Here is a 112,574-nt window from a genome sequence, read left to right on the forward strand (position 1 = left end):
CTGGCTCAGTCTTCAAAGCTCTCTAACAGATTTTTTTAAGGCAGGGAAAATACAAATTAATTCTGACTTCCAGTTATTTTTCCATATTTAACTAATTAACCACATTAAATTGATTATTATGTGCCCCAGAGTTGATTTAAAGTGTAAACTGAGCACATATGCTACTCAGCCACAGATGTCCTGCTTCAGTTTTTGGAAAAAGAAAAAAAAGGGGGGGATATTGATTCAGTTTAGAAGATCTGGATCTGACAATATCTCTTAACTGACAGTATCCCATTCATTCTTCCCATTACATCAGTTTAAGTGCTGTCAATCAATGTAACACCAGTAGATAATCTGGGCTAAAAGAGCTCATAAAAGGCAACAAACTGCCTGATCGATGACCACACTTTGAGTGAAAGGCCTATAATCGTTTTCACAGTAGGATTGATCATATTTCCTCTTAAGTACAGCATGAAAATTGGAGATGATGTGCAGGTTTGTGGCATGATATTGCTCTCAATAACAGGCTACTGCAGGCACGTGGCCTCAGACGGGTGACCTTTAGATGTAGTCGATGCAGAAGTAAAAAGACTCTCCTGGTAAAATGTACCTCACCTTTTTCATTTGTTATACTACCAGTCACACACACACACACACACACACACACACACACTTCTTGCTTTTTAAATCAGTCTGATAACAGATCTGAAACATTTTATTAAACCATAGCAGTATTTACAGTGTACAATCACTGAATTAATTCATGTAAAGACACATTTAAAAGTGCTTTTTAAAAGTAAAGATTTGCTTAGAATAAATTAGTTTCCATTTTCTGACAACAAACAACAGTAAAGCTGCAACTGTGCTCATCACCAACACAAAATCAAAACAATGCTGAGGTTTTACTGTAGTACTGCTATAGGACACTCCTCTTTTCTGCTTCTCGAAAGCTCATGTTGCAGCAATTGAAATGTCTTCTGTGACAAGAAAATCAAAAAAGGCAAAACTCCTGACCTGCTTGCAATGCCTTGTGTCCTTTAAGAAAAGAAACACAAAAGAGTTCTTCTTCTCTGGAAAAAAAAGGAACAAGGAAAATTTAAAGTAAAGTCCCACATTAGCTTGAAGTCATCACCACAGCTCAGCTTATTGATAGATAACAGAGGTCCTGTTGTCACTTGAGGAGTGGACTCCCACACAGAGCAGGATGCTATAACAGGATGTCCCAAAAGATCTTTTTATCCCCTGTTTTCACCATCTTATTAGAGAAGTGGTAACGAAGAAGCAGAAGCAGCAGGTCAGCGGCTGATGGGAAGCTGTGGTAAGGAGATGGACGGGTGGGTCAGGTGGCCCGGAGCAGCAAGGACGGAGAAGGGATGAGCTGCAGATCCAAGAGAAACAACAAAAAGACATGTTACATGTCACTGTAACTCAGATGAAAACAAGGCAGAAGCAGAGACTAACATATCCTTGACCTAAAGCTATTGATCTGATACCAGATGTCCCATGGGCAGGACTTGACAAATTAATATGTATTTTAGTCAGTTTACCTTTCAATACCTACACATGTTATGCACCATTGGGAAGCTAAGATTCCTGAAATTTGAATGATGTATACCAATCAAGGCTACAATCATAAATGTAGTCAGTAAACACTCTGACAAGTTGCTAATACAATTTATCGTTGAAGTCATACTGTACTCCAGATGATACTGCAATACAAACAGTCTTGTTACATCAGCAAGGGTCCAGTAAAAAAGTTGGTCCACAGTAAGTCTTTTATCCATAAAGACCAGTTTTATGCAAAAATTTTAGGATTTTAAGGGGTTAATCAAACATTTATTTCAGTCTGCTTAAGATGCATTCTTAGGTCCTTATTTCTAATTTCAAAATACCTCTTTATAACAAAGCTTGTGGATTATTTTATTGTCTGAATCAGATAACAAAACTTTTATAGACATCTACTGATGTTTTAATGTAAGTCTGGTGGAAGAAAAGAAGAAGCTTCTCTTTTAAAAGGAATAACAGTTCAGACAAACTGATTTTTTTAAGGAAAGTCCTGCAGAGTCGACACACACGGAAAAAACAAAAAAACAAAAAAAAACAAAAAAAAAAACACGTTACAGTATATTGATGTGTCAGTCAAATAAAATGAAGTGATAGTGTGAAGTGGGCTGGTGTTTTCCCCCCAAACTGAATTTTTTCATATGCACAGTTTTGACAGATATGCTCCTATTAATTATACCTGTTTAACCCACCCTCCCCTAAATTAAAATGTTCACATTCATCTTTCTACAGAGATATTAAAAACAGCAAAATGACAATGAAACAAACATCTGCTTTAAATGTAGTAAATGCTAGTTTTTGGTGATAAAAATGTTCCCCCCTTGTTTGTGAGTTCCTTTGCTGTGTTCTAAGTATTATTTGACTGTGTGTATTTTCAGATAGTTTGTGTTCATGTGATGCTTGGAACTGCTTCTTGGACGTAACCCTGCGACAGCTGTGAACCATTTTAACCATTTCTGGGTGGGATTAGGGTTTGTATTAAAGCTCTTAAAGTCACTTGCTTACTAATATGTCTTTAGATAGCTATTTGTGACTTAAATGTTGACCTTTGGAAATTAAAAAAAGTGTAAATATAAGGATATATGATACTATTTCTTCCAACAGGACAGTTTCTTGGGGAGATTTGATTCACTTCACTTTGAAGTGTAAAAGTAATTAGTTTATATTGTTATCTGTGCATCTTTAAAACATACATATCAAGAGCTTATTATAGTGGTTTTAATGTAAAGTTAGAACATTTTGATCTAATAATTGAAATTAAAAACACGTTATTGATATTTTCTTTTTTTTTTGTAGTAAAATAAAAAAAAAGCAGATGTATTATATTATTTGTTTTCAGTTTCTAACATAAAATGAACAGACAGTTAAACTGAAAAACACACAACACATTGTGTTTTTAAAAATACTAAATACTGTATTCTCTTCACAATCTCATATATCATACTTAAAAATAAGCAGAATTTTCTCCAATACGATTAAAATAACTCACTGGTGAGCTGAGAGACAGTTTTTATAGGTTGAAAGTTATGGGCACTAATCATTTAATTTAGGTGAACTCTCAGTTTCATGTCAGTGCACCAAACTAAAAGAAAAAGTTGGATTTTATCTTTTAGGAAGACTTTAAAAAAGACTAAATTTAGAGCATACCAGGTGATAAATGGTTAAAAAGTTAATGATTCATAGGAAAAAAAACTACTTTTAAAAAACTGAATAACTGCGATGAAGAGAAACCCTGACAGAAAAGGGATCAATCAACTGTGTGCCACGTCATACATTTTGGTGGTACAAGAAATGAAATGGTGGTACAAACAAACTACTACTATAAGCAATACAATACAATTATACAAAAAAAAAATAATAATAATTATTAGAGGAAAAACCGTACAACATGTAAGAGCATCAGAACATATAATTATTAAATGACAATATTATACATATGCAAAATAAAAGAAGCACTGAAGAAAAGGTCCTTATAAAGGATAACAGTGATGTATTGTGTTCTTTCAAACACGATAACTTAATTGTTATTGTTTAAGTAGTATTTTAATCCTGTTTCACATTGGAATATGCAATAAGTAAATAAATAAAATCACTAAACTTTCTGACCTAAATCAACACATCTACATTAAAACTGTGAAATGCCTTCCTTTATGTGGAACTGTCACATCTGATCCTAAATTGTAAAGTTACTGTATTACATTTTCAAAGCTCAAGAAAATGACATGCCAACATTTTCCTTTGCACATTTTTACAGGACTGTTTAGATGACATGATACTGTCACAACTTTAGTATGTTGAAAACATATAAATTAGTAAGAGGGGGAAGGACAGCGTCACAATAACTGACTTTTATGTAAGAGGAGCAAGTCTTGAGTTCAGTCTTGGTTGGTTAGGGTTAGACATATATGTCAGACTAATAATTGATATTTGCATGGTTAAAGGTTCATGTCATGTTGCCTGAACGCTGCCTTTACAGCATGTTAGTACGTAAGAAAATAAACCTCCACAATTTTTCCTCCATTCATCTGACGCTATATTTTCTTGTGAAACTGTGATAAAAATTTCAGTCTTACATTTTTCCATAAGGATTTTGGGGTTTGTCCCACGGCAGTATGTCAACAAGGCTCACGTGTTTGTTATGTGAATTCTTAACTGACCTAACCTTTTAAAACCGGAGGTTCCATAACTGGGAGAACAGATGGTGCCAAACTGTGTCAAAATGGCCATTTTGGAGACCTGGCCTGAACTGCACTAAAACCTCTCTCATTTTCTTCTGCTTCACCTTATCAGAATTGGTCTTTGCAGAAATCATGTTCAGAAATTACAAACAATGACTTCGTCAAAGTTTGTAAGTGACAGCAGTTTTCTGTCATGCAGCTCAAACGGAGTACTTTCTATCAGGTATTTTAATAACCACACAGTAAAGATCTAGCACTCACTGTCCAGGTATCCATGCAGGGCCAGGAGATGTGGTCGGTCCGGGCTGCTGAATGAAGAATAGTGGATATCTTCTGGCAGCGATGGTGGCATCCTCGACAGCGGAGCACTCTGAGCAAAGCTGCTCTGAGGCGGCTGCTTTTTGTGTCGGGCTCGGCAATTCTGAAACCAAACCTGGGGAAAGTTACAGAGACTGTGAACAAAGCAGAGCCGGTTTATTTGGCTTTGTTTCAACACTGTGCAGTTCAGGGTCCAGGTTTGTTAGTTCCCAATATCTAAATGGTTTGCATAGTGTTTGAAAAGTGATCTGCACAACTTAATGCTTTTATAAGTGTAAGACAACATTCAAAACATTCTTTATCAAGCAGTTTCAAACTTTGTTACATAACATTTTTTTGGGATGGAGCCTGTCATGGACTATTTCTTTCAAATGAAAGGCACCATCATCCTGTAGAACAACTTCCTCTTCACCAAACCTACCAAGTGTAAGAAATAAGAGATGTGTCTTAAATTTTCACATCTGCATTTAGTGCAGAGTTAAAACCTAGTATTTCCTGTGGTTTTTTATCTGAGACGTCAAACCTGAATGATCAATGATTGTGGAGATTTGCTTCTTTTCTTTCAGGCAGTCATCCATGTTTATTAGTTATGGACAAAATCTCTTTTCTCAGGGCAGATTTGTGACTCATCACTAAATCTCACATTAAACCAATTAGTCCAGACTTCTATGTTTTAGCCTGCTGTAACCTTGTTTTCTTATGTGGTTTAATTTAGGCTTTTCTGTATGTAATTCTCCTTAAATCAATTTCTTACATTTCAGTCAAAAACAAATCTTGTTTCCATTCGCCGTTTTCAAGGCTATTAAAGCCTTCCCATTTTTTTTGGATTACTTTGCTTCAGTTAGCTGAGATCCACCACCTTTTGCCACACTCCGAGCTGGATAACCTTTTTCCTGGAGTTTAATAATTGCTTTCTGTTGTTTATACAGATGACTTTTGTGTTGGGGACATGATTCCTGTCAATCAGTCAAGTGCAACGGCTCATTAAAGCCTTTCAACTGCAGTCGTTTTTATTATTTAGAATTTTGTAGGTATGTTTTAGAAATGCAAATTGGCATTTCCTTCCTCTAATTTTGAATGAAAATAGTTACGGAGTAATGATTCCATATTTTTTCCAGTTTGTTGTCATACACATTTTGTTCTAAATTGCCACAACATTTTAAAGTCAGCCCAAAAAGAATATGATCAGAGCTTGAATTCAAAAAAGAATATGATATTATATAAATAAATAAAACAATTATGTGGCTCCAGTTGGCTTATGGTCCATTAAAACAAAGCAAAGTCAAATTTTTATCAGATGTCTCATGTGTTTACAAGCTGATCCATTTCTGGAATCTGAGAAGGAAAAACTAATAAAGAAAAATACTTTTTTTTTTTACATTATAGATAAAACCTTGAAAATGTATTTATTAGGTTATTCTTTTCTATCATTTGAATTACCTCCCAACCTCCTTTGTTTATACCATATCACAAAGAGTGTACCATAATGTAAATACAGGAGTTGCCATGCCAACCTGTATAACTCGTCTGCTCAGTCCAGTCATTTCTGCCAGTTTCTGCAGCGTCTGAGCATCAGGGTTGTTGTCCTGAGCAAACTGAGTCTGCATCACCTACAAGGACAAGAAGCCCTACATGTATGAAAACATTGCACATTGCAATATATATGAATATATATATATACATATATATATATATATATATATATATATATATATATATATATATATATATATATATATATATATATATATACATATATATATGCTATAGGTCAGCACTTATACCTGCAGCTGCTCAGCGGTAAATGACGTACGTGCCCTCTTGGCTGGTTTTGGTTGGCAGTCCTGATCAGAGGGCAGCGCTCCTTCCAGAGTCAGTCCTGTGCCTGAAGATAGATACAGCAGTAATCCACAAATTAAAATTCAGTCATCACATTGGAAAGTTATACATAACAACGGAAATGTAAAAGTAAATATGGAGCTCCACAAAGTCTGTGAAAGTCTGTCATGAAACTGAAGACTTGTCCAAACAGAAAAGCAACTTACTCAAGATGTTTTCTTGCCAACAACCGCACTCAGAGTATTTAGACAAATATGGAAATATTTTTGTTTTTCCATAAAAGTACAGCAGTGAGAGATAAATGCAAGAAAACAAGATTATGGGTGAAATATTCATGTATGAATTTAATTTTTACAGCTGTATGGGAAGCTTCTTTTTTAAATGTGACTTTTTCTTTTAGTGCTTCTTTATAACCTCCCTCTTTTTAACCTTCATGTAATCTCATGGTGGTGCAGTGGTCCAGTTATCTTTGTTAAAGAAGTTACAAATATCACATATGAATGATGATGCATCCATATTGCCAGAAACAAATTCCTTGACATGAAATATTTGAGTCAATAAGAGCATCATGGCACTGCAGCACAGAATAAATCAGTAGTTGGAGATGACTAAACAAGAGCTTTAATAACTGCACTGGCTCCATTTCTTTACTCAAGGGATATACCAAGTAGGCAAACAATCATTTTCAAAATGCAACAAACAGTCACCCTTCACTCCAAACCACTGAAGCATCTCAATCATTGTTGCTTTGGAAATGTAGACCAGTGAATCAGAAGATACAAGCTCCTCCACAGAGTTTATAATGATCTCTTGTGTTTCAAACTGAATACATTTCCTGCTAATTAACACATTTAAAACTCATGGTTTTATTTTTCCATTCCTATTACTCCATTTAGTGTTTGTAAAGCAGACACATGCTTTCTTTAAGATTTAGTTAATTGTTTATTCTGTAAAATAATGTCTTGTTTTGTTATACCAAAAACTATGACATGAATAACCATTTTAGAGCTGCAAAAGCTAGTAAAATCTCTTATTGCTTCATTCTCTTGTGTGGCTGAAATGTGCATATCCACGTAGACAATAACAAGCATTTACTCGCAGAGGGTAAGAGCTGGTAATCCAAACTTTGTTGGTGTTACCGTTCTCTGCAGCTCTGCGAAGGTTGTCCAGCATGATGTCATAGTGGCTGCGGCAGAGCACCCTGCCCTCCACCAGGCCAAACTCCTCCCCGGTCGACAGCTGCCTCTTGCAGGAGAAGCAGGCGAAACAGGCCAGGTGGTAGACACTTCCTCGAGCCCGCCGCACCCAGTCACTGGCGTACACCTGCCGGCCACACTGAGCACACTTAGTGCCAAACCTACTGTGTAGAAGGACACAAAAAGGTGAGGCTTACAGTGTCAAACTCCTGTAGCCCTACACTAAGAATTAAATATATCATTTAGTCCCTAACACCCTATGAGTTAAACATTTTCTGTTCATCTCCAGAATGCATCGAACTGAATTAAAACATGACGCCTTGCATTTTATTTGTTTGATTATTTTATCAGTTGTATTTTGTCTAAATAGCGCTTCGACCTGTAAATCAATAATGTCATGAACCAAGAGGCTTGCAGCTTGTAAGATAAAGTGCAGGGCATACAAAAACCTTGTGCAATGTTTCATTTTCGCTTTTTCATCTGTGCAGATTTGAGCCTGCAAAATAAAGAAGTGAGGGGGAAAATTCTTCTCATCTGCCAGTAGAAACGAAATATGCTGCCAGTGCAGATAGTTTGTAAATACTGCCTTTCATTATGTTTGAATTTAAACAAATAAAAATATTAATTTCAGAAGCATACCAGCTATGATTTAGTTTTTATCGGAAGTAAAGATCAGTTGGATTTAAAAACAGTCAGATAAAATTCACATAATTTTTTACCTTTCTATTGAAGCTCTTGAGACAAATTGCAAGATAAAATCCAAAAGTAAAAACACCCTTCCTCTTTTAATTTATGGTAATGTGATTTTTAAATGTAAATATGATGAACATAAAACAATTCGCATGGTGTAATTTTGGATAATTATTCATGAGCGGTCGTTTAACATGAAAACAAATTGTCATATAAACGTTTTGTCTTTTTTCTTTGTCTTTTTTAATGCATTCAAACAAGCGTTTTACAGTCTAAATAAAATTGTGTCAGAAATACAAAAGTAAATTATCTTTACTGACGATCATTTTCGTTTTCCTCAAAAAAGAAAAAGAAAATATTAGAAAAATGAACACTTCACCTGAATGAATGTTACTCATAATAAATCATTTAATGTCAAATTAAAATACCTTAACTGGTATTTATTGGTAATTATTCAAGTATTTAAATATGAATTTTAGATAATGTGACGTTATAACTGAAGAATTATATTTAGCTAAATAACCGGATTTATAAACAAAAAAAACATCAAGTCAAGTCATATTTGGGGGCAGGAATAGTGGCGGTGCAGAACAGCACTTCTCTTACCTGAAATAATCCAGCTTGCAGTAGATTTCTTTATTTTTAACGTAGCAGCTGCTGTGTTGGCGCAGAGACGCTCTGCAGACCGAACACTCCAAACAGCCTAAATGCCAGTTCAGGTTGTTCACCTGCGAGATTAAAAACAACAAAAAAACAAACAAACAAACAAAAAAAAAAAAAAAAAAAAAAAAAAAAAATAAACAACAACTTTGTCACATTGATGCACCCAGAACCTGTCTGGTTAAAATACTTCAAGAGAAATTCAAAAGTCCCCAAATTTAAATTAAACTTATGCAGCTGTTATTCAGTAATATTTTCTCCCAAAACATAAAGAAAAATATAGAGAAGGCTCAAGAATTTTATGAAATCAGGAATTCTGTCATCGCTTTCTCAAGATGAGGATGTAAAAAGAAAATGTTACACTTTATTTGGGGTTTCAGGAGGAAAATATCTCACTTTCAGCAGGTATCGGTCGTGGATCTCCATCCCGCAGCTGGCGCACTGGTTCTTGGCAGCGGGAGGAGAGCAGAGGCAGGCGGCATCTGACGGACTGGACTCACCGGACTCCTTCTTTACTTCTGACTTCGACTGCACCAATATAATGATAAATAAATAAATAAAAAACAACATTGTTTAGCTCATTTAAATTAAGTCAATGACAGTTGGTACTCATTCCATTTTAATCAGTTTCGTTTTTATGAGTATAAGAAATAGTCCGCGGCGGTAAGTGGGGAAAAAAAGAAAGAAAAACACATCTCACCCAAAACAATGTGATTTACAGACGACTTTAATGCATTTCCTGCAACTAAACTGTACAAATGTCCACGCATATGCCATGATAAAAAAAGATGAAACAAAAAATTTAATGTTAGTACGTAGATAGGCCTACTGACCTCAACTTTTAACTCATGCAAACGAAAAGTCGAAGTTTGTATGTCTTTGATGCATGAACGCTTCCATCTTATTGGTGCAGCAAACTTGCTTCGGTTAAATCATATAATCACGTCATGCTTTAAGTTTCAGAAAAAAGCTAAAAGAAACCAAATAAATAAGAAACTTCCAAACCAAACCCGTCCAGGTTTTTGTGACTCACCATTTTCAGGTCTTGAGCGCTGCCTATTTGGAGAGGAGACGGAGCCTGCTCTGCGCATTACGCATCTCTACCCCAACCCACACTATATCCGGTCCAAAACAACGAATTACAGTTTCTCCTGCATTTAAACCCTGGCAACAAAAGAAATTTTTATGCAATTAGAGGAGAAAAAACTATATATGATCGATCATTCCTCTTGTGCGCAGTGGGAGGCTGTATTGCAATCAAACGCAGTGAAAAGAAAGGATGGCACTAAATCTGCAATTAGCGATGGAATGAAATGCTTCGCTTGATAAGAGGCAACCCGAGTGTCAATTGCATCTGTCACTCAAGGGGAAAAAAAAGGCCAACAAACCACCAAGCTAAGGGAGAAAGAGGCGACGCATCCTAATTTCAATAGCTGTAACGAAAATCGAAAAATCTCCAAAGTGAAGAGGCTCAATTGGAGATCGTTCTATTCATAACAGACAATGTGCAGAAACTGCAACTGATCTTGAGACATAAAGGAGCTTGATTGTCTCTTTTTCGTGATGGACCCATTTAAGTACTTGAGGCTCCCCACGGTGATTACAGCTGTATTCATGAACTGCCAAAAAATCTGCGTTTGGGGGGCAATCCGGAGTCCGTGTTGTCCTTCAATTCTCGAAATTAACAGGAATGCAAGATTATGTTAATTACAATCTTCAGTATAAATATTGGAGGCAATGAAATAAGACGAAATGGCCCATAGGGATATAAAAACATATACTTCATACACAGAAAACCTCCCAAAAGCAGCAAAAACATCGTCCAGTAAAAGTTTATCCGGAAATTTAAGTGAAAAATGTCCAGATAATTCCTAAAATGGGTCGTTACACGCTTTGCCCCCTTTATTTTTGTTCATAAGAAACAATAATCCAAATCCAACTTTGTGGCGCTGGTCAAACTGGTGGCTCCAGCGTCCTTCTTACTCCCTGTGCTGCTTTTTGCTCTTCTGGTCACGGAGTTTACACCCAGTTCAGTCAGACAGGATGTGATGCTGCACGCTGGACCAGCAGACATGGCTTCTCCCTCCTTTCTAATAGGAAAAAAAGGCATGGATTCAAAAAGATAAACTGATTAAAATAACTGATTAAACTCTGAATGTTTTCTTTTACCTGGAGAGGATGAATGCAGATCTGAGGACATTTGATTGAACCCATCACCTCTGTATCAATGCTGATTGTGATACTAAATAATCAGTATCAGATACAAATACATTTATTTTCTTATTTGTCTATCATCTTTATACTTCCTGCCTTTCCTTCTTTCCATCTAATTTAAACAGACTGTGCTGCAACACCAGTTAGTGTGGTGAATAAATGAGTAAATCCTCTCAGAGATTTTGAACTTCCTCCATTTGCAAAGTTCCTCTGGTTTGTGAGAGTCCCAAAAAAATTTCAATGTGGCAGATTTGATTAAAACACCAACTAACCAACAGGTTAACTGTTATCATCCTGCAACACTGTGCTCTGACTCAAGCCTGGCAGCATTGTATCATGTTTTTTTCTTCTTCTTCTTTTTTTTTTTTTTAAATTTCTCCAATGCCTTCAACACCATCAAGCTGGTGCTCCTGAAAGCCAAACTGGAGAGGGCTGGGATGGATCTTCATCTGGCAGAGTGGATTCTGCAATATCTCACAAACTGCCCCTAGTTTGTGAGAACCCAGGACTGTGTGTCTGACCTGCTGACCTGCAGCGTAGGTGTCCCCAGGGGACAGCCTTGACCCTGTTTCTCTTCACCCTCTACACTGCAGACTTCAGACACAACACAGGCAGCTGCATTCTGCAGAATTTCTTAAATAACTCTGCAATTGTCAGATTAATCACTGAGAACAATGACGTGGAGTACAGAGGACTGTCGCAGAACTTCGTGGACTGGTGTCAGCAAAACAAAGAGCCGGCCTGCGTCCCGTCACCAGTGAACATCCAAGGAACGGACATTGAGAGATTGGACTCTTTATAAGTACCTGGGGGTTCAATAAACTGTCCAGTTAAACAATAAACTGGACTGGACTCACAACACGGACACACTGTACCGGAAGGGTCAGAGCAGGCTCTATTTTCTGAGGAGACTACGGTCTTTTGGAGTGTAGGGGGCACTCATGAGGAACTTCTGTGGCGGCATCAGCCATCCTGTATGGTGTGGTCTGCTGGAGAAGCAGCATCACAAAGAGAGAGAAGCTGGACAAAGTCATCAGGAAATCCAGCTTTGTCCTGGGCCGTTCTCTGAACTCTGTGCAGGAGCTACGTGACAAAAGGTCCTGGCAAAACTGACATCTATGCTGGACCATGAGTCCCACCCCTGCAGGACACCCTGTCTGCTCTGGAGAGCAGCTTCAGTGACAGACCGATCCATTCAGCTGTCAGACTTTACAAAGACCTTTACAATAGTATATAAAACAAAACAAAAAACAACTGAAACTCTACATTACTTGGAATTAAGGAATTGTGTCATTCAAATTCCAAATTTTTTCTTTGGATTTCGTTTCAAGCATTAAAATTAGAAACCAAAGATGCAACTTTGCAGATGGAGCATGTTTCGAAAGAATGGAGTGCTGCTTCTCCTCAGTCAGTGTGCAGTTGTCCAACCCAGATTCCTCAGCACCATGTTTCATTGTGGGGTTGATACAAACCATCTTTTGGCAGGACTCTCACTGATTGATTGCTGTCTTGACTTTGCAAGTTCTGCTGCAATAAAGTTTCCATGTCCATGGTACAAAACCTTGATGTACTGATCTTCTGATGGTGTATTCACATGTGGCCCACATCACACATGTGATGCGTATCCACATTGTTTTAAAAAGATTTTCTTGGCATGCTCTGCTCAAGAAAACCTCCAGTCTCTGCATGATTTGATGCTGATAATCTTTTCTTTTGGATGTGCAATCTGACTTTTAACACTTGTTCAGTGTTTTTAGACAACTTGAGGCTCGGTCATATTAAAAACATTTAAACAATGACTGCAAAGTGATTGACCTCATTAACAAACCCTTTCTAATTACATTAAATACACCATATGTATCTATGCAAACCTATTTAAAGTGTTGAGCTAGAAATATGTGAACAATGGATTGCTCAATTTAAACAATAAATTACTGATAGTTTATTTTCCCCCTCAGGTTTTAGTGTGAGTTTTATCAGAAAAATGTGTCCGTTGACTCTGGGCTAAATGCTTGTATAAAACATAAAACGATATGATATACAGCAGAATAAACTCTAAATGTAGATATAATTTTTTTTGCAAACATCTTCAGAGAGAAAGAAAATGACTTAAAGTAAAGGTTTCCATAAAATCAATGAAACTTGTGCTGTTATTGATTATCTAAAAGCACCTGTAGCTTCACAGTTAAATTGTCTCTTGTATCCTCAGTGTAATCCACTTCAACAGCTCTGAGCATTAACTGCAATTACCAGGAGTGGGAAGTGGACAAGTCATGAGACGAGAGGACCTACGGAAAAGAACATGACTATTTCACTTCCATCGTAACTGCTCTTTAGCGATGGTGTGCATGGACCAGTTTAGGCCTCGTTTGATCAGTTTCTGACAGGTGCAGAGGAGGATTACCTTCACAGGGCCATTTACAGACAATGATGTTTCAGGGACCATTTTTAAGCTCAAAATGACAAGCAGCAAATTTATTTTTTAGCATATAAGTGGACTTGAAGTGGATCATATTTTGTTAGCTGATGTTCAGACCTGATAGGTAACCCATTCATAAAGGGTTATCTGCAAAAGTGTACAATATGCCAGAAGTGTGGGAACATCTGCCTCATTGTTTGTCCTTTGCACCACCCTTACATAATTTCCTTCTTGAACAAGAAATGCACAGCAGCTATCTCAACAATGGTAATATCTGCAACTGGGTCACCTGTTGCACCCTATGCAGCTCTGTGGATGTCATGTTGCTGCTCCCATGTAAACAATAAGCAACCAGCACACTGCCACAATAAAAACAAAACGTAGCATATGCTAAAGCTATCAGAAATTATCATCCAATGGGCCCCAGTGGACAGTTTGATGGCTGGTATGTTAACAATGTAGGACATGGAGGTGCAAGTTCACAGGAAGGCAATTTCTTATTCACAGCCCAGAACATTGGGAAGCACCCGGCACTGAGGTGGGGTCTCTTTTTCATAACTAAATAACAATGTTTGTGTAACCACATTGGCCTTAAGTCACCAGGGATATGAGTTAAAGTCTGAAAACTGAAAATTGCTCAAAATTTTGCAAGAAAATGACATAAAGATTATTCTGGATTGCTACTGCAGGCATCCTGTCCTGCTTTCAGTGGAGTATGATTTATTTTTATAGCATTTTCTAGTCTTTTAGTTATAATTAGTCCCTCAGAATGAGACTGTTTCATCTACTTCAGTTTTTCTCATTTTTGCAAAGTATTATTGAATAGAGTATAAAATTCTAATTAAATATTTAAAAATATTAACCCCTTAATGTCTGAATTCACATTGATAATTATCTATCCATCCATCCATCCTTGCTGCTTCATCCAATGCAGGATTGGGTGGTGGGAATCTGGAGCCTACCCCGGCTGGTTGAGAGTTATTAATATCTTTAATAATTTCACCAAAATAAAATGGTTTTGCCTGTTTATTGTTTTTAGGCATTTTAAGCCCAATTATAAACATGCCACATTGTGCACCATCAGAACTTTGCAGCACTTTAATCAAGAAATAATGATGAGGAGCAATTTATTTAGCCTTGAAATCTTGATGAACTTAAAACAATACCAGACTTGTATATGTCAAAAATATATATCAAAAGTGATAGTTTGATATATTCCCACCCCCACAGGTGTAGCAACACTTTTTATATACTTTTTAAAAATAGGGTAATTTCTATTGTTTGAAACAAAGTTTTTAGGATGATGTCTAACCATGATTCTGAATATTCTTTTTTAAATACTTTGTATGGACTTAATACGAAATCTTTTCACACTGCTAGTTTAGATGGATCCCATTAAATCAAAATGGAACCAGGGAAAAGTCACAAAAGCACACTATCTTGTTAATGTAAAACTTCAGGAAAACACTTTGTGGTCTCATAAAGATCAGTTGTTGTCTAAAGAAATCACAGATGACAATGAATCAAAAAATGGTGGTGTGAAGTGATGGGATGGTGTGAGCCCTTTCTTTGTATGACATACCTGATTACATAGTTTCTTACATCACTAAATCTCTATTAGAAAAACAAAGGGAACACTCATAAAATTTAATCTGTTTTGTTGTTTCCATCTGAAATTTGTTTTTTTCATTTGTTAATTTTGTTTTTTAAGCCTTAAAGACTAAACTGATCCACTCACGAGCTTCATTTATCACATTTTACATTGTTTTTGGTTTAATATAGCTTTTCTTACTGAATGAACCAGTTTAAACATTTCTGATAATGTATTTACACAACAAAGCATGAACAACGTCTTTCTTCTATAGAAATTGTTGCATGTTTTTTGACCAACTCTTGGCGTTTTTGTAATTCTTCTGGGTGAGGTGCAGTCAGAAAGCAAAGAGTATGATTCATGGCCCCTTTTTTCAGTCACTACGTGTTAGTCAGCACAAGGCTATAGAACAGGGATGAATGATAGTCTGCTTGGCATGCTGGCTTGTTTGGAGAAGGGTGGAGTGAGGCCTAAACGCTACACTAAGGCCTTATCTTGTTTCTGTAGAACTTCTGCCACAGCAGTCTGTGTGAATACTGTTAGATGTTTGAGATAAAGACCTGGATGGGATTTGCTTTACAACTGATTTCCAACAAGGTGCACTTAAAATTTAAGAGGCTGTGAAGTAATGTAAGAAATCAATTAAATGACACAAACCTGCTGGTTTGATCAGGTTTTATAATTAATAGCTAATCTGATTAATAATCCAGTGTGATGGATCCTATCCAGCAGATGTTTGTTTTCTCTGGAATGTCTGCAAGACCAATTTTCAGGAGCAATTCTGAGGATATGAGGAAACATGAATAACACAAAGGGAACTAAGACTGTGCTTCAGCCAATAAATGTCTGGCTATGGGATCTTGTTGGAGATCAGCTTCATGTCCAAAGACTCAACATCGAGCAGCGTCCAACATTCAACAGGCTGCATCAACTGAGATCAAACCTATCTAGATTACAGTCCTGCAGCCAAGCTTTCAACAAACAAAGGAAATGGCACATTACACCATCCCTCTCTGACAAGTTGCACTGGAAAAGAAAAAAAAAGAACACTCTTGAGTTATTTAACAAATACAAGTTTATTTGAAGTACAGACAAGGAAAAATGAAGGGCTTTTTTTCAAGGCTGGCTCTCCATATGACAGCAATTTGGGAACATTGTGTATTTTGGCCCAAGCGAGTGGTCTATGATAGATGACAGGAGAGAAAATCACAAGCCGCTGGCTTGAGCACAGACATGCAAATTGCTTTCAGCTGATTGCCATATTCTGCTTGATATTTATCAAGTGCATTACAGTATACCTCTTTATTTACAGACAGGAAGCAGCTGATCAATTCCTCCACAGGGGGGAAAACTGGGGAGCCTAGTTTTTCTGCTATCAGGTGAAAGCATAAACCCCTTCAGAGGCCAGGGGGCATTTTAAATGTATTGGTTTCTTAAATGGATTTTAGGAGACATAAACTAGAGTTACAATGTCTAAAGATTATCCAGAACCAGTACTGAAATGACAAGTACTACACCACTGGTCATGGGTTTTGGGAAACTATTTGGGGTTTAATGGGAAAGCGTTCCCAAATTTATGACCTGTAGTGTACATCTTTTAGATTAACCCTGCAATGATTTTTTTGGCCAGTTAGAGAAAGCTGCCAGTAGAACGCTGGCATATCATCAAAATTGATTCTGATTAATGCTGAACATATGGCATGAGTAGAGCAATGTAATTATTTAGTCCTGGTGACTGTAGCTTTACTGTCCAGTCTCTTTGAGTTCTTCTTTTTCTCTTAAGCAGCTACAGGGAATATAAGCTTCTTCTGTGGATAAATACCAGAGTGGCTTATTATGGTCAGGACTGACTACAATAAATTTTAAAAAATGAAATAAAATAAACATGATTGTAAATATTAGATTTCAACATTGGTTGAGACCTTGAAAGATTGTAGTTTACCCACAAAGAGTCAAAAGCCACATTACTGTTGTCCGACTAATTTCTTTTTAGGAGTGGAGCTAGAGGAGTGGCCAGACTGACACTGGCAACCCCTAAAATCTGATTGGACAAGACAGGTACTTAAGCCGGACAGAACACTCTTCCCAGACATGGATCTCCAGTGTCACAATGCTAGTTTAATGTAAATATTAACACAGTTTCCTAATTAATGATCCTTTAATTTAATTAATTAATTAATTAAAATTTTGTTGCATATTTTTAGAAGAGATTTTGTTCCTGTGCAAGTATGACTTACACAAATAAGACTTGCACAGGGACAAAATGTTAGCATGAAGCTAAGTAGCAGAGCTAATCTAGTTTGATGGTAGCTATAGACTGGTTTTAAGATAATGTGGGGAAACCATGTCATATTTAGATTTCAGTGAGTTTATTAAGGGACTACACATCAAATCAGTCAATCAAGATTAACATATTAGAGCTGAAATAAACTATAAAGATGCTCAAAGAGTCTCTCAGTATCCGGTTATTTAGCACTAACTAAGCTAGAGCCACATGATCCGTTTAATTTAAACAGGAGGCTAGCAAGGCTAGGGGTTGATTTTAGACCACAGTTATCACTGATGTATGTGAGTGTGTGTGTGTGTGTGTGTTAAAGAAAAGAACATAACCATTTCCTGTCTTACTGTACAGCTCATCTGAAAAAGTCTTGCCCACCCTTTGGCCACAATATGTATAGAAATCTAGCTCCACCATTGTTTCTTAGGCCCTGTTTACATGACATTTCCATGCAAAATAAAAAACTTTTTCATTTGCATATTTGAAAAAAAAAATATGCATTTACACAACAGTGGTATGAAATCTATCTCCATGCAGAGAAAATGCAAATAGGACCAGAAACAATGTAGTGTGCAGGCCAGGCCTCTAGTGGGCACTGAAACTGTGGAGCGACACACCCAAGTGTGCACCACATCCTCATAAGACCAGAAACCCAACACAACAACAGAAGCGTTGTGTGCCAACCGTCTTTGCTGACGTCATAAATGTTAGACCAGAATCAGGTTGTGTTTCAACAGACGGAATAAATAAAAAGATGCAGCAGCACAAACATGACATGGAGGTCCGCCATTTTTGTGCTTTTCATGCATTAAGCAGTGCCTAACTAAAAATTTAAATATATAAATGACAATAGACATTGTTGACTTTCACAAACACACTTGTAAAAGGGTAAGAAGGGCTTGAATGGCATTAATCTGTGGACTTTCTTTAGAGTAGTTCCTAGTTTCACTGCTTTTTTGTATTTTTTCCAAGTCCTTTCTCTTTTCCACTTCCCTTCATATTTGCATATATATTTCTTTTCTACATCAGGAAATGTTTAGGGTTAGGAGTTAACAAAACATTGTACAAAGAGTACATTTTTACTAGGAGTTTTCTTTAAAAACACCTATAATGTTATGCAGAAGATACAATTAGAGGACATACATATATACAGTACTTTGGATGTGGTTTGGGGGTCAACAGTGGCTATTAAAATGAAACAGTTGCTAATTAGAATATCATATACATGCCGTACAAATGCTTTTACTGTGTCATTTCTTACATGCCCTTTCTATTTATCTATATATATATTTTTCATGAACATCACCAACTCACTAAGTAGGGGGCAGGCAAGAGATATATTCATGTAACATAGGAAGCTGCAAACTTAAGGTGGCCATAAGTTTACCTTTTTTTTTTATAATCAAGTATCTGAGATTATTATTTTGGTGTGTGTGTGTGTTTTCACTCCAATATAAGTGAATATAAGTGGATAGTTCACAGAAGAATAAAATGGTTAGGAACCACTGAGCAGACTGTGTGGGATGCAGATGATTAACCCCTTGATGTCTATTGTCACACATATGCAACAAACCATTTCTGGTATCTTTTAAAATGTAATTTTATTTGATTGATTTATTTTGTTTATTTAATTTTATATATGATTTTTCATTCTTATTTTTGTTTTAATTTTTGTTTTTATTTTTGTAATAAATTATTATCATTATTATTATTATTATTATTATTATTATTATTATTATTATTATTTAATTGTACTTTATTTTAATAATCTTTTTATAGTTATTTTCCCCTATTTTATTGTATTTATTTATTTTTTATATTATTGTTTTTAAATACTTATAACTCTAAAGACATTCAGGTTAACTGATCACTATAAATTCTTCTGAGGAGCGAGTGTGAGTATAAATAATGGGTGGTTGTTTGTCTCTCTGTGTTAGCCCTGTGATAGACTGGTACCTGTCCAGGGTGTACACTGCCTTTTGTCTAGTAACTAATGTTATCAGCTCCAGCTCCCCTGTGACCCTGAATTGGAACAAGCAATAAAGAAATGGATGGATGGATGGATGGATGGATGAACTAAATACTTACATAACTTTTAAAAGAAGCACTATGATTAATGAGTACACAGTATCTATACGTCGAAGCTTTCAGTGCACACCTAATCATGAATGGGTCACAGTTCCCATTACATGTTGTTAACGCTGCCTTTACAAAACAGCCTGGAAGATGTTCAAGTGGTTTTATATGATCTGTTATAATGGAGATTTTACTTACATCAGTGGCCATCAGTGACCAAAAATGAGAAACAAAACTAAACAAACAAACAACAACAACAACAGAAAACATTTAGTAGGAATCCTTAAAGATATTTTAAAATGCTCAGCATTATGGAAAGGGAGTTTAAAATGTAGACGGCTCCCTCTGAAATAAGAGAATCTTAAACTAGTTTGACCACATTCTCTACCAAAAGCATGCACCTTTGAGCAACTTGTTTTTTTGGTCTTCTCTGATAGAAAAGATTAATATCTGTCCATAAACTGTATATAGTACATAGATACAGGAGGAGGAGAATCTTTAGCTTACTGGTAAGATTCACGACACAATATGAGCCTTTAAGACCAGAGAGAAAAGAGAAAAGGTAAAATGAAGTTCAGTCAAGTTCATGTAGGCGCCAACGTTTTTCAGCTATTAGTGTAAAAATATAACAATTATGGTTTGAAGGTTCAGTTTCATCAACAGAAATCATTTAATTTACACATGAACCTGCCCCTGATCAAGATCGAACTCTGTTCTTCATTTCCAGATCTGTTCGAGGACTCAGGTCAGAGTCAGAGATCAGCTACTTACCCAATCAGGTAACCAGTTCCAGAAGGAAAATTACTTCCTTCCGACCACTTGCAATAACCTGCAGTGACCTGAAGCAATTAGAGATGAAGGAGGTTCCTAATCATGCAAAACCCTCAGGGTCAGCACGCGCGCACTCCACCATGGCCCACCCAGCCTCATCCAACACCACCACCCCTGACAGGCCAGCTTCAAGTGCAAGTGTTTAAACTGTCACATCAAATACCCTCAGCGTGGAGATTACTTGTGCAGGACGCATCGTGTGTTTAGTTTGATGCCGGCAGCAATATCCTGCAGCCCTGTTGATCCTCACAGCTCTGGGTGTTGGACAACCGTGAGTTGTGTCAAGTAAAGGTGACTGGTGCCGGCACGCTTGCACTCTGATCAACCAGGGGAAGTGTAGAAGGACAGGAAACAGAAGGGAGTTTTAGGTAAGAGCCATGGAAAGAATCTATAACCTTAGTGCTTGTTTTGACAAGAGTGCACACTCACTATGTTGAGTAAGAGTGTGTAGTAAAAGCAGAATGCAGAGTGAGATGCTTCAAATAATAGATTGGCAAGTGGCCCTTTCACACAGATGGAGTTTCTTGACCTGTACATGCTCAAATATATGAACATTTAAGACTTAGTTTGTGTACAGCTACACTACAATGAAAGGGTTCTGTTTTTCCATAGTGAGCTAAGCCAATTCTTTGACAACTGAATAATTCCAAATCTCCCTCCAACAGATATCAAATTATTTGCAGCAAGTTGTGTAAAATTCTGAGCAGCATGACTAAATAAACCCTGAACATTGGAAGCAATTTTACAACAAAGCTGTATTTATCTTACATCTACTGCTGCAGCACAACAAGCAAAAAACACAACATGCATACCAATGTTTTATTTGAACTGTTACAGAAAACCCTTACAAGCAGTAGTGATGTTGTTCAGTTGGCAAAAAGTCAGATATTCACTTTCTGCTCTTTATCTGGTGCACTATATATGTTTGTCCACAGTGTAAATTGTAGCAGTGTCTAAAGCAGGAATCATTAACTCTGGACCTCTTGTGCCAGTGTCCTGTAGTTTTAGATGTTTCCCTGCTGCAACACACCTGATTCAAATAAAATGATTTTCCAACAGCTAGTAGCCAAGTTCTGCACAAGCCTCTTAATGACCCATTAATTTGAGCCAGGTGTGTTGCAGCAGGGAAACATCTAAAAACTGAAAGATGCTGTCCAAAGAGGTCTGGAGTTGGCGATCCCAGGCCTAAAAGCTCACAATTTTGAGATGGCAATGTTTATACTAGTGTCTCTTTCAATTCCAATCCTCAAATACCACTGCCAAACATATTTTAGATTAGAGATCCTCCAGCCTGATCCTCAGGAACCTGTGTCCTGCAGGTTTTAGACGTTTCCCTGCTGGAACACACCAGATTCAAATTAGCAGACTTGCACAGAGCTTGATATCAACATACCTGCATCAGGTGCGTTGCTGCAGGAAAACCTCTAAAACCTGTAAGATCCCAGCCCTCGAGAAGCTGAATTGAGGGTCCCTCTTTTAGATGTTGTCCTACTACAACAGACCTTATTAAGATAAACTGACCTCCTCCTTAAGTTCTTTGCAAGCCTCATAATGAGCCATTAATTTCAGCCAGGTTTATTAAAGTGCAGAAAAATCTAAAACATCCAGGACGGTGGTACGTTTGGAGTAGAATTGAGAAAAACTGTTTTTTACTGTTGTGGTTGACCAGGCTGGACCGTCAAACAGAAGATGACAGAATGAGTTTAAATTAGAGTGGTAGAGTAAGTCTCTTCCAGGGAGATGGTGAGGCTTGAAATTTGTCTAGTTCCTTAATGAAAAGACTAAATCAGAATTATTTGGAAGCAGGCAAAACCATTCAGGAGGTTTCCAAATGAAAAATCATGACAGATAACATTGAAAAGCAGGGACTAAAATTCTGGAGACATAAAGGAAATAAAGAACAGCAAATAAAACTAAAGCAGAAGACAAAAATTGTGACAAACTGGATGGTTTGCAGACAAACTGGCAGTAAGAAGAGAGCAGGACAGGACTTACGAGAATGGGGTAGATGAACCACAGGTGGAAAACATCTGTAATCAGGCCACTGCCAGCTGCCAGGCTCACTGGAAAAGAAGACAGACAAAAACAAAGGGGAAAACAGAAGAAGGCACAAGAGAAAGGGGAGAAAACTACAAACCCCAAACACATGTTGCTGTTAGCTTTGTATGGAGCAACATTCACATTATGTTTTGGCAAACCCCCATCCCTTAAAAGTATATGTGCACTGCCCAGGAACACTTTAATAAACCATTGTCTGTGAACGCAGCACATGCGGTCATTCACAAATGCAGGCTGAAGTTCTATCAGGTGAAGGAGATGCTATATGTAAACATGGTCCAGAAATGCTGGCATGTTCTCTGGGTCAAGTCTTGTTAAGAACTGGGAAATAAAGGAAATTAAAAAATGATTTCTTTAATTAGAACTGAATTAATTTCATTTGTCAATCTCATTTACACTTTATGTCACATTGTTTCTTTATATATATATATATAAATATATATATGTGTGTGTATATACCCAGTACAATACTGGGGTAGCAAAGATCTCACAAGCCATTTAAGCAGTTTTATTTGGATTTTATGCCAAAACATGTAGAGGTTACAATTGCATGCAGAATACTGATTGAAAGTGCAGATTTACAGCTTTAATTGGCAGGTATTCAAATCTAAACTGCAGGAAGTGTTTAGGAATATTATTTTGCATGGGCTGAGATGTAATTGGACTCATATACATGACATAGGCTGTTCCTTTGTTATTTGTTGTTTTAGTTAAGAAGGTAAAATGTCTGGAATTGATTGTAAGCATGATATTTGCATTTGGAAGCTGTAATTGTGTCCCATAGTATGCATCAAATCAGCTTTTGGTCAAGTTGAAACAGACTATCCTTCGTCTGCAGGAAGCAATGTTATATCTCAACAGTCTGTCTAGTGAGTGTCCAATGTCTGTAGCAGGGGCTGGTGCTGAGACTGTAGTGGTTCTTCTCTCAACTACAGTAGTTCAACTGTCAAAGGAGCAGTTGAGTTCCTCAGCCAGTGTTGTGCTGTTGAGGGTAGAGAGATTATAATTGCTATTTGTGATGTGTTGCATCCCTTGCTCAGCACAACGTGGGTCCAAGTTCCTGAAATGGCCCACAGTCCTTCTCTTGTAGGTCATCTTGGTGTTTCTGATACCCCTGCTAAGTTCAGACCTGACCACACTGTTTTGTTGTACATCACCAGACCTGAAAGGTGTATTTCAGGTTTTGAGCAGGATTCAAACTTCTTTGGTCAGCCATGGCTTATTATTAAGGAAAATAAGAGATTTGCTTTGCGGTAGTGACAGTGTCCTTACAGCTTTTTATATAAAACAGCACAATGGATTTGTAGATGTTAATATTGTCATCTTTGAATATGGACAAGTCAGTCTGACTGAAACAGTCCTGAAGCTATGCAGATGGCCACACCTTTGTCTTTCTAGTGGTTGGTTTCACTGAAATGAGCGGTCTGTATGTTGGATATGGAAACAGAGAAGTGATCCGAAGCTCCTAAATGGGGTAAACATGCTTGATGTTACTGAAAACCTGATTAAGTAAAATATTGTGGGGCAATTAACAAAACTGTTAAAACTTCGGAAGCACAATCTCTAACTCTTGTTTGGTTTAAATGACCGGCTATCACAAACACCCCATTTGGATGAACAGTCTGTTTGCAGTTAGCAAACAATTCAGTGGTATAGCAGCGTTAGCTTGGGGTGGTATAAAGGCTGTGGTGATCATTGCAATTGTATGTTTCCCTGAACAGATGGAACAGGCAATGCTTAACAGTAAGATACTCCAAGCCTGGTGAGCAGTAAGTATCAATGATCTTAATGTCTTTGCATTAGTTATTTGTGTAAACACACAGTCCTCCTCCTCTGCTCTTGCTGGAGTCACTCGCCCTGTCAGCCAGGTGAGTTACATGTTCATATACCCTAACGACAACACAGAACAGACTAAATTTACCACCTGAAGATCATACCTTTCAGAGTTGGAACAACCTTTACTCTAAGCTTCAGTATCTTCAGTGTATTTTTCAGCAGCCACATTTAAACATTTAGGACGTCTGCAGAGAGAGAAAAAAAATCAGTTCCTGCAGGTTTGTCACAATGGGACATACATTTCTCACTGCTGATAGTAATTTAATTCCACTGTTTACAGAAAAACATCACTCATGCAGCTTTGAGTAAAGTTACACTACTTTGGTAAGACCTCTGTGTGCATATAGACCACCAGCTGAATCCAAAGGAGTTTTGTCTTCCTTCTCAATCACCTGCTGCTTCTAACTGGTTTAACAAATTATGCTTTAACGACGCACCACTGTGTGGCTCTGTCAGAAACCCCATCTGAGATAACGCATGATGTATTTGTCTGTGCGCCTATCGCTGCTCTGTCAGAAGGATTGGCTAGCTCTACAACTGAACAGGAAGTCTACTAATCTGTAACCTGAACCAAGGGAAGGAAGAAGTCAGGAACCAGCCTTCAGTGCTTTCACCAATCGTATTCATCACCAGAGCTGGACCGAGGCTCATTTAGAGTGGGAGCATGGCTTAACTAAACATCTTCTCCATAAAATAAATGCTTCCAGGTTACTCCCAGTCCAGGTTCCACTCAGAGAAGCATCTGATCTCAATTACCAGGAATGCTATAGGAACCAACGTGTCTCAGTTTGCAGCCTGCGCCAACAACACCATGGCAACAAGAGTACAAATGCTGCTCCAGTAGGAGTGGTGTATGCACTCGTAAGGCGGGAAATGATGATTTGATAATTAGTTCCTGATGTGTTTCATTCTTTTTTATATCAATCATGCCAAGGAAACAGAATGTAACTCAAATGTAGTTTGTTGTTTGAAGCCACAGATGCTGGTTGGCTGATATACTAAATGCTCAATGAAGAATCATGTATGGATGCTGTTTTCACTTACGAAACCTCAAGAGGTAAAACCACAACTCTGAGAAATATTTGTGTTAAACTTTATAAATTTGCTTCTACATTCTGAAGTCCTAAAGTCCAGGAGAGTTTCAGTGTAAAAGACTAGCTTCTCTTTGCATTTGAGATATGTTTAGAGTTTAAAAAAAAGACAGTGAATGAGCTGAGATATGGCTTAAATTTTATGTGTTGCATTAAAATGCCTTTTTATTTATTTCCTAATAATGTAACACACAACCCGATATATATATATATATATATATATATATATATATATATATATATATATATATATATATATATATATATATATATATACACATTTTTTATTTTGTTTATTTTTTTTTTAGCAAGAAACAAACTTTTCTTTTTCTGGACTTCTAAAATGTGTGATCTATTTTATTTTGGTGGGATGAGCATTAAATTCTCCTTACAATTATAAATCAGAAAATGATGTAAATCCGTGAAACATTTTAGGGTCATAACAAGGGTACAACTTGGTGATGGCAGGCAGACACACAAACATGTTTGCCTGGTTTGTACAAATTGTTTTATCACAATGTTATATTGGTTGACCCACACTACTGCCGATCAAGACAGATAGGGTGACTGCCAATGAGCTGCAGCTGCGTCTGTGTCTATCTCCACACAATATAGCACAACATTCACCCACCAGGATTATTTGTTGGTCTCAAAACTTCAGGGCTTTAAAACATGCAATGTTAACATATCAATACTTCAATAATGGTATAAATGGAATTTTATGACCCTGAGCCACTTTGGTGGCATCAGTCTATTCAGTCACCATCAAGTTCTGAGTTAGAAACTGAGAAGTATTGCAAAAGTATGCAGGAAATCTTGCAGGAGAGCCTCATCAGAGATATATCTCTCACAAGTTTGGCTTTAATGGGAGGGAATAAAAATCAGACACTGGCAACATTTTTAGCAACAAGGATGCACAGTTTTAATTTCATTATTTCCCATATTTATCAAATGATGCAAAGCAGCTTTATTACAAGGTCATACTTTAGATTTTTTTTTATTATGTTCTGTTTTTATTTTCAGTCCTTAGCCTCCAAAACAAAGTTAAAAAAACTACTTCCTGGAATTACTTTATTTGTATGAATGTATTCTATGAATCATAGACATGTTACATAATGGATAACTTACTAGATTTTAATAATAAAAAGCAACAGATTCACCAAAAAACACAGAACTATCCATAAAAAAAGGCTTGTTTAGAAGCAAATCCTCAACTTTTTAGTAGTTATAATTCTATTAAAGCACAGTTTCTAAATTTATACACCTAAAATAATTAAATGAATAATCAAGTTATCTTGATTTGATTCACTTTTGATCAATATCCTCATAGATTCAGTTATAAATACCCACATTTTCAGTCAGAAAATTCCATTTAAATCAGCAATTTAATATGATTATATGTGAATAAAGTCACAGTAAATTTGTTCGAAGATTTGTTCAAAGAAATTTTGGCAATTTCTCCAAGCACTTACATTTAATTTCAAAAACTTATGAGAGTTGACATATGAATTTACCAACAGGTGGCGATAAAGCACTTTGATTTTTCCCTTCAGCTACAAGCTGCTGTTATTTTCCTTGACTGTATGGTTTTAATAAACAACAAGACCCTGTCCTTTAAAGGCAGATTATTCCTTCTAAATTTGACTAAAACTCCTACCAAACAGCCTCATTGCAAACATTAACTTGGGAATAATTTGCTCAACATTTCCAGTTAAATATTAAGTTTAAAGATTACCAAGCCTGTAGCAATGTACTGTGGGTAAACTACTAAATAAAGGAAGTGGAGGAAGCTGTGTTACCACCCAAAGCTGATAACAGATCTTATAAAGCCACTTCGACCCTAACAGACGTATGAAAAGAGCGTTTTTTTAGATGCAGAGTAACACTGTTAAACAACAAGTAAAGCATGAAAGGTGAGTTTTAAAATCATACAGTTAAAGATCTGTTCATCTGAATATAATTATCAATAGTCAAGGTAATAATTAATTTTTATTTACTTTATTTTCTACAGAGTGTAGCATCTTCTTCATCTGGGTGCTTGTGTTGCTGCTGCAGAGCTCATCATGTTCTGGTGACGCTAATGTTGGTAAGAATATTTTATATCTAAATCGCAAAATGTATGTATTACCTCTTATACTGTTAATGTGGATATTTTATTTGAGGATGTAGGGATCATATATGTTATTTATAATCGTTATAAACTGGACCATGCATGGTAAAATGATTGTTCAAAGGCATAGTGTCATCTCACCCATCCATCCTCAACCCTGTTACCCTGCATTGGAATAAGAAAAGATAAAAAATGGATGAAATACAAACTTCCCAACTAAAGAATTAGTCGAGAAAATTAATAAGGCAACCAGTTGATTTCTTTTTTAGTAAACTCAATAAAAAGACTTGTGTTTTGTCAACCTACATCAAGTGGGTAAATCAAACATATTTTTACAGATATTTTTAACTTAACAACATGAGTTGTTTCAGTTCAAAGACACTGCATGTAGCCCTGAATAGCTACCCTACCTTTTAAAAACTTTAATTTATCTTTTCAACCTAGTTGATTTGCTCAAAAAAGCTTTGCACTTGTTTGCCTTTCTCATGGTCACAAAAATTTTAGGGTGTATGCAGCTACTAAAGGAGAACATTATGCAGTGTCAAATTATCTTGTTAAACGTCTGCAAGTCTGAAGAACCAGGAAGCCATAACAAGTCAAGTGTTAAAAATATGTAGAGGAAGCTGTGCTGTTTGGCACAGGCATTAACAGGCTTGTGGCATTAACAGGCTAAGAGGCAAAATAAAGTAAGAAAAAGCACATTTCTGCAAAGAGACTGTATGACCAGTGCACTATCAGCTATTAGTTCATGCTTTTTAACCTTATTTAGTCTGGGGTGGTTCACTGAATTCACTGAGAAAGCAAGAGTTTACCTCATAAACACATGAGTGGTGGAAATGTGACAATGCTTTTTAATCAGAGATATTCCATGGGAAAATCAGTATTATTATGTCACGTTATCTTTGTTGTTATTGTTAGCAGCAATCTTGTCTATCTAGTTGTATCATGTTTCCTTGCTGTAGTTTTTCATCTCATTATAGTTTTTTGTGTCTCTTTAAGTGTTTTGCATCTCTTTGTACTCCAATTTTAGCATCTTTCATAGTCAATTATTTGTCTCTAGAAATGTTGTTTTTTAAAGTCTTTCAAACATCTTTGAGGTGGTTTTGCACCTTTGTGCCCTTGCTTTTTTTGTTCAGGAAATGTGCTATGCAAAAAAACTCCCCTTTTAGAAATGTTTTAGTCTTTGTAGAAGTTTGGACACCTTTTGGTCTCATTGATATTGTAGGTCTTTTTGTATTTGTTTTGCTTCTCTGCTGGGCATAGCTAGCACATTAATATAAATTATGCTAATCTCTTTTCTGATTTGCAGTAAATCCCTGTTGCTTCTACCCATGTCAGAACTCAGGAGTGTGTGTGCGATATGACACACACAGCTATAAATGTGACTGCACTCGGACAGGTTTCTATGGAGTCAACTGCACCATTCGTAAGTACATAAACTCTAATAACCATGTGCATGCTAATAGCCCTTCCAACACATATACACATATGTGTCTCTGTTTATGACAGGGATCCCAAACCTCATCCTTGAGGGCCAATGTTTAGATGTTTCCTTGCTTTAACACACCTGACTCAAATCAACGGGTCATTGTGCAGAACAAAACAACAAGCTGTTGGATGCATTTTATGTTAATCAAGAGTGTCGGAGCGGGGAAGCATCTAAAACATGCAGAAATTGGTCCTCAAGGATTGGAGTTTGAGATCACTTGTAAGAAGCTGTACAAAAGCTTCATAGCATAAGCAATTTTAATAATCTGTAAAGCACCTTGAATAAGCTGTAAGCAGGAAGCATGCTTTAATAATAAAGTACATGCATTGCCTTAATCTTTCTGTGTAGCGGAGTTCTGGACCAGAATTTATCTCATGCTGAAGCCCAGTCCGTCTGTGGTTCACTACATCCTGACTCATTTCCAGTGGCTGTGGGACTTGGTCAACAACACTTTCTTACGAAACACCCTCATGAGATTAGTGCTGACAGGTTTGTGAAGCCATTAAAAGCGTGAAACTGGAGTAGACACTGCAGATCTTTTCTAAGATTTACTTTATTCATCCGTTGTTTTTCTTGAATCCTGAAACACTGATTAGTATGTTTTGGATTTTTTTTTTAATTAAAAGTTTTCAAAATGGATTGTTTACATGCCTACAGATGCAAAAATGAAATTTGAGCTGTTATTGAATCAGGTTTTAGAGTAAGTCTAATATCTTAAGAGTTAATGGAACTTGTTTTTTTTTTTTTTTAGTATTATTATTATTATTTTGGCTTTGTGTTTTTTTAACAGATTTTTTCTCACTAAGAGAGGAACTGAGCCACTAAGATAAACATCAAGATTTCCTTTGTTGAATAAATTAAAAGTTTTATGCTTTCAGTTTAGCCAGTAGTATTGCTGTCTCACAGGAAAACTCATATTGACAACAAAGTTAAAGGTGAAAGCTGCAGTTCTAATCTGTTTTTAATGTAAATCCAAAGAACTGAAACAAAACTAGCCATTATTTCACACACCATGGTAAACAGGACAGTTGTTTGACAATTTTTAAGTTGCGGATTAATTTACAGTTTTAATGGTGGATTTAGGGAATCATGAATAAATGTAAATTTTAAAAAAGTAAACATTCTTCGACTAGAGCAGCATATTAGTGAATATAGCGTGGCTAGTTACCAGTATTCTTGTGCTAGTATCACCTAAAAAGCAGCTCGCATCTAGTAACTACTAGTATTTCTAGGCATGACTAACTGGGATGCCCAGGCTAGGAGCCCAAGATCCAGCATTCCTGTGGCCTTGCAAATATTTTAAACCTATTAAAAAAATCCCAAGAAGCAACCATAGGAGCTGGTCAAATTATGTAAATGGTAAGGAAAGAAGCAGTTTATGTAGAAGTTGTTTATTTATTTAATTTAAAATGGGATAAACTGGGGAATTCTATATGAAAGAATCTGAAATGTCATCTGTTTCCACTACCAGTTTACCAGTTGTTTAATTTATTACTGGTTTCAGCATGTTTAAGTAGAATGAGATCCTCTGCATTTCTATCGGTATTTACAACCTTCGTATAACTTTGTATAATCTTGTCAAGTTTTCTACATGACTTATAAACTCCCAAGCTTAATTTTAAGCAATGATATTCTTAGGCCAAGTATTTGCCAAATCAGTCCCTGAAACAACCAAAGAAAAGATCTGAACATGCAGCAATAGAAACACATGTGCATTAAACTTCTTATGGCCCCTTTTGTCACAGGTAGAAGCGATCTTATCCCAAGCCCCCCGACCTATAATACCAAATATGGATACCTCAGCTGGGAGTCCTACTACAACCTCTCCTACTACACACGGCTCCTCCCTCCTGTCCCGAAGGACTGCCCTTTGCCAATGGGAACTACAGGTGAGACCTACAAAAATGAAAACAGACCAATATGTTCCAGGAAAAAGCTTTAATATTTTGTCCTCTACAGGTAAACCTGTTCTTCCTGATGTCAAAGAGCTGACTGAGAGATTTTTTAAGAGACAGAAATTTAGGCCAGATCCTCAAGGAATCAATTTGATGTTTGCCTTCATGGCCCAACACTTCACGCACCAGTTCTTCAAAACAAATCACAAAGTTCAAGGAGGCTTCACCCATGGTTTAGGGCATGGGGTAAGATACACTAACAACAATACTTTGATCTATTGCTTAATAAACAATGAAGACTATTTAAACACAAATTATTTGCTTTGGTGTTACTCTCCCAGGTAGATGCAAGTAACATCTATGGAGAAGACCTTGTAAGGCAGCATCAACTTAGACTTCATAAAGATGGAAAACTAAAATATCAGGTAATAAAGAAATACACAGACATATTAGTAAAAAATAACGCTATTTATCCAGCACTGAGAAAAAAAACTAAACTTTCTCATCATGTCTTTTTCTTAAAAAAAAAAAAAAGACAAATAGGTATGCCAATTTATTAAAAAGATATACAGCACAGATAAAAAAAAACATGATTAATTTCTCAGGTCTTTGATTTTATAATGTTTCTTGAAAGGATCAATCTGTCATAATTGTGATTATGTTCATTTGCTGTTCCTTCTTCTTTTGTCCTCCACTTGTCCTGTTTCCTCAGTTTTTTCCAGGAAAACACTGCATATAAAGTGATATGCCAGTTTTTTTTTTTTTTTTTATTTGGGAATTACCTTGTTGGTTCAGAAATACTATTTTATAACATTTAAACTGTGTTACCTTTAACATTTTTATAGATGCAACAAAATACATAAAAATAACTGGTGTGTTTAAAAAATATTTTCATTATAATATTTTAATCAATTCCTTAGGCTACTCCCTCTGTCATTCAATGCAAGTTACAATACAAGTTCAATTTGCCACTCACGGACGTCACTGAATATCTAAAAATTGAAATTAATATTAAACCCTTTTCTTATTATTTGCTGCTCCATATTTAAAACCACAGCCAGAATTACAATGGTATTATTTAAGCCAACTGCAAATTAATGTGTGCGTTACATTTATAATGTGTGAAATTATCAAACACTAATAATAATTGGAGGGGGGTTATTAAGTCACTACCCTATGGCCATGTGTGTTTGATTTTGCCTCTTATATCACATAACACAAGAGCTTCGCAACACTTCCTGTAGCCTGAGAATGATGCGATACATCCTGAAGATTATAGTGATGGTGGTTAAAGTGATAAAATCAGTCAGCTCTTTCGTGTATAAAATAAAAACTAAAAATTCTTTATCTTACTTTGTCATATCCTCATGATATGGTTTGTCTTTTAAGAAGTACTTTTTTTTTATCAAGGAACTACTTGCATGAGAAAGATTTTCTCTTTTGCTCAAACACGATCTGTGGTTGTTCATCTTTCACAAGAAAGGGCCTTGTACAAATCTAAAAATATGGAAATAGTTTGAAATGACTAACATTAAGATACATGATTCATCCTTCACAGTTGAAAAATGGTGAGATGTACCCTCCTACAGTATCTGATGTCCCTGTAGACATGGTATACCCTGAAGGTTTCCCTGCTGAGCAGCGTCTGGCCATTGGTCAAAAGGTGTTTGGCATCCTACCGGGCCTCACCATGTATGCCACTATCTGGCTGAGGGAGCATAACAGAGTCTGTGACATCCTGAAGGCAGAACATCCAACCTGGGATGATGAACAGCTTTTCCAAACCACCAGACTTATCATTATTGGTGAGTAAAAGTCAGTATTAAATGGGCACATTTCATAACACTGCTCATGAATGACCAGCGTACTCATAAAAACAAAGAAAAAACAACTATAGGTGCATGTTCTTTATCTTTATAAATATTTTCATGAAACAGCATGGATTACTTTGCTGCAAACAAAAACTTCCTTTTATACAACTCTGAGTCAGATAGTGATTTATGGTTGCTCAAAAGTGGAAAATGTGATGACTCAGTTGTGTGGTAAGCTCTGTGCGAGAGTATTTCAATGTAAATTAACCCCATTAGTACTGAACAAGAGCCCTATGACAGCTGCATCCACACCTGCAGGTAAGAAAGAATTCTAAATCAGTTTCTAATCCAAAGGTTGCATTAAAATTAAATAAAAAAAAATCATGAATAAATTAGACTTCCAACATCATTATTCTACTATTAGTGTTTGCTTTCACTTCAGCAAAGGAGTTGCTGAACCACAGTTATCTATGCTGGCACAGAAAGTATCATTAAATCATCTTTACACAGCCTGAAACTTAAGTTTAAAAAGAAAAAAAAGCTGCATGAGAAATGGATCTTGACTTAATAAACTTTCACCATTTGTTGCAGGGCCTGAAGGTAGATTATTTGCTGCTCATATCACGTATCTGCAGGCTGCATCCAGGATTATGGAAGTTGGTTGAATGCTCAGTTCCAGCCACCAAGATTTAATTGATTTAAACACAGGAAAATAAGGACCATCCAGTGTTGTATCAGTCAAACGTTTGGACAACAGTATACCACCTCGTCAAAACCCCACTAGAAATGGTTATTTTCATAAACAATTTACAATGATTAATTCAGTTAAAAGCTTTTGAAGCATTGAGAAAACATGAATACTGTGGTGTTTGTACTTACTAACAATTTCCATCAGTGCACATGTAGAAAAGATCTGTGAGTATATTTAAAAGCGAACTGATTATCCCTGGACATTATGCACTTTTAATTATGACTCAAGTACTTCTGTTGAAGAGAACTTATATGTTTTTTACTAGTGTCTGTGGAAATACAAACTAAGACTGTTGTGGGTTTAGCTTTAGGACCAGAGCCTATGACACATTGTAAAAACATAGCCACAAATTATTTGATAGGTACATGAATCAGAACAACAATCTGTGTCATGTGTAGTACACAAAAGGTTTAATGCACTGCACCTCACTTGTTGATTAAAAAAGTCTGAGACATTTGGTTTTTATTAAAGCTTATTAAAGTTTATTAAAGCTTAAGCGGGTGCTGAGAACAGCAAAGGCAGGCTCTGACATCTGGATTGCTCTGGCTCTTCTGTGGAAATGAATACAGGGGAGTTTCTTTTGATTGTTAGCAGCTGGAGATAAATTCAGAGTAGTAAAGTACCAGTGGTTTAGTTGAGATCCTTCTGGAGAAAGATTCAGGAGAACCAACAGAGCAAAGGGTGAATGCTTGAAGACAAGCCGGAGTCTGTGAGAACGTAATCCTTTTAATCAGACAAGTTAACTCTAGGCCCAATGTTCTATTCCATCCATGAACAAAAATCCACCCAAAAGAAGAAAATCATTGTCCAGAATTCTAGATCCAATCTATATCTCACTAATTATTACATTTTCTTTCTTCCATTCAGGTGAAATCATCAAAATTATAATAGAAGAGTACGTGCAACAACTGAGTGGCTACCTGCTGAAGCTGAAATTCGATCCTTCTCTGCTCTTTGATGTGCGTTTCCAGTACAGTAACCGTATCGCCTTGGAGTTCTGCCAGCTCTACCACTGGCACCCACTGATGCCAGACAGCTTTCTCATTGATGGTGATGAAATCCCGTTCTCCCAGTTTTTGTACAACACTTCCATCCTCATGCATTACGGCGTGGAGAAGCTGGTGGATGCTTTCTCTCGTCAGCCTGCAGGACAGGTAGTAGAAATCCAGTCTGAAGCTCATAAATGCAGCTGCAGAAGTTTTCCCATGACAAATGTGCTCAATGAAAATAATGACTGTAATGGCGATATATTGTAGAAGAAAAAGGATACATAAGATGGAAAACTGACAATGTCAAAGATGTATGAAAGACATGGTGGAAAGCAAGTATCTATGTGTTGCAGTCAGTAGTGTTTCAGTCTGGTTTGATCATTTTACCTCCTGCAACCTTTTTGAGGATGCACAAGTTGTTTGCTCCACATATCTCACATACATCTGCTGTGTTGCATTTTGCTTTTATCAATTAACCACCAAAACCAAGCCAAATCTCTTTGGTGTTTTAGATTTTTCACTGAGGTTGTTCAAGTTCAAATTCACATTGCACAAAAAAGGAGTTGAATAGAAATGTACCTGCAAAAAATATGGTAACTGTTTTATGTTGGCTGTTGTGTTCAAAGGGCAGAATTCATGCAATGTGATGCAAAACTGTGACCACATTCACATTGCAAATATGAAGAAAAGAAAATGAGAAGTTGCTGTACAATATTGGGTCAGATGGAGATCTAAGTTGGATCTCTGGTGTGGCAGTCAGGGAGGTAATTCCTTCAGCAACCCTCTCCTAGCTCCCTTTAAGTGTTACTTAGCATATTATTGTTAGCCAGTATAACTTTTGGCCAGTATCACAAAAGAAACAAAACAACAACAACAACAAAAAAATCATTGCCATTTACAACTTTATCATAAAACTGTGAACCAGTGTAACTTTTACACTTTGTGGTGTCATGCTGACTGTTTAGAAACATTTCTTGCTGTCTGCTACCACCTGCCACAACTGCTGGTTTCTTCCCTAATCATGAGTCATTACAACATACTGCATGATCATGGTTTGTGACTTAATTACTTTTCAAGTGCATTCTGACATTTTTTTAATAATCAGATGTTGTTTCAAGTAATTTAAGGTGTATAATTTGTATCCCTCTTATGACCACCAAGCAGTAAAGTGTCTAACTCACTGGAATTTGTTTTTAAACAGATAAATAGATATATTACAGGAAATATGAGGAAGTTGCCTTTGCTGTAATCATCTGTGGCACACTCTTCTCTGTATTACATTACTAACTACATTAACACTCACAAAGTATTTTAGCAGCCACATACATGATTAAGTATCAGAGAAACTAAACTTCTTCTAAAAGTAATTAACAGCTTAATGTAATAAGGAAAGGCAAGGCAAGCTTATTTGTATGGCACATTTCATATACAAGACAATTCAAATTTAGTAATCTGACTTTACCATATTGTGTGCAGCCCACCGTGAAGGTGCAATATGACACAGCACATTTGAAGAGCTACTGAACTGCCATACTTAAAGTCCACTTCCTGTCTCAATAAATCCTGCTTGAAGTGGTCTTTCTCTGTTATCAGAGAATCCAGACAATTACTCGATGTTGTCACCCATCAGACAACAAAGGAAGATTGTCTTGTTGTCACTTTTCATTGAAGAAACATTGTATTAACATATTTTCTGTCCTTTAGATCGGTGGGGGGCGCAATTCTCATGAAATGGTGCTTAAAGTGGCAGAATTGGTCATCAGAGAGTCCAGAGCTGTACGTGTGCAGCCTTTCAATGAATACAGGAAAAGGTTTAACCTTAAGCCATACACGTCTTTTCACGATTTCACTGGTAAGATAATAGTTATAATCTTTTTTCTTGAGCTTGCGTATAGGGCTACAGAATATTTGGGTGTATATTTTCTCTTCTAATTTTGCAGCATCCGTAATCTTTTCTTTGAGTATATGGTTCCATGGCAGCCTCTTAATGCCATTTATGTTTGAGTGTAATGCAAGTATAAATGAATTTGAAAAACTTTTAGACAAATAAAACCAAACATGCTGTAACATTTTCTGTGATATAAACTATGAAGTGGGTCAAACAACAAGAAGGGGTGGTGATATTTTTTGAGCCTGCTCACATGCTCCATCAGTCAGATTTAGAAGCTAAACTGAGAGTGATAATATAGTTTCATAAAAAAATAACAGTTAAACTTCTAAAACCCTCTAAATTACTTATGTTTATCTTTTCCTAATAGATGACAAAGAAATGGCTCGAGGTTTAGAGGAACTCTATGGACACATAGATGCTCTGGAGTTTTATCCCGGTGTCCTGCTGGAGAAAACCCGTGCTGGTGGCACATTTGGAGAGAGCATGGTAGAGATGGGAGCTCCGTTTTCCCTGAAAGGCCTGCTGGGAAACCCCATCTGCTCCCCTGTCTACTGGAAGCCCAGCACTTTCGGAGGGGAGACGGGTTTCAATATTGTCAAAACAGCTACTTTGAAGAAACTGGTGTGTCTCAATACCAAATGGTGTCCATACGTGGCTTTCCACATCCCACGAAATGAGGAAGAGGCAAAACCGAGGAAACCATCTACTGAACTTTGATCAATACTTACTTGATCTTTATTAGTAACAGATGATGTTCTGTCCAAGGGGAGAAAAAGTGATTTCAGTACTGCATTTGTTAATTCAGTTGGTGTAATCCTGTCTGAAGTCAGTGACATACTAAACATTTAAGCCAGTCTACCTCCAGAAAAACAGAGCTGAAAAATAATTCATCCCAATGTTGATTGATGTTCATCAAGAATGTTCCTCCAAATCACAAAACTTATTCTTTTCATAGTCGTCCCCCCCCCCCCCCCCCCCGCCCCTTTTTTTTCTGTTTTGCTGTCTATTTTTTAAGCTTTATGCAACTCTCTGTATGATTTTTGTTTTAATATTTGGTATTATAAAAGAAGAAATCAATCAGAATTTTCTTGGACAAAAAGTTGTTTTGAGTGTTAAATTACTCATTGAAAGATGAAAAATGTATTACAAGTTTTGTAATTTGTTTAAAAAAATCCTTACTGTATCCATTAAACATTTTTTTTTTTTTTTTCAAATTTAGCTGTTAAAATGTGTTACTTTATAGTAAAAAAACAAAATTTAAAAGATAATTTTCAGGTTTTCAGGTTAGGTTTATATAACACTTTTCAAGGCACTTTCAAGACTCTCCATGGAGCAGGCAGAAATGTGGCAGCTAATCCACACCAACAGCTGCTCTGACCACCACCGGACATTCATACACCAGTGAAGCCAACACTGGGGGCAATGTGGGTGAAGTGTCTTGTTAAACAATAATAAGACTATGCTGGAGCGGGATAGGAATAACCTATTCTACCACCTGAGCCAATGCTGCCCTTTTCACCGTAGATAAACTAGAGGAAGTGATTGTTTTTGTTATTGCATGTGCAGATTGTAGTTCAGATGCCTTCCTTATAGACATCCCTGTGATAATGACAATATGCCAGTTAGAATTGATAGTGCATCACCCAGTATCAGCTGCAGGTGTGAAATCTATTATACTGAGTCCTTGCTTCATTCAGCCCAATGGTGGAGCTCCACATCTGAGTGATACAAAGGGCTCCTGATAACCACAATACATCTCCTCAGCATGTAAATGGAAAGGCTACAACCCTAGTATGAATATTCATTACAAAGAAAATAGCCCTCCTGTATGAAAAAATTATTTTCTTCCCAGCTTTCCCAACTCTCTTGGTAAACCTTTTAACATGATAGGAGATCCCTCACTCTGAGGGCAGCTAATGCCATCATACATTTATCACCTGCCCATTGCTACTTTGGATTCAGTTCTCATAAAAGAAACAGCCTCTAACTGTATTTTGCACATTACTTTCTGTAGTAAGCAGGTTTTTGTTCTCTTCCAGCTACTCACAGACTAAACCCGTCTCACATAGTTAACATATTCAGTATTTTATCAGAATTTTCTAAGTTTAGCAAAATATTTAACATAATTCTTTCAATCCAGTTTTGGATATGCTTATTGTAGCTCATAGCACTTCAGATTACAACTGCACTGACCCAAGAACACATAATTTATGATCGCGGTTGCTTATTAAAAGGGGTTAATTAAATCTGTAAAATGATAATTACATCATGAGGTTTTCTTGAAATCAATAAATTCGTCTATACATCAGTCAGGGGCCCTTTGGGAACTATTTACTGTGGTAATGTTATAACTGCAGCAAACAGCTGCACTTTTCACGCTGAAGTTTTTAAAATATTCTTTGTTGGCTTTAAAAGATTTGTTCACCACCTGTAAATCAATCATCAGAAGGAAGAGTGTTCAAAAATCCACATTTTTAAAAGAAGGCAAAAACACCAGAGTTTGAGTAGAATTGACAATTCTTTGTTAAGCCAGTAATAAGAAAACAATACATATCTTCTCGAGAAGGAGGCCTGTTAGCTTAGCTTCTGATCACTAATACACAAAGTGTTGGGACCCTTCGGTTCAGCCAAAAGACCTGCCTACCTAAATTATCCTCCTCATTTATACTGATACAATGCATTGTGGCTATGTGCGTGCATGTAGTGCGCATTCATGTGAATGTGTATTTTGCAAGGTGGTCCTTCCTTCTTCCGGGAATTTGATTCCTCCAGGTCCTCCTTTTGGGGTACGTCAGAGCTGAAAGGAAAGAGATACTATGCTCTGCCCTGTTATCTGTCTGCCTCTCTGTGCTGACCTCCTTCTACCTGTTCCCACCGTTTTACACAAAAGGCTGTACTTTTAATGATTTCTGAGTTACTGGGAAATTCCGTTCTGCTAGGAGTGAATAGATAAGCAAAGAGATGCAACAATATTTACGATTTACTCCCTACTGGCCATCCAGAACATTGTCAAGGCCGCTAGTTCTCAGCTCTTTTCTCAGTATTGAACTCAGTAACCTTATATGAGTTTATGTGAATGCACTATCTGTAACCTGCAAAGCAGTGATAACAATTAAGCTGTAGTTCTATTAAAAGCAGAGCCTAATGCATGTTACTAAAATCTAAGGATAAAATGTAAATGAATAAATGAATAAGAATGCTTAAATGAGTAAATGAATAATAAATGAGTAAATGAATCAAAATGCTTAAAAAATATTTGCAACAACGCCTACTAACAGAAAAGAGAGGGTGGTGTGTCTTCCTGTGAGAAAATGTTTGTCACTCTGCTGTGGTTTTGTGCGCTGATGTTAAAATGTTCTGTGAGTAAAGTTTGTGGTTATGGTTTGGGATTAATCAGCATGTTTACTGAGAACCAAATTGCTGTGTCATGGAGGGGCATTAATTCTGAATAGATCTCAGTAGTACATTCTTTACTTCTCAAAGTGCCACACAATAAAAAAAAGCATGAATTTAAAGGGTTTTTAAAAGATTGATTTACTCTATATGCTATCTTTACATTGCATATATTATTTATATTAATATGCTTTATGTGATAATATCAGTAGATCTGAAACCTAGATGATGAGCAAATTTTTAGATAATCATTTATCATGCATTAATGTTAAATACAGCATAATTATAAAGATATTCAAAATATGATACTTAAAGGTTTAAAAGTCACAAGAGGAAAATTATCCTGTATTAGTACCATATACTTATTTGTAGGTATATGGTACTAATACAGGAGCGTAACCAGTACACTACAAAACAACTTTCATACTGAGCATTTATTCTTTATAATCTGAGTGTTTAACCTCTTATACTGTGTTGCATATTTTCAAATGCAATACGCTGCAGTTGTTCCCTCAGCAGCCATGCAGATATTTGTCACTGTGAATAAGTAAACATTTTTGCAGCTAGATCACAACAAAAATTTATATATATATATTTTTTTGGCTTATTTAGGTCTTCCAGTGTAATATTCTCAAATGCAGACTGTCGTTTTTGCTGAATCATGGAATGGAAAGCAAGAAACCTGTCGTGGTTTCAGCCAAATTTATTTATTTATTTTTTTTTTTTTTTTGCTGTCAGTTTCTCCACTGACCACACCAGCCTCACACATCCCATCAAACCCTCAATATACCCCATCTTTTACCTTTGTCTTCTCATGGAGACATCAACCTTTACCCAGCTTGTTTCTGGTTCAGCCTGATTTCCATTGCTTCATTTAGGGCATGTTTCATTGCTTGTTGTCTCACCTTTATGCCTGCTACCTCTCAAAACTTTAAGAAGTAAATAAAGGATGACTTTTGGTGCTCTCAATTAGTTTTTCTCAATTCCAGTCCTCAATATCACTTTCCTGCATGCTTTAGATTTTTTTTTCCTACTCCAACACAGATTGATAGACCTCCTCCACTTTTCAGCTAGGTCTGTTAAAGTGTGGAAACATCTAAAGCCTGAAGAGCAGTGGTACTTGAAGACCAGGATTGAGGAACACTGCTTTAAATGATAAGAATTCAATTTTAATCCTTTAATTTGCCAGCATCAAAAGCACTACAATTAAAGGGATGCACTCTGCCTGCCTCATGGGGAGGACATCAACAGTATGACGGACAGCATCACAGAATACATCAAATTCTGTGAGGACACTGTCATGTCCTCCAGGACTGTTAGATGCTTCACCAACAACAAGCCGTGGATCACTAGCGACCTGAAGACCCTACTCAACATGAAGAAGAGAGCCTTCAGGTCTGGAGACAGGGAGGAGCTGAGGAGGGTGCAGCACCAACTGAGGGACAAGTTGAGGGAGTGTAGGGACTCTTACAAGAGGAAGCTGGAGGCCAAACTCCAGAAGAACAACATGAGGGAGGTGTGGTCTGGAATGAAGGAGATCACAGGATGCGGGGGAAGAGGCAGACTGGCTGATGGTAATAGGGAGAGAGCTAACGAGCTTAACACCTTTTTCAACAGGTTTAGCTCTCAGACTGCCCCTGTCTCCTCTGCCCCTACCCCAGCCATCCCACACCTCCCCCCTCCTCTTCCAACTGCTCCACTGCAGTGGAGGCATTGTGAGAGTCACATTCTTTGATTTCTCCAGTGCCTTCAACACCATCCAGCCTTCTTTACTGAGTGGGAAGCTGCGGCTGATGGGTGTCGGCGGGTCCTCTGTCTCCTGGATCGCTGATTACCTGGCAGACAGGCCGCAGTTTGTCCGGCTGGGTGGTGTCCTGTCTGATGTGGTGATGAGTGATGTAGGAGCCCCGCAGGGCACTGTGCTCTCTCCATTCCTATTCACCTTATACACCACAGACTTTCAGTACAACTCAGAGTCGTGTCACCTTCAGAAATTTTCTGACGACTCTGCAGTTGTTGGGTGTATAAGTGGTGGACGGGAGGAGGAGTACAGGGGGCTGGTGGACGGATTTGTGGAGTGGGCTTGTAAGAATCACCTGCTGCTTAATGTGGACAAGACCAAAGAGATGGTGCTAGACTTCAGGAAGAAGGGATAAGCTCCACAACCCCTCTGCATCCTGGGTAGTGATGTGGACATGGTTGAGGAATATAAATACCTGGGAGTGACTATTGATAACAGACTGAGTTGGAAGACCAACAGCACAGCTGTGTACAAGAAGGCCTGCAGCAGACTCTACTTCCTGAGGAAGCTGCGGTCGTTCAACGTGTGCAGCAAGATGCTGGAAATCTTTTACCAGTCTGTTGTGGCCGGTGCCCTGTTTTCATCTGTGGTTTGCTGGGGGGGCAGCATTGCAGCCAGTGACACCAACAGACTGAACAAACTGATCAGGAAGGCTGGCTCTGTCATTGGCTGCAGACAGGACACTTTAGAAGCAGTGGTGGAGAGGAGGACACTGAACAAACTGTTATCTATCTTGGATAACCCTGACCACCCTCTCCACCCTGTGCTGGACAGACAGCGGAGCTCCTTTTCCAAAAGGCTCAGACAGCTTTGCTGTCTCAAGGACCGCTTCGGGAAATCTTTCCTGCCACATGCAATAAGACTGTTTAACTCATCATCATTGTGTCAGAGATAACAATATGAGTGACTGTTGTAACTGGTGCATTTTTGCACTGACTGGATCAACCTTGCACAGTAAACTCCTCATCTTGTGTCACTGTAAACAGCTGTCACTACTAATCATTGCACTATATTATTTGCTGGCTATTCTCACTTCTTACTGTGTATAGCTAAATACCTCCTTGTATAAGTCTGTAGATATTGAAATTTTTATACTGTTTTTTACTTTGCTACCTTTAGAAGCACAACTGCAAAATGACTGTACCGCTGCAACACCTAAATTTCCAAACTTGGGATGAATAAAGTACTTCTATCTATCTATCTATCTATCTATCTATCTATCTATCTATCTATCTATCTATCTATCTATCTATCTATCTATCTATCTATCTATCTATCTATCTATCTATCTATCTATCTATCTATCTATCTATCTATCTATCTATCTATCTATCTATCTATCTAAACATTGACAGATTTCACACTGTGGCACCCCCTAACAATGATTAATTCAGCATTTGTCTTTGTCAGTCTTTTTAAAGTTCTCTCCAGCCAGTTAAAGCCTGTTAATTGTCTGATGTTGAATCTTGTCTTACTTATTGCTCTGGCCTTCCTCTTTTTTCTTCATTTCCTCAAATGATATCCTCTTGAGTCTCTTTAATGAATCAGCCATAGTGTGTGCTCAAAATGACATATGAGTTGATACCCTGTTTGTGTGTGACTTAGTGCCATAAAGCAAAATGCTGCTGATGCTCCAAGATGGAAAAAAAAAACTTTACAAATGTAAGTGTGCCATCAAAACAAGTCAGAAAAGTTTTAAATGATAAGTTATATAGTGTCACTTCAAACATAACCTCCTACACTTTTTCTCAGGCTGTAGAGTCAGAGCTAAGTTTACAGGAACACCATTTTGAAGTTGCCCACAGAGGCCCATATGTGGGTGCAACCCACATATTCAGCTCTGTACAGTTGTGTCCCGATATTCAATTGAAAGAACTGTTGTAATCTTCTAGAGAAATGTCATATTGTAGTTAACTATAAGTCCCGCAGAGCTGGTCCTGTGTGGTCCTGGTCACACAAAGTCTAGTGGCAGAGCTTAATTAATAAATTACAGCAAACAACATTTTAAGAGAAAGAATAACTTAAGTCAAGGACTTTGGGTGAATTGTCTTAATGTTTATTGATATACTAATTACCTTTCTTTGGTTTTATGAAAAAAAGGAACAGGTTTAACAGTCAAGTACCTTGATATAGAAAACTAACTGAAGCAGTTGTGTACCATTAAGGAATAAAATATAAAATAATGAATCCTTGGCAGTTTACTAAAGTCTTTGTTTTTGCTTGAAATAACCAACAAAGCTTTGTAATAAAAGTCAACATGAAGCCTATAGTGTCTAGATTAATTCTACAAAAGAAATGTTCTTTTCTATGTTTCAGTAATTAATTGAAAACATAATAACTGAACATGCCTACTTATGATTAAACTGCAGTTAACAATTAAAGAGAAAACTTTACAACCATTAGCAACAATGTGAAGTACAGAAAGTGCTTTACAGTCAGCCATACAGTGGTAAAAACATGCAGATACACTGTGTTAGACTCACCAGCGACCTTTTACCAAGAAATACTAAAGAAATATTAGTATAAGTCATGTGAATCAGGCTTCGGCTAAGAGGAGTTAGCTTAGTTTAGCTTAGCTTATCTTGGCTTATCTTAGCTTAGCGAAGCTTGGCTTGTCTTAGCTTGAGGACTGAAAGCATTAGAAAAAGGCTCACCTGGTCTTTGCTGTTTAAAATTCAAATTGTAAATTTGTTGTTAAAAATATACATAAACATATTTTAAAGGAGAGTAAAGACACAGGATGTTTCACATAATTTCTGCAAACACCAGACACTAAACAAATTTTCATAAGTAAAATAATCAAAACTATAAAACCACAAATTTATGGTGTAAAATTTCCAAACACAAAGAGAATCAGTAAAGATTATGTTATATAAGTTTCAGTGGAGTAATTTAACCATTTTTATACAGCTTTAATGCTAAACTAAACTAAACTCCAGGCTCAGATCCTTTTATAATACTATCTCAAGCTTTGCATGAGTTCTGTACTTTTCAACTATTATGCCAAATATTTGTCAACTTATATAAAATGGTGCTATTTTATAAAAGATAAGCTAGTTATTAACACATTTGTACATTCAAATTGGCTAACTCTTTTACTGTCAGCTCAAGATATAACGGTTCTGATTACAATTGTGTTTGAATCTCAACAACTTCTGAGTTAGAGCTCTAAATGAATTACTCCTTTCTCATCCAACAAAGTTAAAGGCTAACAAGCTTCTGAAGATCCACATACAAAATTTGACTCAACCTATCAAAACATAACACAAACTGGAACTTTGCTGGCTGTAAAGTGCAAAAGCTTCATGGCTGCTGTTTTTTTTTTATTTTTTATTATTATTTTTAGGCTATAATCACTTTCATTACTTAGTAAGTAATTAAATAGTTTGTGTTTTTTCAACAACAGTTTCTTACGCCTTTCCTGAAATGGGAAAAGGTCAGTCAGTTTATGTCCTGATGAATGCCACACAATGTGATGATTAAATGTGTCTTTGTTTTCATATCACAGCTGTTAATGCCAGCTTAAAAATAAAACAGCTTAAAAACTACAAAAAAAAAGGAGAAAGCTATTAAAAAACTATTGGTACTGGGTTGATAAATTTATCACTGCATTTATCAAATGACATAAATTTACAATGCCCGGTTTAAGTTGCTCCACTAATAAAAATAGTATTTTTATCATGCACTTCCATTTTTTATCATTAAATTGTCATGCTGTTTGACCATTAACATTTTTAAAAAAATAGACATGAGCCTAAAGATGATGTCTTTTTTCTTGATGAACTGCACCATAATGACATGAACCACTGATAATTTTGACAAAAAATATGCTGTTGACATTTGAAGCTAGATAATATTTAATTGTAGTAGGAATGTTTACCTATGTAGTTTTAAAGACAAGTTGAAACTTGTTTGCATGCATTGTAGATGCCATATTTAAACAAAGCACTAAACCCTCATGAGAGTATACAAGTGTTGCACCTGATTATACAGGGATATTCATGTGTATGCTTAAATTCAATAAAACCTTTTGTCAATTTACGCATCAGTCTATCAGCAAATAATTACATGAACATGCTGTACATACATATAAAATAGTTAATTAGAGGGGAAAAAAATAATTTAATCTATTTGTTAACATTTCTGTTTAGGATGCACTTACTGTAGCTATTTACTGTGATGAATCCTTGCAGTTGATTGGCCATCACTGTCCTGGCTGTTGACCAGTGAAGGACTAAACAGAGGTGCAGTCACTGCAGTTGAATTTGAGACTGAGTTAATATGAGTGCTGGTGTCAATCGCAATGGAAGTAGAGACTTCTGGGAAAACCTGGACATCAACAGCCACTGTTGTGAGGCCCAGAGAGATGTGGTGAGAAAGCAGCAGGGGAGGGTTGCCATGTGAGATGCTGAGGCTGTGGTGGATGGGTGCTATACGTGGCTCAGTACTTTGTAAGGTTAAAGATGAGCGCAGAGTCTCCTCACGCCTGGATGGTGGGAGTGGGGAAGGAGAAGGGGAAGGGGAAGGTAAAAATGATGGTGGAGGCAGAGCATCCTGGCATGGGCTTTGGTTGTCTCCTAGGTTACTGGTCCAGTCCTCACCACACTGCAGCTGGATGCTGGGTTGGGAAACACTGCTGCTCTTCTCTTCCTTTAGGTAGGGGTCAATCTTGCACAAGAACACATAATTTATGATCAAGGTTGCTTATTAAAAGGGGTTAATTAAATCTGTAAAATGATAATTACATCATGAGGTTTTCTTGAAATCAATAAGTTCGTCTATACATCAGTCAGGATATTAAAACTGTTTACAACAAAATCACAGATACACTTAAATAATGTATTATCAAAATATATTACTAACTTAAATAACACAAATATTTGAAATTTAAGGATTACTTTTTTCCATCCCTGACAAAGGGATGCAATACTCAAGAAATTAAATGCATTCATCAGACTATCCATCCATCCATCCATCCATCCATCCATCCATCCATCCATCCATCCATCCATCCATCCGTCCATCCATCCATCCATCCATCCATCCATCCATCCATCCATCCATCCATCCATCAGTCCATCCATCCATCCATCCATCCATACATACATACATACATACATAGACGTCTACATACATTAATCCATTCATTAAACTAAATAATTAATATTTAATATTCCAAATACAGCTGTGAAATAATTACCTACTTTACCACAAAAATACTGCATGTCTGTGTTTTCACACCTTTGTGTCAACAATAGGCTCAGGGTAAGTCTCCACAGTGACTGAGTGGTTGTCCAGCATGACATCTTGAAGATCCTCAAATGCGGGCTCCATCTCTACCGTGACCAGGCTGGGTCCAGGAGGTCGGGCTCGAGTGTCAGATGTGTTGGGGCTTTGCTCAATCACTGCCACACAATCATCGTCCTCAAAAGCTCTGTGCAAGACACAAAAAATTATGTTTTAAATGCAAAAAAGTCAGTTGCAAGACCTTGTCTAATGTTGTTTTACACTGTGTGGTTTTGTGTGCACCTATTCGTGCGTCCTGCAGTTCTACGTTCGGCATGTCGAATTGGGACTCCAAGATTCCTTTGAGCTGTAAAGGACATGTTATTTTATCCTTGAATATGTTTATTTATTTCACAAAAGAGTTACATGAGCAGAATGAGTGCATATTTTTTATTGAGTTAATAGAGCTTGGCATAAACTATTCATATTTAAAATAAATTTTAGCTAAATTTTACAAAATTAAATCAGGCAAAAAGGAGGATGCCAAATTTCAATATTTTACATTAAACATTAGATTAATCATTTTTCTGAAGCTCATTAAATATCATGTTTTGCCTTGTTTGTTTGGACTTACACTCAAAAACATGTCATGAAACCCTAATGTGAAAAATTGCAGAGGCACAAGAAGTATTTGGATTTTCAGGTTTTCAGCAAGCTGAGAGCTTTCCTGACCTGCCCGGCTCGTTGGTGCTGGTTCATTCTTCTGGACCACCGAATAGAAGGTAACAGTGATGAAGATGAAGGCCAGAGACACACCCACTCCCACCACGATGGGGATGTCATGCTTCTCCAGCACAGGCAGCCATGACCGTGACTCCTGTGTCAGTCTGGATCACACATGACAAACAAATACAGCTTCTTGCACACACAGCACAAACTCTCCATGACCATAAACATTCCCATCTTTTTATTTTACGTACTTGGGATCACTGCTTGTCATAGGTGACTGGGATGTGTTCCTCTTCAGCCAGTCTGTGAACTTTGTATTGTTCAATGGTATCCCTGCCTGTGTAGCATTTACTTGACCAGAACGGTTGACTGGATGGAGGGCCGTAGGATCCAACACCGAGGCGCCATGATCAAGGGGAAGGATAGTTGAAGATGAAAGCTGTGGAGATGGTCCATCTTTTGAAGTTGTTGTTGCTGAAAGCTGACTGTGAACTTGGGAAGGTTGAAGCTTGCTGACTAAAGAAAGTGGGGGCTCTGAGGACAAGTAAGTTGTTGAAAGCTCAAGATGAAACTTTGGTAAAAACCTTAATGTAAAGGGCTGGTGAGGAAGAGATGTTTGTGAGAGTGAAGACTGGAAATCAGTTTTCTTGGTGTGAGAAATCTTCAAGGATGGTTCACGGTGGGAAAAGGGTCTATTTGTTACCAGTTGATGAAAGTAACTTTTGGATAGATATGATTCAGTTGGGGAAGTGGCTGTGAAGTTGACCAAACCTGCTTGTCTCATTTTAATTTGTTTAACAGGGCTTGGGGTTGGTATTGGTGTGTATGAATCTAACTTGAGGAATCCAAATGGTCCTACTGGGAGCTTTGATGGTGGCTGGATCTTGATCATCTCTGTAATTTGTCTCTCCTTAGACTCTAAAAACAATTTCTCACTAACTTGATGCTGAAATTGCTCACCTAATAATGTTGATGTTTTGCTTTCAGTGAGTAGATATTCAAGGGTTATGTGCACAGCGTCTCTGGTGACCACTGATGTTGGGCTGAGTGTTACTACAGGTTGAGTTTTAGAAATAAATAGTGGCTCTTTTGTCATTGGTCGCTGGGTGTAGAGATCTACTGACTGGAAGTTTGGATGAGGAGGAGGTGGCAGTATGGGGGGCTGCATCTGAGTGACTAGGAGTTGGGTTGGATTAGTTGTTTGCTGATTGATTTGGTGCTGTAAAACACTGGGTGTCCTTGATGCTGTCTTTAACACAGATTTCTTTAAAATAAATGTTGGAGATGTGGGTGCATTGTTGGAACTGGACCCTGCAAAGGATGAATGAAAATAACATTCTTTTAATATATTAGACATAATTAAACTCCATTATTCAAAGTAAAAAAATTTTCATAACTTGGGTTTCACCAGTTTAGCTCAGTTCTGTTGGTGAGCATTGTTCAAAAGAAGAAGCAGCTTAAATTTTATGCATGGGCTGTTTTCCAACCACTGTTGCACAGATAGTATATGATTCATCAGACCAAAGCTTACAATCTTAATTTAGGCATAGTCTTAATATGTAACAGTATTTATTATAACACTAACTAAATATGATTTCTAACAGAAATACAGCAGCTAAGAAAGGCCATCTCTGATGCTTTCTTTTAAATGTAAGCTTTAAAAGAAAAAAAAATTGATCAGGAGTAATTATAGAAAATTTAAAAGACATTATACCTGTTTTCAGCTTATCATATTACTGCTGGAGTGACTCTAGGGTTATGTAAGTAAAGCCAAAAAAAAAAAAGTTTACTAAATATATTATAAATTAATTTAAATATTCTATAATTTTGTTTGTGCCAGCTGCCATTACTGCAGCTTCATGGCAAAGTTTACAGAATAGTTTATAAAATCTTTTGGCATTCTAACATAGAAATCTGCTTGAGAAAATGACTTGATTGAAGCAGATGAGATAACAAAAAGGATTTACATTGCTTAGTTATTTACATGTACCAGCTTAGCCATTCAAGAGTCTGATTGATGAAATTCATCTTTATTTGCAGAACTGACATCAAACCGCTTAAATATCAAACAACCTGGCCTGAATATTTCTCTCATTGCTGTTTTTTTTTATTGGCACAATGCTGCCACCATGAGGTCAAATTAGAAATTATAATTTCACTCATTTTCATCCAGCATTGAGATAAAGATGTTACAGTAAACGCATACAGTACTAGAATACAGCAGCATCACAAGAGAAGCAGTTTGTAGATAATTATCAGGTTACTACGAGCCCATTATGTTGCCAAATTAACTTTTATTAATTTTTTAAACTAAATTAAAAAGTAAATTATTAATTTTTGCATCATAAATGTAAAATGTTGCAAATAACCTGCAACTGCATATAAGACAGTGCCAAGTGAATATGGTACGAGACTGACTTTGGATAAACACTTACCAATGAAGTAAATGCAACCATAGAAACTATTTATATTTATCAGCTGTGGTAATTCTGTTTTCCATGGTTACAATTTTTAAAATTCTTTTAAAAAAGGGACATTTTGGTATTTGCTCACCAAGACAGAAGTTGTGTTAGCAAATTTACTTGACAGCGTTAGTAATTTTTCTACTGCCTAGATGTCTTAAACTGTGTCAATTTAACTGCTTTGACCTTCTCTCTACAGTTTGTAGCATCCTATTTTAATCTGTAACCTACATAACTAATATATGTAGAAACAAATTTAATTTCTGTGCAAATACCCTTATGCTGTGCCTGCTCATGTGGACAATGTGTTGTCTTCAGCTTCTGCTCACTCATCGAGGCTCCCAACTGGGAAACAGGCCGAGCATTGCTGACATTAGTGCTCTATGAAATATCAAAACAAAAAAAGGTATTTTCACACCGTGGACATTTTTCACCAACAGAAATTACATAAACCACAAAAAAGTATTAAAACATAGGCTACAACTACAAGCTCAAAGATGTTACCCACCACTGTCATCACGTATAAAGTCTTTAAGAATACACATTAATGATACTAATTCACAGCTTTTGGACTGAAACAACACATGAAAAACTGCATAAACAGTCCACACAATGACTTTAGGAGCGAAACAGCTTCATCACACAAGCCATCACAGAGGTTTTCACAACATCATTACTCACAGCAGACAAAACCTCGCTTGTCTGCTCACTTCTATCAGCTGGATGATCTTCAGCTTAGGACAAAGAACAGCATGAAGAAGAATCAGCAAGAAGAAGAAACTCATGCAGGTAGGATCAAAAATATGTTGTACAATAGATATCAATGAATACAATATTCAATACACCATAGAAATAAAAACACTTGCCTGATCTACAGAATTCAACATGGATAGCACAAATAGTAGCTTACCAAATGTAGTTTTAATTTAAAGACTTCTCACTTACTGCACTTAAGAAGAAGGGAATTGAGTACTGTGTTGTATAAGTAAGGTTTTTGTGATATATTTTCCACTTTGCCATCAGAGAAATGAGGAGTTGTTGTCAACATACCTGTGACAATGAGGACTGTGCTCCTTTGATGTCGACCTGCTCTATTCTCAGCAGTACAGTAATACTCCCCAGCATCAGAGTACTCCACAGTGGAAATATGCAGAGCTCCATCTTCTACACAAGTCATAGAATAATAATAATTATACTTTATTTATTTGTGTAGCACTTTCCAACAACCCACAGGTGACCAAAGTGCTTTACAAAAGATAAAACATCATTGAGTCATCATTAATAATTATGCAGAGAAGGTAAGTTCACATCTTTAAGAACCATTAAGATTTTCATGTGTGTTTCTGCTTATTACCATCGACATGTTTTTCTTCAGTGGAACTGATGGGGGTCTGCATCCCTGCTCTGGTCCTGCTCCAGCTGTAGGTGATTGGTAAAATCCCCACGGCGCCACAGGGCAGAACCACTGAAGCTCTGATCTTGCAACTCATCTGACCAATGTAGGTAATTATTATGGGACTTACTGGGAAGAAGAAAGAGGATAATCAAAAGTAAAAGGCTTAAGGGTTAAGTAAAGAAAAGTCTGTTTCTGTCCGATAATAACAGCACACATCCTGCACTTGAAATAGATCTAAAAATGTACTACCAGCAACATTTTTTAAGAGTATTTTGTCTTTTCTTACTATATACCACACGTTGGTTGGCCTTGTTCCTGTTTTAAATGTGCTTTATAAATGACTTGGTATGGTATGGCATCAGTTTGCAGTTATGTTGGTGTAAGCATTACCAGCGACTCTCAGCAGTGCTGTATTGTGGGTTTTTCCCAGTGCGTTGGAGGCCTCACACACGTACACAGCTTCATCATAGCTCCTGGCTGACTGGATTTGAAGAGTTGCATTTCTCTGACTAAATGAGAAAAATTTCAATATTCACATGATAGTTGCACCATTTTATGCAAAGCCACAATACAGCCACTTACCCGTATGAAACTTTGCCTCCAGTCTGCTTAGAGTGGCCTCTCTTCACCCAGCTGATGGAGGGTAAAGGATGACCAGACACCTCACACTGCAGCACTGCTCGAGCACCAAGAGGCACCGTCAGGACTGTGGGCCACAGTTTCACTGAGGGAGGAGCTGCAAGGAAAATAAAAACTGTAATGATTTAAGCTCTTTATGTACACATGTATGAGGAAACAGACTGAGGGGCAGATTTACTATTGTTTTGCATTTAAAAAAAACTGCTGTTGATATTTACCAATGATATTTATTAATAAGGAACAGCTGTAATTAAGAGCCTGAAAGACTTGGACCTTGGTAAAAAGCCCTTTGTATTTACAGGAGTTTCCTTTTCATTTTGCACTAAATTTTTGGTAGGCTGTGACTTTGCCACTAAAAGAAAGCATGTCTTAACTTTTGTACTTGTGTAAAGGAAGTGTGTGTAAAGAAAGATTTTTCTATTCAGCTTAATTTATTTGTAATGCTAGAAGAATTTTACACAAAAAAGATGGCCAAGCCATTTTACTCTCAGATTACAGGAGGAAATGTAAAATAGCCAGGGATTCCTAACTCATACAATGCTGCATCAAAGCTTTTCTCTGTGTCCCTTGGTGTTTTTTTTTTTTTTTTTTTGTTAAATCCACATTTTTCCATGGTCCAAGAGTGTAGCAGAATGACATTCAGAATAAATGGAGAAGACGCAGAGATGCACCACAATTTCAAATCTACACTCCCTCATTTTCTGGAATAATAGTGAGATATCGTTCTATTATTATTATTATTACTATTATTATTATTATTATTTGGTTATGTTATGCTTCGAAGAGTTTTCTTATGTGTGCTATCCAAATCTGAACCTAAAAAGCCAATAAAATACACTTTATTAATCAAAGTAGACCCTATAGCTAGTCTTATTTTTATCTCAGCAATTGAGCACATATAAAAAAATTTAACTGATCATGTAATCAGGTTCATGCTTATACATTATATTTTGTAGCAACAAGAACATGTTGGTTGCTTTTTAATTTTACTATTCTTAATAGACTGCAGTCGTAAATTAAAATGAGCTGATCGTACCTGTATCTGGAGATCAGTGCTGTTTTAAGCTGCAGAATTCAACACTCACGTGGGTGCTGTTTTTGCTTTGTTCAGTAAATCCAGGCCTGACCAACACTGTTCAGTAGCTTTAGTGGTAATCTCATACCCAGCACACTCAATGTTGCTCTTTTAGAGGTGATGAATCTTTGGAGGTGGATGTTTGAAGCCCTGCAGAAGTAACTGCCGCTATCATGTTCCTGGATGCTACAAGGAAAAATAGGAAACAAAACAAAAAGGACTAAACACTTTTAGTTGATGAAGACCTGTAATATAACAGCTGTTAACTATTAATTTATGCTTGCTTCTCATATTTTCTTCTGAACTTTTTTTTCTTTCTCAACATATATACATAAAATGACACCTGTGGAAGAAGAGGTCTCCACTGGGCAGCACAGTTATGTGGGGAGAGGGAGTAAGAAGCTGATTGTTTTTGAACCAGGAAACCTGGGCTTCTGGCCGGCTGTGTGGAGCCCTGCAGGTGACTGAAACATTTTCTCCTCTCTTTACCATCAGGTCTGTGGGCTGCTGCGCAAAACTCCAATCCATCTCTGAAACACAACATTTAAGCAGTCAAACAGTCTGTATTCTGTAATTGGTGACAGTTTAAACAACATGAAAACATAATGAATTTTGCTTTATGTAAACTGTTCTAGATACTGGCACACAGTACCAGCTGGAAGTAGGAAAGCTGGCTGTGACTTGATAGTCTCCTTTATGTTTGATGCTTCGCAGTGATACCAGCCTTCATCTTCCTTGGATACATTTCTGTTTGAAACAAACATGTCAAACAGGAGCAATAAATCAGTTTAAAAACATCAGCTTTTTTTTTTTCGGAACTGTAACCTGTAGATAATCAACTGGTTAAAAAATACATTGCTTTATTCCTCTTTAAGTGGCCACAGTTTTCTCCCTTTTTTATTTTTAACTCTCTTCCTCCACCTGTGTATCCAGCTGTAGGACCCAGTACATAAGTGCTTTAGTTATACAACAGTTTTACACGGTAATTGTGAATTGTAACAATAAACTCTTAGCTGGTTTATTAAGACAAAATAATTCCTGCTTTTTGTTGCAGTGTCTCACCTGAATGTGAGCAGCTGTCCATTGTTCTGGACACTAAACGAGCCTGAGCAGTTCAGCAGAAGGCACCCGTCTTTGAACCAGTGCACCATGGGAACAGGGAAGCCACGAACAGTGCATTGCATGGAGACCTTTGTTTCCATAGCAACAGTGATGTTTTCAGGGCCCTGTGTGATCTGCAGCTTCATGGGAACCCCTGCATGTCAGACAGAAAATATGAACGCCACTGCAAAGGAACTTATGCCGTCATGTTGCACAGAAGTAGACTTTAAATGTCTTCTCTTAAACAAGTTTCTTTTTTTTTAGTTTACACAAGACTAATTATTCAGTCATTATTTTAGATACATAGGAACATTTTCAAAAGTGTAGCTGTTAAAAAGAACATATGGTCACCTTGCACAGTTAGTTTTGCTGGTTTACTCTTCTTGATGGTGTTCAGCAAATAGTTGCGTGTGACACAAATGTATATTCCATCATCCTCTAATGTAACATTGGAAAGATGCAGAGTGCCTGACATTTTCTTTTGTTGACCGCCTCCATACTCCCCCTGAACAAGAAAACATTATTAGAAGAATGTAATCATACAACTGAATCTTGGTGTTTCCAAGACAGCATATTAGCTAGTGGTTCATAAAGTGTGTGAGTGCAAGATGCTGTTTGTTGCTTCCGGTCTAATCAGACATTTTGACTGAGTGGGAAAACACAAAAACAAAAATAAAGTATGTAAATATACAAACAAAGAGAGAGATAAAATTAAAGTAATTTAAAAAAAAAATAAATAATTTTGGATATTTCAGCCAAAGAAATCTGTTGAGTTTGTTTCCAGCGTCATTCTGTTCCATCCTAACACTACAGGTTTATTTATTTATTTAGTTAGTTAGTTAGTTAGTTAGTTAGTTAGTTAGTTAGTTATAACCAAGTTCTGTTTTGATTTAGTGCATTTAAAGAGGAGATTTTATAAAGTAGAGCATTTGCTAAAGCTGCAGTAGAAATTTAAACTATATGTTTTTTCTTGAAGTGCTGTTGAAATAAATATAGTCTAATTCTCCTGTAAGTGAGGGGATCATGCATAGAAATAATAAATATCCCTCAGATAAGATTTTTTTTCACTTAATTGTGTTTTGTTGACTCTGAAACAGACTAATCTTGTGACTGTTCAGAAAACATTTGATTTGCAGATACAGAATGAGCAAATAGATGCAGGTGAGAGACACTTTATTTGTTGTTTCACATTTTTTGCATGTTTATCTTTTGTTTTTCAGCATGGCTTACCTGAAACTGTCTCCCTCTTGTTACCACCCGTCCATCTTTGAGCCAAGTGATGCTTGCAGGAGGTGAACTTTCTCCTGATACACACTGGAAGAAAACTGCCTGCCCTTCTTTGACTGTCTGGTCTTGAGGATTGAAAAAAACATCCTCCAATCCTAGAATCCAAATTAAATTAAAAATGTCAATATATAGATTTTATGTAAATATTTAAAATTTTCTGCACATTACAAATAATAAATAAACTCCAACCAACCTCCATATCGCCTTGGTGAAGGTAACAAAATGGACTCACCCAGTTGAGATGCGACTGACTGGCTGGACAGAATGAATAACCAGAGGATGGAAGTCATTAGCGGGAGCAAACAGGTGTAGATACACACTTGCATCCTACTGCAGAGCCTCCTGGTAAGAACAAAGAAACCAGCATGCAGCTCCATCCATGATGTCAGCCTGGAAAGTGCAAATGTTTTACTTTACAAAAATTATTTTCATGCACGTGGATGCTTTCTGACCAATGCATTCTGTTGCTCATAATCTCACAAATAACATGTTAAATATTAACATGAAAACATCCAAATGAAATTTAGAAAAATTTTAAAAAGCAACAAAACCCAAAGCACATTTCAACCTGTCCAGTGCGCTGATCCATTTTTAATCAGTTTTGAGTAAATATATTCAGCAGATGAATTTAACATCACTCCCTCCCCACCTCTCGTTCCCTATGCGCCCTCCCCTCCCTTTTCCCTTTGCTTCATTCCTATTTTGGATGTGAGTCTGTGGCACCACAGCAAGCTCATCTTTGTCCTCTTTAGTCCCTTGAATGGGCACAGCCACTTTATAGAGCTCACACTGTGGTCCTCCACTCAATGAAAGTGACATGAAAAGAGGCTGCGGAGCTTTGTACTGTGAAGATCAGTTATTGGTCCCTGCAAGGACAGCTACCCGTCTGATCATATAGGCTTTCATGATCCTCAGTATGGCCATGTAAGGGCCGGTCCTTTATCGTTTCAGTGTCATGCTCAATTTTGCTTTTGCACTGCTAAAATTGTGCAGCCAAACCAGCAAACAAAAAATTGCTTTGTCTGTAAGGTGCTCACTTATGAATATTGGGGTAACATTGACAAGGCCAACAATGCAAATGATGCACAGACTGAAAGTGTTCAGACTTGTTAAAGAAACTACTGCTTATACCTAAACAAGTTGTAGTTATGCACGTGTAGTACATGCAACACATAGGAAAGTACATGAAGAAAAACCAGGAAGGAAAAAAAACTATTATGTAGGAAATGTGAAGGTTTGCATGCAATGTTGCATATTGGAAATGGAGCAAAATCTCTCATTACCTGTTTGTGACTGTTGATGTCTGCTTTCTTTTGTTTTGCAAAAGTGTTGGTCAAAGAGGTCAAATTTGGAGTAGATTATAAGAAATGGAGATGGGACAGAATAGAAAAAGAGGTGTATGTTAAGTAGAAATTCAGTCATTCCCAGGCAACAACAAGTGAGTCTTGATTTCTGGTCTTGATGCACTACATCTGCTAAGATTCCTGCATATTGCAAACTACAGTTTCGTAATAAGAGGATGCACTTTGTGTAAGCTTTGAAGTTACAAACCCTCAAAAAGCTTGTAAGTGATTTTCATTGCCTGGGTGGAAGATCTGAAAGGCCTGGCCTGTTACCACTTTTCACCACTAGATGGCAGACATGTGAACTGCCTCAATGATCAGCCACCCCACCACCCCAAAGCCAAAAACCTAGGACAAATACTGATTGAAAATAAATAAATAAATAGTTAGATTTTTATTTTATTTTATTTTATTTTATTTTATTTATTTATTTATTTTTTACATTCACTGGAATTGGCTGACATCATAATGTCATAAAGCACTTGGCCCGTATGTATGGGACCACCATGTATCTCAACATTCACATTACTGAAATGGGACTTTTTTTCCTTTGTAACTAATGATGAAGAACTTATGTCTGTCGAATAGTTCAACAAAGGATCAAACAGTCGAGATACTGCAAAGAGAGTTTGTAAATTTATGAGTATACTGGAAGCATAAATACTTAACTAACAGTGAAACTTAAAAAAAAGGAGGGGGTGGGGGGGATCAACAGAGGAGGATAGCATCTCCAAGGCATATCAATCTTCAACCACTTGAAGGAGCAAATTAAAACAAACAATAAATAAAACAATTGAACAAACATGTAGAGGAATACAAACACAGTTGGAGAACACATAACCCATAGACTATTGTGCCATAATTCATGCCATAACATTCACAGTACCATTTTTTTAATACTGAAGTATGAAGTCTTTTATTTAACATCGTCATCATCATCATTTTTAGCTTCTGTAAAGAACAACATGTTTTATCAGTGATTACATACCTGAACCAGTATTTAAAAATAAATAAAATAAACAGCTCTTGTTACTTAACCCATCGATTTTAAGCTAAATGCATTTGTGAAGTGAAGATCAGTGGGCTCAGAAGGGCTAGTGGCTGCTTTTACATACAAAATGCTAAGAGCCCGTGGGTGTGTATTTGTTTGACTACCAAGGCTTACAAAAGACCATTTACACTATTTAGCATGCCATTAAGATGATTTTTAAGCCCACACATTCACTTGAATCATTTTTCTTTAGGTACTAAATTTAGACAATGAGGGAGATTTAATTGAAGGATCATCTTAATATGCAGTACAGACAGCTTTTATAAGGGTTGGCATACATATACAACAAAACTTAATGTTGAAGGTGAAACATTGTCAACTTCATGCAAATAAGATTGCAATAACCTGAACCACAAGCCAGGTTAATGTTATAATGTGTTTTTTAATTTTGCTCATGAGGTGCTTTTTCAGCTGAAATAAATCTTATATATATTTATACAATTCATGCATTTATCCTTTTAATATGCATTTTTTATTAAAAGTAACAGTACAAAATGGATTTATTTGTAGTTATTTATTTTATAGTTATATTCAATTAATAGGACAAAAGCAAGAATTGGAAAACATGATGTCCAAAGTCCAATTGTTTTTTTCATTGTGTAGCTTTTTGCTACTTAAAAATAAACATTTTAGCAACTTTAACTGCTGACATGCATTCAGCAAAGATTTGGTTGACAAGCAAATTGAACCAGTGTTGTTAAGCATTCTGCATGGGGCATTTGCATGTGCTTAAACATGAACAGTTGCATGATCTAAAATCCATGTAAAATTGTTTAAAAGCAAATGCAGCAAAAATGAATGCACCAAGAATCATAGTTGCTATCTTTAACAATTTATATTTACTGATTTTTTTTATCCATCTTTGAACCATTTAAAGAGTAGTAGAAACAGCTATACTTACTTTATGCATGTTTCTGTGTTGGTTTGCGATACAGTCCATTTGCTTTCATCAGTGTTTGCCCTATGTGCTCCCTTCACCTGATGCATCTGCTGAGTTTGCAGCTGCAATGGAACAAAAAGCAGCAGCACATGTACTGCACACTATCAAGAACCCTCCTCCACTCACACACACACACACACACACACACACGCACGCACGCACGCACTCACTGTGCTTCCTTGTTCAAAGCCAACAACTGTAATGGCCAATTATTTAGACAGTAGCAATAGTGCAAAATGCTCCACAAATAACAACTTGCTCACAAAACAGCAATTTACAGTGTGCAGCCAAGAGTCCGCTGACTGAATCCAGTCACGACCAAAGTAATAAGAACATTTGAAGCAGTAAGATTTTAAAAGCCTTTACATTTGGTGATAGTAACTTAAAATTTGTTCCTCATAATACATTTATTTCTTTGCACACATGCTAAAAACATTTGTTCACAAAGAGTTCCATGTATCCGTGTTGGTATAAAGACGACACCAAAGTCATATTTTGTTCTTTTTTTTTTTTTTTTGTTTTTTTTTTGTTTTTTTTTGTTTTGTTCCCCCCCCCCCCACACACACACACAAGCCTTTAGGAAACTGCCAGCAGGGATTTGCTTCCATTTAGTCACGTGTAGATGAAATTGGACGGTGTTCAATTGAATTTTCCACTTTCCATTTTTCCAAGGTGCTGCCCAGTCAAGTTCTCTTCCATCAAGCTTGCAAAAACAATGTTGAAACATTTACAACAAACTTTTAGATGCTCTGACAAATGAAATACAAATGATACAAGATAAAAGAAGCAAGCTTAAAAGCAAACGTAAAAAATCTGCTATTAAAAATTTCAGAAGTAGTTCTACAGCAAAATAGTGAATTAGAAAAATAATTGTTTTATAAGAACTAAAAACTTTTTATTAGAATAAATTGATGAAAAAGCTGGATGTTGTTACACATTATCACTATGTAAAAGTAAATAAGAAAGAAAGAAAGAAAGAAAGAAAGAAAGAAAGAAAGAAAGAAAGAAAGAAAGAAAGAAACTGAACCTATTTCATTGACCACCATGTGGATTATTTACATCTAATCAAAGTTTGGCTGCAGGAAAGTCAGAAAGAATTTAAATTCTGCTTTATTGTTGACATTTTAATGGAAATTGTACATTTTTGTATTCCTTTTCATGATTTCTTTAAAATTCATTCCTATTATTTTTATTACCCTGCACATCCTCCTCATGCATCATTACTTCACTGTTTTTTTCCCAAAGATATGCTGAAGCCTCTGTTGTGGCTAAGATGTGTTTGATGCTAATTAGCATTTTAACAGGCTGAGCTAAAATGATGAGCAAGCCAACATATTAGTGCTGTTACTTTCTCACAGAACTACTTACATGATTACATGGCCTCAGTTGTTATGTGACACTTTTATATTTACATGATGGCAAAGAAGACAATAAACTGTCTGTGGTTTCTGATTCACTTATTCACACGGGCATGGGTGCAGCCAATGCTACTACAGCCAGATGAAGTCCTTGCAAATGTAAATTGTTGGTCCATTCAGCATAATCAAATGGAAATTAAAGTACAAATGCACCGATTTATAATCTATGCAGAAAGGTTTTTTTTATTATTATTTTAACAAAAGAAGGCATAACAGGCAAATTTAACATGGATTCAGAACATCAAGCACATTTCCCAGAAGAGGTGTAGAGTCCCAGTTTGTCCAAACAATCTGTATGAGAGCAAAATTTAACAGAAAGATTTGTTGTTTTACAGGAAAACTATCTTGGTAGGGTAGTGGGTCACCATGCTGCCACCAGAACAGCGCCAGTCCACGTTGGCACTGTTTCCAAAAATCTCTGCAACTCCACTAGAGCAGGGGTGCCCAAGTCTGGTCTTTGAGATCTACCATCCTGCAACTTTTAGATGCAACCCTTCTCCAACACACCTGAATCAAATGACTGGCTCGTTACCAGGCCTCTGCAGAGCTGAATGACATGCAGATGACAGCGGATGGTAGATCTCGAGGACCGAACTTGGGCACCCCTGCTCTAGAGGGATGGACATTTTTCAATAGGAATTATTTCCTTTTGTGATTTAATGATAGAGTGTTGTCCATTGCATAAGAAATATCCTAAACACAGATGTACTGTATGCTGAATTTTGCTGGATTGTATTGATTTTGAAGACTGCAGTATGTAATACATGTGATCTTTTTTTATTCTTCTTAAACCATTCAGAGAAAATATCACCCTGAAAAGGACCGTCTGGGATCACAATCACAGGTGATCACTAAAATCAACCTGCAGTTAGTCTTGTCTTCAAGAAAATAAACACAAAAGCAGGAGAATCTAAACAGAAAATATTCCTTATAACATACAAGTGTGATCAATTTTCCAGGTTTTCCATTAAATTTAAAACAATTCTTCTGCTGATAATTTAATAGAATTAGTTACTATCTATCACAACATTTTAATAGACATATTACTTGAGTTGCAACTCTTGCCACTATGGCAATTTTTGCATCAAATTTATTCAATTATCATTCATCATTTATCATATAAAACCCAAAAGGAAATACACTAAGAATGCCAGGTTGGTTCATTATTAGCTGACATATAAACAGGACTGTATTCAGAAGTGAGGAAGCTTCTTAGATTTCTGTGAATTCAGAGGTTACATGACATGAAAAGAGGATTATATTGTTCTGTTACACACATCACACAAGCTTGGTTGTAAAGCTTTATTCAGATTACATTTTTAGCAGTACTATATATGTATCTAAAGGTTTGTCAGGTAATCTAAATTACTAAAATAACATCAGAAATAAAAACCTGAAAGCTAATAAAATCAACAATGAGATCAAATTGAAGGAATGGTGACAAAACCAAGGTCTTTAGTATTTTAAAAATGAATGTAAAAGTTTTAGCTGAAAGTTCTTGATTAAAATCAAGACATCACAACAAGAATCATAGAAACAAAAAATAAGAAAAGGAGGAAACCAGGAGAGATGCAATTGGGTTGTGCAGCACCATGGAGCTCAGTTAAACACAAGGCCTGTTCCAACATTTGATGTGTTTCAGCACTAATGCCTGAAAATCACAAGATATGCTGATGTTACAAGAGAAGCATTTTAAAACCAGATTCTTTTCATAAAAGTTCATTTTAAGATCTTACCATTTTGGGACCACTCCCTCCAAGCATGCACATATGCAGGATCATAGTCTCCCTCAGGAGCTGAGTTCAGAGTGAAACAAATTTCTGAGTATATACCTCATGAAAATGTAACAATTTATATTACGATAACTTTGTTCCTACCTTTGGAGTGCTCTGTCATAAGGTGTTTTAGGTCTCTAAGAGCTTGGGTGAGGTTCTCCAGTCGGTGCTGAAGGTGGAAGTTTTCTTCTTTCAGAGTGTGGATGGTGTCCTGCAGCTCATAGGCTGAGCTGTAGTGTGAAAGCAAACAAATCAACCACACCATTGTTGTGATTTTCAAAATGGAGAACATTGTTGTAACACCTGCCGACAAAATTTTAGCGTGTTGGTCAAACCGCTTCAGCTGGTTACAGTCCTGTTAGATTCCACTTCAGGTCCACAGTACTTTAAAGTCAGGTGGAAGTGTTAATGTAATTCAGCAACTGGCCTGGTTCTGTGTTATAATTGATTTGGTAATGGGTAACTAAATGTGGATGGCCCTCTGGCTAACTCTAAAGAATCAATTGTCCATTTTTGGTTCTCAAAGCCCAAATTAGCAAAAGAAACATGTTGCTCCTGATTAAATGACTCTTCATTCTAACTCACATGATATTTAAGGCACAGTAGATAATGTGGTATAGATTATAGATGCAGTCATTTGAAAAATCCAATGGATTGCCACTTTCACACTGAATAAAAAATAAATAGTAATGAAATAATGAAATATAAAAATTAAATGAAAGATATTTAGCTTTACAGACAAATGGGACGTTCACTTCATGCTTGAAAAGTCACATATGTTTTCATTGATTACAAAATCAAACTATATAAAACTCTGTAAAAGATTTAGAAAACATATATATAAGACACAACTTGTGTGTATGTTGTAGATATTGCACTGATAATTTAATGTGTTGTTCAACATTAAAACCATTTCGGATTTTTCTTTTTTTTTCAATCTGATTTTTGTTTGTTTGCTTCTACTGCTCATGAAGAAAGAAAGAAAGAAAGAAAGAAAGAAAGAAAGAAAGAAAGAAAGAAAGAAAGAAAGAAAGAAAGAAAGAAAGAAAGAAAGAAAGAAAGAAAGAAAAAGAACGAATGTGCCGGGAGGTGTGTCTGAACCGGAAGTTGTCAAACAAAACCCTTTCATCACGATCCGGGTTGATTTCCGGTCACAGATCACCAGGATGGCGACTCACATGTCGAGGTGCAGAACTTGGAGTCGGGTTCAAAGGTAATGCGTTTAAAGTTTACGCTTTAACATTTATGCATTCTGGACGTTAACACAGATAAATTTTATAACCAGTATTCCCAGTCTTTTCAGTGTCATGCCCCCCTCTGTCACCTTCAACCACATCACTAAAGATTAGCTTTGTCAGATAGCGAGATGCTAATAGTTAGCCGTCAGTCCTGCTTGATGTTATCTCATGACTCAGTTAAATGTAAAGTCAAGCAAAAGTTAGACTAATTTATTGTATTTCACGAGGTTGAAAACTGTATTAATGCTACTGCTTTTTAAGTTTTTCTTGCTTCTTAAATATGTGATAGCTTAGCTAACTGCTACCTGTTTTGTTTGTTCAAAGTTGATATAATCAGGACTATGTGTGGGTACATTTTTGTGTGACATTGACGTTAGATATTGATTAAATTATGGGGGGCTTTGATGTAAGTTGTTATCAGCATGGTATAGTTAAGTGCTTGTCAGGAGATGAACATTAAATTGCCTTGCAACTCAAGTCGGACAAATTAAGAGCAATGCGTGAAGCTGGTTTTATATCCGTAGAGGAAAATCTCTGTTGGCTCAGAATGATGAAGTAGCTGTTAGCTCCACTGGTCAGACGAGAGCATTCGTCTTTATAAAGATTGTCTGTAGTTTGCATTGAAATGGTAACTCCCTCCTGTCAGCACATTGCTATTGTGAGTTCAGTGTTTACATGGAACTTATTATGTCGCCCTGTATACCATGTAGCATGTTGGTTGCCTACTGTGCAGTATCAGATGAGACTAATGTACGTAAACGTAATTACTTTGTGCCATAAGCTAATGTTTTGTCTGTCCAGAACACACCAACACCCACTGGCCACATGTAGTTATCTTCTCCAGGCACACTACATCCGCAGTTTTCTTGGTACATGCATGCATTTACCAGTTCACCGAATTAAAAATATCAGCATTTAATGTTATCTGCCCCACAAATAATCCATAGTGCAAGCCTAAACTGTATAGAGTTTTGGCAGCGTCTCAAAAATATTTAGTGGCAATATCATCTGTGACATTTCCTGAAAACAGATGCTCTTCTTTTTTTGTCAATATTGTTGTACATATCTCTTTACACCAAGAAAATGGTTGCTTAAGTTGTAAATGGGCCTAACTACATACATGTGAATTTTGTTTCTGTAGAGGTTTGTGCTGTTCTTAATTTTATGTTTCAGATTCAGCCTAAAATATGTATAGATATATCTGAAAAGTTAACACATTTAAAGAGTTAAATGACTTCTGACATCACTATATTAACTGAGAATTTAATAAAAGGCTAGTTTTTGATTAAGTTGTGTACAGAGTATACAAGATTATTTCTTAAATGTCCCAGAATAACAGCTAATAAATTACAACAGAAATTCCCTTTGAAGAATCTAACATATATAAAGTTATGTGCTTTGAAATGGTGACAGTCAAACCTACTCAGGTTAAACATTGCTATTTTTAGTCAAGAAAAACGATTAGTTGGCTTGTCTGATTGGTTTGGTTTATCAATAACTCCGACTAATTGTATTTACACAGTTTATCAGGAGAGAAGCTCTGCATGCATTGTATTTAAGTAGGACATCTTTCACATTCTTATTTTGAAGTTTCCTCTGAGGAAACAGCTGGATTTTAAAGTATGCTATTTTTTTTTAAGAATGGAATTTGTGCCATGGCAGTTGTAGTTGACAAAAAACAACCTTGAATAGCAATTCTCAGATTTTTAACATACTGCTTTATGTAGAAACACAGGAAAATTCCACATGAAACATTTTCATAGTTGTTGTAATCACCTGAAAAAATTCAATCGGGGTAGACAAAGCAGGTGCCATATTTTTGTCAGCCTAAAACCTCTGAAAGGTATTGTTTTGATTCTGTCAAAGGTTTGGGATCGCTGCTTACAGAAGGTACAGCAGTAGCGGAGGATACCCGAATATTTCCCTGTCCACACCTCTGCCTGGGATCCCAAAGCCAGTTTTTGCATCTGTGGATGGACAGGAAAAATACGAGACCAGGATTACCACTCTAGAAAATGGACTCAAAGTTGCCTCCCAAAATAAGTTTGGTCAATTCTGCACAATTGGAAGTAAGCTGCAGCTTTAACTGAAATGTTCTTTTTACACACTTTTGCCTAAACTTGATAAAAATGTTTTCTTTCTTTTTTCCCTTTTTTAGTTTTAGTAAATTCTGGATCCAGACATGAAGCAAAGTACCCAAGTGGAATAGCACACTTCTTAGAGAAACTCTCCTTTTCTGTATGTAGAGAAACACCATAGAATAAAAGGCTAAGGGAGCTTAAGTGTATGAAATAAATGTCAACATATTTTTATCTTTAGTCCACAGCACAGTACGGAAGTAAAGATGAAATCCTTCTCACACTAGAAAAACACGGGGGTATATGTGACTGCCAAACATCAAGGTATTCAACATAGTTCCTGTGTGTTACAGCTTCAGTTCATAAACTTGGTTGTTTTTTATGAGTATTAATTGTATGTGTAATTCATCACTTATTTTGTTGTGCAGGGACACCACCATGTATGCGGTGTCTGCAGAAGTAAAAGGTCTGGACACTGTGGTTAATCTTCTTTCTGATGCGGTCCTTCAGCCTCGCTTGCTGGGTAGGTCCATTCCACTTCACATCAGTCTTGGTAAGCAGATGGTACTGCCTCTCCTAGGAAAGATAACTGTTGGTTTGTTTGTTGTTTTTATGTAGATGAAGAGATTGAGATGACCAGAATGGCCGTACGCTTTGAGTTAGAGGATCTAAACATGAGGCCAGACCCTGAGCCATTACTCACCGAGATGATCCATGCTGTGAGTGACCTCTTGTGACTTTGATGCTCACATAGTGATCCTTTTCTTCGTTTCAGCACGATATTAGCATAGCATCTACTTAGTCCCGGTATACACATACATTAAATGACTTCCTCAAGCTATCACTTGTCATTGTTTCCAGGCTGCATATCGAGGCAACACGGTCGGACTGCCTCGGTTTAGTCCTGTAGAGAACGTGGACAAGATTGACAAGAAGGTGCTTCACAGCTACCTGCGTAACTACTACTGTCCTGAGCGCATGGTGCTGGCAGGAGTGGGCATCGAGCATGAGCAGTTGGTTGAATGTGCCAGGAAGTACTTGCTGGATGTGAAGCCTGTGTGGGGAACGAGCTCAGTAGCCAATGTGGATCTATCAGTAGCTCAGTACACTGGTGGTATTGTCAAGGTGATTACAAGTCTGCTGATTTAACTTAATCATTTGTTCAGTTTGTAGAACAGTCGGGTAATACTTTCCTCTAACACGTTAGATGGAGAAGGATATGTCAGATGTTAGCCTTGGCCCCACTCCGATCCCAGAGCTCACCCACATCATGATCGGCCTGGAGAGCTGCTCCTTCCTGGTTGGTGTTCACAGTGTCTTCCAGAGTCTTTAATCAGCTGCCTGGTACAAGCTGAGTTAAAACGATTCCCTTTACAGGACGATGACTTCATCCCGTTCGCGGTGCTCAACATGATGATGGGTGGAGGTGGTTCCTTCTCTGCAGGAGGACCTGGAAAAGGCATGTTCACTCGCCTGTACTTGAACGTGCTCAACAGGTGAGTGTTTTGCAGATCTAAGCTCACACAGTACCTCACTACCATAATCACAGATTTTAATTTTCCACTGATGGTGACATTTTTCTAATATATATTTGCAATAGGCATCACTGGATGTACAACGCCACCTCCTACCATCACAGCTACGAAGACAGCGGCCTGCTGTGTATCCATGCTAGTGCAGACCCCAGACAGGTTGGTATGGTTGGATCAAAACAAAATTTTTATTTAAAAAAAAAAAATCGAATGAATGATTGAACTGGTTTTGTCAAGAGAAAAACAGTTTCTATAAAAGTGTAACTATGTGAAGTATATCCATATAAAATGGGACACATCTTCGAGTTTTTTTTTTTTTTTTTTTTGCTGTATGAAATTAATAAATAGTATTATTAGTATGATTAATAAAATAGTATTGTTCTTAACCAACATGAGTGAAAAATGTGGAAAACATTTCATCAGTATACATTAGCCTCTTTGGTGTGACATTATTACTACAAAAAGGCATCATTATTTAACATACTATATACATTTCTTTAAATAACGTTTGATATAAAAGCGTTATGACTGAAGGCTATTAGTGAACATTATCCAAACTTAAACTAATAAACACTGCAAATATTGATCTCCAGGTACGGGAGATGGTGGAAATAATAACCAGAGAGTTCATTCAGATGGCTGGCAGTGCAGGAGAGGTAATGATCACCACAAATGTGATTTTATTATCTATAAGTAGAAAGAAAAGCATTTACATTTCCCTCTGTATGCCCAGATGGAGCTGGAGAGAGCCAAGACTCAGCTCAAGTCCATGCTGATGATGAACCTCGAGTCGCGGCCGGTTATTTTTGAGGATGTTGGTCGACAGGTTCTTTCCACAGGAAAGAGAAAGCTGCCACATGAACTGTGTGATCTAATAAGTGAGTCCTCCAAGAAATTAAAAGAATTGTGTCCTGATGATTGATTCTACCTCATGAAATAATTCATGTTTAAATCATTTGTAGGCAGTGTGACAGCTGGCGACATTAAAAGAGTGACCACCAAGATGCTGCGCAGTAAACCTGCTGTGGCGGCTCTCGGAGACCTGACAGAGCTGCCCTCCTACGAACACATCCAGACCGCGTTGTCGAGTAAGGATGGTCGTCTGCCCCGCATGTACCGCCTCTTTCGATAGATCCATGCCACCAGTAACGTCACTGTAAATAAAATGGACTTAAAGGTTACACTAGCGTTCCCTCCCAACACAGAGCTCTGCACGGCTCAGTCTGGGAGGGGACTAACTTCGGGGTTCGGATTTAAGTCCCTGACAGAGAGATAAGAGTGGATTTTAAATCGACACACTGTACTCCACAGTAATCTTGTCTGCATACAGCTGGAGAATCTATATTTATTGTCTATGGGCAGGAAGCCATATGTTGCCATAAATTTGTTTTTAAAGGGATGGTTTACCCCAAAGCAACATTATGTTAATGTTTATTTCCTCTTTCAAACCTGTATGTTTGTGAATGTAGAATGTTAGTCTTCACAGTAAGCCGGCTAACATGTAAAAGAAGGGGACAGCAAACTAAAATAAAGAAGGAAAAAACATCTCTCTCTCTAAAGTAATTTTGAAGGAATAACACTTCAAAAGAATTTAATATTTATACAAGAACATTTTCTTGATGTACTTTTAAAGGTGCAAAAAAAGTAAATAAAATTGCTGGATTTTTTTTTTTTTTTTTTTTGTAGTGATTTTTTTCCCCATGAATTTGAAGTTATGGTTTTAATAATGTTCTTTAAATCTTTAGGCTTAAATCTAAAGTGAAACTTGGTATTTTTGTGTTTCATGGTTGTGTGAACCCCTTTCTAAATTGACCTGGTGAGTTATTTGAAAAACCTCATCATTATACTGATAAGACGATGCGCATTTTAGCCCTTAAAAGTTTAACGTGTTAGCCTAGCTTAAAAGACAAAGATGGGAAAGTAGAAAAGAAATTAAGTTGTCCCATTAAGATACACATCTTGTCTCACTTTGAAGTCTTCTCTCGACAGTTACAGATACTCACATTCTCCCAAATGCAATCGTCTATTTTCTTATTGCCACATTATGTTCTGACTCCAGAGTGAATAAACGTGAACTTTTAACATTTGTCTGCAAACTATGAAATAAATGTATGAATTCTAAGATGTATACATGATCTTTTTTGTACTGTTACAGACAAAATCTATCCAACAAGTGTGTTTTTCAAACATTTATTACTGGATGTTACATTTTAGATGACATAAAAAGTCACAGATTAAGACAAGGCCTTGGTGATAAGAAAACAAGACCGACAGGCACTTTTTAATGAGCAGAGAGCTCATCATGCTTGGAATGCAAGTTTATAGATGTGCTACATTCAGTACATGTTCAGTTTATAGTATATATGAGTTTATAGTAAGGTGAAAGGTAAGGCATTGCGTTAGTCTGTAGCAGAGGATTATTTGGTCTAATAAAAGATGGGCATTCGTAAACAAGATCCTTTTTTTTTTTTACATGGGAGGTTAGTTTTAAAAGTATAAATACATTTAATCTCCCTGATGTACTCTCATACATCTTTGCCATGCTCATGAAATTTGACCTCATAATAAATAATATAACAACAAAATTCAAGTTAGCTCAAACAGCTAAATATTGATAGTATTTTTGTTTAGTGCACCATAAATAAGGCATTTGAACATTATCATTAATAAAAAGGTAACAATGTGGTTTGTAATGCCTCTGAAATGCTTACACAAAGCAAACAGATGCAAATGATCTGTAAGGTTAAATCAGTCCATGTCGAAGCGTGTGACTTAAATAGTAAGCCACGATGGCAACCCCTTCAATCTGTGCTAGTCATGTTTGAGTAGAGGAGGCTGAATAAATAAAGACCAGACTTTAGTTTCTGTCCACACTCTATCTGTCTGACCTCAAGGTCCTCGTGCTCGAGTCCAGCCAGCTTCACCAGGACACAGTGTGGCTCAGTTACCCTTTCACAATCCCAGGGGCTCTGCTTGTTAAGACAACTCTGGTTTCCTTTGGGTCCTCTTCACACCTGTGGCAAAGGTTTTCATCCAGCCCATCCTGATCTGGAGAGTTCATCTGGATAGGTTAGGAGATGGTACAGATGGTGCTGCTGTTTGGACTCGTCATGGCCCTCTTTCTCAGCTCTCTGGCGGTCATCCTCCTCCTGATGCCCTCCAAGTACAAGCTCCGATCAAACAGCCCTCCACACAGGGGAATACTAACAAAAAGCACAACCAAAGACTGTAAAGAAGATAGGGAGGTTGTGCTGTCTGATTATAAAGAATTTAATAAAGATTTACTGGAAAACACATGAAAATGGTTAAAAAAAAAACAAATAGAGATGAGAAGTATAATGGATCTTACATTTCATAGGCTTGCACATTTATCTCTGGGTGTCATAGAAACCTGTTTCCTGAACAGAATCTTTTTTTTTTTCAAGTTTATACTTCAAAGTTGCTATGTGTATATTGCTATTGCAGTTAAAACAATCAGACAAATTAGGTGTCCCATTAGTTTTGGGCAAGGAAAATAATGCACATAATTCTTTATTATTGTTACGTGGCTTAAGCCATTTTCTCACACATTACATGGCTATAATAATTAACTGAAAATATGTGTTGTCCAAATAACAGCCTTGGAGGATGCATGGTGTTTTGTGTTGTATTGGCTGGGACTGCTGTCTTTCCTTCCTAATTTCCTGTGCTGGTGTGTAAAGTTGTTTCTCTTTCTACAATAATTCCACTACTCAGATGTCTCTGTTGTGTTTCTCAACAACTGCATAAACAAATTCAGAACTCTACTTCATCAGGTTGCCAACCATTCAGAAAAATTGGGTCACGTATCAGTGAGGCACTTCTGAATGCAAGTTAAACTCACTTGTCTCTTCCTGGCCTGAGTTTGACCTGAAAGACGGAAATAACAGGTCGGTGGTCTGATGTCTTGATGCTTGAGCAGCTGCTGTACTTGACCACCTTTATGTCATTAGCCTGCCTGCTCTTGAACAGGATCCTGTCCTGTGAACACAAACAGAGACGCTGAACTGCACTGCGAGTGTAAAAATATCATTTACCAGACTTAAGGCACCTTGTAAGCACAGAAACAGTCATACTGGGTTATTAAAGCATGCAATTATCTTTAGTCGTGAGAATTTCACTGTCTTACAGTGTAAGACGGAGTTCTTTGTTTCGAAGTAGTGTCGTAGTTATCGCAGCCAATGTCAAATTTGTATGTGGGGAAGAAATTTATTGGTGCTTCTTGAAAGCCTTTGAATATCGAACCTGCAGGAAAAAATAAAACACAGGGTGACGATCAACGAAACAAAAGATCTTTGTCTAAAGACTGCAGCTTTCTTCATGCATACCATCTTTCATTTCCTTGGAGAGCTGATCATGCTCCAATAGCATGCTCATATCGCCCTCTACTGTGCGTTTCATGATGGTCTCCACATCCGCCCGGTCTTTGCTCAGTCGAAAGTTAAAATCTCCAAACCAGAAGACCTGATCGAATCTTGTGGTGACATCAGCTAAAACAAAAGAATGTATACCTTGAGTTTTATAGTTATTTAGACTTTTTCACGTCTGTAGTTTCAGAGCCTTACATGGAGTAGAGCGGTAAGGGTTGGTGTCTGGAAGGCCTTTGGGAAGAGCTAAAGCTTCAATGATCTTGTTGTAATCCAGTATTCTCTCATAAACTTTGGCATCTCCGGCTGGAAGAACAATAACACATAAGAAACATATGAGACTGTTTGCATTTCATATTCTTTATGCTCATGCTTGTATAATTTTTTTTCCTAAACTCCTGCAGCACTAAGAAATCTCTGCCTTAGTGTTGCCCTTTCACACCAGCAAGGACTCTTACTCACAGGTAAAGTGGGATGTGATGAAGAGGAAGGAAGTTCCAAAAAACATAAAGGCAATTCCCACAGCCCCTTTGGTCTTAATCTGAGAGATGATCCTGGTTGTGACTGTGGCGTGCTCCACCTCTGTGTGGGTCAACAAAGCAAAATAATTATTCCCGAAACTCTATCAGCAAAGAGTGAGATCCAGCTTAATGGTGTAATGTGCAACCTCAAATAAACCACTGGGTATTACTGTACAGCAGCAGACTGAGGCCCAAACAAACTGAGCCTAAACTTAAAAACAAGTCCAACATGGAGATAAAAAATATCGCTCATAAATCCCTATACTTGGACAAATTATTACCTACATGGACTAAGATTGGATCCCTGTGTTTGTTGGAATCTTTTTGACTGAAACCAACATTATTTCTTGTTAAATTTACACACTTGAGAAAAGACATACACACAAACACATGTGCATTAATATGCAAACTGCCTTTCTGAAAAATCTAAACAAGAACTTTATGAGCAGGAAATATGAGACAACGCGATCCCTGTGTCACCTTTATATCCTCTCACTGGAAGAAGTTTGTTGCAGCAGTATTAAAGGTTTAAATGTTGTATACTGGAACTTAACTGCAACAGAAATATGGGGATTTGCTAACAACATTTCCAAACTTGCAAGCCAAACTTGTAAACAAAGTTTAAGATTAAAATGTTAAACCTTATTAAACCATTTAGCACAGAATAAATAGCTTTACTTTCAAATCTACCTTTAAATTGTAAGCCTGTCCTATTTTACTTAATTATAAACACACTGAAGTAACTTAAATAAACCTTCATATATAGTTTTCAGATGTATGCCAATCAAATAATAAATTTATTCAGTTGCAACCTTCATGTCAATAAACTGGCTGAGACTTTTTTTCTAAATTTCACACACTAAATAAATAAGTTCGCTGAGTATGTCATGCTATTTAACAAAAAAATGTAAGACATACTAAAATAATTAAAACTATTTTAAACCTGAAATAAAAGCGTTTGAAGACCTGCAAGTACCTTGCATTTAGGCCACTGCATGAGGCAACAGGCCATTACACCTGGATTACATATCAACTCCTCTGGACAAAATAAATGCAATCAATGCAGCAACATCAAAAGGAGTTTACCCTTCCGAACTGTTCTATCAAGTGAAACAGGACAGACCTGAGCAGAACCACATGAGGTCTCTTCTGATAAATACAGTAAGATACAAAACACCATGTGATGCTGCATATAGCATGACATAGTGAGGTCCCAGAGTCTCCTGAAGACAGGTCTCCCACTCCCTCCTGCACAGACATACACATACAGAACGGTATGACTGAGTTTGCTGCCCATACACAGTGATCAAACATTGCAAAGCTCTTTTGTTTAAACATAACCTATCATACCTGTCAGGACAGCCCTCCTGGACCCCAATGATATAAAAGTCTTGTGCAAATTCAGAGTCTGTTGGAAGGAGGAGATCATTCAAGTTGGTTGGAAAGAACTGTAAATGACAGAAACTTGGTTAAAACTCTGTGTTGGAATGAGTCTGGAATGTGAAACTGGAGAGTCATTACTTCCTCTGACCTTTTCCCCCTGCATGTTCCATGTGACGATGTAGATGCCAACTCTCCTGTCAGGAAAGTAGCGGTCTAGCTCTTCAGCACCGAGCAAAGCACCACTTCCCAACACACTGCCTTCCAGGAAGCTCCTGAAAGGCAAACATTGGAAAAGAAAATGAGCACTGGTATAAAAATTGATCAAATCATGCTGCCTGTGCTGTAAAAGCAAAGCTGCTGTAAAAACCAGAAGTCTGAAAGTAAAATCTCTGTTAGCCTTCCACAAATGAACTGAGCATTAAAACACCAATATTACTCATCGTTCTGTCAAAAAATGTGCTGAACAAGCATCTACTTTGATTCCATGCTGATCCCCCTTCACATTGATTCTTTCTCTTTAAGATATAAGACCCTCTACACACATAAACAGCAGATTCCTGAAGTCTAAATGTGACAGTGATGTCGGTGCTGCTTAAACACCATCTTGTGACTTAAAACTACGTTCCAGATGTGGTCTTAATTTTCACACCTACTCAGACAGTGTAACCAATACTTAAGACAAAAATAGGGGGAGTAATATATAGAACAGACCATTATTGTGCACTGCAAAAACTAAGAGTTACATAGGTGATTAGCTCATCTTGATAATCAGCAAAGAAAGCCATATGCACAATTATATGACCATAATATTGTTCAAAAGGACAAAAATAAGAGGATTCACAACAAAATATGCTTTTATGTGATGGTGTCACTGAGCTATATCTACACTCTAAAAGACAACTAGCATCATAGCAGTCTTACACCAGAAAGAAGACACTACACAAATGAGCCTTAAAACTCAACCGAGGTCCATCTTATACATGATCAACTATGTCTACTGTACCTGTTTCTCACATCCTGGGGTCTGATGGGGCTAAGAACGCTGTAGATGGACTTCATGGAGTTAACAGAGGCACTATCTGAACCCATGTTCTCCAGAAGCCGGCTGTCACTCAGGTTCCTGTGGATTCTCTCTCCAAACTTCTCTTTGGCCAGCACAGCATAATCCAAGCAATCCCTGTCAATCCTATTAGCTGCCCTTAAAGTGGCTGATGCAAAGTTCTTGCCTAGAGCAGGCAGTGGACCTGTGGGCTGCACCGGAGATAGACGCAACTTGGTGGACCTCCCTCGGTGGTCTGCAGCGTTACTGTGCTCATTATGTGGCCATCTATCACACTCTGACAGACTCCTTTCTCTGTCCTGGAAGACTGGAGAGCCTGTCCTGATAGCAGAGAGACGCCTCACATCAGAGTACTGGTCGTTCTTGACACTGGCTGTGCTACCGAGAACAAATCCACTTGGAGCTGTTGGGTCTTCCTTAAGTGAGTCTGTGGAGGATCCAGTCTCAGCTCGGTCACTCAGACTCTCCTGACTGTTTTTCAGCCTCCTGGTTCTCACAGTCTCTTCCACAGAGCCACTTTTAATTAATTTTGTCAGCTTGGGTAATGAGGGGGGCTGAGGCTGGTATGGTGTAATCTCTTCACCTGCATTTCTTGAAACAAGTACAAGCTCATCATTGTGCTCATTAGTTGATTTGACATCATTTAAGGACTTTTTTATTTGTCTACCCTCAGTGTTTACTGTGTTCCCATCACCAGAAGGCTCGCGGGTCAGATAAAGGGAGCAGTCCTCGCCATTCTCCATCTTCTCCTCAGGTCTGAGACCAGCTCTGGTCAGGTGGATACAGCGCTCTCATTTCTAAATGCCTGAAGATTTACGACATAATACCAAGATTAAGTGCTAATAACGAGCTAAGACGAAATGTAAAAGCAGTCTCGTAACTGACTGACCTGTTTCCTTTAAAAGGAAAAAAAAGTGCAACAGGAGATACGGTTGTTTTAGCTGGTAGCATCTACACAAGCGACAAAAGCGACGAAACGACGACTGGCAAGCGATTAAACTGGGATACCAGCGTAAGCTAGTTAATATGATCTTTGTCTGTCTTACTATGTCACTGAATAAAAAAATATTCGTCAGCTTTTAACTTATTAAACCTCTACATCTAACATACGGTTTCCTCAAAAAGTCACTTAAGCAGAAACTGGGTTATCATTAGCTAAATATTCATGCTAACTGGGTGCTGTATTCAGTAATGAGCAAAGCTAAAATGCTAACAACAGCTATACAAGCTAGAACTAACAAACGCTTACAGTTAATATTTTTATATTTACACAAATAAGAAGGTATTGCTGGTTGTTTTAGTCTTCCCAGGGGAATACCTATTCCCCAGTCGCAGGGTGCTGCAGAACTACCTTAACTACTGACTGCTTAAAGATAGCTCCGTGACTTCCTTAGCAACGTTTAACAACAAAGATTTTGTTGCCAAGAGGGTCACTCTGTGATTAAACATGTGTCATAGCGCCCCTACATGTTGAGAAAGTAAATTGCAGCCATACCTCAAATAAAACACACGAGGTTAACATTTTAATTTATATGTACAGTTTAACCTGCATGTTTTCCCTTTGTGCATGATACTTCCTGTTCATGATTGCCACATTTGCTTCTTATTTGTAATTAGATCCCCAAATACTTATTGGTTTATTTGATTTATGGTCAGATCCCTGTCTATCCTGTTCCACTTGCCTTTGTGCTGCGTTGGCAGATTTCTGTAGTTATTTGAAGTTGTTTTTGTTGTTGTTTAGTTTTTTGTTCTTTATGTTTATTATCCTGCTACCGCAGTTTCATTTAATTGTCATGATTTGTATGTCCAGTTGTATTCTGAATCATAATCTTGTATTTGAGTCCTTCCTCCTCATTGCCTCATTATAGTGCAAGTATTGGATGAGATATTCCCTTTTTTATCTTAATAAAGTTATTGTAAAAGTACAAATAATGATCTCCTTTAAAAATATGTAAGTGAAAATACCATGTGATGCTGCATATAGCATGCATGATCACAAAACTGCACAATAAAACTGCACAGTTAAATAAATTCAATGCAATGTCACAGCAGGATAAATGCAGTTGTAGTTGGTTGATCTAAAGCCAGTTTTGAGCAATTAATGTTCAAATGTAGATTAATTCTATCTTATTTTCTATTTTTCATTTGTGTTGGTATTGAAAAATTTAAACTTAAGAAAAAGCTGCAGGGGCAGGAATAGAAACATTTTTAAATTTTATTTATTTATTTACTTTTTTATTTGCTTACTTACTTTTTCCAGCTTGTCTGTCTTTGTATAGGTGCTCCCAATGATTCTCAGCTTTGTTTTTCTTAAAGATGCTGCAGGTGGTTTTCTGTTTCCTTACAGGTGTAGCAGCATGTTGTCTGGTCTTGCTGTTGTGATTAAACAACTGATGCTGTTGAATTTCTATCTGGTGTTTGCTTGTCTCCTTTTTTTCTCTTTACTCTCTTTTTATCTTCTTTTTACTTTCTCCTTTCTTTTGCCCCTACCCAACTTGTCAGTCCTAGCATTATTATGTAAATTCAGCAATAGACTAAATAAAAAATAAAGAATAATACTGAAGTATAAAGAGGAGCTTTATATTAATAAAGCTCCTCTTGGCAAAGCAAATTTGTTTGGTACAACACAACACTGCATTATTCTGCTTGCTTTGATGCTGGACAGGACAAAAAAAAAGAAAAAAGTTAATTAATGGTGATCCATATTTGTATGCCTTTAATGCTGTATGGACACTTATATTTCACTGATCATGAGAAAACTTGCTTTGAGCCAAATCCCAAGTTTTATCAGTATTTCTCCTGCATTATTGTCCATGTAACTGCACAGTCATCACATCTGGTATTTTTCTTTTTCTTTTGTTTTTTTACTTCTGCATCAACTTCATTGATTGTAAACAGTCTGGACAGACAAATATTACCCCCACACAGACAGTTAGAGACATGATGTTGTAGGAATGCTGGCTTATGATCACAAACATTGTAGTGTTGATGTAGAACAACGAGTAGCGACAAATTACATGCTGCATTCACTTGCACTTGGACATCTGAGGTAGAAGTCAGTTCATATTGAATTAGGTAGAATTTGAAAAGCTATTCTTGGAGTGCATAAAGGATCCGTTTGTCACACTACAAATAATCAACTGATCAACTTTATATTCATGTTTCTTTGCCAACTAAAAACCACAATGTTCATATCAGTGTTTCAATTTATATGATTTTTTTTTTAATCCTGTTTTTAGAAAATTCCTATAGCTGCCTTTACATGAAACTACAAAAGCTTTCCTCATGAATTACAATATGCCTAAAACAGTAAAATAGTACAGTAAAATTACAAACAGTACATAATGTCAATGACAAAGCAAAAACACCTTTGTACCCTTTTTGTCACTGCCCTACATTTTTCGAGAAGTGACCTCTGAAAGGATTTGTTAGCTTCGGGCCCCTGGAAATGTAGACAATTCCTCCATGTACAGTGTATTTCTATGACATTGTCGCTGGCTCAGGGGGTTTAGACAAAGGGCCAGTCTGCAGGGGTCAAGTATAAAAGGAAGGGGTTAAACCAGGTGGGGTACAGTTTGGTGCAAGACCAGGAGCAGCTCCAGCAGCGGCAACAACAACAGACAGAATGACGTCCACTGGAATGAACATGATGAGCAGAGTAAGTCTGCATTTTCATAATTTTATGTAATATGACACTTAAATGTTTAAATGAACAGACTGGAATAAAATCTCTCTGGCCTAAAACATCTATGTATTTGTTAAAGGTGTTTTTAAAAGGTGCAGCTCAATTTCAATAACAACCCTGAATTAGCCTTTTTATTTTATTTGATTTTATTTTAAATTTGATTTTATTTGATTTATTAATTTTATATTAATTTATTTAATTTGATCTATTTTAATGCAATTATTTCATAATGCATTTATTTATTTTAAATAGTATTTATTCATGTAGCATTTTATGTTGTGTTTTTAATTGTTGATTAAAAAAAAATCATACTTTTTCTTTTTTTTTTTAACTTTAAACTTACAGCCTTATAGTTGCACTGTGGGCCCTGATCTGAGCGGTTTCTGTGGCAAAGCCCTCTGTGGTTGTGGAATGGGGTGGCTCCCAGTGTGGATGGATCCCTATGATATTGTTATCTTACCTGGTTCATTAGTGCCAAATCAGATCTTTATTTCTATAAAAGTTTTAATATTTATATTCTGTTGGAGATGGAAACTGGGTGTGAGAGTTTGTGTTGGGGGATTGTATGTTTGGTGTATGTTTGTGTGTCAGTATGATCAGGTATGTGTTGCTAAATTGATATGTAATATACTTGTGTGTGAAGTCTTGTGTTTTTAATATGTAAAAATGTGGGGTTTTTTTTATGTTAAGCACTTTGTGCTGCTTTTATGTATGAAAAGTGCTCTATAAATCAAATTTGATTTGTTGTCTTTTATTACCTTGTTGGTGGTTTATGGCCTTAATTAGTTTAATTATAGCACTCAAAAATGTTTAAATTGCTTCAAGGTCTGCATCAAGCAGCAGACAAATAGAGTTAAAGTCTAAGGAAAGTTGAGCATTACAACACTAAAAAAAACCAAATGTCCAAAAGAAGGAGGCCAATGTCAAACTTAAAAATTCAACTGATTGAAATTCAGCTTTGTTCAAGCTCTTTGTACTAACCAAAGTCTCTCTCCTTCAGATCGTCTTCTACGAGGACAGGAACTTCCAAGGTCGTTCCTATGAGTGCATGAGCGACTGCCCAGACATGTCCTCCTACCTGAGCAGGTGCCACTCCTGCAGGGTGGAGAGAGGTTGCTTCATGGTGTATGACCGCACCAACTACATGGGCAACCAGTATTTCATGAGGAGGGGCGAGTACTCTGACTACATGAGCATGATGGGAATGAGCAACTTCATCAGGTCCTGTCGTATGATCCCCATGGTAAGTAATCACCCTTATACTACATTTACTGTCATTAACAGTTGTGAAATATTCTCACTTTAACTGGCTTGTTGTTTGCACCACAGTACAGGGGATCCTACAGAATGAGGATCTACGAGAGGGAGAACTTTGGAGGTCAGATGTACGAGCTGATGGATGACTGCGACAGCATCATGGACCGTTACCGCATGTCTAACTGCATGTCCTGTAACGTGATGGACGGCCACTGGCTGATGTATGAGCAGCCCCACTTCAGAGGCAGAATGATGTACATGAGGCCCGGAGAGTACAGGAACTTCATGAACATGGGCATGAGTGGCATGAACTTCATGAGCATGAGACGCATCACCGACTCCTTCTATTAGACACTTTGCACTTAATAAAACTGTCATAAACTGAGCTGTTGGTGTGTTTAAACCTTGTTTACTCTAAGTACTCTACTTATAGCCTTTTGTGACACATAGTGTGGTAATAACTTAAAATATAATCAGTCAATCAATAAGACAATTATATCTATGTTGACTGCATGGGGGGTGTTCTTCAGTTTTCTCTGGTGTAGAGAAATTCAGCACCACAGACACAGGAAGGGAAAACAAATCAAAGTTTTAAGTGCCTCCTTTTTACTTATGTGTGCCAGCAAAAATGAAAACTTCAAACACCATAAATGACCTTGAGTCAAATTTTTATGAGCAGCTAAATTGAACATCTTTGAAGAGAAAGGTAGATCCAATCAATAAGATGTGAGGAAAAAACAGAAAGTTGGTTTACATATAGCCAGCGTATTAACAATGGATGTAGCAGGACCTGGAAAATGAAGCAAATGAGGAAGACCCGTCAACCTGTATTCTTCCTCAAGACCACCAGGAGGCGACAAATCTAACTGTAAAAATCAAAATCTAATCACCTGATTAATTTAGTATTTTACCTCATATGTCTTATGGTCTCAGTGGCTACATTCAAGTATTTTTTGACAATAGAGCATGATGTTCTTGTTTATTTCTTTATTTATTTTTAATTATTTATTTATTATGGTCCCATTCAGTGTGAAGGATGATACACTTTCAGGAAGGGCTGTGTGGTTTCACACAGCAAGCAAGGTTGAAACCAAACCTGAATTACAGAATGTATCTGAAATTTCACAATACTATGTGACGCAATGTCTCCATCGAACACTTAATGATATGAAGCTTAGCCTAGCAGAATATGAAAAAAGACAGTATTTATTGTTTTAGAGGACTGCAAAGGACTATTTAGCATTTTTTATGTGTATTTGACTATGTTCTTTCAAAGCACCTCATAGCAATCTATCCAAAACATTCTTCCAAGTACTTCTACAGACTTATTGTGACTCGTAGTTTTTTATTAGAAAGGTGGGAAGTCCACAAACACATCCAAATCAGCCCAGTTAAGTCCTGACCTGGAATAGGCCTGGCTTTGATCATTACTGTTCCAAAGAGTAAAAATAAACGTTTAAGTGTAAATTTTGAAGATTCACACTAGGTGGCAGTGTCATGTGGTTGATTTGACGAATATTGGGTCCATTTGGTATGCTTAGGTGGACTAATAAGGAACTCGCTTCTATAAATATTACAGTAGTTCAAGAAGTGCCCAATTCCTTTGCTGTTAAGACTTAAACCACTATGAACACTGTAATTTCACTTTTTAAACAATAAAAAAAGGAAAAAAAAGTTCTGAACCAGCTGTCAAAGCAAAAGTTCAGTTTGAAGGAACACCGTTCATTCAGGGGAAAGACAGACATGTGAAGATAAATTTAACTAATCGGACTGTTCACCGTCTTTTGTTTTCCAGCTGAGGAGCAGACCAGCTGCCTTCCTGTTATAATAAGACAGTTGTTGCACTGAGCTGGATGAGGTTTAGTCTAAATTTGAGTGGAAATAAAACTGTTATGTCTATTGCCTTTTTATCATAAACTTTAAGATTTTCAAATAAATACTGAGATAGCTGAGATTGTCTGGTAACATCAGTACAATTCCTATTTGGCTTCAGTGTTGCTCACATGTTATGAGATCTAAATATTGCTGTTGGACCACTTGAGTTTGTTTCCCAGTGTTTCCTTCAGCCCTGTTCCCTGAACAAAGCCACAGAGCAGGCATACAGGAAAGCATGCAAAACTTGACACGTAAAAACACTGACATTTTTAAATCCGAGATAATTGTAAGCTGAAGCAATTTGCAGGTTAGTAACCACAGAGAATTAATTTACAAAGAATTTTTTAAATTATAACCTATTACAACCTCACAAAAAGGGAAGTTATTCCAAAATAGGACAATATTGAAAGAATCAGGAACCTAAAGTATATCTATATGCTTCTGAGGGACCACCAACTTACTTCCTTTGGAGTATTCACTACATTTATTTCATGAGTGTAGATGAGACATGGATATAAACTAACTTAATTGGTCAGGGCAGCTCTACAACTAGAAATCTCGGGCTTGCACAAACACACAGGTGATGATAATTCTGGCAGAATGAACTCATACTATTACTTTGTTTGGGTCCAAACTCAAGGAGTCGTCATGGACGCATGTTTTTTACATAGCAAAACAAAAATCCTTACCACAAACATGCACATTTATGTCAAGTTTCCACACCTCTGACTGGCAAATTATAAAGCACATTTCTCCATTATTCCTTCTAACTCTTCTTCTTTTTTTCTCTCCTCTTCCTCCAGAGAACAGACAATCCAGCAGGCGAGTGGGGAATCGATGCCCTGATACAAGATTCAGCCTAATGAGGATCAGAAACATCTTAATAAAGACCCATAATCCACCACTTAATCCCTCATTACAGAATCATCTGCATTCTCTGGTCCTTCTCCGTACCGCCGCAGCGACGGCACATTCAGGTCCATTGTTCTGCCTCGTCTCATCTCTCACCCTGGGCTACATCTCCCTTTGTCTCCCCTCGGTGTCAGTTATATTTGATCTGCTCTCATTAGACTTTCAGACGAGATGAGCAGAAGGGGCTGAAAATAGTGCTTTTGTGTGCACTTCTATGCTATCTCTTGTCTGAAATGGAAAATGAGACATATGCTTAATGAGGAGGGGATGGACTGTGACTTGGTCCGACAGTGAGATAGGAAGTGTATTGTGAGGAAGGTGCCGTGACCGATACTGTTAAAGGACACACTTTCCAGGCATCGTCTGTGTCAGTAATTATGACTTCTGAGGATGTGAAAATCGCTCTGAAGTGGAACAGAAGGATTAAAGTTTAATGCAGAGCCACTGAGACGTAAAGACTTCAGTTTTGTGCAGCATTGGCACAAAAGTTAGGGAAGTTTTACTAAAGTTTCCAAAAGTATGTACACACATTTTTTCTAAAAGCACCCCTGCTGCAAATCAGTATAACAGAAATAACAGATTGTGTGCATGTCACCAAGGTTGTGAGGCTGTTATGAGGTGAAAAACAAAGACCGAATATATATATATATATATATATATATATATATATATATATATATATATATAAAAAGTAAGTCAATTATCTCAACATTTCCCATGAATTAACTTTAGTTATTAAAGAAGTACTACTAAACTTTGACAGATTTTCTCTGTGATATGCCCCCCAACGACAGCTAATTCAACATCAATCTTGCATCAATTGGATAATGTCCTCTTGCATTTCTTTGCTGAAGTGACCCTGATGTGGATGCAAAACGACTAATGTTTTGATGTCCATTTGCTAGCATGTGACAGGTTGCCATAGGGTGAAAAACTGCTGTAAAGTGATGGATAAAAAAGAAAAAAGTTGTGAAGTGCGTCGTCTTAGCTTTGGGTAGCTGCTGGGCAACAACAGCTCCAGGAATGTGCATAATTAATCTCACTGTGCCACCAAAACAAGTCAAAACACATATTTTTATATTTTTAAAAAGTTGCATAGTTCTGCTTTAAAATACAAAGAACAAATCCAACTTCGTTTTTATTTGTTTGAATGACCTTAATTTCCAAATAAATCCACAAAAAGAATCTAATTTTTCCTTTTATTTTCTCACAGTGAGGACATAAAAAGATAATATAAAAAAAAAATCAAACAAAAAACTAAAAGGCTAAAGGTTTACACCAGAAATCCTTAAATCCCTGTTTCCATAATCATAAATCTGTTCCAATACTTCCTGAATGTGGCACTAAAACACTATGTTCAAATGTAACTGTTGGATATCTGAAGTGCTTCAGGCTGAATTTTAGAGGCTCTTATGAAAAAAGGTATTTCTTGTTATATTGCTTTCCTGACATTATATGGAAAAATGCTTAAAACTGTATGCCCCCAGTTCAGAGGTACCATAAATTCTGATCAGCGGTTCTATTTAACAGATGTCTGATCTGATCAAACGTCTTTAACAGCATGAACAGTCGGCTATGGAATGAGGCATCATAATGCAACATTAGTAACAACTGTTTAATTTCTAGTTATATTACAGATCCATCACTAAAACAACTGGGTGAGTCCTGCCAAGTAAATTCACCCCATTCTCAATACTCGTATGCAAGCAGACAGACACACTCCAATTTAGGCTAACGAAGGAGGTTAATATAGAATTATGTGTCAAGAGAGAAGGAGGATCTCTTTTCCTGTAGGTGAAGCTGTGAGCTATGATCCTCAAAAGGGAGGGATAATTAGCCCCATGAAGGTATGAAGAGGGTTGATTCTTATCCTGTACCACCCCTCCTTCATCATTACTCTGTGTGCTATGGTGTAGGAGGTGGAAGGGGATAAAACAAAACAAATAAAACTCATTAAAGGTGCTCGTGTGGCTACAAATCCTTTTCTGCAGTGTTCTAACGCACCACAGACATCATTAGCTGTGGTGAAAGGAGTCATCGTTATTCTGCCTGGATATGAACGCAGATCAAAGCTTGCTATACTTCATTTTCTTTTAACCTGAGGCAGAATTCTTAAAATCTGAGCCCCTGTTTGGCAGGTTTCCATTTTTTCCTTGCTGACTGTGGCTTATAGAGCCCCAAAAAAATCACTTTCTACAGAAAGAGCAAAAAAAATCTAAATGTTTTCTTCAATATTGCACCCATGGCATATTCTTCCTGAAAGAAACTGAGTTAATTTTTAATGATTGGGGGAAAAAAGTGTTTGTAGTTTTATGAAAGAAACTTACAAAATCTTGATGTAAAGTTGTTTGTTGAGAGGCCTGGTTTTCCTATTTTTCTGCTCTCATGTTTAATTTTTTTCTCCCTAACCATGCGTGTATTACTATCCAAACAACCCTGACTAATCATTTAGATGAAAACTAAAAAATCTTTGTATCACAAATTAACCAAACCAGTACCATTCACACAAAAAAATGTTTTATAAATATATCTCTCAGCTTCCGAAGGACTGGGCAAATATTTTTCAGTAAACCACCACCAACTTTTCACATGTGACGTGTTATTAAAACCACATTCTTGCATCATTTCACACACATTTGCATCAGCTCTGGGTTTCATCCCAACGACCCCACTGATCTGACATGCCTGATAAGGGCAGTGTCATATTTTTTTCCCTCAGATAAGATGATGGCCTCTACACATCCTGGCAATTTGATCTCTTATGTGCAAAAAGGTCCTTTGGCTCCTGCACAGACAAGCTGTTTACATTGGGCAGGTGCAGGTGTTTTCTCCTCGGGGAAGCTCATTGCTGTAACTGTTATCAGACAGTGGAACAGAGAGCGAGCATGTGCCAACAAACATACAGTTAACTAATCACATATGATAGCATCTACAGCTAACAGACAGCAAGCACACGTTACAACCCTCAGGCACTCAGACAACGGTCTGAATGAAATATGAAAACACTTTCAGATTATTATAAATGAAAGGGAACAAATGTTGAAGGATCTCTCAGTTTATAATGAAAAATAAATCATAGTATATTTAAGAATAAGCTTCTGTTATTCATGGAAAATATAATCAGTATTAAAGGTAGAAGCAAACTATAAGAAAATCTAATTGAAAAGTAGAATTTCATGCTCAAATAGTTTCAGAAGTAGGATGGATTGGTATTTGATTAAGTAAATACAGTAGTTACATTCTTCTCTGTTAATAGAGATTTTTTTTATGAAACACTTGTCTGTTAAGTAATAGCTGCTGTTGAATTGCTGCCATGAAAGAATGTTGTTACTTTAGGTTTGCTTGACTTATAATCACTTCACAATTTTCTCCATAAAATCTGCAGCACAATACAATATAATTACAAACCCTCAGAAACACCTACGTTTTGATTTTCTTTTCCTCTCACCGTTGGATTTGACTCTGCTCAGACTTATCTGAATTTTTCTTGTCACAGTCGCACCCCAACAGTAAACTTGCTTCCTGAGCCTCACTGTACCACCTCCTGTGTTCCCAGCCATCGCTGATAACACCTCAGCCCTGGAGGAGGAATGTGGGCTCTGGCGCTGAATGTTTCCCTCTGTTTATCCTTCATCTGCATGTTTGTTGAAGTTGGAAACTTTTGAAGAGAAACAAACACCGAAGTCCAAACATGTTATAACACCAGATGCCCAGGAAGTGGTGAATGGAGAGTGGATGTGGCAGTAATGGGACAGAACTGGGACTATTGTGTCCTATTGTGTACCCCTTCCCCCCAATACATGGTCAGCTTGCACTAAAGAGAGATAGCGGGGTCAAATGGTCAAACTCTGCTACGACCTTTTAATGGAGCTGCAGGTTTAGAGTCAACAGGCTCAAAACTGATAGACAATGTGTAGGAACATTTCAAAAGAGAAAGTTCTTGCTTTACATTGACTATTTGGATTTATATTTTTACAATCTTGTTTTGCTGATAATTTGAGCTAGACGGATCATCAACAATGGACATTTCATGACAACCTTAATGTGCTAAATAGTAACTTGTTTGTTTTGCATATTTTAACACATTAATAAGCTGGTTTACTTTCTTTGTTTTCATTTTATTTATTAACAGACAAAATTGCTGATAATCAGATAATTACCAACAATAATGCATAGCTGTTTAATGCATAACATTGCATGCTAATTTTGAATTTAACTCAAACATATTTTAAGCTTTGTGCCTGGATATTATTATGCAATTAAAATGATTTTGTTTGGAAGGTTATCCCTTAAGTTTACATTTAATGAGTTTTCATTTTTTTTGCTTTGGCTTATTTTTGTTTTCCCTAGACACATAAAGCACACTGCCAACACACTGTTGCCATAATATGATATATAGCCTGGATCACCAACTCTGGACCTCCTGGGCCAGTGTCCTGCAGGTTTTAGATGTTACCCTGCTGCAACACACCTGAGTCAAGTTAAATTCAGACAAGCTATGCACAAAACTGCTATCAGGCCAGTAATTTGAGTCAAGTATGTTTAAGCAAGAAAACATCAAAAGTCTGCAGGATAGTGGGCCTTGAGGACGAGAGTTGGGGATCTCTGATCTAGCTGATGGAACAACATTGACATAGATTCATTGACCTGATTAAACATTATTTAAATATAAGTTCCTTTTAAGTATTATTTTGGTGTCTCTTCAAGCAGGGCTAAAATTATACAGGGTCTTTCATGGAAGCCTTATTTTCAGGTGTGCACTGCAACTTTGGAAGTATTATGCACATGCATGCACATTAATGCATGCAGAGCAGTCAAAAAATATGGTTACTGCCAAACATTTTCTGCTGCTACTGTCTTTAGGGGGGCTCCTAACACACTGATGAAAGGTTAAAAAAGAAAAGTGATGGTTTTCAGTTTGCTTTGCTGAAGTGAGTCTCTGAAGTTCTTGAGGGAATTCATTGTGACCTGAGAGGATTGACCTCTGCTCTTTGCCACATTAGCCACTGAGTTAGTTGAGAAGTTTCACCAATATCTGCATTTAATTGCTTATAGAGATGTCAGTATAATCAGAAATGTTCTTTTTATTCCTTTACTGCATCCTTTTTTCAGTGAGCTAAAATGAAGGGATAAGTCTGTTTTTGTATCTTGGTGATTCCTTTTAGAATATCATTAACTTCTCAAGTTGCCTTTTAATAGCATTTTGTAGACCTTTGGCATCAAGGAGTTTATTTATTCTTTTTTATATGAAAAGTTCCACCTTAACTAATAAATCCTAAGTCGAGCTCTTAGTCAGATGTGGCTAATTTGACCTCAGGCACTTGTGGTTTAAAGATGCTTATGTGACCTTAATCACCATAGTGACTTTTGACCTTTGTCCTCAACCCGTGCAGACACTTTAATATAGCCAGCAGATCAGTTCCATATGGTGATTTTAAAAGGAGGCCACTTAGACTAATTTAATTACAACTCCACCTTTGTGTATGTGAGTGGAGCATACCAAACCTTATGAGCACCATGATGATCAAAGGAGTTATTAACTTTACTGTCTGCTATGCAGTTTATGGGTAATTTTATGATAAAGTCGCATCTTTCTTTGAAGCTTGTTTAACTGCATTATTTTAAATGGTGCACAGGTCCCAACACATATTCTGAAGTTAAGGACTTCACAGACATTTAAAACTTTTTATAACACCATATATCTGCTCTCAGAAATATACTGTCAGATTATCAGCCTCTGGCGTGGGCCATGTTGTTGACACAGCTGCCGTCTGGGTGTAAACTACTGTAACACGTCCAGGATGCTCCGTGCTACTGCCCAACCCACAAAATACAGCAGTTTGAAACAAGTCTTTGTAACTTACTTGGATCTGAAAAGAAAAATGCCTGAAATTTTATGATGAGTGTTTGGTTAGAAGTTTGAAATGTTCATAAAATCTGAGAAACATCTTATCGTATTATAGTTTTCAGCAGCCTTTTACATAGCTTGCAAAAATATTCAATTTTATTTCTTTTTTCCTTTACTAAATTGAACTGGCAGCTGTAGTTAAAGCTGTAGGAAAGTTTGACGTTTTATGTTAAAAGAAACATCTGGATCATGATTAAACCACTGGTTCCAGGAGCATATTTGTCCCCGGTCTGTTAAATACCTGCAATGGCCAGAAGGGGGCAGTGATGTCATTACTTGTTCTTTTGAACTGGATTCTCAAATTCTGCTAAACTCCCTGACCAAATCCCTTACACAAAGCCAAACATCTGAACAAACCCTAACAAATGAGTGAAACTCCAACCCTTTGTCGACATCAGATCCAGGACACTGGCAGGATCTTTTCCTTTGCTGCGGTACTGCATTTTCAGTAGAGGGAAGTCCTGCCCTGTAGGCAGACAGGCAGCGAGGAAGGCACCCTGCTGCAGAAACTGCCCATTGTCTGGCCCTTCACCTCCAGTTCAAGCTGTGCTAGTAGTCCCGATTTTGTATGAGTGTGAGGGTTAATATACTCAGGGACAATGGTATCAGCTGGGCGCTCCACAGGGACAAGTGCTCCAAGATCTATAACCCTGAGGACGATAGAGTTGTCTGCATTGCCATGTGTATGTCAGGGATGTGATGACATTGCCTTTGCAATGTGTAACAGGTGATGCAGTTAACGGCGTCCCAAAGGACTAATAGCGAAGAGCTTTCTGTGTAGTTCACAGTGTACTTGGCTGTGAGTAGAATCCATGAGAGAGGATGTTTCAAAACAATATGTGTGGTCCATAAAGAGGTGTAGAAGCATAAATGGGTTGTCTAAAAACATACACCTGATGCACCCCATATAATTAAGTATAAAGTAATATGGTATAAATATAATTCACTTAATTTCTCTGATAAAAGCATTGGTATTCAGTTTTCTAGTACATGTTTGATTAATGACCTGCACATCTATGGTACTGAACAATATCTACAGGCTTTAGAGCAACATGCCATGTAGATGATGTCATTCTCAGGAAAAGCTTTAAAAATTTCAAGCATCAGTCATTCACCCCTCCTCATTTCTAGATGATTCATTCTTTGAATGTGTCCCCGCATGTGCTTTAGCTGACTCAATACCGCCAGTCAGCAGTAAGTGGGACCATTAGCCATAAGGATAATCAAACTCTCTATTTTTTATCAGCTCTTGATGATTTCTCTTGAGATGACTGTTTGTTGACAACCCTGGATTAGTTTTAAAACTCTTTTAACAAGTTAGTGAGTGAATGTAAATTGGAAGTTATGTTGTAAAGAATTAATGTCAAGCTAATCTTTATTGCTGAATCAACACAGACTGCATTGAAAGTGCCTGCAGAAATTCCCAACACTAACAAGCTGAATGAAGCTTTTTCTCCAGCTATCAAAGTGGAAGTCTTTAAAGTGTTCTGCTTGGAAGAGAGAGAGAAAAAACACACACACACACACACACACACACTACCATGTCCTATAAGGACAATGTCTCTCCAGACCTGAAAGTATCCGTTTTACAGTAAGTTCGTCACAGAGGATCTGCGGTCCTTTCCTGTTTGTTATTCCCAATGCCATCATCCTGAATGGTCTGACAGTTATTTTCCAACCATTCAGGAAGTCCTTAGTTAATTTGTTATGCTTTCATCACCTCTTCCTCTTCTTTTTTCTAATTCCCAGTGAAAATCTGGCACAAAGCGAGCTTATCAGCCAGGGACTTTAAACATGTTTATTTACAGATCACAGGATATCAAAAGAAGCCGCCTGCTGGTCTTCAAACTCAGAGATCTGGTCCCTCGGCGTGGCGTCAGAGGCCGCGCTCCTGCTGCCACGTTTGATAGGTGTCGACAGCCACTCACATGGCTTCAAAGAGTAACGTTACAGATGTGTGACTGCTCACAGAGTCCTAATCTGTTCAGAGAAGCGGGGCATCCATTCCGGATCTTTTTCATGCAGCCGCACAGAGACAGGGCTTTTTTTCCAAGCGGCCTGCTGTAATACAGTGCATTAGTGAGATAAAGGCCTCTCCTCACAGCTGTCTCATGCTGACAGAGTCTTGGAAAAACTGATCCTTTCCTTCTCTACCGCTGTATCTCCACCTCTATAGGTCTCTGTCTTTGCAGCCTCACACTTTCCTAAGCTTGGTCTTTTGTTTTATCTTTTTTTTTTTTACCCACAAAACTCTTTAATCATTGTTCTTCTTGTGGTTTTGGTTCATAATGCAGTGCACCTCACAGCAAAGCCTCAACCATTTTTCCAGAGTTTCTCAGATGCAATTATTACCAAAAATGTTGAAATCTCTCTGTTTCTCTCTTTGAAACCTATTCTCATTTTGAAAACTGTGTTAAATCTTTCAGTATCATTTCTAAACTGTAAATTTTACTCAATTTACACAATTTAAAAATGATTTGATTCCAAAAATATCAACTGAACATATCCTTAGACTATTTTAGATTATAAATCAGCAGCTTAAGTCAGCACAGCTCAAAAACACATTTCTTTTAGATGATGAGTCAAAAATGAAAGACATTCAGAAGATTTTAACTAAAACCTTTGGATTAATATGACAAGCCCTTCAAATGAACCTTTGTCTGTACATTTTTTCTGTGCATGACAGCTGGATTTTGGGAAAAGTCACAATAATAAGAGAAACCAAGGCTCCAGCTAATTGGCTCTGTCATTAAAGTAAATGTTTTTTTTTTTGTTTTGTTCTTAAGCACCTCCTTCTTTACAAATTATTGTAAAGGGCTTGATGTTTTTTTGTATCTGTCGCATCAGCTTTTTTTTATCCTCTTCCCAGATAAACTGTTGAAAAATACAGTTAAAAAAGGAATAACTTTATAATGTAGCCATGCAACCAGGAAAGCATGTCACATCTATATTTGTCCACATGAAGTAAATGGAGCTGTGCTTGCATGTATGAATGTAAACATAGTGTTTGGGAGGTGTTATGTAGCAAAAAGAAACCATACATTAAAAGTGTGGAGTAAAAAGGAATAGTTTCCCTTGTTGAAGCTATTGAGAAGTGTATAAAGCATCATTTTATACTGCAAACATCAGGTTCTGGTGTTTTCAATACATAATGATAAAAAACAAGGACAAAGAGCTGACTCAGCAAATAGAGAGGTCAGGGTCGTCACATTATTTATTTCCAAACCTAATCATGCATTTTAACCCTAATAGCTGTGCAAGTCAAATCCATGATGGCATGGCAACTTGACATGATGCAAAAATTTGCGAATTATGATTTCACAAAAACAAAAGTTGCCATATAATAGTTTTAAAAGTCAAATATGATGATTTAGTAACCCAGAGAGTTTGGTAGTTTCTGAATCTTTTTTTGGGAAACCGCCATGTTCTGCACTGTAAAACAACATAGCTGTTACACCGTCTAATTGGAGGCTGTGTTGACTCAATGTTGGTCCACAGTTTTATATAATGTAGTTTTGCAAAAAAATAAAATAAATAAATAAATAAAACAAAATAAAGGCTAAAAAATTGTACAATTGCTGCAATTGTTAATCTGAGATGCAGCTTATTGATTCTGACTGTCCACTCTGTGTGAAAACATGTAACCAACTGCAATAGGAAGCATGGGGGCATGGAGAAGGGTGTTTCCTCAGTCTTTTTTTATTTATTAATATTTTTACTTTGCTCTTTCTCATGAATGTTTAGGAGTTAAAAACACATGGTTAGGGTTAGAAACATGTGTTAGGCTTGAGTTCTGGTATGTTGGGTTATGTAACATGGACACAGCTCTGCACAAAACAACAGTTTACAGCCACCTCAGAAATTTCAGTGCTAAATTGTGGTACTACATTTTGGACATGTGGACAAGCGTAACTGATACACATTTTCTTATGAGACTAGTAAGACTTTAGCAGATCTTTACATCACCTTACTCCTGACCAATAAGAACCAGACCTGGCATTGGTTGGTATATATTTATATGGTGAAGAAGACATTGGGATGGATTAGGGGATATCCCATCTTTAAAACGGGTGGCAGACAAACCAGGATGTGGAGCAGCGACATCCAGACTAGGGAGGAAGGGAGTCAGAGATGAAGAGAGGGAGGTTGGGTCCCAGACATCACATCTGCCACCACTACTCCCTTGGGGCCTCTAGGGCATGGGAATTTCACTCATCTCCACCCAGCACCTCCCCCCATCCTCTAACTAGTCCCTCTACAGGGCTGGGACCTACTCTTCTTGACTGGGACCACTCTATTCGTTTCTCTGATTCTGACACACTTTTGTCCTTTTTTTTTTATACTAATCCTATCTCAGTCTTTCCCTCCATGTCTCTACAGTCTAATCAGCTTCTCACTATCCCTGTTAAAGTTGTTTGTAAAGTCAAAGCTTTAATGGGCCTGTGTTTGTGTGTCTAGATTTGAAATATTGCTTCTTCATTTGAAACTCCATTGTAAACTCAACTGGAACTCTGTAACTATTGCCAACCCTGAGTCATTTTAAGCTAACCCATGATCTTTTCCTAATCCTTTCTAATAACTTGTGGTGCCTAACTCTGGCTATTTTTCATGCCTAAACCTAATCAGTCAGGCAGTAACAGGCTGACAAACAATGGTCTCATACAGAGTTCAAATCCAGGACTCTAGGACAAAATTATCACAACTTTATCCGTCATCAGTACTCCAATCTCCTCTCGACTTTGTTTGATCAGGTTAACTTTTCTGAATGTGGCAAATATTGTCACAGCCATCTCATCACAGAACCAACACACTTGGAAACATAACTATCTTTGACAAAACAGGTCAGTTAATGAGATGTATTTACTGAAAACATAGTCACCTGCCAAGAACAGGGAGATGTAAAAGAGATAAAATTTTAAAAGCATACCAAGATCTGATCTTGAAAGGTAATAAAGTACTCTTCTGAGCTTAGAATGAACATCTGAATTTATTACATGAGTCATCTATTTTAAGTGGATGCCTTAAAGCTGCAGAAATCCACTTTGAATCATGCACACCCATCAAGAGGTAAAAAGAATTGCATCTCCTGCAGTGTTTAGCCAAGTGAGATGGATAAGACCTGAAATACAGTGATAAAGTCATTGTGATGTCAAATTCAGTTATTTGTACAGTTATTTATTTATTTATTTTAGCTACACTTTAGTAGAAATGGGACAAAATCAAGAACATTAAAAACAAGTTTGTTAAATAGTTAAACTTTTTTGTTTGCTTGTTTCTTTTGTTTTTGTTTGTTTTTGTTTTTTTACATTATTACGCGGTCAGTGTTAACGTTCACTCAAGTGTCCCATGATATGCAAACTTAGTCATTTCAGAGGTTTAAGTAATTTGACATCCTATGTTGTTGCTATGGGAAATTGTTGTTGGCTAAGTAGGCCGTCCCATTTCACGAACGTTAAGCAGACTTCGAAGTGTGCAGACCTTTGGGACACAGCTAAAGACAGAAAGACAGAAAGAAAGAAAGAAAGAAAGGAAGAAAGGAAGAACGGAAGAAAGAAAGAAAGAAAGTTTTTTTTTAATGTATTTATTTATTTATTTTTAATTCTGTTTTTCTGAACTGACAGGACAATTGCATGAAAAACAAACAAAAAAATCATTCAGATTTTCTGAATTTATTAAATAATTAAAAATAAATTAATAAATATGTACAAGTCTTCTAATTATGACAAGAACGCCCACCATGATGAGTAGGAGGTATCTGCAGTCCAGGGCTGCTGCTTCAGGTCTGCAGTATCGCAACCATCAGCAGAAGTACAGATTATTAATAGTAAAAAATAGACTTCTCACCATGTACTGTGAGAGAATGCCAAACCCTGGATATGAGTGACACCTGAAAAAGTGCCAAAAGTGACTTTGAAAAAAAGGTTCCTGAGACTATGGTTGTGATTTTCCTACTGGAGCCTCCAGTGCTGCAGAAACGTGGTTGGTGGTCATTTCTTACTATAGACATTGGTTTGAATAAAGAGTCTAATTTATATAAGGATTGTTCTGTAAGACATGAAATTGCATTCTTTTTGTTTATTATCCTGTCTCTACTTCCTGCAGGTGAGAGCATGATCATTAAACTTGAAAGTATCCCATTATTTTTAAAAAAAGAAAACATATATAGATTTTTGCTGTTGTTGCTATATAATTATCTCATTAATTCTGAAATACGATGATTATTTTCATAAATCTAATACTATTCCATACTGAAGATCTCAAAGTTTAGAAGAAAACTTTTTTTTAAAGAAATTTACTGGGAAACATTCCAGGTGGAAAAAAATATTAAATGGCAAACAGAAAAAATTAATTAAAGATTAAATGCAGAGAATCCAAAAGTCCTGAAACTGACCCAAGTCCAGCTGAAATTTAACTAACTTAATAAAGATATGAACTTAACAGTTATATTTGCTATTATTTGCATTTTCTGATGTTGACTTAACTAGTGTAGAACACAATAGCTTCCTGTCCTGTCCTGATTTTTATTAAATATGTTTTCTTTATTCTTTGTAACATTTTTGTACTTTTATACGATCTAAGATGGACATTTCATGTCGTTTTTCCACCAAAATCTTCTTTCCAAAGAAGCCAAACAAAGTGAATAAATGTTGAGGATTCTTTACACACTGCTACATTCATGCTTGGTATGTGTTTTTTCTCTAAAACTATTCAGTTACACTGGGATTACACTTTTACACAAGATTTATATATATCAGTGGCAAACTAAATGGACATTTGTGCTGCTTTGTTTCATTTGCTTCACAGTTTTGACAGTCAAGGTTACCATGCCACATTATCTCCTCTCCCTTTGCGTGCCTGAAGCAATGCAGCACTTAAACCCCTGCCAGCTGTTAACAATGGCATGCTGTGTGTGTAAAATACTCTGTTGAAGGGTGTGTGGGCACCCACATGCATGCGCAACAGGTGTTGACACCATGTATGTCTTCTGGTCAGTGGCCAGAATCCAGCATCCGGCTGCTCCCAAAGCTCACAGCAGCACGGCCATCTCACGTTTACAACTGCCACGTTCTTAGATTGTGTGGATTTTAATACAGGCCAGCTATGTTCCTAGATCAGCATATCCTTTTAAATCTGCATTCTCTCTTCTGCTGACTCTTAATATATCAACAACAGTGCATGTCATCCATTCTGATCAGTGATTAACAGACATGCAGTGGCTGTGTGGAAAAATTAAATGGTTTTAGGGAGTCCTTGACGCCAATTCTGGTCTCTACCGAGCCATATCAATTCCTCTGTTTTAGGCTCAGATCCTCTCATGGTAGAACTTCTCATCCTTCAGCCAAGTGGGAAACATAGTTACAGACGTCTTTCTATCTTAGAAAATTTAAAACAAATCTTCACAACTCAAACGCAAAATAAATAAAAGAATTCACAAGATTTGTTGTTTGCTGTGGAAACAAGCTAAGGTCATCACATCTGAGATGTCACCCTCTTAACATTACACTGCAACCCCTTGTGCGTTTCACTGTTAGCCAAGCAACAACAGCTGATATTTCATAACAATATCCTGTTTCTTCTTAGAGCCACAACAATTTAACATCAAACACAGCAGACACACTTTACAGGCTCTCTGGTTTCTCAAAGCTTGTATGTGTTGCAGTCAAGAGGATAAACAGGCAATGCCTCACATGCCAGAGTGTGTTTTGTCAGTCAGTTAACTCTGAGTCCTGTTACATGTTGTCAAAGTGATACCCATTTCAAATCAAACTCATTGTTGTCTTTGTATGTAGCCTCAGATTTATATTTCCAGCATCAAGATGTGATTATGGTGAATTAGATTAACAAAAAAAAAAGATAAATTTGGGTAATCCAAAGATTTATTTGAGTGTGGGATGCACTCTAGTTTTTTATTAAACTCGAGTTCCCTGGTAAGACAGTAATACAGCGCTGAGTGTCATCAGCATGACATAAGATATTTTGTTTCCATGATCCAGTGGGAGCATGTCCATGCTGAAGAAAATGGGACCCAAACTGGAGCCTTGGTGAACTCCATATGCCATCTTTGTTTTAGTAGACTCATAATTACCAATTGATACAAAGTACTGCCTGTCTTTCAAGTACTGGTCAAACAAGTTTAGAAGCAGACCTGATAATCCCACCCAATTTCCCAGTTGATCTAATAGCATGTTGGAGTCGGCTGTGTCAAAAGCAGCACTGAGAGTGGAACCAAATCTGAACTTCTGTTCCCATCTGTGGTGTTTGTGGTGTGGCAGAAATCCTGACAAAACTGTACAAAAAGATTGTTAAGCGTCTAAAATTCATAAAGCTGTTGATGAACAACTTTTTAAAATAATTTGACTCTATTTTACTTGGAAATTCTGACACTTAAAGTCATCAAAGCTATTGAGGAGGCAACCTGTTTTATATAACAGGTTTCACCCTTTAAATAGCTCCAGAAGTCTGTTAGAACAATACAAGGAGCAAGGTGTATAATCAATTCAAGATAAATTTATCACTTTTCAAAGCCACTAAAAAAGGCTCCTCTAGAACTTTTGAAAATGTCACAATTTTCAAAAAGGAAAGTTTATCTTTGGTCAACCCCTTTGGTGACAAAACAAACATCCCAAGGTTCACTCAGTCATATCCAAGGACCAAATATGTAACAAAAGATTCAGGCATGTAAAAGGCCCTACCCATGTTATGAGGACCAACAACGCCCATGAAATGCAAGCAACACATTAAAAAAACACACACACACAAATCATATAAAATTGTTTCCAAGTAGACATCTAATGCAATGACTTTTTTATCTTAAGATACTGATTTGATTTCTCATTATGTTTTTGTGCCTCATTTGATAGTTTTCTTTTCATATTTAGCATCATTTTGCACTTCTTTGCTCATTTTGTGCCACATGTCAAATTCTGCTTCTTCTTTTTAATGTCTAATATGTCTTATATAACCTTTTTATACTAATATAATAAAGCCCAAAAGCATTAAACAGGAAAACCAATTAGTTGATAAATTAAAGATGAACGTCCATCATTTTATATCAGTTTCAATAACGTAACTTGAAAACGTTTTGACATGCAGGCAAAGACTGTCGGTTTGTCAAGGGACACACAAATGGTGCCTGGTCTCTTTTATGTCTGTCGTGGCAACCATTCATGGCATTCTGATCTAGACAGACAGACGACGTGTTGACAGATATTAAACCAAGTCTGAGCTCCCCAGACCTGACATCAGTTCTGGAGTTTAAAAGAATAGCACCACAATGTCACACATACTGTACATTACTGTACATCAAAGACCAGCCACTGAAGGAAATAATGTTGTATCAACTCATGTTCTTTTCTGAAAGGATTTTTATAAAACGTTATTATTACTGTTCATGGGATCTTCTCCTTTGGGACATTCCTGACAACATTTAATGACTCAAGAATCAAGCTAACACCTTTGTCTTGAGTAATAGATTCTTTATTGATGCAGAAAGTAATCAGAACTCATTCAATTGTTGACAATGTAAATGATGATGATAATACCAACAATACTGCATACTAACTAGTTCTTCTCCACATTTCCTAGCATGCAAACTCTTGCTGTTTTACTTAGTTGTTTTGAGGTCTGGAAAGAAAAGTGTTTCCATTTGACAAAATAAGAATGCTATTCCATACCCTAAAACATGACCTAGGTGATTCCAGTAATATTTTTTAATTTTAACTTTGCTACACAAAATTGTGAATTTAAAATTTGTTTATTTATTCATATATATTTTTTATCACCTGATAGAGCCAACATGGTTCTATATAGAGTGCAAGCTGATTCTACACACAGCTATGCAGATATAGGTGTAAATGTTGCTGCTTTCTGCTTCACTGGGGGTTAAGGTTTTTCAACATTGTCTTGGGTGTAAACTTTGCTGAAGTCATCTCTTTTATGCATTGAGCTATTTACCAACTAGTCAGTATTTAATTCACTCATAGTGAGGCAACATGGTGTTTTCTTATGTGCATCAGTCTAATGGCATTGCCTCTGCGGTGGCTTAATTGTCAGGATCCTTAACTTTGTGGGGGCTGAGAGTTTTACAAACTGATACAAACATGCAACCATACATGACTATGAGATATTGGTGCAACTATAAACTCCTGTGCAAATCTGTGTCTGTGTCTGTTACTCAAAGCTCAACATCTAATGGACCTCATTTGTCACAAAATGAATACAACACCTAGTACAAGTCTGGTACTTTCCGGAAGCCCTGGAAAATACCAGAAATACTGTTTAACTGTTGTACTGTTTCCAGTACAACAGTAAGAATATTTCCCACGCTGCAGTAGAAGCAGTGACAATTGGAAGATGAAATTGATTGAATCTCCCATAAATTAGATTGCATAATTAACTGGCAGATGGGTTTAATGTCAGCGATGAGTGATGCTGGAGGTTGAGTTGATGTAAGTCATATGCTTCTGCTATTATCCCTCACAAGAGGTAGGATAAAGCTAATTAAAAGAGATTTAAAAAAACAAACAGCAGGGGCAAAAGAAGTTCCAGAGCCAAAAGAGACATATGGAGAATGACAGAGGAACATAAAAAACAGAAAGCAAGGAGAAGAACAGGGGCCAGGAAATTATGAAAAGGTAAAATTTAGAGAAAAAGCAAACCACAGCAATGCATGTTCGGTAATCCCTGTTTTGAGCAGAGGCAGCTGGAAGATTGGCAGCTGTTCAATCTCTAATGAGCAGCCATCGTCATGACCCTGTATCCTCAGCTCAATAAAACCCTCAGTCCGAACCACCAGCCTGTCCTCGCCTCACTCCAGCCAGCTCTCTGCAATTAAGAGCAGAGCCCAACATAATTGCGATGAAAGGATGAGAGCTTGTGTGGCCCTCGTCACTGTCGGCTTGACTGTGTCAGAGCCAGACGCCTCGTTGTTTGCAACAGTGTCCGTCCATGAACAGTGAGAGCCTTTGTTCCCAGAGGAGACCAGATACAGAAAGAGTCAGCGACTGGTTTATCCACACCAGAAAGTTGCCTGCGCAGCAAAAGTGAAAACTGAAATGTCAGTTTTCAGAAACTATGAACAACATAAATCTGGGTATGTGCAAATACAAGGACAAGTTTGAGCTTAATATAATTCTGAAATAATGCAGCTGAAAGTAGAAACTGTTGGACAAGTTATAGGAAGGTTTGAAACATTAGACTTGTCCCGTATCTGTTGTACAAAGTTGCTACGTTGACAGACGTTTTATTGATGTGAGAGTAAAGTGACAGGAAGATGAATGGAGTTGCTCCTAGAGATGAATCATTGTTCACTGAATGTGCAGCACCAGATTCAGGGATCAATGAAAATGCTTTTTGATCATGAAGAAATCTCATATGATAACAAAAAAAAGTCTACTTATTTTTATTTACATAGAAAATTTGTCAGCTGCTGTAGACAACATGTTTCAGTAGAACCCCATAATAAAGTCTAGACTTATACTGGTTTTATACTAAAAGTAGCAGGTTTAAATGAGTTTTTGAATGCAACTCTAGAACAAGCTGATTAAATCTTTTTAGTGCAAGTAATAGTTTGATTACCCTGAATGAGTTGAGAACAGAAACTCACACAGAAGTAAAACAAAGAACCACTTTTTTTCACAGGACAACACTGTAGGTTACGATGAAACACAAGGGTCCATTTTGTCTTGAACTACATGCTTAATTTAAATTTTATTACCAAAAAATGTGGAATCCCCTTTCGTTGTTGGAAACAAACTAGTAGATTGACCATCCCAGTAACAATGTTTTGAACTGTCCCAGTCACAGTGGGAAATCCTTCCTGACATTAAAATAAAGTTGCCATGTTCCAATTGATGCCGACTGGAGCCAGAGCCCATAAATGCTCATAACGGCTTTGATGCCATTTGATCAGAAAACTAGTCTGCAGCAATATTTCAGATTTAAATTGATTCCTTTGAGCTTTTCTAAGTGGTAAAAGTCAACTGAGTTTGCAAAGCTGAATCTAGTTTGAAGGGTGTTCTAATGTAGATTTACAGACTGCGGAAATAGATGTTTGGCTGTGATGGTATTCAACCTGAAAGCAAAATGGCATGTATCAGTTTTCAAAAGGGTCGAGGATTAGTCGAGGTAAATTCGCTTCTTTCATATCAAAAACAGTGGGTTTGTTAATCAGCTGAGTTTTAGAAGCCAGAGGGATGAATAATCCTTGAAGAATATTTCAGCTGCATCTTGACCTTAAATGGACAGGCACACAGTGAAAACAGTCATCTTTGTTTGTATGCAGTTACACGGCTGACTTATCCTATAAAAAAATCTGATAGATTAGAGTTTTTCGGTTTTTTTTTTCATCTAAACAATCTCATGGTAACCAAAACATTTCCATGGCAAAACAGTTTGTTTAAATCTAGTTTGCAGAATAACTCACTTCTGTTGCTTTTTACTGTTTAAAGGATAAACATATTCATGCAAAGTGTCACCAGGTGCTCGATGAGATCATCAACTGCCTCTTTTTGCAGCCAGTAGTGGATTGTGTAAAAGCATTGATGTGATCTTTTTTTCAGTCCCTTCAAGACTGAAACATCACTGTTTGTTGCCATATATAAAAAAATTGTTCATGTATTGCTCGGGGAGTTTTGACTAAAAACAGTAAAATCCCAAACCTCATTATGGTGGCATGAAAAGCTTGTGTGAACACAAACAGCAATTTTATTACCTCACATGGGGTTTTTCCGAGGCTAGTTCTAAAGGAAGGTCTAAAAATGAAAATCTCACCAATGATTCTGTGCAGGGAGAGAAGAAAATACGGGTTGGTTGGTAAACAAAAGCCAATAACCCTCAGGCATTCCCACTTTGTGCTGCAGGAATGAAGAGAAGAAACAAACCGAAACAGGCTGGCAGGTTTCAGATAAACACAGCAAGAGTTTGACAGCTTCTGAGTATACCTGGACCTTATGCAGGCTGCAAAAATACTCTATCACAGAGTATCAGCATTTACAAAACAGAGAGGGAATGTCGTGTTCAGCAGAGTGGGAAACTGATGACAGGCTTGATAAGAGCTTGTAATGCTGCCGGAGGTGACAATCCCACGGTCGCCTTCTCTCTATCATAGAAGTTTAAAACAATTAATATTTCTCACAAACAGCATGCATTTACCTTAGACAATGGTTTTCAATAGACCCACTGCATCAGTTCTGTGATCACATTTAGCGTGTAAACATTTTAAAATCTGAATATCATATTTTATGTTTTATTCTTTTTTATTATTGTACCAACATTTTATTTTTTGTTGTATTGTGTATTCTTCCTTCACCTGCCAAGGGACTACGGATGCAAAGCAACTTTTTAGCTATAATCCGCCACGCTTACATCTGTTTTTATAGATGCTCATTAACATGCACTAACCCTATCAAATAAACTGATAAAATAAATTAAACATACACTGCTGTGTGAGTTTGTAGAACAGATTCAAATTATTTTTGTCTTAATATTTTTAGATGAATTGTCTGGATTCACATAAAGTTATCCTGGGAACAACTGGACACTTCCTGCTGTGCAACCCACTCCAGACATCTAGCCTTCTGCAGATGTGAACACAATCAGCTAGGGACTCATATGTGTTCAACATGTACTTTTGGGGACATATGGGAAAAAAAAAATATTCAATGACTTTCTCTCTCAGTTTAATTTTTTTTTTTTTCTATTTTCATAATTCATCCAGCTGTCAAAATACTTCCTGATCTGTTGTTGTTGCACTGTTTGTGTGATATTCTAGCTGTTGACAGTATTGGGGTCATCCTGAAAGTGCAGGGTCAACAATATGCAGAATCGTGCATTGTATCAAATGGGCCATCCTGCAGCCATCCTCTGAATATAAGGCTTGAAAACTGTCAGAAACTTCATAAATAAGAATAAAGTGTTTTTTGGTGGTTTCTGTTCACAGCCAGCAAACCTGATTTTCTCATACTATAATTAAAACATCTATGTGCTAGAACTAGAAATCTGAAGTTTATTGTGTTTTTGTGATGTCACAAATAATTGTGAGAATGAATGTCTGCACTGGGCCTCTTGTTTGTGTGATTCTATCAGTGTGAGCAAAATGATCACACTGATCACACTGTGGCTGGAAGAAATTATTTTTACTTTTATGTTTTTTTAATTACAGTGTGAGTATCTTGATAGTTATCATTACATTTCCATTTTAATCCTTAACTTTTATAATATTTGAAGTATTCTTGTCAAGTGTGAACTTGACCAAAACTATGTGTAGACATGAATTTAGGAAGGAAAACAAAGAATATATACAGTAGTGTACATGTGGGCTAGTAATTGTTTCTGACTAAATTCTACAATGTTTTGGTTGAAAAAGTGCATGAAACTAATTTAAAACGCAAGGTTTGCAACACAGCTGAGTCAGATACTTTGGGACAGAGAAATTAGCACTTATTTTCCATTATACAACACTTTTCTGTTTTTTTTTTCCACAGCGGAAAGTTGCTCTGAAAAAAAGGCTTAAGATTAAGAACTACACAAACATACTACTATGCACATAACAGACTTGAATAATTTATGAAAAGCATTTTTACACTAAAATGAGAATCTATCTTGTATCGAAAATTGATTTAGAATTAAAATGACAAGACAGCAATACCATTTTCTTTTAATCTAATAACTTATCCACTATACAAAAACTTCAATAGCTGTCTTACTTTTTGCGTTTCTTTAAGGTCTTAATCCCTTCATCAAAGTCTCTCTGAGGGTGAAAAATGAGAACAAAGATTTTAAGAAAATAATTACAGACTGGACAAAGGAAAGTCTTCAAAATGCAAGAGGTGACGGAAGGGAACGCTCAGTCTGCTTCAGTGTTGGGAAAATACTCATCCCTTCACAATGATTCATTGTGTTCATTTTTTTGTAGTTCCCATTTGGTTGAAAGTGATAAACAATTCACAGCTATTAGTTCTCATAAGGTGTAACAAACCCCTGTTTTTTCTCTATGAAAGTTCACACAGAAGTAGTTAAAGGATTAACAGAACACAATTATCTAGCTCAGCTGGAGAATATATTTCCCACCATTGTGAGGTTGTCTTGTCATGAGAGCTACCCAGAGACATTCAGGTCTGTGTATGCAAATTATCGTTTTCATAGAAAGGATACTCAAGTCATTTGTGAACTGCACAGAAGCCTCAAATACCTGTTTTCTTTTTAGAACAGGATTATGTTCTTAAGCAAACACTTACCTTGTCTATAATTTATATAAGTTCTTCCCAACACTGGGAAGTGAAAGGGGAATTCTGAACAAAAGTTAGACATATCTTTGATCCCGCACACCCATTGGTGGGACCGGGAACAGAAAGCCAGTTTAAAAACAAGAAACTAAGGAGCTTAATTGCAGAAAACAAACATTTACTTCCTCTGAAATGTGTACGTGCAGCTGGGAAAAGCAGCACAGTTAGGGATGTGACTGTTTGTGTGTGACATTGTTGCTCATCACCATGTTCTTTTAGCAAATAATTTTACAAAATCATTGAATTTGCTATATTTATTACCGTGGATTGCGTATTTTAAGACCTTTGCCTTCCCATTTGCTAACATTGTTTAATTGTTTTTACAATAAATTGCCTAGCTCTGGGGAAGGTGCTGACCATCCCTTAAATCTGAGTTTTAACATCCCTTTTTATCAGTGTTCATGATGTAGTCTTAAACTGTTTATTCTGTAGTCATATTTACACTGACTAGGACCTGCTAACATCTAGTTTTTGAGCACAATGGAGACATTTTTGATTTACATTAAGTCCCATATTAAATGACTCTGGTATTTTGGCTCTGATTGGTATCAATGGGAACACAACATCTGGGTGTACACTGTACTTAAATTTTAATGAAGATGCTGTTCTTGGGGCTACACTGGTGGCACAGTTCACTTTTTTTTAACAGAAACATGTTTACCAACTTTAATGTCTAAGATGGAAAATCTAAACTTATATGAAAAGAAACAGGATTAATTGATTTTACCTGTCTGCAAGAAAGTTGGAAGCTTTCTCTCAGTCATTTCCTACTGTGTGGAGCTGATTCTACTGTTTAATCAATGATAATATATTGTTCAAATTATCTCAGAAAGTCATGCTTATCAGACATTTTTGTCCATCAAGTATACAGAATACAATGTAAAACCATCCCTTTATGTTTTCGTGGCTTACAGGCTTGTCCCTTGGGATGTAGGTGCAGTTTCTTGATGTAACTTAGCTCTCAGGGTCCTGAGGATAAATATACTGCTGTTGGCAAAGGGAAAGGATTAGTTCAGCCTTTTAAAGTGCTGTATGTGCGTTCTAAAAACCTGCTTAAAAATATTACTTTTGTTGTAAAAACAGTGTATGTCAGTGATGACATTAAGGGTAATTGGTGATTTGAAAAGTAGAAAGCAGCATGATCTGTACTCACCCCATGAAATATTTGTATTTTTAAATTTGTTAGAAATTGTTCTAACAATAAATAGTTTCAAATTTATGTATTTCAATTTTGTTTATATAGCACATTAAAACAATTTCAGTTGGCCAAAGTGCTTCATATCAAGTGCAGTCAATAAATATACAAAACGCAAATAAAAATAAATAAATTAAGATAATGAAATAAAATAATAATTTCAGGCCAAGGAAAACTTTTCTAGCAGTTTAAGTCTTGACTTAAACTGACATACAGAATGAGATGACCTGACAGACAGAGGGAGGCTGCTCCACAATCTGGGCGCTGCCCCAAAGAAGGCTTTGGTTTTTAGCCTGACTTTAGGGACAACCAACAGGAGTTGGTCAGACGACATCAAGCCTCTGGGCGGACTGTAGGGCTGCAACAACTTATTATAAATAAAATGGGCCTATAGTGTGCAAACACCTAAAAACAATCAATAAAACCTAAAATTTGACACGAAAACAGGCAGGAAGCCAATATGAGGAAGGCAAAAAAGGGTAGATATGTTAATGCCTCATAGTTTTAGTCAGTATGCAGGCTGCAGCATTTTGTATGCTCTGTAGGTGCTGAAGGGAGCCCTGGTCCAACCCAACATACAAAGCATTACAATAATCCAGACATGAAGTTACAAATGCATGGATTGCTCTTTCAAAATCAGCCCGAGAAAGATAGGATTTGATTTTGGCAAGAGTCCTCAGCTGAAAGAAGCTAACCTTGATAAGAGTGTTAATGCATTTGTCAAATTTAAATGAAGGGTCAACCATCAATCCCAGATTTTTCACAAGAGGATTTTAGTAGGAGGACAAAGGACCAATCACACTGTTCATACAGGAGGTTACTCTGTCCGAACACCAAAATCTTAGTTCTATTCTTATTTAGGTTCAGAAAGTTAGCACTCATCCATGCCTGTACATCGATTAGACAGTCCTGCAGTGTTTTAACTGAGGACTTGTCATCAAAAAAACAGACTTTACAGTTTTTAAAAACAGAACCCAGGGGGTATATACATATACGTATGCACACTTGTGCCAGACTTTTCATCACTTAAATGGTAAGTGATTTTGTTATGTATATATATATATATATATATACAGTATTCTCTACAACTGGTTTGCACTTGACTGTTTTTCTGTAATTATATATGTATTGGAGTTGTGTGAGACCTACCTATTTGCACAGGTTCGCCTTTTATCAATGGTTCACTCTTGTTGGTGGTGGTGTAATGGTGTTGGGGTTATTTTCTTGGCATACTTTGGGCCCTTAGTATCAATTAAGTATTTTATAAATGCTCCAACCTACCTGAGTGTTGTTGCTGACCATGTCCATCCCTTTTTGATCAAAGTGTACCCATCCTTTGGTGGCTATTTCCACCAGGATGATGCACCATGTCACAAAGGTCAAATCATATCAAACTGGTTTCTTGAACGTGTCAAAGAGTTCACTATACTCCAACGGCCTCCACAGTCACCAGCCAACAAATCTGCAGCAGCTGTGTGATACTGCCATGTCAATATGGACCAAAATCTCTGAGGAATGTCTTTCACATCTTCTAAAGCCAAACAGGGTCCAAAACTGGTACCTGCAATGTGTTTTTAATAAAGTGGCTGATGAATATACTTTTCCACTGTGTGACAGTCCATCCCACAGTTTAGAGCCCAGCAAAGTCAATGTCACCTCTGGGCAAGGTTGAAAAAGGTGTCTTTTATGCACACTAAGTGGTGTTTGTAAACCTAACTCCTGTTAACTTTATTGACAAAGGTTTCCCACAGTGATCTCTTGCACATGTGGTTCTATGAGCTTTGATAAATAAGGGTGGCATCTTATGTTTGGTCTTTTGTGTTTAACACATCAAAATTCATCCAGATATCTGGAATTATTTATTTATAATACACTGTGTGAAATATTTAAACAATTTCCAATATTTCTTTTAGGAATTCTGTTTTAAAACATTTAAATAATTTCTCAAAAATTTTTGATGGAGGCTTCTTTGACACCAAATCACAAGCTCAAAATAAAATATTCTTAAAATGAGTATTTCCACATCATTATTCCTAGATTTCCCCCTTCCCAAGTGTTTTGGAATGAGTTGCAGGTCTGAATTATTTAGAAAACTAAATAAATAAGTATCTTGGGCTCATAATATCAGCAAACTAGTAAAAGTCAAAGGGCTACAAAACCTCATTGTTTTACATAAAGAAGAGTTTTTTGTGATTTTTATCTAAAGGCCTTTGGACTCAAGGCTTAGGTGCTTGATTGTCCCACAAGACTCCTTGTTTCCTCACCCTTTGTGTGGCTGGGTCACAAGGTCCCACACAGTTCTCATGTAGACATTACACAGCAACACACAGAGGTGCACTAATCCTCACCCTTCCTTTTCTCACACAAGCTATAATTATGTGATTAGGTTTGCAAACAAGCAGCACACACAGCCACACACGAATGGGGCTTACAGTAACAGCCCCCAAATTCTGAAGACTTGGGAAGACATTCAATCTTATGATAATAAACCCGGAAAGCATCAAAGTCTTGTATAACCAGTTATTTTCCAGCAAACATTTGTCTTATACATATATGCAGTGGGAAAAAGATGAGATGAAAAGAATGAATGTGCTTGTCTGTGTTTTTCAGAACCAGAATCAAGGAAAGAAATAGTCCCTAATGAGGAAAAAGACAGAAAGTCCCCCTCAGCCTCAGCAGTGACCTTGCACTGGTTAAGTCCATATCAGTAACCCCGGTTCACAAACATGACATAGAGCTATTTCATTCCCATGACTGGACTGCAGCTATTTACCCACAATCCCACCGGGTCGTGGAGCCAGTCTGTCCCAGCTGCATGGTGATACTTTGTCCTCCCTCATCACATCTCCTTATCACTGCTTCATCAGAGGAGAGCACATATCATATCAGATATCTTTCATTGTGCAGGCAACAGGTGCTGAGACTCATGGAAAAGTTACACAAATAAAAAAATTAGCTTTAAACTGCATAATAATGGAATTTTCATTTAAAAAAAAAAGAAAAAAAGTAAAATAGCTTTGGAAGCCAACTATTTGTGGAAGTGATACACAATTATTCCCAATTATTTGTTTTGTTTAGAGAAGATTTGAACAGAAATGTGCAAGTGTCCCTTATCAGGAACAACAAAAGCCTCAATATTCAAATAATTTCAAAACAATACCTCAGTCAGAACATTTCTGTTTACAACGAATTTAAAGTATGTCAGCAAGGGGAAAAAATACCCTCATTGTGCTGCCACTGATCACCTTCCCATGTTGATATGGACGTTGTGGCGTATCAGTGGGTTTGTCCACATGCAGAGCAGTATTCCACTATTAACTCAATACAGATATTTATCTAAATAATACACTTTTATGCATTTTCTCAACCCAAAAAGGTCATATTCATAGTAAGCAGTGATCATATGAAACCTCATGCTGCGTATAACAGAAATATGCAGAAAATGGCTTATGTTAAACGTCTAGCTCATGTGAACACTGTAACTGGAATGTTGCCTTTAATGGAATAAGGTTGGTAGTCTGGATATTGCTGTGCATAAAAAACACACACTGGAATGAACATAGTTGTTGTTATGGTGATATCTCAGTGCCCCTTGGGGAACTTTATATGAAGGACAAGCTCACTGTAAACGCACAAATGAACATGTGTAACTAAATTATGACTAAATTTAATACATACTGGATGTCTTATTGGATCATGTTCAAATAATGTCATTTTATATGTACAAAAAAGCACATTGTAACTAAGCAGCTGGGTTTTTCTCTGACATTTCTTGAGTACTAAAACACAGAACCTGAAGACATATTTCCCATTTGGGCAAATGTTGAAGTAATTGTCTGTTTATATTGAGTTTCTGCACTTCCAAAGATGCATGTAAAACATCAACACAGCCATTAACTTAGATTGCTGAGTTTTCATTCTGGTGATGAAATTATCAGATTGTTCTGCAGAAAAGCCTCCTTTGTTCTGCAGTTTTACTTTTTTGTTGCAACATTAGAAGTATCCTCTGTCAAATTTTGTGGTCTAACTTTGTTATTGGGAGATTTAATGTAAATCTTCCAATAACAAAGTTAGACCACAAAATAAGTTTTGGGGTAAAGTTCTCACTGTGGCAAACCCAGAGTCATTTCTGACCCCAGACCAGCAACTGTACGCCACTTCTCTGCTCTCCCTTCCAATTTTCTGTCTTTATTTGGCTCTTTGGATCTGAGAGACAAAATACCTAAAATATTTGATCAATTTTGTCCACAAGTTACAGTACAAAGCCATATTCCAAATTTTCAAAAAGGTAGTGTTCTCAGGTTGTATTTGTACCTCCGTCCTCCTGTTCCTCTCCTTGTTTTAATGTCTCAAAAATGCATCCAGGAGACAGGCAGGGCTCTGTGACAGCATGAAAAGCAAAGCTGAAGGACCAAAACTGAAGAAAAAACGGGCTACAACCAGAAAAAGTGACGCACCTAACCACAATGTTGGGTGGTGGCTCTCAGGAAGTGATTCAGTTTTGGAGAAGACTGTGCCGTTTGGTGACATCATCTTGTAAATTTGGCATCACTTCATGTACTTTCAGTTGTCAGACTGTAATTAAATTCTGTGCCCTTATTTACCAGAATTAAACTAACATTAATCAAGATTTCATTTTTTGGGGCCACAACATGTTGCATTCTTGTGTGGGCCACAAGACCTTTCATTGCTCATGAACTGCACCTTATTTCATATATAATCTGTTTTTATGCTGGGAAGGTCTGTGTTTCATTTTAAAAGGGAAAGAGCTTTTAAACTTGCTAAAGTTGCCTTTGGGAATGAAACAACTCTGAGCTCTGAGACGTGGTTTGGAAAATGTGTCTGTGGGAGTAAAACACTAATGTTAGAAAAGTAAAGAGAGAAAACAGAGAAGACTGAAGAACAGGAGAAGAAGTTAAGCAGGAGAGAGTCAGAGGCAGAAACAAAGGTAAAGAAGAAGGAAGAGGGAGAAACTGAGTTTGAAAGATGAAGGAAGCGATGGATGTGAAGTGGAATTAAACTCCCTGGGGAAATTTAAACAAGGGAAAGGCCACATACTTCCCAAACTCACTCAAACACAGCCTTTCTTTTTTCTTTTTTTCCTGGCTGCACTAAACTTGGAAAGCTAACATTTTAAGTAACACTTAATCCCCTTGAGAAGCATTTTTGCCCTAAAAACACAGCCTCTGATATTACTTTTTCCAAAATAGCTTTTTTTTTTTTTTTTTTTTTTGCATTAAGGGTGAGAGTTCACACGATGCAAACAGTGGGAAGTTTTCACAGTAGATGGAGCAGTAAGGTTAACGTGGGGTGGTATGCAGTAGGAGTGAGAGCTCTCTTGCAGTAATTATCAAATATTTAGGGAACAAAGGAATGGTGTTCTTTGCCTGGGAATGGTGGCTCAGAGGTGTGTCACTCTACGTTTAAGCCACAACCAGATGAGGGAAATTCTTCACAATTGAAGTGTATTGAGTGTTTCTGGAGTGAGAAAATCAGAACTTTTTTGCACCCTGAAAGCTATTGACTGGTTTCTCCACTTCAGGCCACTCAAACATTTATAACCACAGAAATCCAATGCAAGACATATAAAAACAAATAATACAACAAAAGATTCTTTTACTTCAAATAACCTGATCTACAGAATGAGCACCCAAGTATTCCTTCACTAACAAAAAATCAAAGTGTACATATCTAAATCCCTGAACAAGTTTTTGAAAAATTAAATTAAATTAAATTAAATTAAATTAAATTAAATTAAATTAAATTAAATTAAATTAATTACGTTTTTACTGGTTTTGGTGTTTTTGGGGGGATCATGAGAACTGCTTCCATTTATAATTTGTGATTTATAATTTTCTTCTTCAGGGATTAATAGGTAGTTTTCATGACATTTCCTTACAGTTTAGCAGTTATCATTGTCAGGATTTCCTTTTTTTTTCTTTTTTTTTTCATTGTCAGGATTTCCAACAAAGAATGCTGTTAGTAGATAAGATGTTAGTTCCTCCATTTGTTTGCCAACAAACATAATAAAACATCCTTGACTGGCTTCTTTTTGTTCATTTAAACAAAAATCTGATTCTTAGTACAGCATAAAAAAAAACACGTACTAATGATATTTTTCTATATGTGGGAAAAGCGTTAGTGTTACGATTAAGGGTTGAAACTCGGAGATGGCAGCATATTGAAATGTTTATAATGTCATAATTTTTATCATGTCTAAACTAAAAAAATGCAAATGAAAAATATTTCTTTGCATTTTTTTAGTTTAGACATGATAAAAATGATGACATAATAAACATTTCAATATGCTGCCATCTCCGAGTTTCAACCCTTAATCGTACAGTAATAAGTTGAGATAATAGTTAGTATTATAGAAACAATAATTAAATGGCTAAAACTTGAAACAGTAAAGAGATAACAACACTTACTTTTAGCATTACATACCCAAACCACATAGTAGAGATGAATCAGGAAGGTCTGCTTCCACAAATCTTTAAAAAGATTCATTATAGTCACTTAAAAATTTGCTCCTCTACCAAATGGTAGAGGAAGGATTACAGGATTAAATTATTTTTACTGACATTTTCATTAAAATGCAAAAGAACATTCTATCATTCCCCCCATAATCAATATTATCCCCTACGCCCCTTCTTTTCTTTTATCCAGCCTTGTTCTTTACACCATCCAACCATCGCCACATTTTACTTCATTTAAATTTTGCTCCTCATTCAGCTTCATGTTGTTCAGGCAATAGCATGTAAATGACACCGCACATACTAAAGTAAGCATGCAGTCAAAGGAAATATAATATGTCGTTGAATAATCTTGATGGGAAATGATAGCACTGCCAGGAGAAATAAGTGAAAGGATTTGCCTTATTTGTCACCTGCTAAACAGGCCTGTAAATTTCCATTTTATGTCTTCAAAATTAATTTTAATTACCATTTACCAGGTTAGTGGGTGTTCATATTGAGCCCTAGCTGCATCACATGAAAAGAACCATGATCCAACAATATTGAGTAAAATCTGTAAGCTGAGCAAATGTGTGCCTTTAAAACTTTAACCAAGTATTTTTTAAACATCTAACAATACAGTAAAGATACGTCATTAAAGTGTAACCATGTTCTTTAACTCCTAATCCTAACCATTTACAGCTAAGAGCAAAGTAGAATGGTAGAAAGCAGAATTATTAGGATTAAGAAAAGTGAAAGAACTGTGAAAAACATGCAGAGCAAGAGTCGAACTAGTGCTCTTTTATATTATGTAAAGTCCAGAGACAAGGTGATTTAGTCAAGTTTAGTGTCTTCACAAGAGTTCACTTCATCATATTACTTTACCAACATCTTTCTGATCTCTTGTGAGAAGAAACGTGCATCACTTTTGTTGTTAAACTGTAATATTTAGCAGTTTTTATTATTAATGTTTGGTGATAGCAGTTAATTAACATTTTACATGAGATCACTTTTCCTTTGTGTGTGTTGTAATCCTCCGCTCTTACTTGTGGCAGTCGAGCATGTTTGGGTATACGAGTCTGTACGCTGCAAGTAAACTTCCAGATATTTTTCTACTGAATAAATTACATTCTTCATCTAGAGAACCAGAGCCCCCATTACTCTGGTTTTTCATGAAAAAGGTGGTTAGCAAGGTTTTACTTTTGGTTTTGGTTCTGTTTGTTTTGGATTAAGAATCTGGTGCATCTCTAATATTTCCTGAGTCTGTAGCTTCATCAGAACGATTCCAAATGAGGCTTTGATTCACATTTTGACAGCAAATTATTCTTTAAATTCAGTCAACAAAATCTGTCACTTTAGATTTAATGTGAAAAATGGGTTTTGACATAAGGTTTAATCTTTTTATTTGATTAATTTGACTGGAAAATAGTTTGCTATTTAAAGACAATGATTTTTTTTTCCAGTCAGTAGCTATTTAAGTAAATCTCAACTTAACTTGCTGCCATTTTGTGGACTATTAGTATTCATAAGAATTGATGTTGGTCAGATTGCATTTTCAACAATGACTTGTCGAATGAATGCAGCATCCTGGTGGAGACAGGGACCTCAGCTTCCTCAAGAAGCAGAGTTCTTTCTTACTCCTGTGTCTCCTAAAATCCACAATAATCTCTTATGTTTTGTTTGTGTTCATGATTGATGAGATCATATCCGCACCATCTTAAAAATTGACTGGCCAGTTCTCTGTGCTCAGCTTCTTGTCCATCACTGTTACACAGACTGATTGCACCTTCATCTGAGTATTTCTGCAAATAACAGGCCCAAGAATTGTACTGGAATTCTGAACTGTACAGCATGAAGAACTATGGTACGGCCCCTTCTCAGACATACAACCTTTCACTCTCACAAACTGAAGTCTTT

General features: G+C 37.0%; 6 protein-coding genes across 13 annotated transcripts; 3 read left to right on the forward strand and 3 right to left on the reverse strand.

Moving 5' to 3' along the window:
- Positions 1-687: 687 nt before the first annotated feature.
- lhx6b (LIM homeobox 6b) lies at positions 688-10,928 on the reverse strand. Of its 3 annotated transcripts, XM_041999714.1 has the most exons (9): positions 10,724-10,928; positions 9,960-10,090; positions 9,323-9,454; positions 8,873-8,994; positions 7,520-7,740; positions 6,326-6,426; positions 6,056-6,151; positions 4,485-4,656; positions 688-1,360 (listed from the first exon to the last, which is right to left on the reverse strand). In XM_041999714.1, the coding sequence occupies exons 2-9, from the start codon at positions 9,960-9,962 to the stop codon at positions 1,278-1,280; spliced, it is 930 nt and encodes a 309-aa protein (XP_041855648.1). In that variant the 5' UTR covers positions 9,963-10,090; positions 10,724-10,928; the 3' UTR covers positions 688-1,277. The 3 variants fall into 3 exon arrangements, with proteins under 3 accessions (XP_041855648.1, XP_041855649.1, XP_041855647.1); XM_041999715.1 differs by having other exon boundaries at positions 7,520-7,737; positions 9,960-10,928; XM_041999713.1 differs by having other exon boundaries at positions 9,960-10,928.
- A 16,114-nt stretch (positions 10,929-27,042) lies between these two features.
- Positions 27,043-37,436, forward strand: ptgs1 (prostaglandin-endoperoxide synthase 1). The gene is made up of 11 exons (XM_042000682.1): positions 27,043-27,233; positions 27,332-27,406; positions 28,740-28,856; positions 29,268-29,408; positions 30,665-30,808; positions 30,879-31,060; positions 31,156-31,239; positions 32,373-32,619; positions 34,244-34,530; positions 36,070-36,217; positions 36,624-37,436. Exons 1-11 carry the CDS (start codon positions 27,227-27,229, stop codon positions 36,971-36,973), a joined length of 1,782 nt encoding a protein of 593 aa, XP_041856616.1. The 5' UTR covers positions 27,043-27,226; the 3' UTR covers positions 36,974-37,436.
- Positions 37,437-44,903: 7,467 nt separating this feature from the next.
- Positions 44,904-58,741, reverse strand: LOC121649505 (protein turtle homolog B). Its single transcript, XM_042000376.1, has 19 exons — positions 58,661-58,741; positions 55,598-55,755; positions 55,309-55,460; positions 54,430-54,583; positions 54,040-54,232; positions 53,630-53,724; positions 53,321-53,507; positions 53,066-53,163; positions 51,846-51,999; positions 51,654-51,772; positions 51,222-51,389; positions 50,918-51,031; positions 50,549-50,601; positions 50,143-50,248; positions 47,657-48,716; positions 47,409-47,563; positions 46,980-47,043; positions 46,692-46,884; positions 44,904-46,118 (listed from the first exon to the last, which is right to left on the reverse strand). The coding sequence occupies exons 2-19, from the start codon at positions 55,740-55,742 to the stop codon at positions 45,618-45,620; spliced, it is 3,711 nt and encodes a 1,236-aa protein (XP_041856310.1). The 5' UTR covers positions 55,743-55,755; positions 58,661-58,741; the 3' UTR covers positions 44,904-45,617.
- A 4,286-nt stretch (positions 58,742-63,027) lies between these two features.
- pmpca (peptidase, mitochondrial processing subunit alpha) lies at positions 63,028-68,862 on the forward strand. The gene is made up of 13 exons (XM_041999607.1): positions 63,028-63,105; positions 64,997-65,199; positions 65,289-65,368; positions 65,450-65,532; positions 65,637-65,731; positions 65,827-65,927; positions 66,070-66,333; positions 66,416-66,508; positions 66,586-66,704; positions 66,809-66,899; positions 67,334-67,396; positions 67,474-67,618; positions 67,703-68,862. The coding sequence occupies exons 1-13, from the start codon at positions 63,059-63,061 to the stop codon at positions 67,870-67,872; spliced, it is 1,554 nt and encodes a 517-aa protein (XP_041855541.1). The 5' UTR covers positions 63,028-63,058; the 3' UTR covers positions 67,873-68,862.
- Positions 68,863-68,916: 54 nt separating this feature from the next.
- Positions 68,917-75,510, reverse strand: inpp5e (inositol polyphosphate-5-phosphatase E). 6 transcript variants are annotated; one of them, XM_041999604.1, is made up of 12 exons: positions 75,360-75,504; positions 74,979-74,985; positions 74,033-74,894; positions 73,178-73,301; positions 72,997-73,094; positions 72,770-72,894; positions 71,588-71,707; positions 71,324-71,431; positions 71,087-71,248; positions 70,888-71,003; positions 70,603-70,739; positions 68,917-69,943 (listed from the first exon to the last, which is right to left on the reverse strand). In XM_041999604.1, the coding sequence occupies exons 3-12, from the start codon at positions 74,830-74,832 to the stop codon at positions 69,811-69,813; spliced, it is 1,923 nt and encodes a 640-aa protein (XP_041855538.1). In that variant the 5' UTR covers positions 74,833-74,894; positions 74,979-74,985; positions 75,360-75,504; the 3' UTR covers positions 68,917-69,810. The 6 variants fall into 6 exon arrangements, with proteins under 6 accessions (XP_041855538.1, XP_041855535.1, XP_041855540.1 ...); XM_041999601.1 differs by lacking the exon at positions 74,979-74,985 and having other exon boundaries at positions 75,360-75,510; XM_041999606.1 differs by lacking the exon at positions 74,979-74,985 and having other exon boundaries at positions 68,917-69,966; positions 75,360-75,510.
- Positions 75,511-77,714: 2,204 nt separating this feature from the next.
- On the forward strand, positions 77,715-79,382 carry LOC121649110 (gamma-crystallin M2-like). The gene is made up of 3 exons (XM_041999682.1): positions 77,715-77,747; positions 78,775-79,017; positions 79,104-79,382. Exons 1-3 carry the CDS (start codon positions 77,715-77,717, stop codon positions 79,380-79,382), a joined length of 555 nt encoding a protein of 184 aa, XP_041855616.1.
- Positions 79,383-112,574: the final 33,192 nt, after the last annotated feature.

The sequence above is a fragment of the Melanotaenia boesemani genome, chromosome 11, assembly GCF_017639745.1.
Source record: "Melanotaenia boesemani isolate fMelBoe1 chromosome 11, fMelBoe1.pri, whole genome shotgun sequence".
Lineage (NCBI taxonomy): Eukaryota > Metazoa > Chordata > Actinopteri > Atheriniformes > Melanotaeniidae > Melanotaenia > Melanotaenia boesemani.

What these genes read in the sequence shown, in the direction of transcription:
- lhx6b (XM_041999714.1), bottom strand. An exon ending in TGCAAGCTGGATTATTTCAG is followed by an intron (nt 7,741 to 8,872) that starts GTAAGAGAAGTG and finishes CCTTCTACACAG; the next exon opens with TAGGTTTGGCACTAAGTGTG. An exon ending in TGAGCAGACGAGTTATACAG is followed by an intron (nt 4,657 to 6,055) that starts GTTGGCATGGCA and finishes AACTTTCCCCAG; the next exon opens with GTTTGGTTTCAGAATTGCCG.
- ptgs1 (XM_042000682.1), top strand. An exon ending in CACCAGACTTATCATTATTG is followed by an intron (nt 32,620 to 34,243) that starts GTGAGTAAAAGT and finishes TCTTCCATTCAG; the next exon opens with GTGAAATCATCAAAATTATA. An exon ending in GTCTTTTCACGATTTCACTG is followed by an intron (nt 36,218 to 36,623) that starts GTAAGATAATAG and finishes TTTTCCTAATAG; the next exon opens with ATGACAAAGAAATGGCTCGA.
- LOC121649505 (XM_042000376.1), bottom strand. Translation starts at nt 55,742, where the DNA reads ATGGAGCTGCATGCTGGTTTCTTTGTTCTTACCAGGAGGCTCTGCAGT. An exon ending in CAAGAGGGAGACAGTTTCAG is followed by an intron (nt 54,584 to 55,308) that starts GTAAGCCATGCT and finishes TTTCTTGTTCAG; the next exon opens with GGGGAGTATGGAGGCGGTCA. An exon ending in AGCACTGCTGAGAGTCGCTG is followed by an intron (nt 51,390 to 51,653) that starts GTAATGCTTACA and finishes TCTTCTTCCCAG; the next exon opens with TAAGTCCCATAATAATTACC.
- pmpca (XM_041999607.1), top strand. Translation starts at nt 63,059, where the DNA reads ATGGCGACTCACATGTCGAGGTGCAGAACTTGGAGTCGGGTTCAAAG. An exon ending in ACTTGGAGTCGGGTTCAAAG is followed by an intron (nt 63,106 to 64,996) that starts GTAATGCGTTTA and finishes ATTCTGTCAAAG; the next exon opens with GTTTGGGATCGCTGCTTACA. An exon ending in TCAATTCTGCACAATTGGAA is followed by an intron (nt 65,200 to 65,288) that starts GTAAGCTGCAGC and finishes TCCCTTTTTTAG; the next exon opens with TTTTAGTAAATTCTGGATCC.
- inpp5e (XM_041999601.1), bottom strand. Translation starts at nt 74,832, where the DNA reads ATGGAGAATGGCGAGGACTGCTCCCTTTATCTGACCCGCGAGCCTTCT. An exon ending in CCTCATGTGGTTCTGCTCAG is followed by an intron (nt 71,708 to 72,769) that starts GTCTGTCCTGTT and finishes TGACCCACACAG; the next exon opens with AGGTGGAGCACGCCACAGTC. An exon ending in CCCTTACCGCTCTACTCCAT is followed by an intron (nt 71,249 to 71,323) that starts GTAAGGCTCTGA and finishes CTTTTGTTTTAG; the next exon opens with CTGATGTCACCACAAGATTC.
- LOC121649110 (XM_041999682.1), top strand. Translation starts at nt 77,715, where the DNA reads ATGACGTCCACTGGAATGAACATGATGAGCAGA. An exon ending in GAATGAACATGATGAGCAGA is followed by an intron (nt 77,748 to 78,774) that starts GTAAGTCTGCAT and finishes TCTCTCCTTCAG; the next exon opens with ATCGTCTTCTACGAGGACAG. An exon ending in CCTGTCGTATGATCCCCATG is followed by an intron (nt 79,018 to 79,103) that starts GTAAGTAATCAC and finishes TTTGCACCACAG; the next exon opens with TACAGGGGATCCTACAGAAT.